The 144,179-nt window shown below is 45.8% G+C and overlaps 2 protein-coding genes across 7 annotated transcripts in view; one reads left to right on the top strand and one right to left on the bottom strand.

Moving 5' to 3' along the window:
- The window catches only part of LOC122562994 (BTB/POZ domain-containing protein KCTD20-like), a 66,238-nt gene extending 41,959 nt beyond the window's left edge, over positions 1-24,279 (top strand). Inside the window, exons 5-8 of the mRNA XM_043716294.2 lie at positions 17,556-17,676; positions 19,400-19,597; positions 20,712-20,822; positions 22,588-24,279. Coding sequence (XP_043572229.2) covers positions 17,556-17,676; positions 19,400-19,597; positions 20,712-20,822; positions 22,588-22,868 — 711 coding nt within the window. The 3' untranslated portion in view covers positions 22,869-24,279. The remainder of the gene's footprint in view (positions 1-17,555; positions 17,677-19,399; positions 19,598-20,711; positions 20,823-22,587) is intronic.
- Positions 24,280-27,143: 2,864 nt separating this feature from the next.
- Positions 27,144-121,456, bottom strand: LOC122563322 (serine/threonine-protein kinase 38). Of its 6 annotated transcripts, none has more exons than XM_087973754.1 (15): positions 121,312-121,456; positions 59,697-59,836; positions 52,657-52,708; positions 50,604-50,726; positions 49,788-49,871; positions 47,254-47,377; positions 44,302-44,456; positions 41,602-41,704; positions 38,674-38,735; positions 37,433-37,550; positions 36,706-36,829; positions 34,286-34,381; positions 33,319-33,410; positions 32,045-32,101; positions 27,144-30,130 (listed from the first exon to the last, which is right to left on the bottom strand). In XM_087973754.1, the coding sequence occupies exons 2-15, from the start codon at positions 59,828-59,830 to the stop codon at positions 30,000-30,002; spliced, it is 1,455 nt and encodes a 484-aa protein (XP_087829880.1). In that variant the 5' UTR covers positions 59,831-59,836; positions 121,312-121,456; the 3' UTR covers positions 27,144-29,999. The 6 variants fall into 6 exon arrangements, with proteins under 6 accessions (XP_087829880.1, XP_087829881.1, XP_043572989.1 ...); XM_087973755.1 differs by lacking the exon at positions 121,312-121,456 and adding an exon at positions 88,283-88,304; XM_043717054.2 differs by lacking the exon at positions 121,312-121,456 and adding an exon at positions 88,067-88,187.
- Positions 121,457-144,179: the final 22,723 nt, after the last annotated feature.

Below are 144,179 nucleotides of genomic sequence, written 5' to 3'. Positions count from 1 at the left end.
GAATACTGATCTTTACTGGAATTCTGGCCTTTACTGTAATACTGGCCTATATTGGAATACTGGTCTTTATTGGAACACTGGCCTTTACTGGAATCTGTTCCTTTATTGGAATACTGGCCTTTATTGGAATACTGGTCTTTATTGTAATATTGGTCTTTACTGGAATACTGGTCTTTATTGGAATACTGGCCTTTATTGGAACACTGGCCTTTACTGGAATCTGTTCCTTTATTGGAATACTGGTCTTTATTGTAATAGTGGTCTTTACTGGAATACTCGTCTTTACTGGAATACTGGCCTTTATTGGAATACGTTCCTTTATTGGAATACTGGCCTTTATTGGAATCTGTTCCTTTATTGGAATACTGGCCTTTATTGGAATACTGGTCTTTATTGTAATATTGGTCTTTACTGGAATACTAGTCTTTACTGGAATACTGGCCTTTATTGGAATACGTTCCTTTATTGGAATACTGGCCTTTATTGGAATACTGGCCTTTACTGGAATCTGTTCCTTTATTGGAATACTGGTCTTTTTTGTAATACTGGTCTTTACTGGAATACTAGTCTTTACTGGAATACTGGCCTTTATTGGAATACGTTCCTTTATTGGAATACTGGCCTTTATTGGAATACTAGTCTTTACTGGAATACTGGTCTTTATTGGAATACTGGCCTTTACTGGAATCTGTTCCTTTATTGGAATACTGGTCTTTACTGGAATACTGTTCTTTATTGGAATACTGGCCTTTACTGGAATCTGTTCCTTTATTGGAATACTGGTCTTCACTGGAATACTGGTCTTTACTGGAATACTGGCCTTTACTGGAATACTGGCCTTTACTGGAAAACTGGCCTTTACTGGAATCTGCTCCTTTATTGGAATACGGGTCTTTATTGTAATACTGGTCTTTACTGGAATACTGGCCTTTATTGGAATACTGGCCTTAACTGGAATCTGTTCCTTTATTGGAATACTGGTCTTTATTGTAATACTGGTCTTTACTGGAATACTGGCCTTTATTGGAATACTGGTCTTAACTGGAATCTGTTCCTTTATTGGAATACTGGTCTTTATTGTAATACTGGTCTTTACTGGAATACTGGCCTTTATTGGAATACTGGCCTTAACTGGAATCTGTTCCTTTATTGGAATACTGGTCTTTATTGTAATAGTGGTCTTTACTGGAATACTCGTCTTTACTGGAATACTGGCCTTTATTGGAATACGTTCCTTTATTGGAATACTGGCCTTTATTGGAATCTGTTCCTTTATTGGAATACTGGTCTTTATTGTAAGACTGGTCTTTACTGGAATACTAGTCTTTACTGGAATACTGGCCTTTATTGGAATACGTTCCTTTATTGGAATACTGGCCTTTATTGGAATCTGTTCCTTTATTGGAATACTGGTCTTTATTGTAATACTGGTCTTTACTGGAATACTGGTCTTTATTGGAACACTGGCCTTTACTGGAATCTGTTCCTTTATTGGAATACTGGTCTTTATTGTAATACTGGTCTTTACTGGAATACTAGTCTTTACTGGAATACTGGCCTTTATTGGAATACGTTCCTTTATTGGAATACTGGCCTTTATTGGAATACTGGCCTTTACTGGAATCTGTTCCTTTATTGGAATACTGGTCTTTATTGTAATACTGGTCTTTACTGGAATACTAGTCTTTACTGGAATACTGGCCTTTATTGGAATACTGGCCTTTATTGGAACACTGGTCTTTACTGGAATCTGTTCCTTTATTGGAATACTGGTCTTTACTGGAATCTGTTCCTTTATTGGAATACTGGTCTTTACTGGAATACTGGCCTTTATTGGAATACTGGTCTTTACTGGAATACTGGCCTTTATTGGAATACCGGTCTTTACTGGAATCTGTTCCTTTATTGGAATACTTGTCTTGACTGGAATACTGGCCTTTATTGGAATACTGGTCTTTACTGGAATCTGTTCCTTTATTGGAATACTGGTCTTTATTGGAATACTGGCCTTTATTGGAATACTGGTCTTTATTGGAATACTGGTCTTTACTGGAATCTGTTCCTTTATTGGAATACTGGACTTTATTGGAATACTGGCCTTTATTGGAATACTGGCCTTTACTGGAATACTGGTCTTTATTGGAATACTGGTCTTTACTGGAATACTGGCCTTTACTGGAATCTGTTCCTTTATTGGAATACTGGCCTTTATTGGAATACTGGTCTTTACTGGAATACTGGTCTTTATTGGAATACTGGCCTTTATTGGAATACTGGCCTTTACTGGAATCTGTTCCTTTATTGGAATACTGGACTTTATTGGAATACTGGCCTTTATTGGAATACTGGTCTTTACTGGAATCTGCTTCTTTATTGGAATACTGGTCTTTACTGGAATACTGGCCTTTATTGGAATCTGTTCCTTTATTGGAATACTGGCCTTTATTGGAATACTGTTCTTTATTGGAATACTGGTCTTTACTAGAATACTGGCCTTTACTGGAATCTGTTCCTTTATTGGAATACTGGCCTTTATTGGAATACTGGTCTTTATTGGAATACTGGCCTTTATTGGAATACTGGCCTTTACTGGAATCTGTTCCTTTATTGGAATACTGCTCTTTATTGGAATACTGGCCTTTACTGGAATCTGTTCCTTTATTGGAACACTGGTCTTTAATGGAATACTGGTTTTTATTGGAATACTGGCCTTTACTGGAATACTGGTCTTTATTGGAATACTGGTCTTTACTGGAATACTGGCCTTTACTGGAATCTGTTCCTTTATTGGAATACTGGCCTTTATTGGAATACTGGTCTTTACTGGAATACTGGTCTTTATTGGAATACTGGCCTTTATTGGAATACTGGCCTTTACTGGAATCTGTTCCTTTATTGGAATACTGGACTTTATTGGAATACTGGCCTTTATTGGAATACTGGTCTTTACTGGAATCTGCTTCTTTATTGGAATACTGGTCTTTACTGGAATACTGGCCTTTATTGGAATCTGTTCCTTTATTGGAATACTGGCCTTTATTGGAATACTGTTCTTTATTGGAATACTGGTCTTTACTAGAATACTGGCCTTTACTGGAATCTGTTCCTTTATTGGAACACTGGTCTTTAATGGAATACTGGTTTTTATTGGAATACTGGCCTTTACTGGAATACTGGTCTTTATTGGAATACTGGCCTTTATTGGAATACTGGCCTTTACTCGAATACTGGTCTTTACTGGAATACTGGCCTTTATTGGAATACTGGTCTTTACTGGAATACTGGTCTTTACTGGAATACTGGCCTTTATTGGAATACTGGTCTTTACTGGAATACTGGTCTATACTGGAACACTGGTCTTTACTGGAATACTGGTCTTTACTGGAATACTGGTCTTTACTGGAATACTGGCCTTGATTGGAATACTGGTCTTTATTGTAATACTGGTCTTTACTGGAACACTGGTCTTTATTGGAACACTGGCCTTTACTGGAATCTGTTCCTTTGTTGGAATACTGGTCTTTATTGAAATACTGGTCTTTACTGGAATACTAGTCTTTACTGGAATACTGGTCTTTATTGGAATATGTTCCTTTATTGGAATACTGGCCTTTATTGGAATACTGGCCTTTACTGGAATCTGTTCCTTTATTGGAATACTGGTCTTTATTGTAATACTGGTCTTTACTGGAATACTAGTCTTTACTGGAATACTGGCCTTTATTGGAATACTGGCCTTTATTGGAACACTGGCCTTTACTGGAATCTGTTGCTTTATTGGAATACTGGTCTTTATTGGAACACTGGCCTTTACTGGAATCTGTTCCTTTATTGGAATACTGGCCTTTATTGGAATACTGGCCTTTATTGGAATACTGGTCTTTATTGTAATACTGGTCTTTACTTGAATACTGATCTTTATTGGAATACTGGCCTTTATTGGAATACTGGTCTTTACTGGAATCTGTTCCTTTATTGGAATACTGGTCTTAACTGGAATCTGTTCCTTTATTGGAATACTGGCCTTTATTGGAATACTGGCCTTTATTGGAATACTGGTCTTTACTGGAATACTGGTCTTTATTGGAATCTGTTCCTTTATTGGAATACTGGCCTTTATTGGAATATTGGTCTTTATTGTAATACTGGTCTTTATTGGAATACTGGTCTTTATTGGAATACTGGCCTTTACTGGAATCTGTTCCTTTATTGGAATACTGGTCTTTATTGTAATACTGGTCTTTACTGGAATACTGGCCTTTATTGGAATACTGGCCTTTACTGGAATCTGTTCCTTTATTGGAATACTGGTCTTTATTGTAATACTGGTCTTTACTGGAATACTCGTCTTTACTGGAATACTGGCCTTTATTGGAATACGTTCCTTTATTGGAAAAATGGCCTTTACTGGAATCTGTTCCTTTATTGGAATACTGGTCTTTATTGTAATACTGGTCTTTACTGGAATACTAGTCTTTACTGGAATACTGGCCTTTATTGGAATACGTTCCTTTATTGGAACACTGGTCTTTATTGGAATACTGGCCTTTATTGGAATCTGTTCCTTTATTGGAATACTGGTCTTTATTGTAATACTTGTCTTTACTGTAATACTGGTCTTTATTGGAACACTGGCCTTTACTGGAATCTGTTCCTTTATTGGAATACTGGTCTTTATTGTAATACTGGTCTTTACTGGAATACTAGTCTTTACTGGAATACTGGCCTTTATTGGAATACGTTCCTTTATTGGAATACTGGCCTTTATTGGAATACTGGCCTTTACTGGAATCTGTTCCTTTATTGGAATACTGGTCTTTATTGTAATACTGGTCTTTACTGGAATACTAGTCTTTACTGGAATACTGGCCTTTATTGGAATACAGGCCTTTATTGGAACACTGGTCTTTACTGGAATCTGTTCCTTTATTGGAATACTGGTCTTTACTGGAATACTGGCCTTTATTGGAATACTGGTCTTTACTGGAATCTGTTCCTTTTTTGGAATACTGGTCTTTACTGGAATCTGTTCCTTTATTGGAATACTGGTCTTTACTGGAATACTGGCCTTTATTGGAATACTGGTCTTTACTGGAATCTGTTCCTTTATTGGAATACTTGTCTTTACTGGAATACTGGCCTTTATTGGAATACTGGTCTTTACTGGAATCTGTTCCTTTATTGGAATACTGGTCTTTATTGGAACACTGGCCTTTACTGGAATCTGTTCCTTTATTGGAATACTGGCCTGTATTGGAATACTGGTCTTTATTGTAATACTGGTCTTTACTGGAATACTGGTCTTTATTGGAATACTGGCCTTTATTGGAATACTGGTCTTTACTGGAATCTGTTCCTTTATTGGAATACTGGTCTTTACTGGAATACTGGCCTTTATTGGAATACTGGTCTTTACTGGAATCTGTTCCTTTTTTGGAATACTGGTCTTTACTGGAATCTGTTCCTTTATTGGAATACTGGTCTTTACTGGAATACTGGCCTTTATTGGAATACTGGTCTTTACTGGAATACTGGCCTTTATTGGAATACTGGTCTTTACTGGAATCTGTTCCTTTATTGGAATACTGGCCTTTATTGGAATACTGGCCTTTATTGGAATACTGGTCTTTACTGGAATACTGGTCTTTATTGGAATACTGGCCTTTATTGGAATACTGGTCTTTACTGGAATCTGTTCCTTTATTGGAATACTGGTCTTTACTGGAATACTGGCCTTTATTGGAATACTGGTCTTTACTGGAATCTGTTCCTTTTTTGGAATACTGGTCTTTACTGGAATCTGTTCCTTTATTGGAATACTGGTCTTTACTGGAATCTGTTCCTTTATTGGAATACTGGTCTTTACTGGAATACTGGCCTTTATTGGAATACTGGTCTTTACTGGAATCTGTTCCTTTATTGGAATACTGGTCTTTATTGGAATACTGGCCTTTATTGGAATACTGGTCTTTACTGGAATACTGGTCTTTATTGGAATACTGGTCTTTACTGGAATCTGTTCCTTTATTGGAATACTGGACTTTATTGGAATACTGGCCTTTATTGGAATACTGGTCTTTACTGGAATACTGGTCTTTATTGGAATACTGGTCTTTACTGGAATACTGGCCTTTACTGGAATCTGTTCCTTTATTGGAATACTGGCCTTTATTGGAATACTGGTCTTTACTGGAATACTGGTCTTTATTGGAATACTGGCCTTTATTGGAATACTGGCCTTTACTGGAATCTGTTCCTTTATTGGAATACTGTTCTTTATTGGAATACTGGTCTTTACAGGAATCTGCTTCTTTATTGGAATACTGGTCTTTACTGGAATACTGGCCTTTATTGGAATCAGTTCCTTTATTGGAATACTGGTCTTTACTGGAATACTGTTCTTTATTGGAATACTGGTCTTTATTGGAATACTGGCCTTTATTGGAATACTGGTCTTTATTGGAATACTGGCCTTTATTGGAATACTGGCCTTTACTGGAATCTGTTCCTTTATTGGAATACTGGTCTTAATTGGAATACTGGCCTTTACTGTAATCTGTTCCTTTATTGGAACACTGGTCTTTAATGGAATACTGGTCTTTATTGGAATACTGGCCTTTATTGGAATACTGGTCTTTATTGGAATACTGGTCTTTATTGGAATACTGGCCTTTATTGGAATACTGGCCTTTACTGGAATCTGTTCCTTTATTGGAATACTGGTCTTTACTGGAATACTGGTCTATATTGGAATACTGGCCTTTACTGGAATCTGTTCCTTTATTGGAACACTGGTCTTTAATGGAATACTGGTCTTTATTGGAATACTGGCCTTTATTGGAATACTGGTCTTTATTGGAATACTGGTCTTTATTGGAATACTGGCCTTTATTGGAATACTGGTCTTTATTGGAATACTGGTCTTTACTGGAATACTGGTCTATATTGGAATACTGGCCTTTACTGGAATCTGTTCCTTTATTGGAACACTGGCCTTAAATGGAATACTGGTCTTTATTGGAATACTGGTCTTTATTGGAATACTGGTCTTTACTGGAATACTGGTCTATATTGGAATACTGGCCTTTACTGGAATCTGTTCCTTTATTGGAACACTGGCCTTTAATGGAATACTGGTCTTTATTGGAATACTGGCCTTTATTGGAATACTGGTCTTTATTGGAATACTGGTCTTTACTGGAATACTGGTCTATATTGGAATACTGGCCTTTACTGGAATCTGTTCCTTTATTGGAACACTGGTCTTTAATGGAATACTGGTCTTTATTGGAATACTGGCCTTTATTGGAATACTGGTCTTTATTGGAATACTGGTCTTTATTGGAATACTGGCCTTTACTCGAATACTGGTCTTTACTGGAATACTGGCCTTTATTGGAGTACTGGTCTTTACTGGAATACTGGTCTTTACTGGAATACTGGTCTTTACTGGAATACTGGCCTTTATTGGAATACTGGTCTTTACTGGAATACTGGTCTATATTGGAACACTGGTCTTTACTGGAATACTGGTCTTTACTGGAATACTGGTCTTTACTGGAATACTGGTCTATATTGGAACACTGGTCTTTACTGGAATACTGGTCTTTACTGGAATACTGGTCTTTACTGGAATACTGGCTTTTATTGGAATACTGGTCTTTATTGTAATACTGGTCTTTACTGGAATACTGGTCTTTATTGGAACACTGGCCTTTACTGGAATCTGTTCCTTTATTGGAATACTGGTCTTTATTGTAATACTGGTCTTTACTGGAATACTAGTCTTTACTGGAATACTGGCCTTTATTGGAATACGTTCCTTTATTGGAATACTGGCCTTTATTGGAATACTGGCCTTTACTGGAATCTGTTCCTTTATTGGAATACTGGTCTTTATTGTAATACTGGTCTTTACTGGAATACTAGTCTTTACTGGAATACTGGCCTTTAATTGGAATACTGGCCTTTATTGGAACACTGGCCTTTACTGGAATCTGTTCCTTTATTGGAATACTGGTCTTTATTGGAATACTGGTCTTTACTGGAATACTGGTCTTTATTGGAATACTGGCCTTTATTGGAATACTGGCCTTTACTGGAATCTGTTCCTTTATTGGAATACTGGACTTTATTGGAATACTGGCCTTTATTGGAATACTGGTCTTTACTGGAATCTGTTCCTTTATTGGAATACTGGTCTTTACTGGAATACTGGCCTTTATTGGAATCTGTTCCTTTATTGGAATACTGGCCTTTATTGGAATACTGTTCTTTATTGGAATCTGTTCCTTTATTGGAATACTGGTCTTTACTGGAATACTGGCCTTTATTGGAATACTGGTCTTTACTGGAATCTGTTCCTTTATTGGAATACTGGTCTTTACTGGAATACTGGCCTTTATTGGAATACTGGTCTTTACTGGAATCTGTTCCTTTATTGGAATACTGGTCTTTACTGGAATACTGGCCTTTATTGGAATACTGGTCTTTACTGGAATCTGTTCCTTTATTGGAATACTGGTCTTTATTGGAATACTGGCCTTTATTGGAATACTGGTCTTTACTGGAATACTGGTCTTTATTGGAATACTGGTCTTTTCTGGAATCTGTTCCTTTATTGGAATACTGGACTTTATTGGAATACTGGCCTTTATTGGAATACTGGTCTTTACTGGAATACTGGCCTTTACTGGAATCTGTTCCTTTATTGGAATACTGGCCTTTATTGGAATACTGGTCTTTACTGGAATACTGGCCTTTACTGGAATCTGTTCCTTTATTGGAATACTGGCCTTTATTGGAATACTGGTCTTTACTGGAATACTGGTCTTTATTGGAATACTGGTCTTTATTGGAATACTGGCCTTTATTGGAATACTGGCCTTTATTGGAATACTGGCCTTTACTGGAATCTGTTCCTTTACTGGAATACTGGCCTTTATTGGAATACTGGTCTTTACTGGAATCTGCTTCTTTATTGGAATACTGGTCTTTACTGGAATACTGGCCTTTATTGGAATCTGTTCCTTTATTGGAATACTGGCCTTTATTGGAATACTGTTCTTTATTGGAATACTGGTCTTTACTGGAATACTGGCCTTTACTGGAATCTGTTCCTTTATTGGAATACTGGCCTTTATTGGAATACTGGTCTTTATTGGAATACTGGCCTTTACTGGAATCTGTTCCTTTATTGGAATACTGGTCTTTATTGGAATACTGGCCTTTACTGGAATATGTTCCTTTATTGGAACACTGGTCTTTAATGGAAGACTGGTCTTGATTGGAATACTGGCCTTTATTGGAATACTGGTCTTTATTGGAATACTGGTCTTTATTGGAATACTGGCCTTTATTGGAATACTGGCCTTTACTCGAATACTGGTCTTTACTGGAATACTGATCTTTATTGGAATACTGGTCTTTACTGGAATACTGGTCTTTACTGGAATACTGGCCTTTATTGGAATACTGGTCTTTACTGGAATACTGGTCTATATTGGAACACTGGTCTTTACTGGAATACTGGTCTTTACTGGAATACTGGTCTTTACTGGAATACTGGCCTTTACTGTAATACTGGTCTTTACTGGAATACTGGTCTTTATTGGAATACTGGTCTTTACTGGAATACTGGTCTTTATTGGAATACTGGTCTTTACTGGAACACTGGTCTATATTGGAACACTGGTCTTTACTGGAATACTGGACTTTCCTGGAATACTGGTCTTTATTGGAATACTGGACTTTACTGTAATACTGGTCTTTACTGGAATACTGGTCTTTACTGAATCTGTTCCTTTATTGGAATACTGGCCTTTATTGGAATACTGGCCTTTACTGGAATACTGGTCTTTACTGAATCTGTTCCTTTATTGGAACGCTGGCATTTATTGGAATCTGTTCTTTTACTGGAATCTGTTCCTTTATTGGAATACTGGTCTTTATTGGAATACTGGCCTTTATTGGAATACTGGTCTTTACTGGAATACTGGTCTTTATTGGAATCTGTTCCTTTATTGGAATACTGGTCTTTACTGGAATACTGGTCTTTACTGGAATACTGGTCTTTACTGAATCTGTTCCTTTACTGGAATACTGGCCTTTATTGGAATACTGGTCTTTACTGGAATCTGTTCCTTTATTGGAATACTGGCCTTTATTGGAATACTGGCCTTTACTGGAATACTGGCCTTTATTGGAATACTGGTCTTTACTGGAATCTGTTCCTTTATTGGAATACTGGTCTTTACTGGAATACTGGTCTTTACTGAATCTGTTCCTTTATTGGAACACTGGCATTTATTGGAATACTGGCCTTTATTGGAATCTGTTCCTTTACTGGAATCTGTTCCTTTATTGGAATACTGGTCTTTATTGGAATACTGGTCTTTATTGGAATACTGGCCTTTACTGGAATACTGGTCTTTACTGGAATACTGGTCTTTACTGGAATGTGTTCCTTTATTGGAATACTGGCCTTTATTGGAATACTGGTCTTTATTGGAACACTTGCCTTTATTGGAATACTGGTCTTTACTGGAATCTGTTCCTTTATTGGAATACTGGCATTTATTGGAATACTGGCCTTTATTGGAATACTGGTCTTTACTGGAATCTGTTCCTTTATTGGAATACTGGTCTTTATTGGAATACTGGTCTTTATTGGAATACTGGCCTTTATTGGAATACTGGCCTTTATTTGAATCTGTTCCTTTATTGGAATACTGGTCTTTATTGGAATACTGGCCTTTACTGGAATACTGGCCTTTATTGGAATCTGTTCCTTTACTGGAATACTGGTCTTTATTGGAATACTGGCCTTTTTTGGAATACTGGTCTTTACTGGAATACTGGTCTTTTGGGAATACTGGTCTTTACTGGAATTCTGGCCTCTGTTGAAATACTGGCCTTTACTGGAATACTGGTCTTTATTGGAATACTGGTCTTTGCTGGAATACTGGTCTTTATTGGAATACTGTTCTTTATTGGAATACTGGTCTTTACTGGAATACTGGTCTTTACTGAATCTGTTCCTTTATTGGAACACTGGCATTTATTGGAATACTGGCCTTTATTGGAATCTGTTCCTTTACTGGAATCTGTTCCTTTATTGGAATACTGGTCTTTATTGGAATACTGGTCTTTATTGGAATACTGGCCTTTACTGGAATACTGGTCTTTACTGGAATACTGGTCTTTACTGGAATGTGTTCCTTTATTGGAATACTGGCCTTTATTGGAATACTGGTCTTTATTGGAATACTGGCCTTTATTGGAATCTGTTCCTTTATTGGAATACTGGTCTTTATTGGAACACTTGCCTTTATTGGAATACTGGTCTTTACTGGAATCTGTTCCTTTATTGGAATACTGGCATTTATTGGAATACTGGCCTTTATTGGAATACTGGTCTTTACTGGAATCTGTTCCTTTATTGGAATACTGGTCTTTATTGGAATACTGGTCTTTATTGGAATACTGGCCTTTATTGGAATACTGGCCTTTATTTGAATCTGTTCCTTTATTGGAATACTGGTCTTTTTTGGAATACTGGCCTTTACTGGAATACTGGCCTTTATTGGAATCTGTTCCTTTACTGGAATACTGGTCTTTACTGGAATTCTGGCCTCTGTTGAAATACTGGCCTTTACTGGAATACTGGTCTTTATTGGAATACTGGTCTTTGCTGGAATACTGGTCTTTATTGGAATACTGGTCTTTATTGGAATCTGTTCCTTTATTGGAATACTGGCCTTTACTGGAATACTGGCCTTTATTGGAATCTGTTCCTTTACTGGAATCTGTCCCTTTATTGGAATACTGGTCTTTATTGGAACACTGGTCTACATTGGTCTTTACTGGAATACTAGCCTTTACTGGAATACTGGTCTGCATTGGAACACTGGTCTTTATTGGAATACTGGTCTTTACTGGAATACTGGTCTTTACTGGAATACTGGTCTTTACTGGAATACTGGTCTTTACTTCAGCGGGATTGGAGTATAACAATAAGGAAACCTTGTTAAAATTACACAAAGGGCATGAGTCAGACTAGAACACTGTGAACGCTTTTGGGCCCTTTAAGAAAAGATATCCCAATTTTGGAGGCAGTACAGAGAAAGTTCACTCAGTCGATCCCGGAGATGGAGGGACTATATCAGGAGTAGAGGTAGAGTAGGTTGGGCCTGTTCCCATTTGCTGAGAGGCAACTTTATTGAAACATTTAAGAATCTTAGGGAACTTGACAGGGTCGATGTGGAGGGGATGTTTCCCCTCGTGGGAGAGTCTCCGACTAGAATAGCATCATCTCAGAATGTGGGCTCACACATTTCAGACCGAGCTGAGGAGGGATCCCTTCTCTCAGAAGGGAGTGAATCTGTGGAATTCTTTACTGCAAGGAGCTGTCAAGACTGGGTCATTGAGTATACTCCAGGCTGATATAGACACGTTTTAAATCAGAGAATCAAGGGTTAAGGGGAAAAGGCAGGAGTTGAGAATGATCAAATCAGCTCATTGAATGGCGGGGCAGATTCGATGGGCTGAATGGCCTATTTCTGCTCCTATAATTCATGGCCTTATGGGTATATCCTGCTCACAAAAAAAGCAGAATAAATCCAATCGGGCCAATTCTCACCTTGTCTGTCTGTCCCTGATTATGTGTAAAGTGATGGAAGGTGTTGTCAATGGGTTATCGAACAGCACTCACCAATAACCTGCTGAACAGAGGTCAGTCTGGGTCCATCCAGGAGTACCCCGCTCCTGATCTCGTCACAACTCCTGTCCAGACAAACGGACTGAACTCCTGTGACGAGATCAGAATGACATTGAGGCTACATTTCACATAGTCAGGGATCAAAATGAAGTCAATGGGTATCGGGGGGGGCAAAATCTCCACTGGGTGGAGTCATACCCGGCACAGAGGAAGGTGGTCATGGTTGTTGGAGGTCAGTCATCTCAGGTCAAGGGCATCTGGACGCAAGGAGTATCAGGAATAAAAGTGATGAGCTTAGAGCATGGATCAGTACCTGGTGCTATGATGTTGTGGCTATAACAGAGACGTGGGTTTCTCAGGGGCAGGAATGGTTGCTGGAGGTTCCAGGGTTTGGAGCATTTAAAAAGAATAGGGATGGGGGAAAAAGAGGAGGGGGTGTAGTGCTCCTACTCGGAGAGGGTATCACAGCTACAGAAGCTTCCATTGTCGAGGAAGACCTGCCTACCGAGTCAGTGTGGGTGGAAATTAGGAACAGCAAGGGAGCAGTCACCTCGTTAGGGGTTTACTACAGGCCCCCCAATAGCAGCAGGGAGATGGAAGAAAGCATAGCTCAGCAGATTTTGGAAAAGTGTGGACGTAGTAGGGTTGTTGTAATGGGGGACTTTAACTTTCCCAATATTGATTGGAACCTCCTTCGAGCAGAAGATTTGAATGGAGCTGTTTTTGTAAGGTGTGTTCAGGAGGGTTTCCTAACAGCACGTTGACAGGCCGACAAGGGGAGAGGCCATTCTAGACTTGGTGCTCGGCAATGAGCCAGGGCAGGTATCAGATCTTGTGTGGGAGAGCATTTTGGTGATAGTGACCACAACTGCCTCACATTCTACATAGCTATGGAGAAGGAGAGGATTAGGCAAAATGGGAGGATATTTAATTGGGGAAGAGGAAACTATGATGCGATTAGACATGAGTTAGGAAGCATGGATTGGGAGCAATTGTTCCATGGTAAAGGCACTATAGACATGTGGAGACTGTTTAAGGAACAGTGGTTGCGAGTGATGAATAAATATGTCCCTCTGAGACGGGCAAGAAGTGGTAAGATAAAGGAACCTTGGATGATGAGAGTGGTGGAGCTTCTCGTCAAAGGGAAGAAGGTAGCTTACATAAGGTGGAGGAAGCTAGGGTCAAGCTCAGCTCTAGAGGATTACAGGCAGGCGAGGAAGGAGCTTAAAAATGGTCTGAGGAGAGCCAGGAGGGGGCACGAGAAAGGCTTGGCAGAACGAATTAGGGAGAATACAAAGGCATTTTACACTTATGTGAGGAATAAGAGAATGGTCAAAGAAAGAGTAGGGCCGATCAGGGATAGCATAGGGAATTTGTGTGTGGAGTCTGAGGAGGTAGGGGAAGCCCTAGATGAGTTTTTTGCTTCTGTCTTTACGAAAGAAACAAACTTTGTAGTGAATGAAACCTTTGAAGAGCAGGTGTGCATGCTGGAATGGATAGAGATAGAGGAAGCTGATGTGCTGAAAATTTTGTCAAACATTAAGATTGACAAGTTGCCAGGCCCGGACCAGATTTGTCCTCGGCTGCTTTGGGAAACGAGAAATGCAATTGCTTCGCCACTTGCAAAGATCTTTTCATCCTCGCTCTCCACTGGAGTCGTACCTGAGGACTGGATAGAGGCAAATGTAATTCCTCTCTTCAAGAAAGGAAATAGGGAAATCCCCGGCAATTACAGACCAGTATGTCTCACGTCTGTCGTCTGCAAGGTGTTAGAAAGGATTCTGAGGGATAGGATTTATGACCATCTGGAAGAGCATGGCTTGATTAAATGCAGTCAGCACGGCTTCGTGAGGGACAGGTCATGCCTCACAAACCTTTATCGAGTTCTTTGAGGATGTGACTAGAAAAGTTGATGAGGGTCGAGCTGTGGATGTGGTGTATATGGACTTCAGCAAGGCATTTGATAAGGTTCCCCATGGTAGGCTCATTCAGAAGGTCAGGAGGAATGGGATACAGGGGAACTTAGCTGTCTGGATACAGAATTGGCTGGCCAACAGAAGACAGCGAGTGGTAGTAGAAGGAAAATATTCTGCCTGGAAGTCTGTGGTGAGTGGTGTTCCACAGGGCTCTGTCCTTGGGCCTCTACTGTTTGTAATTTTTATTAATGACTCGGATGAGGAGATTGAAGGATGGGTCAGCAAGTTTGCAGACGACACAAAGGTTGGAGGTGTCGTTGACAGTATAGAGGGCTGTTGTAGGCTGCAGCGGGACATTGACAGGATGCAGAGATGGGCTGAGAGGTGGCAGATGGAGTTCAACCTGGATAAATGCGAGGTGATACATCTTGGAAGGTCGAATTTGAAAGCTGAGTACAGGATTAAGGATAGGATTCTTGGCAGTGTAGAGGAACAGAGGGATCTTGGTGTGCAGGTACATAGATCCCTTAAAATGGCCACCCAAGTGGACAGGGTTGTTTAGAAAGCATATGGTGTTTTGGTTTTCATTAACAGGGGGATTGAGTTTAAGAGTCGTGAGATCTTGTTGCAGCTCTATAAAACTTTGGTGAGACCACACTTGGAATACTGTGTCCAGTTCTGGTCGCCCTATTATGGGAAAGATGTGGATGCTTTGGAGACGGTTCAGAGGAGGTTTACCAGGATGCTGCCTGGACTGGAGGGCTTATCTTATGAAGAGAGGTTGACTGAGCTCGGACTTTTTTCATTGGAGAAAAGGAGGAGAGGGGCCCTAATTGAGGTATACAAGATAATGAGAGGCATAGATAGAGTTGATAGCCAGAGACTATTTCCCAGGGCAGAAATGACTAACACGAGGGGTCATAGTTTTAAGCTGGTTGGAGGAAAGTATAGAGGGGATGTCAGAGGCGGGTTCTTTACACAGAGAGTTGTGAGAGCATGGAATGCGTTGCCAGCAGCAGTTGTGGAAGCAAGGTCATTGGGGACATTTAAGAGACTCCTGGACATGCATATGGTCACAGAAATTTGAGGGTGCATACATGAGGATCAGTGGTCGGCACAACATCGTGGGCTGAAGGGCCTGTTCTGTGCTGTACTGTTCTATGTTCTATCCCTGCAGGAGTTTCTCAGGGGAATGTCTTCAATCATCTTCACTGACCTTCCCTCCATCATAAGGTCAGTATTGGTACCATTTATTTAAATAGAGAGAAGGGTTTAGACCGAGTAATTATTGGCCATTCGGCCGAAGGTCAGCAGTAGAATGATTATTGGAAAAAAGATTCTGAGGGAGAGGATAAATCTTTGTTCAGAAAGACATGGATTAATCAGCATGGATTTATTAAAGGAAGCTTGTATCTGAATACTATGAGAAGGGAGAGTTTGAGTTATGGGGAGAGGTTGGATAGGCTGGGACTTTTTTCCCTGGAGTGTAGGAGGTTGAGGGGTGACCTCATAGAGGTTTATAAAATCATGAGGGGTGTAGATAAGTTGAATTTTAGGTGTCTTTTCCCTAGGGTGGGGGATTTCAAGACTAGCGGACATATTTTTTGTGAGGTTATGAACACTGGCAGGAAGAAGAGAGGGGCTGAATACAGAGGCACCATGATTATCCAAACATCGGATTATCCAGCAAGATCACAAGGTCCCAATGCTCGGCTAAACAATGTTATCCGGAATTCGACTATCCGGAACTCAATTAACTGAATGAAATACTCCCCGTCCATGTCCTTCAGATAATCGAGGTTTCTCTATTATTTAACTGGGGAAAGACTGCAGAAAGCGACAGCACAGAGGGAGTGGGTTTGTGTATAGAATGAACTTCCGGGGAAATGGCGGATGTGAGTACAGTTACAGCATTGAAAAGACATTTAGATAAGTACATGAAGCAGAAATGTTTGGAGGGATATGGGCCAGGAGCAGACAGGTGGGTTAGTTTGGAATTATGGTTGGCATGGACTGGCTGGAACAAAGGGGTCTGTATGACTCTGTGGCTGAATGTTTGATGCGGTACAAAGACAGTCAATGAGGGCAGTGTGTTGGATTTGGTCTATATCAGTTTGAGCAACGCTTTTTATTTGGCAGGATGTGGCACACTGGTCACAGACGTTAAAACCGGGATCCAAGGCAGACTAGTAAAATCGATCCAATAGCAGCTCAGAACGAGGGAGTAAAGAGTAATGATGGGTGGGTGTTTCTGTGGCTGGCAGGGGGATTCCCCAGCCCTCAGTCCGACACTCCCTGCTGTTTGTGGAACATGTCAATGATTTGCCCTTGAATACAGAGGGTATGGTTAAGAGGTCTGTTAGTGCAAAGGTTAGCTGTGTCCTTGTAATGTTGATAAAGACTGCAAGAATGGCACAGACAGCTGGACAGAACGTCAGTAGGTGGAGGTCAAAGGTAAAGTCATGTACTTGGAGAAGGCCAACCAGACAAGACTTAGAGAATAAACGGTAGATACTGAGAGGTCTGGGGCAATCAGTGGACATGTCCATGGTGTGTTGGAAGTGGCTGGCGGGTCAATAAAGTGGCAAAGAAACCATTTGACATTCGTTATAAGAGCTGGAAGGCTAAGATTGATCTGTATAAAACCCTGGTTAGAGGCTAGTGCTGGATTTCTGCACGCACCCTATTCTCAGAAAGATACAGCTGCACTGGAGAGGCTGCAGAGGAGGTGTGTTAAAGTTCTCATTGCGCAGAGATTTCAGTGACCCAAATGAAACAAGGCAAGAAGTGTTAACTATCTGCAAATTAAACTGTCCAAATCCTGGGAATTAATTTAAAAATTATTGTTTCAGAACATGGGAGTTGGATTTTCATCAAATCATACTCGTTGAACTCATCGTTATGACCTTGTGTTTTTACAGGATTATTACACAACTGGAGTCATTCAGTGTCCTGACGGTATTTCAGTGCAAGAACTCCGGGATGCGTGCGACTATCTGTGCATCAACTTTAGTCACAATACAATCCGCTGTCGCGATCTCAGTAAGTACGTAACATGGGAACAATTCTTCACATCATCACATAGCGGGCAAGGACTGGCTGAGGCATTTGGCTTCCTAATATTTCTCATTTCAGTTCATGACAAAAGGTGAGTGGGTGCAATATAATAAAACCTGTTGCCGGGCCCAGCGATGTCGCTGTCTGAGTGACGCAGATACACCACCATGATTGCAACCCAGAGATACTGAAAGAATGGTGATATGTTTCCAGGGTTGGGTGGTGTTCCCATGCAGGTAAAAACAATGACTGCAGATGCTGGAAACCAGATTCTGGATCAGTGGTGCTGGAAGAGCACAGCAGTTCAGGCAGCATCGAGGAGCTTCAGTAAAATCGACGTTTCGGGCAAAAGCCCTTCATCAGGAATAAAGACAGAGAGCCTGAAGCGTGGAGAGATAAGCTAGAGGAGGGTGGGGGTGGGGAGAGAGTAGCATGGTGTTCCCATGTGTCTGCCTCTTGTCCTTCTAGATGTAGGTTTGGAAGATGCTATTGAAGAAATCTCAGCTTTTCTGGTGCTTGTGATTCACCAGGTAATGCTATTTCTATGTCCACATGAATTCACGGTCATGCAAACCATACCATTTATGGCCTGCTGTTCCCTTCAATACAATCCAACCTGATCTAATCGGGCTTCAACTCTGCTTTCCTGTTTCTCCCGAAATCCTTTCATTCTCTTATCAGTCAGGAATCTACCTGACTCGACCTTTAAAATATCCAATGCTGCAGTCGCTTTGCTGTCTGGGGAAGAGAAGTCTACAGATCTCTGACCCTCTGAAAGAAAAAGAACGAATCCTCATTTCAGTCGAGAAACCAGCTCCTAACTCCAGTATCTCCGAAAAGAGGAAACATCCTCTCACATCCACTCTGCCAAGTTCCCTCAAGACCTTGTATCTTTCAGTTAGATCACCCCGTAAGAAACTCAAATGAACGCAGACCCAGCCAGTTTTCTCTTTCATGACTGGATAAACCCTTATCGATCGGGTGCACCTTCTCTGAGCTATTTTTAGTGCAATTGTATCCTTGCGTAAAAAAGAAACCAAAACTGGGCATTTAACTCCAGATGTGGCCTTAGCAACACCCTGTGAAACCATTGCAACATGTCCCAACTTCTATATTCCAGTTCCTTCAAAATGATTAAGTGTGCCATCCATCATCCTAAATACTTGCTGGACCTTCAGACTGACTTTTTGTGATATATATATCAGGACACCTCAAAGAGCTCTGCAATCTCTCTCCATAACATAAATCAATAAATACAATGCTGCCTTTCTGTTCTTCCTGCCAAAATGGGCAAGTTCATATTTCACACAATATACTCCCAACTGCCAATGGGCTGCCTGCCAACTTACCCAAACTGTATCTCTTTGTAAACCCCTTACGTCCTCTTCATAAGTAACTCTCCTACCTATTGTTGAATAATCAGCAAATTTAGTAACAAAACTTTCACCCCTTCATCCACATCATTAATAATAGGTTGCAAACAGCTGTGGTCTCAGCATTGATTCCTGTCAACTCAAAAATGACCCACTTATCTCTGCTTCCTGTTGGTTGACCCATCCTCTCTCCAGGTCAATAACTTTCCCGTGAGCTCTTATTTTGTGTAGGACCTTTGATGTGGCACTTGGTGAAATGGTTTGAACAGGGGTGACCATGGACAGCATGGACTGGAGGTTCTGATCTCTGCTCACACTGTGGACATCTCCTCCAGGTGCTCTGTTACATGAGCTGTCAAACGATGGGGCACGGAAGCAGTTCGAGAGGAACCTGGAAGAGTTGGTGTTTCCCCTGATGGTGTCAAGTGCCCGGAAAGGGGAGCGGGAGTGCCACGTGGTGGTGCTGGCGCATGAGGACACAGTGGACTGGGATCAACAACACCCACCACAGATGGGAGAGGAATATTCTCAAAGTAAGAGCTGAGTGTGGCTGAGATATCCCTTCACCATGAAACATTTGATCTGTGCAACGTTGGGTCCTTAATTGCTTTGACAAGAACACACTGTCCCACATTTGCGGTAAATTTGTCAATTCCACATTAATTCGAGCAGTTATCTGTCTGATGGCCCAGTGATAATGGGGTTAATTATCACGTTCCATAGTTGCCATGATTAGCTCTGCATGGACCCTGGATCAACAACAACTGAGTGCTTTTCTGTAGTGCCTTCAACGTAGTGAAACATCTCAAAAGCCTCATTTATTAAAACAAGGTTTGATACCGTAACTCAAAGGGAAGATAGCAGGCCAGAAGAGGTACGTTTTAAGGAACTCAAAAGGGGAAGTTGAGAGTTTGAATGAGGAAATTCCAGAGGTTCCGGGTTTTACTCACCAACAGAGACGGGGAATGAGTGTGGCAGAGGAATACACTGGCACTCACTAGTTTCACTACTTCACATGTTCCATCAAAGAGTAAACATTGCATCACACCAATCACTAAAAACTGTTTCTCTTTGTCACTGTTAACTAGAATGACAGACTTACACCAATAAACTGAAACATGACACCTGTATTGTAGAGAAACATAGTCCTCAAACAAGCGGCATACTGGTTATCTGTTAAATCCTATGCAAATAAGACTGTATCCCTTGAAATCCCAATTCCAAACACACTCACTCCCATACACACTCTAACTTGCACACTCACTCACAGCCACACTCTCACAGTTACTCACCCCCTCACACTCAGACATTTACTTGCTTACACACACACTCGCAGTCACACTCACATTTACTCACACACACTCACCCGCACTCACAAATTTACTCTCTCACACACACAGATGTGCACATTCACTCTCCCACACACCCTCTCACACAAACATTCATTCACAGGCAGGCTATGGCCATCCCACTTCAGTCAGTGACCTGTGCACAGAAAACAAGCCACATTTTTCAGCATCTTATGTCCCAACCCCATGCTGCGGGTTCAATAAGGACTCCCCTTTCCTAAAGGACACAGGAATACACAGGAAACGAGAGGGATGTGGGTGCGAAATGGGAATATTAACCATGTTGTTTCTGTTTCAGTTATTTATAGCACCAAACTGTACAGGTTCTTCAAGTATATTGAGAACCGGGAGGTCGCCAAACAGGTGTTGAAGGACCGAGGGCTAAAGAACATCCGTATTGGAATTGAAGGTGAGCCGGATGGAATGGTAAGAAATGGGAGTCAAGAGAGTGGTGCTGAAAAAGCACAGCAGGTCAGGCAGCATCTGAGGAAATTGACGTTTCAGGCAAAAGCCCTTCATCAGGAATGATTCTCCTGCTCCTCGGATGCTGCCTGACCTGCTGTGCTTTTCCAGCGCCACACTCTTGACTCTAATCTCCAGCATCTGCAGCCCTCACGTTTGTAGATTAGATTACATTACAGTGTAGAAACAGGCCCTTCGGCCCAACAAGTCCACACCGACCCGCCGAAGCGAAACCCACCCATACCCCTACATTTACCCCTTACCTAACAATACGGGCAATTTAGTATGGCCAATTCACCTGACCCTGCACATCTTTGGACTGTGGGAGGAAACCGGAGCACCCGGAGGAAACCCACGCAGACACGGGGAGAACGTGCAAACTCCACACAGTCAGTCGCCTGAGGCGGGAATTGAACCTGGGTCTCAGGCGCTGTGAGGCAGCAGTGCTAACCACTGTGCCACCGTGCCGCCCCACTGTGCCACCGTGCCGCCCACAGGCACGGTGGCACCACGTTCACCTGGTAAGAAATGGGAGTTTGCCTGAGAACGGCTGATCTCACTGCCAGAGCCATGAAGACCCTTTTGAAGTAGTCATATTTGTCATGCCACAAGTGGTTCCAGCACAGGAGGCCAGTCGGCCCATTGTGTTCATTCCAGCTCTCCAAATAAGCAATTGACATTGCCCCACATCCTCTCCTTTTTAAAAAGGACGAGGAGCAGCTTCTTTTTTTTACACAGAGTGTGGTTTGTGTGTGGACCGAACGTTCAGGGGAAGTGGTAGATACAGGTACAATTACAACATTTAAAAGACATTGAGAGATGTACTGAATGGGAAAGGTTTGGAAGGATATGGGCCAGGAGCAGGCAGGTGGGACTAGTTTAGTTTGGGAACGTGGTTGGCATGGACTGGTTGGACTGGAGGGTCTGTTTCTGTGCTGTATGCCTGTATGTGAACAGTCTAATCTTTACCAATCCGCCCATGTCACTGAAATGCCTCATCTCTGAATTCCATCTATTCCCCTGAATCTTTCCTACATCCTAATGCCTTCACAGTCTGTCTCATGTCTCATGCCCAGAACTGCACTGAATATTCCAGCTGAGGTCTAACCAAAGTCTCACAACATTGGTCATGTGCTCGATGCTGCTATTAAGAAAGCCTATATGCAGGATGCTTTATGAACCAACCCCTCACCAGGTAGCTCCATTAATGCACCTTTACGGCTGCACCCTTTTTTGTTACCACTGGGTTTCCTGCCGACACATTCACTTCTGTACATTGAACTTCGTGTCACCTGTCCGTCCACATCACTGACCTATGTCCTTGTTTAAAAGCGGCGCCCTATCCTCCTCAGTTTATACTGCTTCCAGGGAAAGGGGGAGAGCTCCCTTATCCTGGGAAATTGAACCCTGGGACCTTTTATAACATATTGAAAGGAGTTTTGGTCTGACAGCTCACACACCTTTTTGTCTGTCAGGATTACAGACCAAACCCTCACGTGACCTGAGCCTAACCCTAGTGACTCAGGGGAGAGTGCTATCCACCCTCCCCCCCCCCCCCCCCCCCCTCACACACACACCTCCACATCCCCACCCACGTTCAGAAGCCCTGAAGTTGTCATAAGGGTTAACTCTGTAACACGTTTGTACACAGTAGGATCCCAGAAGAGCGGAGTGCGAGTGACAGGTTAATGTTTTTGTGCCGTGTTGCCTAGGTTACCCGACGTGTAAGGAGAAGCTGAAGCTGCGAGCTGGGGGCCGTTACGAGGTGATCTACAACTATGTGCAGCGACCATTCATCCACATGTCCTGGGAGAAGGAGGAGGGGAAGAGCCGGCATGTGGATTTCCAGTGTGTCAGGAGCAGGTCTGTCACCAACCTGACCTCACCGCCCCGTGACCATGGCAACACCCATCACCCACAGGTGGATGAGCTCGACATCCTGGGCCCAGCACAGGAGCAGGCCGTGGGGGTTAGCACCTCCTCCACCGAGTAAGCAAAATCCTGGGGCATGAGCAACTAACAACAGGTCAGGACACGGTAACAACTGGGCCCCAGGTCATGGACACGTCAACAACAGGCCCCAGGTCATGGACACGTTAACAACTAGGCCCTGGGTCATGGACACGTTAGCAACTGGGCCCCAGGTCACAGACACGTCAACAACAGGCCCCAGGTCATGGACACGTTAACAACTAGGCCCTGGGTCATGGACACGTTAACAACTGGGGCCCCAGGTCATGGACACGTTAGCAACTGGGATCCCAGGTCACGGACACTTAACAACTGGGCCCTGGGAAATGGAGCTGCGCTTTGGGCTGCTCTGTCACAGGTACAAGAGGAGGATTGTGGTGCTCCTCAACACTATGCTGTGACAGCACAGAGCATGGTGATTTGGTCTGTGAGGGGATCCTGTGCAATGATCAAGTGTGGAGAAACCGGTACTGATCAGGTGTGAGGCTCTCACTGTGTTCAAACACATAGGTTCTGGCACTGAGTGGGTGTGGCAGAATCTAATGGTGATCAGGTGCAGGAGATCCACACAGTGCAGGGACCTGGTGTGAGGACCAGGTTTAATGATCCAATGCATGAATCTGTTGTGCGGGCTCTGGTGCGAAGATCAGAAGCAAGGCTGTCTGGCACCCTGGATTCTTTTTTTAATTCATGTGTGGAATATGGGCGTCACTCTAGGCCCAGCATTTACTGTTTGTCCCTAGTTGCCCCTTGAGAAGGTGGGGATGAGCTGCCTTCTTGAACCACTGCAGTCCATGTGCTGTAGGTTGACCCACAATGCCCTCAGGGAGGGAATTCCATGATTTTGACCCAGCGACACTGAAGGAATGGTCATGTCTTTCCAAGTCAGGATGGTGAGGGGAATCTGTAAGTGATGTTCTCACATCTGTGTAGAAGCTACCATGGGTCTGTTCGGGGGGAGGCAGGAGCTGTTCGTGAGAGAGATGATGCACGCGGGAGTGTGTATTATGGGGAGAGGCCAGGGTAATTGCCATCATAGTTGAGCCTCTGAAATAGGCCACAAATTTTGACAACTCTTGGTTTATGGAATGATATTAACAGCTGGAATCAGAGCCTCTGACTGATTCCCTTCTCTCAGAGGCAGAGATTTACAGCATCGTGACCCTTCTGTACTTTGTGTATTTGCTCGATCCTGATTGGAGTGATCCCAAAACCAGTCCCACCGCCCTACATTCAAACTAAAACCAATCCCACTCAGTCCTCGTATCCATGTATCTATTCCAAACTGCCCCTATTCTCCTTTGAGTCCTCTACTTGCATTCTGAATAAATACAATGGTCACTGATTCTTCTGGTCTGTGCTCCAACTAAGCACCATGAAACTTCTCCCATTTTAAATTGGAGCCACTGACTCACCAGTCTGTGGACACTATCCAAATTCTCCTACGTTTCCCATGCTGCTAAATTTTCCCTGGCCCAGTGTCTGCTGTGCTCCGCTATCATCCTGAGAAATCGTCTTTCAAGAAACCACACCCAGCTGTGAGCCAGAGTTGGTGTAGGTGCATCATTACTCCCTTTAGCCTGTTCGCTAAAATGTCAGACACAGTTTGTTCAGGAACAGGCTCCCAGATTTGGGGCACCTTAAGTCGTACAGTGTATGGAGCGTCTTTATTTAAACTGAAACTGTTTGTAGCTGAAAGGATGACTCAGAAAATGAAAACACGAAACAAGAGCAACTCTGGGGCACATCCCTCTGTACAAACCAGCTCACACGAGATCATACCGTACAAAGATCATAGGCTAATCCAACAGGGCAAAACTACAGCTGCAAAGAAAGCCAAGTCAACATTTGATTTGAAATTTGAGGGGCCCATTCAGAAACAAGTGTGGTGCTAGAAATGCACAGCTGGTCAGGCAGCATCCAAGGAGCAGGAGAGTCGACATTTCAGGCATAAGCCCTTCATCAGGAATGCGGATGTGGGGGAAGGGAGCTGAGAGATAAATAGGGTGGGGGTGGGGCTGGGGGAAAGGTAGCTGGGAAGGCGATAGGTAGATGGGGGTGATAGGTTGGAGAGGAGGGTGGAGCGGATAGGTGGGAAGGAAAATGGACAGGTAGGACAGGTCAAGAGGATGGTGTTGAGTTGGATCTGGGATGAGGTGGGGAAGGAGGAGATGAGGAAACTATTGAAATTGACGTTGATGCTGTATGGTTGGAGGGTCCCAACGTGGAAGGTGAGGTGTTCTTCCTCCAGGTGTTGGGTGGCTTGGATTTGACAGTGGAGAAGGCCCAGGACCTGCATGTCGTTTGACAGAGTGGGAGGAGGAGTTGAAGTGGTTGGCCACCAGGGGCTGGGGTTGTTTGGTGTTTGTCCCAGAGATGTTCCCCACCTCCACCCTCCTCTTAGCCCTGCTCCACCCCAGCCCCACATTCCTGATAAAGGGCTTATGCCTAAAATGTTAACTTCCCTGCCCCTCGTTTGCTGCCTGACCTACTGTGCTTTTCCAGCACCACTTTTCAACTCAACTCTCCAGCACTGCACTCAATCTCCTAGGCCTGTTCAGACGTCTGATAACAGCGGGGAAGAAACTGTTCTTGAATCTGTTAGTACGTGTGTTTAAGCTTTTGAATCTTCTGCCTGAGGGAAGAGATTGAAAGAGTTCATAACCAGGGTGGGAGAGGTCTTTAATGATGTTGGCTGCCTTTCTGAGGAATAGATTGAGTCAATGAATGAAATGAAATCAAGTAAATGAGCACATAACAGAAGTGAGATAACCTCTAGGGCCCATCTCTAAGAGGTTTGTGAATTCTGAACAGTGTTCCTTTGAGAATCATTTAAACACCTTAAAATGACATTTAGGTGAGGGTCCACATTCCTGAAGAAGGGCTTATGCCCGAAACGTCAATTCTCCTGTTCCTTGGATGCTGCCTGACCTGCTGCGCTTTTCCAGCAACACATTTCCAGCACATTATGACAAAGCAAAGTGCCCTGACACATTCCCACAAATGAGCAGTGTTCTGGGCGGAGAGATTGTTTACAATGAGCACAGCTCTTTATAGAGAATAGGAAGATGGTCTGCGTAAGATAGAGTTCCCTAATCACTCGTATTGTGCTCAAACTGTGAAATACTGCACTGAATTACTGTCACATGAATGAATGTTTTGCTCTGTCTCAACACATCTGCTACCAGATCAGTAATCCTCAATACCCCATCTCTGGGATGTGTTTTACAGCTTGCTAAGGCAGGCTGTCTGTTAAAAATACAAGCCGGGTATGCCCCAGGTTAAGACCATGTTGAGTGGCCCAGCAAGGACAGCATTGTTGACTGTCTAGAGAAGAAAACCCATCAGTCCTTGAAGTAAATTCTGAATCCAAGAGTAGAGTGGGGATTATGGACAGAAGGTCTGTCAGTAAGAACATGGAGCCACAAATCAGGCACAGACTGCTGGGGGAGACATGGAAACGGTTAGCATTGTGTAGCAATGCTGGAAAGTGCAGCAGTTTGAGGGCAACAGGTACGTTTTCAAACTTCTACAAGAGGAGTTTGTTTGGGGTCCCTCACCTCTCGACAGGGGCTATTGTAAAATAACTGATTGATTGTGGTAACTGGTCAACAGGCTTCATGATCCGTGTACCATAGAACTAAGCAGGTCAATTATGAAGCGAAAACATTTTTCATCTGGCAGTTCCCCATTTTGTACATTAATGTTTTAACACTGGAATGTGGACATGCAGCCCTTTACTGAGGATGCAGATGATACAAGTTTTATGTTGCAGTTGTAGTGTGTGGATCGACAGAAACTGTCGATTCTCCTGCTCCTCGGATGCTGCCTGACCTGCTGTGCTTTTCCAGCACCACCCTTTTCTACAGAAACTATTCAATGGTCCTGTTCATGCAACCCACAAATGACAGTGCATCTGAGGTCTGCCATTGAAGGGCTGTATAGAACATGCACCATATACTCTGCGCCTTCTGTCCATCACACCCTCTCCTTTTCAGGTTGGGCTGGAGAATCCATCTGAGAATTACTGTGAAATGGAGCTGGCACCCAGGGGAAGGTGACAGACAAAACAGAGACAGCAGTTCCCGTGGAACAACCAGCAGTTAATGTATTGAAGTTTTTGTCGATAGAGAAACATCCAGGGGTTTTCACCCCAAGAACACAGCAATGTTTGATTAAAGAATGGGTTAGCACTTAAGATGAACAGGCTGTACTTTTTCTTCCACTTGCAACTCCCCTGCAGTAAAAAAAATTCAACTGGAAACTCTGGACAAAATTTCACACAGACTCGGTGATGTTAAGTAAACGGTTTTATAATACAGTTTTAAACAAAATAAGTGGCCATTGTAAAAAGCAATACTGCAACTTACACAACCCTTACGCCAGGATTTACATCTCTCAGCCCCAGGAACACTGGCAGTCTGACCCAGTCTCTCACACAGCCCTCCCTCCAACTAGAAGGGGTACTCACTCCACACAGAGGCTACTGTAGCCACTTAGCCGCTCCTGGGAACTGAAGACAGGAATGGTGTACATTCTGAGGCTATCACAGCTACATCAGAACTGGACTCCAGCGTGCCTCAGACATCCCGAAACTAGCCAGCAGCCACGAGAGAGGCTAGATCAATTTTTGCAAGCTATTCAACCTTGGGGAAGCAACACACACACACGCACGCACACCTCTCTCTTACTCATCACATTAAACATACAGGGGTGGGGAAATTTACCAGTATGTTCAGCCACACTGTTGTATTGAAAATAACTGTTCCTTGCAAAACACAATCGCAACCTTCGCACTTATCTCCACGTTGTTAATATTAGTTTAGGGTACTGAAACAAGTTTTTAAAACAAGGATAAAAACCATCGTCTGATGTGCACATGTCCCATTAAGAGGTTTTGAAGTTTGGGTTAGTGACTTGCGCCCATTTGTATGAAACATTTCCCTCAGTGCTGGCAGCATGGGAGCCAGAGCAGCCTGTTCTGCACATACTCAGCTTCCGAATGTGGTACAGTAAAGACTGGGTCTGAAAGGGGAGAGGACACAAAATGCCAGAAGCCACTGCCTCAGTATAATGGAGCCAAAGGACTTTGTATCTAGGAACAGAACTGGGATTTGAAACATCGAGCTATTCATTAAAGCTCAGCAAATGTCAATTTTCAATCATATGCATTCCAACCATTCTGGAGCTCTCTTCCAAACAGCTGGGTGTCCATATGGACAGCAACCATTCAAGGCGGCAGCTCATCAAGGGCCATGCCCACATCCCATGAGTGAATTAAAAAAAAAAAATTCTCTCAATCACTTTCTAGGGCCATCAGGCTACAAAATAAGCTGTCTGCCACTACAGAGCAACTGTATACTGGACAGGAAGTGGGGATCCTGCAAATAGAGCGTGGCACTGAACACTTGGAATTTGGGCTGTGATCAATGTTGTAGCCTCACCAACTAGGATTCAGCATTCTCTGTCAGGAATCTCCAAGAGGGAGCAGCAGAGCAGGTCTGTCTGTGTGATGGTGCAGACCGACCCCAGGGAAGTTGGTGGGGAACCGCAGCACAGCAGCCTGCACTGACAAGAGTGTGGGCTGAATTATGTTACATCACTCCCTCGCAAAAACAAGGCCCCATTATAACGCTCAAAATATACTTTCACACAAAATAACGTACAGATCCCACCATGAGCATCACTCTGGGTGACTGCGAGTCTGTTGGAAAGTTAAAGGAAGCAAGTTTGTTTGCACAGCTGTTCTGGGACTCCGGGCCGGAGCATTAACTTTTAGCACTGAGCAGATCCAGGCAGCAACTTACTGCCAGACTGAACCCCACCATTATCACTGGCCAGTCATTATAATAACCTGGTCTCCAAGGACCAGCTTGTTGGATCACTCTGTTTTGCCCTCTTAGCACACAGAGACAGAGGGGTGTTTACTGAAATGGCACCTGAAAATGCGTGAGAGTTCTCAAAGTGATGGACATTCTGTATTTTATAGTAATACTGGAATGGGATGTTCAATCAGAGGCAAGACAGAAAGTGGCAAACAAATCAACAAAGAAGGAAGGGAGGTATCTTCCAGAGGGATTATCTGCAGCAGCAACTATTGTTCAGCTTGCTTTATGTACCCTGGAGCCGGTGTTTGGAAATAATAGACTCAAGGGAGAATCATCAACCTGCAGAGATCCAGGCCTGTAATCACCCATCTTTACCCACAGCAACGCCTCCTTCCACACAAGTATAAACACACAGCTGTATTTACAAACAAGATCCATCACTAACATTCCCCCTTTTAAAATAATAAAGCTGCATCTAATTAGAAATCAAGGTGAAATCAGCAGAGCTCATTATGAACCCCACCCAATTAATAAATGCATCCAAATACAGATAAAAACACATGATGTGAACAGTACCTTGGTGTCTGCTCAACTGTGGACACTCATGAACAGAAATGGGGAGGGCTGGCACAGACACTGCGCAGCGATAAGCGGCTGTGAGGCAGCTGTACGTCCCCTGGCTGTCTTCATGCAGAGAGACAACAGTCAGCTGCCTCACTGTCGGACTATCACTGGGCTACTTTCTGCCCCTCTCGCATATCGCTATGCGCCAGGAACCCTGTGACACTGCCCGCTGCCCAACACAGTGACTAACAGGCAGGACTGCACGATCCCGACAATTATCACGCACAGGCCTTCCCGTGACCATTTACAGGGACAGTGAAAGAGCATACCCCTGCCTCAGCCACCAGGGAACACACAGCAAAGGTAACCTCACGGACAACCAGAATGGATGCATTTGCTGATAAAGGTCTGCTCTATTGGCCACTAGGAGCTGAACTGGACAGAGCAGAGTCAGGCACACAGCTAGCGACGGGCACAGACTTGAGAACTGCCGGCTTGGTGTTGTAGGAATCCCATTGAACCCGCTTCAAATAGCTGCTGCCTGAGGCCCTGGGCTGCACAGAGTCTAACATCAGCATCTGCTGCCCAGCGAGAAGAGATTATAATGGATATCTGGATATTAGGAATAAAATCTGAGTAATTTCTCAGTCCTTCACAACTGTCACTATCCTCGGCAGTAAGGCTCCACCAACGGACCAATCAAGTTGCTAAGATAAAATAGGCACTAAAGCAGTGACGTTAGCCCTTGGGGTCAAAGTTCATCACTTTCCAGACTTCATGTAGGAAGGAATGGCTCCACGGGCAGTCAGTCCTTCAAACCGTTTGTAGGTGTAGTTAATGAAGACCCAGTCCTTGTTCTTGTAGTCTGTCTCTGAGTGGTTACTCACTGCAACTGAAGTAAAGGAGAACGTTAGGAATTGCACATGAGAGAGAGCTTTCAGATTCCGGAAACAAAATGCACTCCAACTTATATAGTCGGTACATTCCACCTGACCCCGGACTTGCCCACTCCCAAGCAGCGACAGCTGCGCTCAGCAAGCTCCAGTTAACAGAACAATCCATACGTCATGCACCCCCACCCCAGAAATCACGACCAAACAGAGCCCTCAAGTGGATTATCGCGCTCAGTGTTGTCACTGGGTCTATTTAGTGAAACTACTTAACAGGGATAATTAATTAAACTAAGCAAAGACTTGACAATCTTTTGAAATTACTCGCTTTTATATAATGTGGAGCCTTGGGTACTTGGAGCAGCACACGCCCAGCAGAGGGCCAGCACTGTGTATAAACCTGCCTGAAGCAGCCAAGAAAGACCATCCACCAGGGTAGGAGAGAGGGTAGGCTGCACACTCACAGCCATTTCCATTAAATGGCACCAAGTAGCAGAATAAGGTACCAGCATATTTTATAGCATAAGTTGTCTATTCAAGTGCTCAAAGCAAACGTTATCCTAGGATTTACACTCCCGGAATAAAACTTTATCTTGGGATTTAACACTAATGAAATCCCAATGACAACACTGATTCAGCGAAGAACAAATGTGTAAGTTTAGAACCAGAAGCTGATAGAGATTAGTTGTTACTCTGGATACTGGCAGCACCAGTAACTGGTCCTTACAGACAGAGCTTAGAAAGCAGTGAAAAGAAGCCAAACCCAGAAACTTGCTGATCACGTTAGGACAGACTGTGGTTCCAGACTCATCAGCAGGTGGGGAGAGTCTCTCTGACTCTTGTATGCTATAAATTACTTCTCGGTTTCACTGACAAATGATTTGCAAACGAGAGCACTTGCACAGGTCAGCCACTCCTCGCTGACAACACCCACACCACCTTGTCATTAGATTAGATTAGATTAGATTAGATTATTTACAGTGTGGAAACAGGCCCTTCGGCCCAACAAGTCCACACCGCCCCGCCGAAGCGCAACCCACCCATACCCCTACATTTACCCCTTACCTAACACTACGGGCAATTTAGCATGGCCAATGCACCTGACCTGCACATCTTTGGACTGTGGGAGGAAACCGGAGCACCCGGAGGAAACCCACGCAGACACGGGGAGAACGTGCAAACTCCACACAGTCAGTCGCCTGAGGCGGGAATTGAACCCGGGTCTCTGGCGCTGTGAGGCAGCAGTGCTAACCACTGTGCCACCATGCCGCCCACCGTGGGAGAATCTGGCCCTCTGCTCCCTAACCATTACTTATCAGACAAGAGGCCAGTCCAGGAGCAGCAGACAGCAATGCTAACCTCCTGTAAATGCCTCTCCCAGTGCAACAGCACTGCCAGGGGTTTGGTTCACTGTACTTCCCCATTCTCCAAAACACAGAAGGAGATTTGACCCTCTCTCTGGGCCTTCCCTGCACTTGGTCAGAGGGCAGGTCCAGGTATACCCTGCTGAGGGCGGCCCCAAGGCAGCACGATGGGGAGAAGCAACGGATTATCCTGCTTAGATTCGATCCCTGCTCTGTGGGGAGCAGTGCTAATATTTTAGTCACTGAAGCAACTGCTACTGTCAAGAGACTGGTCTCAGAGGATACACTTCAATAACAATAGCTCATGGAAAAGTCACAGGATTGGGATAGGGGAGGGAATATTTGCTTTAAGTATTGAGGGAAGGGAGAGGAAGATAGCCAGACGTTAACTAAATTGGCAAGTTCAAGGATCAGATCTCTCCTACAACTCAAAAACCAGAGAAACAAAGAGGTTATAACCCAGCTTCCCCCCAGATGAAGCCAGTGTGAATGTAAGAAAGCGTAGGACCAGGAGAGTTTAGTAAGGGATGAGGGGAATAAAATGCTGGTTACCTGTCTTTGAGGACAGACACTTCTTACCACTACTTTCTAGCCCTGCCTGTGACACTCCTGAAGAAGAACATCAGAAAACACTGCGTCACATTCGAATACAACAGCTTCATAGAAAGACAGCAATCCCAGGGTGGATTCTCATAACAGGCACAGCTAGTAAAACACAACTTACTGCCGCAGCAGCAGAACGTCAGGTAATACACAGTCCCCTCCACCAGCCACAGAATTCACTCCACACACACTCTCACTGAACTCACTGACAAGGCAAGACATGGGCTGTCTGTTGGCTGGGTTGCATTGCAAGTGATACAGACAGTGTGGGTTCAATTCCCACTCTGGTTACAATTAACCTGAAGAATGCTTCTTCTCAATCTCTCCCCTTGTCTAAGGCATGGTGACTCTCAGGATTAAACATCACCAGTCATCTCTGTCCAACAAGAGAGCAGCCTGGTAGGACAAGGGACAAGGAACTGGAAAACTGTACTGACTGATGGGGAAAAATGCAATGGGTCAACTTCCTCTGTGTGAGAAGTTCTAACAAACTGCAATTAGAAGGGGCACTCTAACTTCTCCCACAGCAGTGGAACTGGAGCTCAGCTTCTGACGCAGTTACAATGGGACAGCAACAAGGTTTCACAGTGCCTCCCATCAACAGGCTCTCAGTCCCCAAACAGTGCCTGTGGCAGTGTAAAGTAATGAGACCACATGGAGACCACTACCTTCCCAGTGACAGAAATGTCACCTCCCTTTTAGTGTCTTCAACACCAGTGTGAAGGAATCTTGTTCAGTGCAGACCAGTCAGACATTGACACTGGCAAGATAAGGCAATCTGCAGACAGGCAGTGAATCAGACTGAGACACACAATCCGCCAATCGCTGTGGTGCCCCCTCCTTCTTGCGCTTACTCTCTAGTCCTTCTACATTTTGCTGTGACTGACCGTCTCCATCTAGGATGTGGGGTTAGGATGTTAACTGAAAGTGGAAGACGGGGTTTGGAGTCACCCTAAGCCGATGTTCCAAAGTCACCCTTCAATAAAGTGCATGTCCAAGCAGTGATCAGAATGAGCCTCCCCTGATGTCAGGAAGATAACTCAACACTAAACTTATCCCAAACAGATTCATCTTCACATCGGCTGTGCGTCTAACACTATCCACTGTAACGGACGGCTTTTAACTAAATAATGCTCTGTTGAAGCAGGAACAAATAATACAAAAACCTCAGAACCCATCTCCTGGGAGGGAACTGACTCCCTCCCCGAAGGACTGCTCCTTACCTGGTTGTAAGATGTCTGAATCAGGGAATTCATCAAAGTTCGATGTATCGTCAATACTCTTTATTTCAATGGAGATGGCTGCTGGCCTTTCCCTGTCAGAGGGGAGAGATCGGATTAGAAACTGCAAACTGCTCAACAAACGGGGACACAGCGATCAGAAACCACAGAGAACAGCACAGCAAAACGTCAGCAGGTATGTGACAGCTTCATCAGACACGGCAGAGGTAACCCAAGGCCAGCAGTACGCTTCCCGCACGGACCCGGGCATTCCCCGCAGAGACCAGGGGCACCCCAGCAGCCTGTAGGGATCAGGGCGTTTCCCGTACCCCAACAGCCCGCAGGGACCAGTGCGTACCCTGCACCCCAGCAGCCTGTAGGGATCAGGGCGTTTCCCGTACCCCAACAGCCCGCAGGGATCAGGGCGTTCCCCACATCCCAGCAGCCTGTAGGGACCAGGACATTCCCCGCGGCTCAGCAGCCCGCAGGAACCAGGGTGTTTCCCACACCCCAGCAGCCTGCAGGGACCTGGGCATTCTACGCACCCCAGCAGCCTGCAGGGACCTGGGCATTCCCCGCACCCCAGCAGCCTGCAGGGACCAGGACATTCCCCGCACCCCAGCAGCCCGCAGGGACCAGGACATTCCCCTCACCCCAGCAGCCCGCAGGGACCAGGACATTCCCCGCACCCCAACAGCCTGCAGGGATCAGGGCACTCCCCGCACCCCAGCAGCCTGCAGGGACCAGGGCATTCCCCGCACCCCAGCAGCCTGTAGGGACCAGGGCATTCCCCGCACCCCAGCAGCCTGTAGTGGAGGTATAAAGGAGCAGTGAGTGCACTACAAGGGAGCCAAATGCTTCTGTAAATTGAAAGTTGACAGTGGTGGTGAAGTCAGAAACAAGACAGTCTCTCCAGGAAAGCGAGTCAGAGTTCTGGACCTGGGCTTGCGCAAGTCAAACACTCTCCCACCTGATGTGCTCCCAGTCAACACCTTCAAAGAAGAAGTTGCTCTTCACATCTTCCACTCCATTGGCCCCAATTCTGGTCTCCGACTCGCAGCAGAACCTAAAAAGATCACAGGTCAGAGGAAGACATGCAAAACACCCACATCAAACTGCTCACAATGTGGTCTCCTCTGCACTGGGGAGCTGAAACGCAGACTGGGCGACCGTTTTGTAAAATACCTGTGCTGAACCTGTGAAAAAAAAAGACTGAGCTTCCAGGTGCCTACTACCTCAACATACCATCATGTTCCCTAACACCTCTGTCTCAGACTTACTGCAATGCTCCAGCCAAGCTCAGCGCAAGCTAGAAGAATAGCACCCCATTTTCCGCTTGGGAACTCATCGCCTTCTGGGTTCAACATTGCATCAAACATTTTAGGGCCTGAGCACCTTCTCCCATGTCCTTACCCCAATCTCCACCCACCAGGCCTTCTTATCACATGGACTGCTACCACACACAACCTATTCTCACTTCATTGTCCCCACTAGCAGCTCATTACTTACTCCTTTCTTTGCCCCATTGCTGTTCTCTCTCTGGGCTCCATTTCCATCCATCCTCTCACTCAGTTATCCCACATTCCGACCTGGTCTGAAACATATACCCCACTTTTCCCTAGCTACAATCAGTCTTGAAGAAAGGTGACTGGATCTGAAACATTAATTCTGCTTTCTCTCCACAGATGCTGCCAGACCTGCTGAGTTCTCCAGCATTTTCGGTTTTTCTACACTCCCTAAGCCAGGGCACAATCACCGCTGGGGACAGAGCGTAGACAGGCAAAGATCTCATACTCTAGAATCGAATCCATACTGCAGTTCAGACCCACAGGCAACAGCCTCCGAGCCACATCTCACACATGACTATTCCTCACAGGAGTCAATACAAAGGCTCTTGCACTACAAGAGTCATAATAGCCAGTCCCACCCCATGCTCACCTGACATCGCGCACATTGTCCAGCAGGGGTCAGGAGCATTGATTAGGACTGTTGAACCTAACCCAGGTAAACCCAGAGACCCCGTGACAATCTACAGCAGCATCAAGCTTTGGTACTGGCTTCATGAGAGTGGGTGGCTCAGTGGTTAGCACTGCTGCCTCACAGTGCCAGAAGCCTGGGTTCAATTCCCGACTCAGGCGACTGACTGTGTGCAGTTTGCACGTTCTCCCCGTGTCTGCGTGGGTTTCCACCGGGTGCTCCGGTTTCCCCTCTCAGTCCAAAGATGTGCAGGTCAGGTGAAGGGGTAAATGTAGGGGAATGGGTCTGGGTGGGTTGCTCTTCGGCGGGTCAATGTGGACTTGTTGGGCCGAAGGGCCTGTTTCCACACTGTAAGTAATCTAATCTTAAAAAAAAAACTGTCTGTGCAGGGTGACAGCAGAGGTGCACTTAATGGGAGAAAAAACACCAACTCAGCAACAGGGAACTGGCAGCAGACATAGGCAATTCATGCATGTTGGAGCACAAGATAATAAACAGGTCATAGCTTTTTGCTACAGCACATGGTAACTTTAGGTATTCCTAGGGAGTGTTGCTGAACAAAGAGACCTTGGAGTGCAGGTTCATAGCTCCTTGAAAGTGGAGTCACAGGTAGATAGGATACTGAAGGCGGCATTTGGTATGCTTTCCTTTATTGGTCAGAGTATTGAGCACAGGGGTTGGGAGGTCATGTTGTGGCTGTACAGGACATTGGTTAGGTCACTGTTGGAATATTGCATTCATCTGCTCTCCCTGCTATAGGAAGGATGTTGTGAAACCTAAAAGGTTCAGAAAAGATTTACAAGGATGTTGCCAGGGTTGGAGGATCTGAGCTACAGGGAGAGGCTGAACAGGCTGGGGCTGTTTTCCCTGGAACATCGGAGGCTGAGGGGTGACCTTATAGAGGTTTACAAAATCATGAGGGGCATGGATAGGATAAATAGACAAAGTCTTTTCCCTGGGGTGGGGGAGTCCAGAACTAGAGGTCATAGGTTTAGGGTGAGAGGGGAAAGATATAAAAGAGACCTAAGGAGCAACTTTTTCACTCAGAGAGTGGTACATGTATGGAATGAGTTGCCAGAGGATGTGGTGGAGGCTGGTACAATTGAAACATTTACAAGGCATTTGGATGGGTATATGAATAGGAAGGGTTTGGAGGGATATGGGCCGGGTGCTGGCAAGTGGAGCTAGATTGGGTTGGGATATCTAGTCGGCATGGACGAGTTGGACTGAAGGGTCTGTTTCCATGCTGTACATCTCTATGACTCTATATTCTCAATAATCAGACAGGTCTCCATCAAATAATCCCAAGGTAGGAACAGCATGGTGTTAGATACAGAGTAAAGCTTCCTCAGGTGGGAGCTACAGGAGAAGGTGTACAGTCAATGCCTCAGTGTTATTTCCGGTCATCTTTACCTGAGAATTAAATCCTTGGCTTTCTCTGAAATGGGAACCTCTGGTGGGAATGTCAGGGTCTCCCTCCAGTTCATCACTTTCTTATACGTCTCTTGGGGGGTCTCTGAACAGAAAGGTGGGTAGCCTGAAAACAAACAATTAGCAGGATTTAAGGCAGGGCCGGGTTAGCGAGGTGAAGCCAGCATCCAGCCTCTGGGATATGAAACAGTGGTCACACGTGCCTCCCTCAAGTGGCCCTCAGTTACATTTCCCCTCAGACTGGAGGGACACATTCAGTATCAATCTCCTGAAGCAACCGAGTCATCCGTCATGGGGCAGGGCAACAAAACGTTTGATTTGGCAGCTGAACTGTTTCAAAAGAAGGCTGCAATACATAAGCACCTCACACACCAGTCACCGTATGGCTAGATTACACACACACACACACACATCACCATGCAGTTACACAGCATATGGTAATTGCAAACACAGATTCCTTATGAAGCTACACCACAGACAAAACAACACTGTCTTTCCAGTAAATCCCCCACACCCCACACACTGCTGCTAGCAATACCCTCAGGTTCTGAAATTGACATGCAAGATTGGTTGATTATAATGCACTCGAACAGATGCTTTCACTGTGCAGCCATTTCTCAAGGATGGAAAAAAGCAACATAAGGAGGAATGAAGTTCTCTTCCTGTCTCAGGCTGATCAGTTATGCACCGTAGACCAGAGTAACCTTACCGATCAGCATCTCGTACATGATGACTCCAAGTGACCACCAGTCGCAAAGTTTGTTGTAACCGGTCTGCATGAACACTTCTGGTGCGATGTAGTCTGGGGTGCCCACAGTGGAGAAGGCCTGAAGGTAGGATGAGAGAAACACACAACAATCCATGCATTGGGATCAGAACTGAAAGCAATCCTTAGCTCTGGGTCTCCCAGTTGCCAGGTAACACAGTCTGAGTTTCACACGTTTGGGGCACACAAGGCTATCAAATGTGACAGGCTGGAATTATAAACTTTGTCGTCAATAAATAATCCATGGGCTATGGACCAATCAGCTGCTTGCTGCCAGACAAAGCTCCATTTGTACAGAGCCCCCTCCTGGCTCCTGAGACTGGAGTCGCACTACTGCTTGAACAAGCAGCTGGTTAAAATTATACTTACAGTAAGCGTTAGGTGACTTGCTTTTTGTAAAATAAAAGTGCAGCAATTCTTGGTTTTTAAAACAATTTTCTTCCCATTTCAGTCCACAGTAAGAAATACAGAAAAGTAAAAATATATAGCAAGTGTCACCCAAATTTGCTACATCTTGGAACAACAACCCATTGAGGCTGCCTAAGTTGTTAGGTGAAAGATCCAGAGATGTTATAAACCAGGCACAAGAGCCAGTTAATTCAGGGATGCCAGCTTCTGGACTAAATGAATGGTAGCACGCCCACAGGACTGATAGACAAAATACTACATCAAGCACATCTGCTATTTAGTCAGCACTCCCAACTTGCTGATGCTGGACCACATGCACATCACTATCAAGGTACTTTACATTTGAAAAGGTTAAAGCACTCACAACATGGCTCTAACAATAAGTATTTTATTTGGGAAACTCCAAACCATGACCTTGAGGCCAAACTGGGCATTATGTTGAATAGAACCTGTGGACTCCTGCTGATTCAGACCACAACTGCAACTAGGATTCAGCGTCCTACCTGGGATATGCCACAGCAAGGTAGGATTAACTAGCTGGCAACCTGAGGGGGGTGAACTGGCAGCTGCGCATTAATCCCGGATGTTTTAATCCGATGTGACAGCATGACTTGGGACTCTCTTTTCCACCCCACTGAAGAGGGCCTGAACCCACCCTGTCAGGAGTACACTCTGTGGGTGAAGGGTCAGCCCTCAACCGTAATGCACGAGTCTGGGGTCACGTTCCCCTCCTCTTCCCCAGGCTCCAAGTCCCCCAAGCAACTGCCTGCACTCACCAGCTGCCGGCGGTTCCTCTTCCAGGTTTCTGCTTTTCGCTTTGAGTTCATGTTCTGGAAAGCTAAGAGAGGGGATAGTTTAGAACACACATTAGCTGATCACAAGCATTAAGGCAGCATTTACTCCCTCAGTAGCACAGCTTAAAGACATGGCACATCAAGCTGATGTTGCTCTGATATCAGACAGAGTACAAGCTCCTGACTTCCATTCCTATTAAACCTGCTTTTCGAGTCAACCTTTTCAGGGATGTTATTCCACACCTCTGGAGGTGTTGAGACTTGAACTCAGGCCTCCTGGACTAGGGGTAGGGTCATTACCATTTCACAAGGTACAGCATTACCAGATTGATGTGTGCAGTACTTGGAGCTAGCCCCTATTCCTGTTTAACTCTGTTCTAGATGGGCACCAGGAGCTGCACTCGGGATCCGGGAAAGGGACAATTGGGCAGGGTTCATACTCTTCATTCCCTATCCAGGGATTCAAACTGGACAGCGAGAGAGAGTGCGTGCTAAAGGTCAGACTGAGAGCTTCTGCTCCCTCAGCCTGCCAACATTCCCCAACTGACTCACCCAGGGTCAACCTTTCTCTTGTTGTACAAAAGGTGGGAAAAGGTCCGATAAACCATTCACAGGAGCAAATGTAGGCCAATCGGCCGCTGAGTCTGAACATTATTCAGTGAGATCATTGCTGATCTGATCATTCTCAACTCCACTTCCCTGTATTTACCTCTTACGCTCGATTCCCTTTACTGATTAAAAATCTGTCTAAATCAGCCTTGCATAGACCTAACATCCCATCCTCTAGACCCCTCTGTGATAAAGAATTCCACAAATTCACTACACTCAGAATGCTGCATGAAATGTGCTACCTCCCATTGAGATTTTGCCCTCTGCTTCTGAACTCTCCCATCGATACTGTCAAGGTACCTAAAAATCTTATGCGCTTCAATAAGGTCACCTCCCATTCTTCTAAACTCCAATGAGTACAAGCCCAACCTCTCCTCACATGACAGTCCCCTCATACCTGCGACGAACCTTCTCTGGCCTGCTGCCAATGCCAGTTTATCTTTCTGTGGATCAGGGTTCTAAAACGGATCACAATATCCAGCTTGGTTTAGTAATGAGAAGCATGATTTAGTCGGTCAATCTTCCAAGCAGCCAGCACAGGGAGGATGGGCAGAATGTTCTCCTGTGCTAGATTAGCCCATAATGCAATGAATAGCTCCTGGAGTATTTGCTGACACCTGCAAAGCCATGGCCACTGAGAATCCCAGGAGGGGCAATGGGAGAAAAACAAATCCTTAACTATTTTCTCTTTTGCATAACCCTACCCACCTTCCTCCTCAAACACAAAGTTCCGCAAAAGCAGCTAACATCCCTCTCCGGTAGCCACACTGTTCCATACCACAATTCAAATAACGGCCTTTTTGCAAAACTCCACCTTGGGTGTTAATCCTGATCGCCAATCCTTCACCGAAAGTACACTCCTTGTTCACCGTCATGGAACTAGTTACACGGCAAGTATTCATCCAGTTTTCACTTCAAATTTGCAGTGGTCTCTACCACAATCACTCTACGTCAAAGCTTTCACACTCCAACAACCAAGAATAACAATGTTGAGTATTGTTTAAATGGAGAATGACTGCAGAATTCTGAAGTGCAGAGGGCCGAAGGGATTCTAGTGCATGAGTCACAAAGTTAGTACATCAAATGATTAAGAAGGCTATCCACTATTACAAGAAGAATTGAACGTAAAAGGAAGGATGTTGCGTTCGAGTTGTAAACAGCATTGCTGAGGCCACAAATCTAATACTGTGCGCAGTGTTGGCTTCCTTATTTCAGGAATGGTGTAAATGTGTTGGAGATGGCCCAGAGGTGGTTCACTAGGCAGACACCTGGAATGACTGTGCTATCTTATGAGGAGAACTTGGTCGGGCTGGGTTTGTGTTCACCTGAGCTTAGAACAGTGGGTGGGAATTTGATTTAAGTTTACCTGATCCTGAATGGTCTTGACAGGTGGATAGGAGGTTTCCCTTTGTGGGCGAGGGGTCACCGTTTGAAAATTAGGAGTCTCCCTGTTAGGGCAGGGATGAAGAATATCTGTTTTCACTCAGAGGGTGGTGCAACTGTGGAACACTCTACCTCAGAAGGTGGCAGAAGCAAGATTATTGAACACTTTTAAGACAGAGATAGATTAGCAGGGGAATCAAGGGTTATCATCAGAATGTAGAATTCAGTGTATAAACAGATCAGCCATGATCTTAATGAACAGCCAAATATAAATGTCTGCTCGGGCTGTAACTTTATAACATCTCTCCTGTTTAGTGAGGATTTACACTGAAGATGTGCATCAGTAAATTCCCAACTGTAAGAAGGGTCCATCCAACAGGACCCAGTGCACGAAAAGGGGGTGTCACCACGTTTTTGCATCTCTTCCATTCCACAAAAATCCACAATTGCGGACATTCATCAGGGGAAGGAAATCTGCCATCCTCACCTGGTCTGGCCTACATGTGCCTCCATACTCTCAGCAACGTGACCGACTCTCAACTTCTCTCTGAAATGGCACGAGCAAGCCACTCAGTTCAATGGCAGCTGGGGACAGGCAATAAGTGCTGGTCAGTCAGCGACACACACATCCCATGAGTGAATGAAAAGGCCACAGTAAGATGGATGCAGTCAGTGTCCTCTGATGCCCAATACAGGGTACTGCCTTTGTAAATCTCCAGCTAAATAGGGCTGAAGGAATGAAATGGCATTCAAGCCATACTAGGGAAAATGTAACGATCCAGGTGGTCAATTCCATAGTTTAACCTGTTAACCACACTGATTCCATCCGTTAACCTATCAATCACACTGATTTCATACGTTAACCTGTTAACCACACAGATTCCATACATTAACCTGTTAACCAAACCAGCTACTTACTGAAATCGCTGGGCAAACTGTGACTGAGGTTGCGGTAGAATTCTGTTCTATGAGCCTTCTTCAGTCCCGTGCACAAGCCAAAGTCCGACAGTTTAACGTGACCCTAGAAAATACAAGGTAAACTCAGTCATCCAAGTGCAGAAATCTTTTCCCCAAAAGGTACAGGAGGCTTTACATTTTTTTCATGGCTAAGTCGGGTAGATTTTTGATTGACAAAGAGTCAAAGGTTATGGAGCACAGACAGGGAAGGGAGAAGAGGAGGCAACAATCAGATCTGCCATTGCCTTACTGATTGCAGGAGAAAGCTGGAGGGGCTGAATGACCAACACCCCATCCCTACACTGCTACATTGTTACAGACAAGTCCCAGCTCCCACAGGCTGAGAGTATGATGAGATTTTGTACAGCTACTGCAGCACGTCAGAAAGGATGGAGTGCCAAACTGAACAAAGACTGCAGTCAGATGAGGGAAAACAAACTCATAAGTTCCCTGAGACTATAGTTGTAGATTTGAGAAGGTACAATCCTTCAAACCAGATTTTCTGCAACCATCACACTGCCAAACTCCAATACAGGTAGTTCTCCTATAACACACGTTTATTAAACGCTATTTGTGAATTGCCGTACTTTCTTTTTAATAAAGCGAACTCCCATCGACTGTTACATGATTCTCATCCCCGGCACTAGGTGTTGCGGTTTGTGGATGATTGGACTCCGTGTCGGCATCACATGATCAGTCAGCTCATATGCTTTCTCATGAAGAGCTTTGTGAAAGGTATTGTGAAAGGTTTGTGCTAGTGGACTTGAAATGTCTCTACGACCAGAGGACAAGAAGCTGGGAGCAATCTGTTAATTTCTAAACCTAAGGAGTTGAGATGAGAGTGAAATTTCACTGGAACTGACTAACAGTAAAAGGACAGTGTTGAGGAGCAGTTTAAAACTTGACTTTGTTGTTTGTATTAAGAGCTTTGCTTCCCCTCTTTTGTTTAAAAATATGTTTAGAGTTAAAGAATATCTGCAGACTCATGTGAATCTGTTTCAGCAATTAATCACTATCGTAACCAATTGCAACAAAAATACCAGTACAGGGGTGTGGACATGGCCAGTCAGCTGCTCAGGGTGGTCAGACCCAGGAAACTCTGCACATAGCAGGTGGGAGTGAGAAAGGTGGGTAGCACAGCATTACCTTTGCTGCATGCATGGCGATGTCCTGAGGCAGTGAGTGGGCTGTGCAGAAGAGATTCAGGGTTAGTCAGGGTCAGATGCTAGCGAGGATGAGAGTGAGTGGGAAAGATGTTGCAGGAAATGATGGGTACAGTAGCAGAGAGGATACAGTGAGTGAGAGATAGCAAGGAAAAGATGGTGGCATTTTCACTGCCGAGTGGAGAAGGGCATCGATCTTCTTCCTACACTCTGTACATTCCTTCAGGTGGTTGAGACTGAACTGGCCTGGATGGTAACCCTAGTCCAGGTTGGCGAGGTTCCAGTAGAATGGCGTCCTCTGTTGGGTCTGGGAAAAAAAGGACATCCTGCCTCTGCATCACCCCTCCCCACCAGCAGCATCTCCATGTCAATGTCCCTGCCCACAAAGACAGGCATCGATTTTCCATTGGCCCTGGACTTGGCAGAAAACAGCAGGAACCGTGCAGGGCAGCTCTGGACTGACAGCTCTTGTCTGAGTGCACAATATCTTTTTTTTTAGATTAGATTAGATTAGATTAGATTTTAGATTAGATTACAGTGTGGAAACAGGCCCTTCGGCCCAACAAGTCCACACCGACCCGCCGAAGCGAAACCCACCCATACCCCTACATTTACCCCTTACCTAACACTACGGGCAATTTAGTATGGCCAATTCACCTAACCTGCACATCTTTGGACTGTGGGAGGAAACCGGAGCACCTGGAGGAAACCCACGCAGACACGGGGAGAACGTGCAAACTCCACACAGTCAGTCGCTTGAGTCGGGAATTGAACCCGGGTCTCTGGCGCTGCGATGCAGCAGTGCTAACCACTGTGCCACCGTTCCGCACCACCATCTTCTTACAGATGGTGGTGCACCATGGGTGTTGGTCAATTCTGGGAGTTCCAGGAAGTGGTGAGTTGCTTTGCAAATGGCACATGGTATGATGGGGCTAGAATGTGTGAGGTGGCACTGAAAAGTGACGCAGGCAATAAGCCAGGTGGGCTTTGCAAAATAAAGTGACAGATGTGCCCAAACATCATGATGTGAAACCCTCTGAAAAACTTGACAAAACTGACACTTAAGCGAAAGAAAAAATAAGATTCAGCCCTTGATCAGTCATTCATTCTGGGATCTTACTTGTGCAGTGTTTTCACTGGATGGGATCAGAAGACTGGCTAGTATGTAGTGCAGCCAGCAGGTACAGTTGCCAATCATGAGTAATCAGCTGAGTACCATACAACAGGTCAAAATTTACTTAGACTGTGCTATCGTTTTGTGTTAGGCTAACTACTACTTTTGTTTCAATTTTTACTGGTAGTTTTGGTGGTTCACCCCTAATTTTTCTCTTTACATGATTTTCTATAACACAGCGTCACACAAGAACGCAATTAAAAGGAGAACTATCTGGAGTCAGTTCAATAGATGCAATTTGTGAACGGATGTAAACAAAAAAAAAAAAACACCTTACAGACTAGAATTCATCATTCAGTAAAACCCAGGAGCTCTATTCGGTACCTTGCTGTCCAGCAGGAGATTGTCTGGTTTGATGTCCCTGTGGATGAAGCCCATCTGGTGGATGGAGTCGATGGCCAGTACTGTCTCTGCTATGTAGAACTGAGTTTCCTCTTCACTCAGTGTGTCCTTCTTCATCAGCAGCGTCATCATATCCCCTGTGGACAGAGACAGTCCATCACATCTCAGCAGTTCATTCAACAACCCATTGGAGCCCAGGGATCACAGAAAGGGTCAGGTAACTGGTCAACCACTTGGACAGCGCCCACCTACATCAAGCCAGAAACTCTACAGTGAAAATGGGAAAGGGCATATCTCAGAGTACAGTAGGCTAGTGCAGGAAGACAACCCACTTGGGAGTAAGTGGACACCTGCTTATAGTGTTTCTATTTATTTCCCCATCATTTACTCACTCTGTGTCCAGATATGAAGCATCATTTACCCACTAGGTGTCTGTAGCAGATTCTAAATAACTGTGATCCACAGCTTGACCCTCCCGGAAAGGAGCCAGGTCTATACCATCAGGTATGGGAAATGCACACAGCAGATGCAACATGTAAGTCAGTACGAGCAAAAGAGAATTGTGCTCAGAGACACGATAATAATAATGTTATTTCTAACAAGAAACACTGTCGCAGCCCAAGGGCCAAATTGCAGTGTGACTGACATCAAACTGACCTAGGTAAATTAAAAATATAAAAACGTGGGAAAAATCATATAGCAACAAAGAGACAATTTCAGTAGACAGCAACAGAAGTTGTGGATAGGATATTAATGAAATTTAATGAATGAAATAAAATTGTATCAAAATCTCAGAGCCACACATCAACCCTACACTGGCAGACCAAAGAGGCACACAGACTCATGACCGTGATAATGTTAGCAGAGGCCAGGTGGTGCCAAAGAATGGTGACATGGTGGCAGCGTGGTTCCAGGTCATGGCTGGTCCCGGGTACCTGACGGCAGAGGCAATAGCATCCCAGCTGCAGCAGTATGTGGAGCCTGGGGGGTATGAGAGTATTTACAGAACGGGGAGTGGGCTGCGTTTTTCTGGTGGCAAGGACTCGTAGCAGAGGCAGGGGAATGATCTGGTCGTTTCCTTTTCTTTCGGCTGTTGCTTTTATTTCTACTTCTGTTTTTTAGCCTATCTTTCGTATTCTAAGATGGCACTGGAGGATGGGACTGTGTATACTTTTCACTGAACTCAGAGACTCGAGTACACATGGCAATAACATTCAAATCTACATTACAGGCATTTAATTACATAGAGATTTCATCACCTAGATATCTCAGCAAGGTCCTAAGCCATGTAAACAATAGGCCACCCACCCATCTACATCTTGTGGGGATGAATGGAGTTGAATCTCAAAGCTGGTTTGATTGCTCTGGTGATGATGAGCCATGAAATTGAGTGAATGGCACAAGGCCTTTTCCTCACACGAGGAAAAGTGGCGATGTTAACTCGGTTTGTGGACAGACTTTCTGATATTGAACTCATACAACTGAGGCCTCAGATCAATATCAACTCTGTGCTCATTCCATCTGGGCAGGTGGTGTGTGGGGAGTCAGGAGTCAGTGCCACACAGAGACCTAGGGCCAGATGTAGCCAGGGTAGATTGACAACAGGTCACAGATGGAGCCTAAATAGGATAAGGAATCTGAATTGTCATCAGTTTGTTCAGTTTTCTTTAGCAAACGGCCCACCTGACCCTCCCACTTCAAGTCACCTTAAATAATATAAACCCAAGATGTTCTGAAAGAAGAGGTCACATACTGATAATGCTTCCTAGGTCAGCAAATGAAAAATGTATTCCCTGTATGTGCTGCTCATTCAGTGTAAAATGAAACTGGTTAGAGGTGGGTACAAATCTTAAACTCCAAGAATAGGATGGATCAGCTTTGCTCAATTTGCCCTGAGCACAGGAGATCAAGAGGTGATCTGGTTAAGGGGCTTCAGATGATTAAAGGGGTAAAACTTGGAAAAGTAATTTCCTCTGGTGGGAGAGCCCAGTACAGGGACATACAAGCTCCCAGTTTGAGGTGGCCATTTCAGGGGCGATGTCAGAAAGCAGGGAGAGGCGATGGCCTAGCCGTATAATTGCTGGACTGTTAACCCAGAGATCCAAGTCATGTTCTGGGGACCCGGGTTTGAATCCTGCCAAGGCTGGTGGTGAAATTTGAATTCAACAAAAATCTGGAATTAAAGAGTCTAACAACCATGAACCCATTGTCGATTGGTGGAAAACCCCATCTGGTTCACTAACGTCCTTCAGGGAAGGAAACTGCCATCCTTACCTGGTCTGGCCTACATGTGACTCCAGACTCACAGCGATGTGGTTGACTCTTAACAATGGCCTCATCCCATGAATGAATAAAGAAAAAAACTCACTGTCCACACAAAGGAGAGTGGAAAGCATATACATCACCCAAACAGTGGAGGAGGCCAGAGGTCAAGTGAAAATTTCAAAACTGAGATCAATAGACTTTTCGTTAGATTAGATTAGATTACTTACAGTGTGGAAACAGACCCTTCGGTCCAACACGTCCACACCGACCCTCCGAAGAGTAATCCACCCAGACCCATTTCCATCCGACTAATGCACCTATCACTATGGGCAATTTTAGCATGGCCAATTCACCTGACCTGCACACCTTTGGACAGTGGGAGGAAACTGGAGCACCCAGAGGAAACCCACGCAGACACGGGGAGAATGTGCAAACTCCACACAGACAGTTGCCCGAGGCTGGAATCGAACCCAGGTCCCGTGAGGCTGCAGTGCTAACCACTGAGCCACCGTGAGAGTTTAGAGTTTGGAGCCAAGGTGGAGATGACAGAATTAACACATGGGGAGCTTCAACAATTACTCCTGCCCCTGGAAGCAGCTAAACCATTACCAGATTGAAGTAAATACACCTCATACAGCAAGCCTGAGATTACATAGAGCCAGCACATACCTCCCGGGAGGAACTCCATAATCAGGTACAGGTTGAGTTTGTCTTGAAAGCTGTAGAACATTTTCACCACCCATTGACTATCAGCTTCCACAAGGATGTCTCGCTCTGCACGGATGTGGCCCACCTGAAACAGAAAGGTACATTAAACAAATCAGGGAATGTGTGGGGTGTTGCCAGACAGAATCACATGATGGACCTTTCACTCTTCATTGTGTTCCAGCTGCTCCACTCCTGAATGCTAATGTCTAACGCAGACAAGGAGAGAATGTGCAAACTCCACACAGATAGTCACTCGACGCTGGAATCGAACCTGGGTTCCTGACCTGGTGAGGCATCAGTGCTAGCCACTGAGCCACCATGCCACCTTCATTAGGTCATCTGGTTCCAACGCACTGGCAAGATAGTTAGCACACAATATGTTTGACCATTGTATTATCTGGCAGTGCCATTAACAGGGGAGTTTGGGAGCATGAGACAGGACTCTGCAGTCACATACTAAAACACACAAGATTAAACAGAGTTCTGCAAGAAACCACTTTCCCTCATGGCACTCCCCGAAAGTCAACAAAACAAAAAGTGTGTTGCCTGAAACAGCAGAATCTATGATCAACCATTGAACAGGAGAACAAAGAGTGGGATGCAAGAGAAGGTTATAAACTAGAGTGTGCAGAGGACCCACACTGAGCCATTCCTGCCCTGCCACAGCACAAGCTGGAGATGAGCAAGACCAATGGCAGAATGGCTCAGACAGCCCACTCATCAGGACGAAAAAAAAGAGTTTACACTCCCACCACTCTATACTCCCCCAACCTGAACACAACCCAACACCATTCCCATCCCTCAACAGGCTATACAAAGACTTGTGAAGCACAGCCAATCCCCTGTTACCTATTCACTGCCTCATTTAATCTCATTGTTCCCAACAACAGTGACCTAGACAGAGGCAGGTGAATTTCATCTTGACTTCAGAGGCCCACACACACATCCAGATCTGACCGGAGTGAGCAAGCACAGAGCACAGATGTGTTCTGCTGCACGCTGACACTGCTCCAGAGGATACAGTATAGAAACTTAATTCCTCCCTCATCGCTGCACCCCGTCCCCTGCCCCAAGTGGTGCACACTCCAACAAGAAGCTGCTTGCTCTCCCTGGTCAGAAGAGAATTTGAGTTCCTGCTGATATTTGTGAAACATTACCAAACATGGAAGCACTGACCCACACCTTCGTCCCAATCTAGTCACATTGAACACAGTCACGTTCAGTGCTAAATCCTCAAACAGCCTTTACAATCAGCCAGGGATGGAGCAGGAACAGGCGAGGCTTTACTTCCAGAGAGGAATGGAGAACCTGTCTCAGGCTCCTCCAGGTTTGCGCATGGTATTGGGGGCAAAGTACTAGATTGGATTGAAAATTGGTTGGCTGATAGGAAACAAAGGGTAGTGATAAACGGCTCCATTTCGGAATGGCAGGCAGTGACCAGTGGGGAACCGCAGGGATCCGTGCTGGGACCGCAGCTTTTTACAATATATGTGAATGATATAGAAGATGGTATCAGCAATAACATTAGCAAATTTGCTGATGATACAAAGCTGGGTGGCAGGGTGAAATGTGATGAGGATGTTAGATTACAGGGTGACCTGGACAAGTTAGTTGAGTGGGCAGATGCATGGCAGATGCAGTTTAATGTGGATAAATGTATGGTTATCCACTTTGGTGGCAAGAACAGGAAGGCAGATTACTACCTCAATGGAATCAATTTAGGTAAAGGGGCAGTACAGAAAGATCTGGGTGTTCTTGTACACCAGTCAATGAAGGCAAGCATGCAGGTACAGCAGGTAGTGAAGGAGGCTAATAGCATGCTGGACTTCATAACAAGAGGGATTGAGTACAGAAGCAAAGACGTTCTTCTGCAGCTGTACAGGGCCCTGGTGAGATCACACCTGGAGTACTGTGTGCAGTTCTGGTCTCCAAATTTGAGGAAAGACATTCTGACTATTGAGGGAGTGCAGCGTAGGTTCACGAGGTCAATTCCTGGAATGGCGGGACTATCTTACACTGAAAGACTGAAGCTTGTATACCCTTGAGTTTAGAAGACTGAGAGGGGATCTGATTGAGACGTATAAGATTATTAAAGGATTGGACACTCTGGAGGCAGGAAACATGTTTCCGCTGATGGGTGAGTCCTGAACCAGAGGACACAGCTTAAAAATATGGGGTAGACCATTTAGGACAGAGATGAGGAGAAACTTCTTCACCCAGAGAGTGGTGGCTGTGTGGAATGCTCTGCCCCAGAGGGCAGTGGAGGCCCAGTCTCTGGATTCATTTAAGGAAGAGTTGGATAGAGCTCTCAAAGATAGTGGAATCAAGGGTTATGGAGATAAGGCAGGAACAGGATACTGATTAGGAATGATCAGCCATGATCATGTTGAATGGCGGTGCAGGCTCGAAGGGCTGAATGGCCTACTCCTGCACCTATTGTCTATTGTTTGGGATGAAGCGGAACACCAATCGGAAAGGTAACAAACATGGCTCACCTGCTCCTTTTCCAGCATGTCAGATTTGCGCAAAATCTTCATGGCATAGATGTGACCTGTGTCTTTCTTCTGTACGAGGCGCACCTGTAAAAGGCAAACAGTACTTCCCACTCATTCACATTTTATTCCAACAGCCATTTCCCTGGTTTAACCAGCTTTAGGTCGCACCCTTGCCTGGGTGCACATCTCACTTCAGATTCAAGTGTATAATCTGGCTCGCCCAGTGCAGTACTATGGGAGTGCTATAGAGTGCGAGGTGCCATATTTGAAAGGCAAAGTTGAATGAAGCCCCCGACCACCTTCTATAGTGGTGTCAAAGAGCCCATGGGACTACCTTGAAAAAAGCAGAGGAGCCTCAGTTGCTAGTTCTTCCTCGACTAGCATTACTGCAAAAAGTTATCTAGCTATTGATTTGCTGTTTGTGGGAGCTTGCTGTGTATAAATTGGCAGAACTGCTTTCTAAATTACAACTGTGATGACAGTAAAACATTTCTTCAGGGAGTGTAAAGCACTTTGAGACATTCTGACTTGGTGAAAGAGCCTTCAGAAAGGTAAGCCTTCCTTTAAACTGAAGAACCCAGCAAACTTGAGCAAGTGTTATCTGTCAGAGTGACAAAGTAACACCATCTCACCACCTACCAGATGTCTAGCCATAGAATGTGTTGAAGATTAAAGAGGAGACATTGGAATCCCAATGATGCCCTCCCAATAAAGGCTTCACACTCCACAAAGGTGTTGATCTTTCTCCTTCTGAAAGTATCACATGGAGACTGACTCAGTGTCCAATTGGGGAAGTTCATCTTTCATTAACCTTACCTCTCCAAATGCACCCCGACCTATGACCTTGAGAGATTCAAAATCATCCAGCCCCAGTCTGGTTCTCTTGAGCCGTAAGAACTCCGTCTCCTTCCTGGCGTGTTGGGATCTTCTCATCTTCTTCTAAAATCAACAGGAAACACTCAGTCAATGCCACGCACAGAGAAACTCCTTGATGTCCTACACTGTTACTAATACAGCAATCTGAAGAAACAATCAATCAGGAATCTGAAAGTGCTCTTCCTAAACAAGCAACTTCTATCATGTAGAACAAGGGCCGCAGGCATATTAGATTAGCACAACCTCCAGATTTCCCTCCAAGTCTCACTCCATCCTGCCCTAAAAAAAAAGTCACCTGCGCTTCCATCAGCATGAAGTCAAAATTAACTCCCGCCCAACAGGACTGTGGGAGAAACTTTTCCACATGACTTGAGCAGTCGAAGGAAGCGGCTCACTACTGACCTCGAGACAGCAACTAGTGATCAGCAATAATTTAAAGGCACCTGCATGGGTACACAAATAGGAAGGGTTTAGAGGGATACGGTCCAAATGGGACTAGACTCATTTAGGATTTCTAGTTGGCATGAAAGAGTTGGACCAAAAGGGTCTGATTTTCATGGGGTACATCTCTATGACTCTGACTCTAAACATTGCCCTCATCAATAATAGCTGAAAATGTGTTGCTGGAAAAGCGCAGCAGGTCAGGCAGCATCCAGGGAACAGGAGAATCGACGTTTCGGGCATAAGTCGATTCTCCTGTTCTCTGGATGCTGCCTGACCTGCTGCGCTTTTCCAGCAACACATTTTCAGCTCTGATCTCCAGCATCTGCAGACCTCACTTTCTCCTCATCAATAATAGCTCATCCCAAAAGTTAATGAAGACCTGTGGAGAGAGTTCTCAGTCATTCACAAGTTGAAGTGATCGAAAGAGTAAAATTGATTACAAGAAAAGGTCAGTAGACGGTCATCAGGGCCTCATCTCTACCAGTCAGTCAATGCTAAGCACATTGGATCATAGACCCTAGTGAAGAAATGCAGCACAAACAGGGCCCCACACAGTCTGAAACACGGGTCACTGCATCTATAGAAATCTATACAATCAAATCTCTTTGTTATTTTAAGCAACCACATTAGATCACCATGACAAGGGAAGGACGGATGTTGAGATCAGCTGCAATCTGACTAAAATGACAGAAAAGGCTCATGGGTCTGAAAAACTCAGTGATATCCGTAACAACGTTAATCTAGTACCATTTACAAACCAGGTCACAATCAGCCAGAGTCAACCACCTGCCCTAGCCACAGCTGGAATCCCAGTCAAGTTTCAATGATAAGCCCACCAGGCCCTGTGTGAACAGAGTGTCACATCAGTGTCACAACTGAACAGAAAGGTTTCTGCTCAGGGTTGTTTCTCTATACAAAATAGTTGGAAAAAGGAAATCTGATAAGTGAATACAAATCTATTACAATTTTATAATCACATTGTTTAGCAAGCAAGAAATATGCTGAATCTCTCAGTAACATGGCTCAGCCAATAGCACTGTCAGAGTCATATCCTACTGCAAAGCGTACAGCACAATCTTGAGCCCACTACTTCTGGCATTACATTGGTACAACAGCCATCTTTTGGGTGAGATGTTAAACTGAGTTGAACCCCATGACACTCTTTCATGGGGTAGGGGTGAGGGTAGGCAGCAGCTTTCCCCCTCTCCTCTCTTGGTAAATACTTTCCTTAATATCGCAGAGAAACCACCTGGACATAGTCACACTTCTCTTTGTGGGAAGATTATTATATGCAAATTGGCTGCCACATTTCTTACATGACACGAATGATTACATTGAAGTACTGCAGTCACTGTTAAATGCTCTTGACTGTCAATTACATTGTGAATAGTACAACAGAAATAGATTTTTATTTGTCACATAAGCCCGACCAGCCTTTATGCAACAACTAATCAGATTTCTCGTGAAAGAACATCAGGACCACAGGGGTCTTCATTTCATCTGAGTGCTCTCAGACAAAGATGAGAAGAGGCAACTTAAACACAATTACCTCATCATCTCCAAGACCTTCTTCTTCCATTACTTTTTCCAACTTCCTCTGCCTAAAGGAAGAAACAGAAAGTCTCCAGGTAAATGAAACTCAACATTCAGTATATTGGCAGCATTTCCAGAATGGCACAGGAAAAGGTAGCCAGGGGTAGGGCAGAGAGAAAGTATGAAATATTCAAAGCAATCAAATTGAAAATCACTTTGTGGTTACATTCTAATTACTCCTTTATGGGCAGTGTAAATTTCTGGCGAGATAGCACTAACATTGGCTGCACTGTATCAATGGTTATGTATGAGATTTAGCACACAAGGAAGCCACTGTCTGCCTTTCCATTTCCCATGTAGAATGTTTCTTCATGCATCAGTATCATTCCGTAATCAGATTCAAGGTCAGAGATTATGCAGCATTTAAACTTCGTGATTAGTAAAACACTCGAGCAGATCTATGCTATTCAGGGCAGCACCCATAGGATCAGCTTAAACATGTATCCCTCCAACAGCAGTGTGCACCATGGACAAGAAGCCCTGCAGGAACTTGCCAAAGCTTCTTTAACAGCACCTTCCAAACCCATGATCTAAGCTAGAATGGCAAGGGCAGGCAGTTTATGGAACTACAGGAGAAGTTCCTTTCCAAGTCACACATCTGCTCCACTCCAAAAGGTCTAAGTCAGCCCTTCTCAATGGGGGCCATAAGGCCCCCTTAGGGGCCCTGGCAGATTTGAAGGGAGCACAGACTGGAAACTGTGAGTCGGGGAGCCCCAAGGGTTTCTGGGGGCCCCGGTAACTGAACCGATGAACAACTTTCATTGGAGTCAATAGTTTCCCTCCTATCTATAATAGAGTCGTAGAGTCATAGAGATGTACAGCACGGAAACAGACCCTTCGGTCCAACCCATCCATGCCGACCAGCTATCCCAACCCAATCTAGACCCACCTGCCAGCACCCAGCCCATATCCCTCCAAACCCTTCCTATTCATATACCCATCCAGATGCCTTTTAAATGCTGTAATTGCACCAGCCTCCACCACTTCCTCTGGCAGCCATAATACCTTTCTATTTATAATAGAATCCATTCAAAGTACAACCTACCCAAGTTGAGGCAGAAATTCAAGAGAGGTTGATTGATCTTCAGAGTGATATAACTGCATGTCGTCAGCTCAGTCAGTTTCAAAACGATTTTTGGATCAAGAGTGATCTGCCGAATATATTTACAACACTGTGGGAAAAGGCCCAACTTTTTTTTATTGCCTTTCCCTCAACACAAGAGGTGACCTCTGACTGTCATTGTCTAATTTGGAGCCTGATATTATGAAACTTACAGAAAAGCAGCAAGCTCAAGGATCCCATTAGGCCTGATAAATGTTTAATTTCATACAGTCTTTTATTAAGTTTTGTCCAATATGTCGGAATGCTCATGTTTTCTTGGTGTTCAATGATAAATGACTTTCTGTCTGATTGTGTTGTGTCCCTTTTGAAAGGGGGGCCCTGGAACCTGAGAAGAGCTCTTAGGGGAGCCGTGGCCAAAAAGAACAGTTGAGAATCTCTAGTCTAGATGGTGAAGGAGAACGTGAGAACTGCAGATGCTGGGAGTTCAGTGTCAAAAACTGTGATGCTGGAAAAGCACAGCAGGTCAGGCAGCATCTGAGGAGCAGGAGAATTGACGTTTCGGGCATAAAGGCCTTCATCAGGAACGTGGGTGGGGATTCCCTTAGCCCCACCACGCCATTCCTGATGAAGAGCTTATGCCCGAAACGTTGACTCTCCTGCTCCTCAGATGCTGCCACAGTTTTTAAAATGGTGAAGTGGATCCTATTTTAGAATACTTATGCAAGTTGCAGTTTGGATTTAGACCTCCCAACTCAAGGACATCAATCACAATTCTTTCCTATTGATAGGAGCACAAATGAATCCCCACAGACATATGCAATTAAATACAATTGCCACCATTACCATGTAGACACTGTGAGCAAAGCCAATTAGCACCTATTCTTAATCTGTCTCAAAACAGTGGTGCTGAATGACTGCAGTTTGAGAGAAGATATACCCCACAATGCCATTAGGGAGGGCATTCCACAACTTTGACCCAGTGGCAGTGAAGGAACAGTAATAATTTCCCAAATCAGGATGATGATTGGCTTGGAGGGGAATCTGCAGGTGGTGGTGTTCCCATGTATCTACAGCCTTTGACCTTCTGGCTGATAGCGACTGTGGGTTTGGAAAGGGTTGTTGGAGGAGCCTTGCTGAGTTGCTGCAGTGCATCTTATAGATAGTACCCACTTTTATCACTGTGCATCAATGACTGAGGAAATGAATGTTTAAGATGGTAAAGAGTGCCCCAGCCAAGCAGCTCACAAGTCCTGGAACAGTGTTTAGCTTCTCTCATGCTGTTGGTGCTACACTCACTCATTCAGGTAAGGGGAGAGCTTCCAGACTTGTACCTTTCAGATGGTACACACAACCCATGATCTATTCTAGTGGCGATGGCATTTACGGGGTTGCATCATTGCCTGGCACCCATGAAATTAGGATATTTAATGACAGTTATGTCACTGAATGCCAAACAAAGGTGCACAGGCTCTCAGAAATGGCCGTCATCAGGAATCTAACAAGTTTAGGAGTTTTATATTTATGTACAATAAATAGCAGTGCAGATTACAGCACTAATCCTTCCTCCTCCTTTAAACAGTGACCTAAGTGCAACTGGACCCAGATGAACAATGATGGGAATATGTACCGTATGAACATATAAGAGATACATGTGCACTTTCAACATGCACCACCAGAGAGTGCCATTCTGCACTGTTACCAGACAATACACAGACTGGCTAAACATACACAGCCGGATCATACACAGCACACAAGGACTGACAAATTTGTAACCACATTTCACACATTACTTCCAAAACATTTTCTATGAAGCCAATAGTTCTTCTTACAACATAAAAATTGGTAACTTTCTCCCCTTCTGGCCGTGCCCATATACTGAAACGCCTGAATTCTGAAGTATAATTGTGCAAACTTCAGTGGGAGCAGAGAGCCTGCTGTTCACAATTACTACACAGTAACCTAAGGAGGCATGGCTCTGGGTGAGTCCACGAGCAAGCAAGAGTATACAGAGGGGATGGAATGGCACTGTAGTCCTGACATTCTCAATCAAAGCTAACAAATATACATCCACACCAATTTATATCAGGTACTGGAGATCATCAGCCCCATTCAGTTTCCTAGCAAGCATTCAACTCTCTCCAGACCAGGACTAGTGCTATGAGCTTGGTGGTTATGGTCCTCTGAAACCACGTGCCACCCCTTCAATTGCTTCTTAGGGTTCACTGAGCGACACCAGAGCGGCACAGCCCTTTGACAATCCCTGAAAGAGTGGTTAAGACCCACTCAATCCCAAATTATGAGCTCACCATTTTATCCAGTTTGCACCATCAGAATGCAGTGCATTAGACAACCAGCCAGAACCAAGGGGGACACAGCTAGCCTCAGCATCATTGTGTTTAGGAGGACACAGACTGGTGGGTGTGGTGTGGTGCATTGAATAATGGACACAATCAGATACGGTGCTCCTTGGTTCAACCACCCAGGCAATCAGGTGAGAAAGGGCCCTGTGCAGTCTAACAGAGGGGATGATTACAACACCTTTAACAGTGCACACTCACAGCAGGAGGAAACAGGAAAGAAATCCACAAAAGTGAGCATCAGGAACACAGTATTTTAATGAAAGATTGTTGTTGGGACATGAACTTCCTTTTGTCAGTGCTGAAGTAACAAAGAGCTGCTTTACGCGTGGTTATGCTGTAAACGTTATCATTCATCTCAAATTGTACCAATTAACCAAACTCTAACGTGGAGTGTAGTGAAACATTTGCATGGTATAACACCAGCCAAGTAACCACAGCTTCCCTGTTGATAACTCAGCAAACTTCAATCGTGAGCTCTCACACTTTTTATAAAGATCAAGAAACATCTTCTGTTCTGACACAGACCAGACGTGTGGGATTTCACCTATGCAATGGCACAGGTCAACTCTTGCTCTGAATCAGAGTTTTGGCAGCTCCTCCCGTCTATAGCCACAATTCAACAGCGAGAGAGCAAACAATAGGTTTCACACAGGCTCTTTGTCAAAAGGGGAAAGAGAAAATAGTTCTAAAATTTGACAGGAAATGTATTGTACAGTTGAAATATTATGAAAGAACCTTTCTCAAGGCAGCTTTCAAGCAGGAAATGATTTCAAGCCACAAAACTGACCATCCCTTAGCACCAAATACCTTTATATAAATAGGGTAGTGCAGAATCCCTTACAACAGGAAAACTGGCCACTCTGCCCAAAACAGAGTTTCTGAACCCCTACTCCTATGTACCTTCCTTCTACACGGCCACACCAGATCTCCAGCTCATTAGTAAGTTTGGCATTCCAGCTCAGTATTGAGTGCATGCTGTCTTCCAGGCAAGATATTAAGACATGGGCTGCCTTCTCCAATAAAGATCCCAACCTTACAGTTTAAGCCACAGGGAGTTACCTCCACATTCTGGGCAATCCAGTCAGTATCACTAAAATAGGTCAACTGGAGCATTTATCTCACTGCTGTTTTATTGGACTACGTCATATGCACATTACAGTACTTGACTGGCTATGAAGCACTTTGGGATGCTCTGAAGCTGTGATAAGGGTTATATAAATGGGAGCATTTAGTAACCTATTCTTAGGTGTTGACATAGATCCACTTCAGTCACTGGCTCTGACAGCACATTCCAGAACCTTAATCTCTCGTAAAACATTTTCCTGCTGTTACATTTAATTCATTGTGCAGGCATGTGTAGTGTCATGTTAGAATGTGTGCAAAAACAAATACACAATGTCACTTTGTGCTGTGCACAATTTAGTCTCCTTGCCTCAGCAAGGATACGCTGGCCCCAGTGGAATGAAAGTTCAGATTTATTCCTGGGATGAGGGAACTGATCTTTGAGGAGGAATTGAGTAGAATGGTGCTTTTTTATCAGGAGTTTAAAAAGAGGTAAATTAATTAAAACACAAAACTCCTTAGAGGGTTTTACGGGCAGATGTTACACAACTATTTTACCCTAGTTCAGAACCAAAAATTAAAAGGAACTTCAACCGCAGGATAAAGGGACTGAGATGAAGCTAATTCCCTTCACTGAAAGGGGCTGTGAATGTCTCTACTCCAGAGATCATAAGAACTTAAGAAAGAGGAGCGGGAGTAGGCCATCTGGCCATCGAGCCTGCTCCACCATTGAAGATGATCGTGGCTGATCTTTTCATGGACTCAGTTCCACTTACCCACCCACTCACCATAACCCTTAATTCCTTTAGTGTTCAAAAATCTATCTTTGCCTTAAAAACATTAAAAGAGGTAGTGTCAACTGCTTCACTGGGCAGGGAATTCCATAGCTTCACAACCCTCTGGGTGAAGAAGTGCTTCCTCAACTCAGTCTTAAACCTGCTCTCCCTTACTTTGATGCTATGTCCCTTGTTCTAGAGCATGGACAGATTGGAGTATATATTTGAGACAGAGACTGGCCGATATTTCGACTAAGAGAATCAAATAATGTAGGGACAGTTGGTGGAGTTGATGTCAGCCATCTTATTTCACATCAATGCAGGAGCAGGCTCAAATGGTTTCCTTCCGTTCCAATTCCCGTTAGGGCACATTTTATATTGAACAAGCCCCTGCAATATTTTACACATTTTGGGGCATTCTCTTCTTCGGTTAGGCTTCTTTTTTGTGTTTTCTCACAATTTTCATTCCAATAACCTTCACATGGCCTTCTCCTTAGTTTAATTTTCCAACCTCAAACTTTAAATTATTTCTTTTTTTAAAAGGCTTTGAATTATGCCACACATTCCATTCACAATTAAAAAAAACCTACAGTACACTTTACGTTTCAATTTCTCTTCCCAGAAGAGGTTCTTATCCAACCTGGCCTCTGTTTCTTCAAATCTAAAATCACATTGTGGTCACAGCTCTGGAGGTGCACACCATGAACTTTCATTCCACTGGGGCCAGCGTATCCTTGCTGAGGCAAGGAGACTAAACTGTGCACAGCACAAAGTGACATTGTGTATTTGTTTTTGCACACATTCTAAGGCCATCCAGCCTACATCCTGTTCTGCCACTCGATTGAGAGTGACCGCGGTTATCAGTGGAGACACAATAATGACAAGGCACTGAGAGTAGTGGCCTCTCAGTAAATGTCAAGGAACTATATAAATGAACAGCACCGATAAACTCCCTTACTACATTACAGATTGTGACAAATATCAGGACAGTAGTCAGTACTAGGGTGCAATTTAAAATATTAATTTAATTCAAGAAACTTATTAAAAATCCCGAGCTTCTGGCTTTAGAGAGAGTGCAACATAGATTTGATTCCTGGGAACGCAGGAGTGACAGATGAAGAGAGAATGGATCGGTTAGGACTATAATCACTGGTTCTTAGAAGAATGAGTGGGGATCTCATAGAAACCTACAAAATTCCAACGGGACTACACAGGGTAAACACAAGCAGGATGTTCCTGATGACAGTGGGGTCCAGAACAATGGCTCACAGGCTAAGGATCTGAGATAGGCCATTTAGGACTAAGATGAGGAGGCATTTCTTCACCCTGAGAGTGATGAGCCTGTGGAATTCTCTACCACAGAAAGTGGGGGAGGCCAAAACACAAAATGTTTTCAAGGAGGAGTTAGATATAGTTCTTAGCGATAATGGAGTCAAGGGGTATGGGGAGAAAGCAGGAACAGGTTATGGAGTTGTATACTCCGCCATGATCAGACTGAATGGCAGAACAGACTCAAAGAGCCAAACGGCCCACGCCGGTTCCTATTTACGATGCACTCTCGGTGCCTGACACCATACCAAGGACAAGACGTTTTTTATTGATGCGTGGAATAGAAGGCGAAAGCAGGAGTTAGTGTCCGATTCAGGCTGAGAACACCAGTTGCCAGATAGGTGGGAGGAAGTATACTGCCACCACCACCACATAACCCCCCCCCCCCACCCCACTCACTGCTTACCTCATTTCTCTCTCTTCGTGCTGTGCAATCAAGTTACTGTAGAAGTTTTCAAGGGTGACCTTTGTAATGGTGACTCGCTCCTTTGTGTGATTGCTCATGCTGGAGTAAGAGGTGGTCTGTCCAGTCATCGCCATGACTACCTGCACAGGAGCAAAATATCCAATGTCAATGATGCAGTCTACAAGGAATATTTGACTTTCACACACAATGACACCGGATTCCTGCAGCAATGAACACCAGTGCTGGGCTCTCAGCATACCTGAATCAACCTCCAACACCCACAACTCCAACTTTTCCCAAAGTTGGAAGGACATCACCGAATGTTAATCACAATGCTTTCTGATCAAACATGACTGTGGTGGTATATTCGCTTCTGAGGTCAAAGGTTGTTGTCCAAGACCCACTTTAGAGACCAGAGTGTAAAAATCTAGACTGACATTCCAATGCTATACCGAGGGAGTGCTGCACTGTCATCAGGGGCTATATTTTGGATGGGAGAGTAAACCTAGACTGGTGAGGGGAGGGGGAGGGGGTAGGGGTTAGGGGTTAGGAGTGTTACTTACTTCAGCAGGCTGGCTGGTTGGTTTACCAGACAGAGTGACACCAATAGCACAGGTTCAATTCCCACACTGACTGAGGTTACTGTTTTGGTCCACCTTTTCAACCTTAGCCCTCGCTGCCTGAGGCATGGTGACTCTCAGAAAAACTACCGCCAGTCACCCCTCTCTAATGAAAGAACAGCCCCTTGGGACTATGATAACTGTACCTTTCAGCGTAAAGGTCTGGTCACATGGACATAAAAGCTCCCAAAGCACTACTGTAGGAGAAGGGAGCTTTTGCTAACACTCTGGCCAATATGTACCATGCAGACTCAATCAGCATTACTAAAATCAATCTGATCATTAGCATGGCACCGTCTATGGGAGCTTCCTGTGCACAGATTGGCTGCTGCTTTTCCTACATTACAAGAGGGACTACTTTTCCAAAATGATTGCATTGGCTGTAAAGTGCTAGGAGATATTCGGAGGTCACAAAAGTTGCCAAATACTTTGCCAGGCTTTCATTCAGGTTGGATTGTCTAAAAATGGCAAGCTCGGTTATCAGTGCCATGAGAGCAACAGACAGGCAGAATGTGTGCCAGCTCAACCCAGCTTTGCTCTGATATTACCCAAAGCAGCACACCCTTTATTAGAGAGCTCTGACAGATTGGTTTACTCAGGATACACAAGCTTCATCTCCATCCATCCTCAGCATCTCTAATAGTCCCAGTCCCAAGGTGGCCCTCCCTCAGTCACCGAGTTGTGTGTTATAGTACTGACCATGTGAGCTCTCCTCCAGTACAATGCCCCATCTGGTGGAGGACCCCTTCTACATCCTGAGTTTTAAGAAAGCTTCAGACTCTTTCCATTCAACAGATCCCACACATTTGAACAAAACCAGACAGTGCGTGCGTGGGCCAGCAATTTCGAATTGACAGGGAGCTTATCCAATGGTCAGAGGTCAAGTATGTGTCAACGATTCACCCAATGTTTCTGAAACTGATCGTCACTAAGGCTGATGAGAAGAAAACATTTCAACCGTTCAATGAAAACACAAAGAAAATCACCTAGAAGGCACTAGCGAGGGGCAGCAAGAAGAGAAAGCCCAGGAAAGAAAGTTGCTCCATCTGCGTCTATCAAGTGATGAAGCAGGTTCACACTGAACTGGTACCTTCAAGGCCACAAGCGTCATGGACTTGTTCGTCAAAGGTACGATCGGCCCGGTTGCAGGGGAGGCTTCTCGCCTGACCCATTACAGCAAGTACACCACTATCAGTTGCCGGAGATGCAGACAGCTGTGTGCCTGTTGCTGCCGCCCAGTGAGTTGGCCAAGCATGCCACAAAGACAGTGGCCAAGGATATTAACTCACACCAACAGAAAAAGTCTGCCTCAGTGGAAGGTGAGCTGATGTTCTTGGTTCCTCAATTGCATCTTTCTATTCTTATCATCCTCCCCAGCTCTCTCCCACAATCGTTCTCAATTCCTCCTGTTAAATATATAGCCAATTCCCTGTGAAGCAATTGCGCAGCAAGAACAGCCATGAGGGGAAACAGTCCAGTCTTTCACTTCCCTTTTCATTCTTTGAGTGATAGTTTCCTTGTTTAATGGTTTACCAACTCTCCAGAAATACTTACACTCTCAAAACCTGTCAAACTTTGATGGCCTTGGATTTGCTCCATAAACGTCTGTGCTCTGATTGTTCTAATTCACAGCAGTTTTGCGTTACTAGAACATCTCATTTCTAGTATTGCTTGTGACCCTTCATTTCACCCTTTCCATAAATATGGACAATCATTAACAGGACCAGGAAGCTACTGGTTCACTTTCTAATTTACATCCTTGTTGATTATTAAACCCCCTGGGCGGTTAGCCAAGGACATCACATACTGCCTTGGTTTGTGGAGGGCAGATTCGATCTATTAACAACAGTTTCACACCGGCCCAACAGAATTCCAGCTCTACACTGCAACTTGCCTAAACAGGGTAATAACTGCAACCTACACTGACATGGCATTCTCGCCACTGAGAACACCACCCACACAGGAAATAACTGATACAGCACAATGCTGCTCCCTACCTATAACACAAACCGTTTACCAGAGAAAGGACAGAACCACATTCTCTTGGAAATCATTCCAAGGCACAATGTAGGAGTATAATTCGACAAGTGACTCAACATTTGGTCAAAGAGAAAGTCTTTAAAAAGCATTTTAAAAGGTGCAAGAGACACACACAAACACCATGAAGTTACCGATGGGGTTTACAGAAGTGGGGGCTCTGACAACTAAACAAAGCGAACTCCTTCAGGATGGGAGACTGGGTGATAGTGCACCCCAACTCTCTCCTCCATTCTGCGAATGTTCACCAGATGTCAGCCCACCATGCTAATTACACTGAGGATCTTTGCAGTGAAAATACATATGAATTAAGCAATTAAAGAAAATTTGGTTTAAACAGAGGGACTGGATGGCTGAAGATAACGTGGTTTGATTTTTTTTTTGTTTTTGTGACTGCAATGGTGATCTGTAGTAATTTGCAAATACTCTGAGGCCCCCTTCAATGGGTGGAATTATTAGGGCACAGCAAAACGAGATTGAGCAGACCTACAAGACAGGCTGGAAAATCATCTCTAAGGGCAGAATTTCACAGTTAAAATGCTGGAGTTCTGCCATCAGAAAATTCTCATCGTTGGAAACCAAAAACGCGAATTGCCCTAGAGAGACTAACACCTCACGGGTGACACAAAAAAGAAAGCTTAGCCGTTGTGAAAAACCCGTATAACTGAGCTGCAAACACAAAAGGAATGTCGTCGGTTCATTCCTCAGCTGTGTTCACAAGTAGGGAGATGTTAGAAACAATTGCCCCAAAGGTGTGCTCTCAACCAAAGGGACGATACCAACTGAGATACAGCTAAAGTTCCCTCGTCCTTGCTGCTTTGGCAGCCAGAGGAGTCGTTCTGATCCAGTCAGGTTCTGTTTGCTGAACTCTCAAATGGTTAGAGCTCCAGAACAGATCAATGAAAGCACTACAGATACAATCAGAAGCTCTCCTAGGAGCACAGCAGAACGAACATTAAATGACGGGGAACAGTGCACAAAATGATTCCAAATACTGACAAATTAACACTTTAATAGACAATTGACAATAGGTGCAGGAGTAGGCCCTTCGAATCAGTATCCTGTTCCTGCCTCATCCCTATATCCGTTGATTTCACTATCTTTCAAAGCTCTATCCATCCCTTTCTTGAAAGCATCCAGAGACTTGGCCTCCACTGCCCTCTGGGGCAGAGTATTCCATATATCCACCACTCTCTGGGTGAAGAAGTTTCACCTTAACTCTATTCTAAATGGCCTACCCCTTATTTTTTAAGCTGTGTCCTCTGGTTCTGGACTTACCCATCAGCTGAAACATGCTTCCTGCCTCTAGAGTGTCCAATCCTTTAATAATCTTATACATCGCAATCAGATCCCCTCTCATCCTTCTAAACTCAAGGGTATACAAGCCCAGTTCCTCCAATCTTTAAACATATGATAGTCCCGCCATTCCGGGAATTGACCTCGTGAACCTACACTGCACTCCCTCAATAGCCAGAATGTCCTTCCTCAAATTTGGAGACCAAAACTGCACTCAATCCTCCAGGTGTGGTCTCACCAGGGCCCTGTACAGCTGCAGAAGGACTTCTTTGCTCCTATACTCAATTTCTCTTGTTATGAAGGCCAGCATGCCATTAGCTTTCTTCACTGCCTGCTGGACTTTCATTGACTGATGTATAAGATGACACAGATCTCATTATACTTCCCCTTTACCTGACTTGACTCCAATTAAATAGCAATTTGCCTTCCTGTAAAGTGGATAACCACACATTTATCCATATTAAACTGCATTTGCCATGCATCCGTTGTAGCCTGTCCAAGTCACCCTGTATTCTCATAACATCCTCCTCACATTTCACCCTGCCACCCAGCTTTGTGTTAACAATGACATAGCTCAGTTACAGAGTGAGAAAAGGAAGAAATTTCTGCACTCTAGGTCCCACTGCCTCACAATATTTTATTTCATGTGCCCAAAACTCTGCAAGGCAAGAATGAGCTGTTCAGTCACACAGAGAGTCGCGATTCAGCAAGCCATCCAGGAAATATCAGCACATGGCTCTATCACTAAATCCACAGGCCCAAAACTAACCAAAACAAATAGATTCAGATCCTTTTTTCACATAGGCTGCAGCTATCCCAAAGGATTCATTAAATCAGACTACACCACAAAGCACAAAGATTCGCATCAAGTCAAAGTTGGGGATTGGGAACCAAATTCAGCTCTGAAAATGGCAAGTGCCTTTATCTTCCAGCATAGGGCCGATGCACAGTCAAAAACAAAAATATCTACTAGTTGGTTTCAAAATTGATTAGATTAGATTAATTCCCTACAACTTGGAAACAGGCCCTTCCACACCGACCCACCGAAGAGCAACTCACCCCCCTACATTTACTGCTGATTAATCCACCTAACACTATGGCCAATTCACCTGACCCTGCACATCTTTAGACTGTGGGAGGAAACCGGAGCACCCGGAGGAAACCCACGCAGACACGGGGAGGATGTGCAAACTCCACACAGACAGTTGCCCGAGGCGGGAATTGAACCCAGGTCTCTGCTGCTATGAGACAGCAGTGCTAACCACTGAGCCATCGTGCCACCCCAAGTTAATGGAACTTTAAAAAAAAGGGGTTTTAGTTTTGATTTAATGCTGATACAAAGAGGTAATAGTGAGCTACACAATTACTGATTCAGCCTCAGTGACTATACTGTGATTTGTTTTGAACTCCTTACTTTCAGGATGTAAAGGCCATGGAGAAAACAGAAGTGCTTTTGTTCCAGGAGCTTGGAGAAACTGGACCTTTTCTTATTAGAATAAAGGAGGAGAGAGATAAGGTAGCTAAACTCATGAGAAGGCTGAAGAGATCAATCAGGATAAATCAGGAGTTAGAGAATTATCCTGCAGAGGCTCATTAGGACATGGAAGATCAACACAGAAATATAGACAGAATTAGAAGTGTACAGCTCAGAAACTGACTCTTCGCTCCAACTTATCCAAGCCAACCAGATACGCTAAATAAATCTAGTCACATTTGGCCCATATCCTTCTAAATCCTTCTTATTCATATACCCATCTAGATGCCTTTAATGTTGAATTTGTAACAGCCTCCACCACTTCCTCTGGCAACTCATTCCATATACGGGCCACCTGTGTGTGAAAAAATTACCCCTTAAGTCCCTTTTTCTATCTTTTCCCTCACCTTGAACTGATGTCCCCTAGTTCTGGACTCCCCCACCCCAGGAAATAAAACTTTGTCTATTTACCCTATCCATGCCTCTCATGATTTTATAACCCTCTATAAGGTCACCCCGCAGCCTCCGACTCTCCAGGGAAAACAACCCCAGTCCATTCAGCCTCAACCTGTATCTCAAATTCACCAACCCTGGCAACATCTTTGTAAATCTTTTCTGAACCCTTTCAAGTTTCACAACATCCATCCTAAGCATGGAGATGAGAATTACACACAGTATTCCAAAAGTGTCCCAACCAATGTCCTGTATGGCCACAACATGACCTCCACATTGACCAATAAAGACTAGCATACAAAACATCTTCTTCACTATCCTATCTACCTGCGACTCCATTTTCAAGGAATTATGAACCTGCACTCCAAGGTCTCTTTGTTCAGCAACATTCCTCTGGACAGTGAGAGCAGATGATGCATAGACATAAAAAAGGCAGTGAACAAAAATACTGAATAAACAACAACGTTTGGGAAAAGTTCAAGAGAATAGGTGTAATTGCTTGCTTTTAAAAGATCCCAGCACAGGCCCATCAGGTAAAATACAGGGAAAGGACAATGGAACAGGTCTTAGTCAATTGTTCTCTCCGATAGCCCAGAGGACTCAACATTGAGTTCTCCAATTTTAAATAACCTCCGTTCCCATCCCCCGACTCCCTTCCTAGCCCCTCCCTGCAACAAACCAGATTCATTCCTCCCATTAACCAACCAGGTCGTACCCTCCACCTATCTTCACCCAACTCCACTTCACCACCCTGCCCCGCACCCCCTTTATCTGCAGCTACCCCCACCCCCAGTCCTGAAGGGTTACACTCAAAACATTGACCTCTCCACCTCCTGATGCTGCCTGGCTTGCTCTGTTCTTCCTGCCTCCTGCCTGTCTAGTTTGGATTCCAGCATCTGCAGGTTTTTTTGTCACAGATACACAGTGGGCAGAACAGCCTTTTATTGGGGCTGCAAAATTCAGCACTGCTATTCTTGATGAGGACTTGAGAATGTCACCTTTTACAGGAGTACTTGGATATACAGCACTGAAACAGACCACTCAGTCTGTGCTGGTGTTTACGCTGTAGTTCAGGCACCTCCCAAGATTCTCTGAACCAAATCTGCCCCTGAGTAAATATGGATTAGTAATTACCTTGAACCTAGAAAAGGCGACAGACGTTGAAGGCCTGACAAAAGGTATTTCAACAACTTTACCAGTTTGAGATTGAACCATTAAACTCTGCTGCCATTCTTCCTCAGCAACCCCACAAGTTATAACCATTGAACACTGCAAATCCGGAACGCTCCATGTACAGCAGCTGGAAGCCTGAACAAACAAAACTGTTTAGAAGAACGTTTTGAAAATGTTGCAGAACGGGTTTATACAACAGCATTGAGTTTGTGCCTACATCATAACCTTCAGTCACCACGAGGAAATCAGCTCCTCCAATCTGCTGCACGTCTGACTTTCTCCTCTTTAATTGGTTACTTTATTCATCTAGATTATACAAAAACATCTCTCTTCACATCACATTCTACTAAAACAAAGAGATTGTATCCACCCACCTTGTAATCAAAAACACATCTCACTCAGGCGGAAAAAACCTCAATGAAGTGCTGCCACAAATATTAGGAATTCTGAAGTGATGGGAACACTTGGTTCAGACAATAACATGGCAGGAAGATAAAACAGGGACAAATTGCTTCTCATAAGCACTAGCACAGGCTTATTGGACTGAATGACCTGTTTCTGTGTGACATATCTTAAGTATTTGTATAAAAACTCTGAGGGGCCCATCTCGAATTTTAACATTGCATCCTGCTGAGTTTCAGAATAGAAGGAACTGTTTCCCTCTAGTTACCTCAAGTCCTAATGTTAATCTCCTCATTTAGATCACCCCAGGTTAAAGTGTATAAACATGCGCTCTAAATGAGAGCACACCAGGAGAACTGGTTGCCAATCTAGCCTGCCAGCTCAGCCCATTCATTCTGTTCTCATAAAACAGCCTGTGAGCCACCATTGTGCTCCACAGCCAAACTTTTATTAAAACCATGTGCACTCAGTCTGACACAAAGTACACATCGAGAAATATATAAGAACAAATTCTGCAGATGGTGGTATCTGTACCGAAAATCACAGCAGGCCAGACAGCATCCATGGAGAGAGAGCAAGCCAACCTTTCAAGTCTCGATGACTCTAGGATTGGACAGGCTGCAGATACAAGTCAGTACTCACATCTTTCTTGGCATATCAACAATAAACCTTGCACACAGCTTTGATTCCAACAATCGTCAGTTATTTATAAACAGAAACCTAAAAGAACCAGAGGCACTGACAGCTATTAGTGAATGGCAGACAGAAGTCTGTCCACAAATCATCCTGGGAGCACTCACTTCACGAACACAAGAAATGCCCCACAGGAATTAGCAAACTACCAGAGAAGGAACGTTCAGTATGGCAACCTCTCTGCAGCTACTGTGTAATTTGGTGTGTTGCCTCTCTGCTAGTAAAACATGTGGATCCAGCTAAGCCTCTGTCCAAGAATTCCCACCATGTTCTTAACAAGGAAGATAAGATCGTCTGAGAGATTTCTGATAAGAGGTAGAATCTCAACGGCCCGAGTGGTGAATCATTTTAATTATATGAACCGTGAAACTTGTTGGCTCAATTTCCCTCTGCATCTCAGTGGATAATCAAGAGGAACAGTGAAGGATTAAAGCAAGTCTGGCAGCAGAATACTGTTTTTACCATGCCAGTAATCCAGACACCTGGATTAGCACTTCAGTGATACAAGTTCAAGTCTATCACAGCATTCGGGGAATTTAAACCAAGTTAAACAAATCACAATAGAAAGCTATGATCAGGAAAAGTGAGCAGGAAGCTGTTAGACTGCCATTAATACTCAATCGGGCTCACAAATGTCCTTTAGTGAAAGAAATCTGCCATTCTTACCCTGATCTGGCTACACCTAACTCAAAACAGGGAGATACTGACATATTAGTAACACCACTAGATTAGTAATCTACAGGCTCAGGCGAAGGCTAAGGCACTGCAGTTGGCAAAATTTAAATTCAATTAATAAGTTTGGAATATGATCACAACTATCATAAGGAAACCTGCCATTCTTACTTGGTCTGGCTTGCCCATAAATACACTCAGCCATATCAAATCCATTATGAAATTTCATCACATTGATTGTCATGGTTTTCAGCCCTTCAATGGTAAATAATTACTGGCTTTGTCATACATACATCTCATGAGAAATACAAACTCTTTGGTGACACAGTCATGACATTCAAGGTCAGAGTGTTCACTGTGGTACAAGTTAAATAACTAACAATCAGCATTCGGAATATTGCCCTGTTCCATCCAATTCATGTGCCTTTCTTTAAGTGCTCAATGCTCTCTGGTGTCAGGTGTTGTTTGGTATGCCTCCCCCCACCCCCCTTGCGGTATTGGCTCGGGGTTCAAAGGTGCTCCTGAGGTTTGTATAGTTAGCGCTGAGAGGGGTTCAAAGCAAACCATTAGAATGAGCAGATCTCTGACAGGCCTTGCCTAAGAGCAGCAACTGAGAAACTCTCGATCCCTTTCGGACTGTTGGCTTGGGTTCAGTGGAAAACCTGTCTGTCACCTTAGTGCAAAGATCATGGGTTCAAGTTCCAGACCAGGGAGTTGAGTTCATAGATCATGCCCGCACTCAGTGTAGTACTGAAATTGTGCTGCATTGTTGAAAGAGACATTAAACTGAGGCCTAATTACCCTTTCAGATGGGGGTTTTCAGTGGCCTAGCTAAAGGTAGCTCACATCTACCATTATAAAATACCACACTGACGCTTGTTGAATCGTGTTAAGCAAATGCTGACCTGTTGTACTATGAAAAGTAATTAACTGGCTGCAAATCTCTCGTAGACAGGCAGGAGGCTGGAATAACACAGCAAGCCAGGCAGCATCAGGAGGTGGTGAAGTCAACGTTTCAGATGTAACCCTTCTTCAAGACAGGGTGTGGGTCTAAGGGGATAGAGGGGGCAGGCTGTGAGGTGGTGATAGATGGAGACAGAAAAAAGGTATGATCTGGTTGTGTCAATGGGAGGGATGAATCTCTTATGCCACCCTGAGATTGTAAAAAATGCTACATAAAGACAACTTTTTCTCAGAGACAACTCATCGCCCACTGAGCCAGTTCTCTAAGCTGTTCTGTTTATGGACTCTGGCTGCTAGTTTTTTCCACGATGATCAGAGAGGAACTCGGGGGACATATTTAACCGATGACCTCAGTTCAGGAATAATAAAGTAGTGAACAAGTTTCAGAGGTTGTTCCAACTAGCAACTTTGGAATTTCACTTTACAGAAGTGCTGCATTTTGGAAAAACAAATCAGGGCAGGACTTATACACTGAATGGTAAGGTTGTAGGGAGTGTTGCTGAACAAAGAGACCTTGGAGTGCAGGTTCAGAGCTCCTTGAAAGTAGAGTCACAGGTAGATAAGATAGTGAAGGTCGTGTTTTGTAGGCTTGCCATTATTGGTCAGTGCACGGAGTATAAGAGTTGGGACATCACGTTGCAGCTGTGCAGACATTGGTTAGGCCACTTGTGCATTTCTGGTCTCCCTCCTATTGGGAGGATGTTGTGAAACTTCAAAGGGTTCAGAAAATATTTACAAGGATGTTTCCAAGGTTGGAGGGTTTGAGCTATAGGGAGAGGCTGAATAGGTTGGGGTTGTTTTCCCTGGAGCGTCAGAGGCTGAAGGGCGATCTTATTAGAAGTTTATAAAATCATGAGGGACATGGATAGGGTAAATTGACAAGGTCTTTCCCTGGGGTGGGGGAGCCCAGAACTAGAGGGCCTAGGTTTAAAGTGAGGGGAAAAAGATTTAAAAGGGACCCAAGGGGAAACTTTTTCACACAGAGGGTGGTGCGTGTATGAGCTACCAGAGGAAGTAATGGAGGTTGGTTCAATTACAACATTTAAAAGGTATCTGGATGGGTATATAAATAAGAAATGTTTAAGAGGGGTACGGGCCAAGTGCTGACAAATGGGACTAGATTAATTTAGGATATTTGGTCGACATGGATGAGTTGGACCGAAGGGTCTGTTTCCATGCTGTACATCTGTGAGTCTGTTTGACCGTCTAGGAGTTTTTACAAAAAAAGAATCACGGGTGCTGAAAATCTGAAAACTGAAATTGCTGGAAAAACTCAGCCATTGTCACAGCATTTGTGGAGAGCAAAACAGATTTGACATTTTGGGTCCAGAGACCCTTCTTCAGAACCGTTCTCTTCCTAACTTCAATTTGTTTCTGTTACCTTCTGTGAGCACTTGACTGACGTATTTACACATTGAGTTCTTTAATCTCAGTGGCACCAAGGACTACCTTTCTCCCCCTTTGGGATATGTGTCTTATTTAAAAGCAGTGGCTGGAGTACTGATATCAGATCTAAGTCACGCATGTCACCCAGCTGTAAAACAAACCAAGTAACCATAATGCTGCTACCAATCTTTCAATTCCTTCATGAATACTGTGAAAATGGCCTCTCTTAACTGTTACAGACCAAGCAACAAAGATGCCCCCTTCAGTGCTTTTGAGTAAGGGGAATTCAGGATTCTATAGAGAGATGTAGGAGGGACAGTGATCCAAGTCCAAGTCAAGGCTTGGAAACTGGAACTTTCAGGTAGCACTACATTGCATCTTGTAGGTAGTATACAGTGAAACCACTGAGCCCCAAAGGTCAGTCAGGTGGATATTTTGTCCTGGATAGTGTATAATTTCTGATGTTGCTGGAGCTGTACTCATCCAGGCAAACTGAGAATCTTTCACTGCACATCTGTCTTGTGACTTGTAGACATGGCCAAGCCTTGACGGAAACACAAGCTAATAAGCCAGGGATCTCCATAACTGTCAGTCTTGCTTACCCACAGCTTTGTAACGAAGCCACTCGCATTCCAAGGAAAGAAAAGCAGTGAAGTTCTTTTCATGCCCCAATAACTTTTATTCAAAGTTTCTTCAGCATTGATCAAGAGATTAATATCTAACTCCTGGAGTCTCTAGAACAATCGTAGAAAGATGTTAATCCGGTGGTCCGTCGCAAAGGTAAACAAGTTGAAGGTTCACGTTGAAACTGTTACATTGACACACTGCGTATAATACTTCACTCCACTCTGCTCCAATGTGTGGAGCTAGATTCCAGGCCAGTGGTAACCAAAGTACTTGCAGAGCCTCTTCTTGTAGTGGATCTGTAAATACCAAACAGCTAAATATCTGGAACCAGGTATTCACTCTTTACAGCTAGTTGGCAGGGACAACTTTCCCTCAGGCATTTTCAGGAATGTAATTTGTAACTAGTGATATGTCACAGGGATCAATGCTGGGGACACAATTACTTACAATATATATTAATAATTTGGATGAGGAAAGCAAATCTACTAAAACCAAGTTTGCAGATGACCAAAAAAGGTAGGCAGGTGGTGAAGATTATACAAGTAATTAGTAGAGGAATTATAGACAGTTAAGCAAGTAGGCAAAAACTTGGAATACAATGTGGGGAAATTGGAGGTTATGCATTTTGGCAGGAAGAATAAAAATGCTGAATATTATTTAAATAGAGGAAAACTACCAGAAAGTGAGGTGACTGAGGGATTTGGGAGTCCTCATCCTTGAATCACAAAAAAGCTAGGACAGGTCATTCCACTATAACACGTGTTTTGTTAATGCGAATCTACTATAACGTGATTGAGGTGAGCAAGTGTATAAGGTATGAGCAGGTAGGGAAAGAGTTAAGTTTTGGGTTGTGTAACAAAGGCATGACTTGGATCAGATAAGAACTTGCGGTAAACAATGAGATGCTGGAGGCAAGGGTCGTGGGTGAACAGGTGAAAAAGCATTCATTATACAAAGTCAGTTAAACAAGGTGAAAAATATTCCTTATGTGAAGCCAGTTAAGGTGAAGAACATTCACTGTGTAACACCAAATGGCTTAATCTCTTCTACTGACACTCACTGATTGTAATGGTCACCTAACCAATATAGATGTTGCCTAATTTGGAGGCTGCTCCCTGTAAGTGACTATATAATTCCTTAGGAATCTGCTGTTCAAGAGAAGGCCAAGAACTCATGTCTCTGTGCACATGGGCAATCGTTCTCTCTCCCTCCAGGGCCCGGAATAAAGATGAAGGAGTTAAAACTTTACTGTCTCGGAGTTTTGCTTCAAATGGGGGGGGGAAATGGGACAACAGACGGGATTGGGGACATTGTTTCTAAAATGCAAACTTTTAAAGTATGTTGGCCGTAACGCAATTATATTGCCCACACTTTAAGTGCGGTTTCTAAAGCATAATTTTTCTATTACACAGGGTTGCACAAGAATGCAACCATTGCGTTATAGAAAAACCACCTGTATCCAAGTTCAGTGAGTAACAGGGCAGGCAAATGGAATATTGACCAATATTTCAAACAGAATGGAGTATCAAAGTAGGCAGCTAAACTTTCCCACTTACCTCCTCCCTCCTCACTATCCAAGGCCCCAGGCATACCTTGCAGTTGAAGCAATGTTTACATGCACTTCACTCAATTTAGTCTACTGCATTCATTTCTCAATGTGGTCTTCTCCATGCTGGGCAGATGAAATGCAGTCTGGGGTGACTGCTTTGGAGAAAACTTACTCTGACTGTAAAAATGACTCTGAGCTTCCAGTTGCCTTCCACTTCAAGTCACTGTGCTCCCACACCAACATTTTGTCTCTCAGGTCTGCTGCAGCACTCCTGTGATACTCAACCCAAACTGGAAGAACTCATTTTCTACTTGGGATCAGTACAGTCTTCAAGACTCAATACCAAGTTTAATAATTCTAGAGTTTGAACACATCCTTCCATGTCTATTACCAGCCACTGCCGCCTCCACCCGAGACCGCAGTTCCTATCGCAAGGTTTGCTTTCCGCACAGCCAACTCATTGGCCCCATTCTCACCCATCTGGCTATCTCAATCCTGTCTCTGCTTCCTTCTCTCTCTGGGCTCCCTCTCCATCTATCCACTCACTCCTCCCTCCCCACTCCTGTCATTAATGTAAATACCATCTTTTTCTAGCTGTTATCAATTCTGAAGAATGGTCACCAACTCTAAATGTTAACTCTGTCTTCTCTTCACAGATGCTTATATCAGCGACAGGGAAATTATTGGAGATGATGATTAGGTAAGGATTTAAACACATTTGGAAAAGAATGTACACATTACAGAAAATCAGCATGGCGTCATGCAGGGGAAGTCTTGTCTCACAAACTTGACTGAGTTTTTAAGAGGAAGTCATGAAGATGATTTAAAAGGGTACAGCAGTGAATGTTGTCTACGTGAACTTTACTAAAGCATTCGCCTTCTTTGATCAGACCTGTGAGTATAGGAGTTGGGACTTCATGTTGAGGTTGTACAAGACATTGGTAAGGCTTCTACTAGAGTACTGTGTGCAGTTCTGGTTGCCCTGCTATAGGAAGGATATTATTAGAGAAGGTTCAGACAAAAGATTTATCAGGATGTTAGAGGGAATGGAGAGTTTAAGTTATAAAAATAGGCTGGATAGGCTGGGATCTTTATCACTGGAGTGTAGAAAGTTGAGGAGTGACGTTAGAGGTTTATAAAAGCATAAGGTGAATAGTAAGAGTCTTTTCCCTAAGGTGGATGAGTTCAAAACTAGGGAGCATCAGTTTCAGGTGAGATGAAAAAGGACTGGAGGGGCAACTTTTTTTGTTTAGAGTGGTTTCTGAATGGAATGAATTGCCACAGGAAGTGGTGGATGCAGGGACAGTTACTACACTTAAAAGACATTTGGGCTAGTCAATGAATGGGAAAGGATTGGGGAGATATAGGCCAAACACAGGCAGGTGGGACTAGTTTAGTTTGGGAATATGGTTGGTGTGGACCAGTTGAACCGAAGGGTCTGTTTCCATGCAGTATGATTCTGACTATGACGTGAAAAAACTGGTAGAGCAATGGACGGTGAGAAAGGTTGTCAAAAGGATACAGCTGATACAGATCAATTGGAAAGTTGGGACAGAGAAAAGGCAGATGGGAGTTTAATGCAGACAACTGAGGTGATGCATTTTGGGAGGTCAAATGCAAGAGGAAAGTATACAGGAGCACTGATATACAGAGGGATCTTGGGGTGCAAGTCCATAGCTCCATTGAAATGACAACATAATTGGATATGACGGTAACGGCAGCATACAGTATGCTTGCCTTCATCGGTTGGGGCAAGCAGTATAAATATTGGCAAGTCATGTTGCAGCCATGTAAGCCTTCAGTTAAGCAACATTTGGAGTATTGTGTGCAGTTCTGGTTGTCACACTAGAGGCAGGATGAAGCAGCTTTGGAGAGGGAGCATAATACATTCACCAGGATGTTTGTGTATTAGCTAGGAGAGGCTGGACAAACTTGGATTGCTCTCACTAGAGCATCAGACACTGAGGGGTGACCTAATAGGAGTATATAAAATCATGAAAGGCATAGATAGGGTGGATAGTCAGAGTCTTTTTCCCAAGATGGAAATGGCAAATACTAGGGGCATAGGCTGGAGCTTAAAGGAGATGTACAAGATACGTTTTTTTTTAAAAACAGAAAGGTGCTGGAATGAGCTGCCAGGAGAATTAGTAGAAGCAGATATGACAACAACATTTAAGGAGGTATACAGAATATGCATTTAAGAGGTATACAGATACAAGAGATAGGAAATAGGGGGAAACAGACTGTGTGCAGGCAGATAGGAGGAGTTTAGAATGGCATCATGGTTGGAATAGACATGATGGTCTAAGGGCCTGTTGCAGAGCTGTACGACGTTCTATGCTGCCAGTCCGACTGAGTTTCTCCAGTAATTTCTGTTCTTGCATGTTTCAGATCTCCAGCATCAGCAGTTCTATGTTTTATTACAACAGAAGCTTTTGCTAAAGCTACACAGGCGCTAATCAGACCACAACTGTGAAGAATTCTTTGCCCCTTACCGAAGGGAAAAAAAAAGTATCCAGGCATTGCAGACAATCCAGAAAAGGTTCACTCGGCTAATAGCACGTATTGTGCTGCCCCAACTGTACCACCCAAAATTATTTCAATCAATTGTCAGAGTTACCAAAGCCCAATAAAGACATAAGCCCTTTATGTTCCAGTTTGCAAACTGGATCATAAGAAATCGGAGAAGGAGTAGGCTATTCAACCCCTCAACCTTGCCCCACCATTTCATAAGATCATGGCTGATCTGCCAGAGGACTCAACTATTGTGATTAATGTTGGTGATCCCGCAAGTTACCACATCCATTGCTTGAATTACTAGCATGTTGCACTTCAGACAGTAGTCACGATTTGGAGATGCTGGTGTTGGACTGGGATGTACAAAAGTGAAAAATCACACAACACCAGGTTATAGTCCAACAGGTTTAATTGGAAGCACTAGCTTTCAGAGCACTCCGAAAGCTAGGTGCTTCCAATTAAACCTGTTGGACTATAACCTGGTTTTGTGTGATTTTTAACTTCAGACAGTAGCACAGTGGGTGGATGGATGGGGGCGGGGGAATCTGTGCACACCTGATGTTGTCAGTGCAGTAGTTTCACAAGGTGCACACAGATATTTGCAGTTATTAGGTTGTTTCACTTTATACATGCTCCCCAGAAACATCATAATTTGTCATACTTCTAACGCTGAGATCTGTAATCATGGTTGCTTTCACAACACAACATACTTAAAGTACACAGAGGAGGAAATAAATGACCAGGACTCACCTGCCTTTATTACAGGAATTTAGAAGTCAATCATTTACAGCCTCTATCATTCAGACAGACTATAGCTGAACTGTATTGTAACTTCACTTGCCAAGCAAGGTTGAATAACCGTTAATATCTTTGCCCAATAAAAAAATCTAATCAAGCCTTCTGATATTTGACTTAAGACTCAATTGCTTTATTGTGGTTGCTATTACCTTGAGTGTGAAGAACCATTTCCTGATATCACCCCAAATAGCCAAACCAATATATACTTCTGAATCTAACACAGAAAGCGAGAATGGAGAGAACAGCCTGCAGTTTATAACCAATCCCACACTGCGTAAAGAAAGAATGGATAACATATGGAAATAGGATTACCATGGGATCTTTTAGTTCCACCTGGAGGGAAGAAGGTGCCTTTGTTTGATTTCTTACTTAAATGATGACAACTATGTGACAGTGCAGCGCTCCTGCAGTACTGCACTGACATGTGTCTGCCTGCATTATGTGCTCTCTACAGTTCACTTTAAATCCTTAACCTTTTGTCTCAAAGAGATAGGAATATTATCACTGGAACATAGCTGCCACATCACTGACTTGGTTTCTACATTAAAGGCATATTATAAATGCAAATTATTTGATGTTGCCTGAAGCCAGTTCACAAGGTGTTAAGGAAGGAAAACAGGCTGTGATTCTTTCAAATCACCCTTACAGATCTCAAGATAACAGATATCTGAGGAAACGAAGTAAGCCTGCTTTCCTGACCTCGCAATCCAAACCTCATCAGGTCAGCATATTCCACAATGATGGAAATGTGTTGCTGGAAAAGCGCAGCAAGTCAGGCAGCATCTAGGGAACAGGAGAATCGACGTTTCGGGCATTCCTGAAGAAGGGCTAATGCCCGAAACGTCGATTCTCCTGTTCCCTAGATGCTGCCTGACCTGCTGCGCTTTTCCAGCAACACATTTCCATCTCTGATCTCCAGCATCTGCAGACCTCACTTTCTCCTCAGCATATTCCACAAAACTAGGCTCGTTTCCTACTCTTCACAGTAGGGTGGAAATGAATCAAGCCAAACCAATAACTCCAATATTGAAAGTTTGTAGCTCGGGTGCTCGTTGTTGTGGTTCTGTTCGCCGAGCTGGGAACTTGTGTTGCAGACATTTCGTCCCCTGTCTAGGGGACATCCTCAGTGCTTGGGAGTCTCCTGTGAAGCGCTTCTGTGATGTTTCCTCTGGCATTTATAGTGATTTGTCTCTGCCGCTTCCGGTTGTCAGTTCCAGCTGTCCGCTGCAGTGGCCGGTATATTGGGTCCAGGTCGATGTGTTTGTTGACAGAATCTGTGGAGGAGTGCCGTGCCTTTAGGAATTCCCTGGCTGTTTTCTGTAATAGTAGTGTTGTCCCAGTCAAACTCATGTTGCTTGTCATCTGTGTGTGTGACTACTAAGGATAGCTGGTCGTGTCATTTCGTAACTAGTTGGTGTTCATGGATACGGATCGACCTGGACCCAATATACCGGCCACTGCAGTGGACGGCTGGACCTGACAACTGGAAGTGGCAGAGACAAACCACTATAAATGCCGGAGGAAAGATCACAGAAGCGCTTCACAGGAGGCTCCCAAGCACTGAGGATGTCACCGAGACAGGGGACGAAACGTCTGCAACACAAATTCCCAGCTCGGGAAACAGAACCACAACAACTCCAATATGGAGCCCAGAATTCTCATTTGATATAAACAGTTTCCTTTTATTTCATCCCAAGAAGTCCAATTTTACCGCACATATTCATTCCTAAACAATGCATTGTGCTGACTAGTTTGTCAATTCCATTGGTAAGCAGTTCATGTCAATAGTCAACAGGATGAGATCTCATGAAATAAATCACCAGACTTCCACTGAGAAAAAGTGTGAATAGATTAATATACCTGTCACTTTCAAAGAGAAGCTCTAAATTCCAGGTTTATGCGGCATTTACTGCTTGCCGACAAGGTAAAGTTAGGGATGCCAGAAGTGATCTGTGCCTTACAGTGAAGGATAGGAATGGGACATGGCTTTATGAAAAATGCTGACTTGACACGGCTGCATTGTGTGGTGGGTAAAGCAGGATTGCTCAATTTTCTCAGATACGTGTTATCCCAAGATCTGCTAGGAAGATTTGAAAGGATTGTGAATTCCTATTTAAGACTGTGTGAACCGACTTCAGGCAACCTCAAATACTTTGCCCCCCTCACAGGCTGCTCACTTCCACCAGTCTGCCATCTTCAGTCATTGCCCCTGTAAACCTGGGCCATGCCTGTAATTCCAGAATTAAAGAGCAATGCTATTCCGACTGAGTTCCAACGTTCCATCTTCCATGACCTCAAGTTCATCGAAGCTTCTGACACCTCATGTAAAAGTCCTCATTCGTAGAGTCCCATTCACTAACATAATAAGAGCAAAGTTCTGTGGATGTTGGAAATCTGTAATGAAAACAAAGCACTGGAGAAGCTCAATACATCTGGCAGCATCTATGGATGGAGAAACAGGGTTGTTGTTTAGAGTTCAATAAGAGTCTTCTGATTTGCATCTTCTTCACAGATGCTGCCAGACTTGCTGCACTCCTCCGGCACTTCCTGTTTTTAATTTTCCATTCACTCCCACCCCTGTGCTCACTGACCTAAAATTCTCATTCTCGTGCCTTCAAGGCATCCCTTAAAACTCTAACCAGGTTTTCAGGTGCTTGTCCTGAGGAGAGAATCAGGTTTCTGGCTCTGAGCTGTGCTTTCTGGCTTCGAGCATGCCTTCTGAGAAAAAGTACAATTGTGTGGATAGGGCTGGACTCAGCTGTCACTTTCCACACATGAAACAAACAGATTCTTGGTGAGGTACGCACATTAATATCGAGCGGTCGAGGTGAGGGATAAGACATTTGGCAGCCAGATGACTGTTAGCAAGCTATCACTTCAAGGAGGAGGAGGAAAATGAGCAGCAAAAACAAAAGCTTACGAAAACAACAAGACTGAAGGAGACTGGGCACAACACTTTTGAACTGAGGATCGAAGGTACACGTCTGTCAAATTAATTTCCTTTAAGACCAGAGCAAGCTGCAAATGTAGAAAGGTGGTCAGAGCTGGGAAAACAAGGGACCAACCAATGGGGAGGGCCAGGGGTCAGGTTACATCAAAAAAGGAGAGCAAAGTCCTTCCAGCCATTGCTCTGAACCCAGAGATTCCTAATGATCTTTTCAACAAGATGCCCCTTAAAATAATCAAAACATATTTGGCAATAGTTTAACATTACTCTTACCCTTAGGTTGCTGGTTCACGACGCTGTACCACGTGGCACTGGATAGAACAGATGTGTAACAATGCAGGACCACCTGCTCACTTTGTTCTCGCACACAGTGAAAAGCTCAGCACCGTCTAACTGCTATCAGGAGGAGGCTGAAAGGCGACAGTTGAACATTGTAACCTGAGATGGGACGTAATCCTGTGCCAAGTGGAAACGCCCGTCCAACACAACCAAACAAAGCCAGTTTGCACTCTACACAGGGGTCACCTGCCCCAGAGTAATTAAAGAGAATGGAGGCTGCAGCTCCGAGGACACAGGAAGATAATAAACATCAGAAACCACATACTCAAAGCAATAAATTTCCTGTTCCACATAAGCAGGTCTGGTGTCTGATGATTACACAGCACACTTTCCCTTCAGTAATTTAAGGAGGAGTCAGTTCCAATTGCTCCTGTTTGTAGAGTACCTACTCCAGCCCTGGCTTGTGTTGACAGCCGAGTGCCAACAAGAGCAACGGCAGACATTAGCTCCCTCCTGCATTTGGGTTACTTTAAACAGACAGCATTTTGTGGAACTCCAATATTGGTATATTAACAGGCAAACTACATTTTTGTAGCGCCTCATGCCACCTCAGGAGATTGCAAAACACAACTTCTTTTGAACTGTAATGTAATGAACTATTGTAATGTAGGAACTTAAGTAATGTGTGCACAGGAAAATCCCACAGAGAGCAGGTAATGATTTTATTACCGATGCTAATTATAATAAAATTTGAAGGTTCAATATTAGCTGGGACAGAGAACTATACTTCAAATGTGAAATAATATTGTTGGTTCATCTACAGCCATCTGAAAGGATGTTAGCTTTGGCTGGTCTCTCATTCAAAAGGCAGCACTTCCAACAGTATTTAACTCCAGATACAGCAGGTAATTTAAACCTTGGAAGTACAGTTGTCAGAGAACTCAGTTGTCAGCCGTCTTCAGTTGCTCACTGGTAAATTGAGAGCACCTCGAATGAAAGCAGCTTTGTCAGAAGCACAGGTGGTGAAGGCAGGCTACTGCTTCTTCCAGTTAACACCGTGGGGTTCAGTGTCGTCAACACCGTGGGGTTCAGTGTCGTCAACACCGTGGGGTGCAGTGTCGTCAACACCGTGGGGTTCAGTGTCGTCAACACCGTGGGGTTCAGTGTCGTCAACACCGTGGGGTTCAGTGTCGTCAACACCGTGGGGTTCAGTGTCGTCAACACAGGCAGAGCAGTGAGTCCCCAGGAAGGGCAAAAGGGGAAGGATTGAGTGGTAGGACTGAGTATTTCTACTTTCCAGCTCAATTCAGGTTAAAGTAATAGTGGGAGATAAATCACATTGAATAGTTTTAAAGGAGTTAAGCTGTGCTTTCACACACACCGAATGGCTAAAGCAGATGGAGTCACCCTGACCACACTATAATCCAAAACAATAACCACTCACCAGTGTGACTAATTCAGAATCCAGAATCCTGATATAACTAAATTATACTGCTAATTGATAAGCAGTCACCGATTTAATGTTCATTCATAATGTCTGGATGCAAACATTCACCTTTTAATGAGTTTGTTGATAAAGTGGGGAGACAAAGACCCAGTATATAAGCATTTGAGCGTGGCAAGCACTGCACTTCCTTGATTTACTAATTATTAGTTGTTCGATAAAATAGGGTATAACAAAGATGAGAATTCTAGACTTTGGAATGGTGAAACTAACAGAAACCCCTCGTATGAAAAAAGACAGATGGAGGGAAGGTGGGGGACTGAAAAGACAGAGAGACATGCAGGAGACCTGGAGGGTGGAAAGGGATTGGGGCAGGTGAAGATAAGAGGTCAAGGTGTAGCCATGGAGTAAGAGTGTGGCGCGGGAAGTGGGTGGCAGGAGGAAAGTACAATAACATTTAAGCTTGGTGTGTTCCAACTTGATGTCAAAAGGACAGAACATTGTTGAATATTGGTTCGGCACTCAAACATTCAAACTACCTAACAATTTATTTTCAAATGATCCAAGTTCCAAGAATTATGACGACTTCAGGGATTCTATTCTCCTAATAAAGCACTTTTTGCAAATAAACCTTTATATTTTTAATTGATGAGGTTTCCTGTTTGTACTCTTGGTTTAATACTTTGCTTTTCAAATTACATATTCTATATGTTAGTTAGCTTGAGAGAACAAACGTGAGAGAGATTGTATTGGTCATATCTAGTGTACGGCTAAACAGCGAGGAACTTTCATTAGATATATTTCCACCTGATTGAAGTATAATGTTCCTTTGTGTACTTCATACTGAATCAGCATGATCAGATGCTAAGCAAAAAAGAACAAAAGAAGTCTGGAGTAAGCCCAACTTAAAGCTGTGACCAACCAGTAGAAAACAGGGTTGAATCTCCACTTTCTAAACAATGGTTGGGCAAAGACCTAGTGGTGAAATTTTAGCATCCCCACTTCTAGGCCATATCATCTCAGTTCAAGTCTCACCTTAGTACATGATGGCAGACAGAAGTGTTGTAACACATCAAAACAAGTTGATTTTAAAGAAATTAGGGTTCTGTGTTGATCCCTGAGATGGCCAGACTGACATGTCATGACAAACGGATTGGTTAGGACTATTTTCACTGGAGTTTAAAGAATTGGTGGTGGGGGGGGGGGTCCTCACAGAAACCTCGACATTTTTAACAGGACTAGACAGGGTAAATGCAGGAAGGATGTTCCTGAAACAAAAGGTCATAGCCTAAGGACACAGGATATGCCATTTAGGACTTAGATGAGCAGAGAGACGGGAGCCTGTGCAGTTCACTAATAGAGAAAGCTGTTAAGGCCAAACCATTGAATCTTTTCAAGAAGGAGTTAGATACAGTTCTTAGGACTAAAGGGATCAAAGACTATGGTGAGAAAACTGGAATGGGGGTACTGAGGTAGATGATCAGCCAGGATCATACCGAATGGTACAGCAAGCTGTAAAGGCTGGATGGCCTCCCCTTGCTCCTATATTCAAGGTTATAAAGCTGGAGGTCGAGTGGCACCTGCAGCAGAGTTGTGTCATGCATGTCTGATCAGGTTGATTAAAAATATCTATAACAATGGCATGCTTGAAAAACCCTAACTTCCCCTTGTCCACAGAACACAAACTTGCATTTACATAGAGCTTTTTATAAGCAGACCTCTCAAAGAGCATCATAAACAAACAAACAAACAAACAAACAATCAAGTACTTTCTAAACAAAGTATAGACATTGCTAGAAAACACGGTGATCAATGTTCATTCAGCAAACTGACAACAGCAACGCAATAGTGACGAGACTGTTTTTGAGATGTTGATTAAAGGGTAAATATCATAACACTGGGGGTAATTCCCATTTTCCTTCAAAACACTGTCACAGGAGGTTTCACATCCTCCCCAGCAGGCTGACAAGGCATGTATTTAATTGTTTAATCTGAATGATGGCACCACTGACACTGCAAGGCTCCCTTAATACTGCTGTGGGGAGTATTGGAGCCAGAACTTTTGTGATTAAGACGCCAAATATGCTCACCTGAGCCATGGCTGATATATACATAAGAATATATATCAAAGGAGATGCAATCTGGCACACACATCAGAACTTTGCCCAAACCAGTACAGAATGAAGCCTCTGCTCCATTATCTGTCTCCAAGTCCAATATGAATGGCATACTGTTGCGGAAACAGCAAAAAGAGCCTGCACTAAGTCCTTATTTGCTGTTCAGACAGGCCTTCGCCCTATATTGAAAAAGGATTCTTATTCAAAGCACATGCCGCCCTCCCACACCGCCCCAAAATAGAAGCCCCTTAGGTTCAATCCCTTGCTTGATGCAGTGATTAGACACCAGTAACACACCAGCTGACTGCATGCGTATAAAGAAAGACCACTTGGATGAGGTAACTGCAAAGTCAATTTCCCAAGACTGCATCACCACGTAATTGAGCCAGTTCCAAATATTTAAACTAATAGGTTATATAAACAAGCTGAGGCAATGAATCAACTAATAGGCACAAGTAACTGATTATATTCTCCATGGTTACAAAAGAGCCTTTCTTTAGGTTACAGACCATGAGGCAATTATTAAAAATAGGCGCACATTCATTCATTCATGAGCAATGAATAGGCATCAACATTTAAAACTGCCCTTCAGTATTCCTTGCAGTTGTGATGTTAATCATGCCCATGCTATATCTGTAAAGCAAACATTGGATTACATCACTATTGTTGTGTTTTTCATATTCACTCAGAGTACAGTGCCGTGGAAAAGCACATTCCACTTTCCTCTCTTAATGCAGGCAGTCAGTAGCTTCAGAAAGCCAGGCACGGACTACAGATAACAGTCTTCAACCCCTCTCACCTTTTGGCCACTGGCACCCAGCTATCCTGCCTTAGGCCATCGCCATAACTGCAGCATCACATTCACACCAAAAGTGACAGGTAGTGGGTCCTCATCTACTCACCATTTGTTGGTGCACCAGTCCCACCAAAATGCATTCCAACAGCCACTTATCTCTTGTCTATCAAACACCCCTACAGTGCAACTCAAGGTTTCAGCAGGGAATGAGGAATTTCCAATCTAAAACTGGGGACAAGCAACTGCAAAGTAAAATGGCAACTAACCTAAGCCGTTGAACAGTAAAACGTAGCCAATGCACAACATTAGAAAGAAAGCGAGATAGATAAATGTTCAATGTATCCAATCATTCATAATCCAATGGACCAGATACCAGTTGTTATCTAGTATTAACATTTCATATGAATATTTAGTATCTATTCAACCAGGCCATCCAGCCCAACTCGTCTGTGCTAGTGTCCAGAATCACACGTCCTCTATTCCTGTTGTTTTCCACTGATTCTGGTCAAGACAGTGACGGGGAGTCAGGTTCGTGCTCCCAGCGGTGGTAGATGGAGGAGAGTATGTGTTCCTGCGCTCACAGAGTGAGGAAAGTTTGGGGCCAGTGCTCAGTGTGAGCCCTGACAACTCCAGCGGTGACAACATTTCAGAGATCAGCCCAGGGTGGCCAGTGGCAGTAATGTCGTTGGTACAGGCAAGATGGCGCCAAAGAATGACAACGTGGTTTGGCGGGAACAGTATGGCGAAAGCTGGCTGACTGCTTCGTGCTGGTGTTGGTCTCAGCATCAGGGTGGAACAGCCTGGATCCAGGCCCATGGCTAAGCACTTGAGGACTCTAATGTTAAACTTTTAACTTTATTTTTCTATTTTATACCTAAGATTTTGTACCTATGTTTTTATGTATCTATGTTCCTATGTACCTTTTTACCCAAGATGACCCCAGGAATGGTCACGTGGCACATTTTTCACTGTACTCCTGCATCTCTGTCCTTGAGAACACAAGACAATAAAATCTAATATATCTGGGTCATTAGCCCAGAAAAAATATATCAATACAATGTTATAGAAGCATTGAATGGGGCGGGGTTGTAGGTACTGTACACGCCTAGTCAGAAGAAATGCAATGAAAAAATTGGCAAAGAGGTGAATCAATTTACAGTCATCAAGATCAAAGGCACATCGTGTAGTGAGGCACGTGAATACACATCACTCATCTTGGAAGCAGACCAGCTGTTCAATCTCAGACACACTTCGGCATTGGGAGTGAATCCTCTGAAATACCAGGTAGACAGACTGGGTAAAGACAGATCACCTGGAGGATATTGGAAAAAGCTGGTGGTTCTCAACAACAATGCAACAGATTTTTCTAACTTTTAATTGTTAAATGGTTTCATTTAACAAATAAATCAAATTTATTGCGCTCAGGTCTACGAAGTCCATGGTGAAATTTAACATTACAAAACTGGGTTCTCAGTCCACTGAATCAATGCTAAGAGATATCAGAAGGAGGAGACATCAGGAGACCATTCAGCCCACTGAACCTGTACTGCCATTCAATATGGTCAATTTCACATCCACTGCCCAATCCCTCAATTCTGAGGCTAAAATGTCTCTCTCAACTTTAAATATATTCAATGGAGTACTCATGATCCTCTGGAGCATAAAATCTCAAAGATTCACAGTCTGAGTGAAGGAATTTCTCCTCACCTCAATCATCAATAAACAGCCCTTTATCCTGAAACTGCTCCCCTTCATGATCTTGAATATTTCAACGATATCACTCCTCATTCTGCGAAACTCAAAATTCGATTCAACTTGCTTAGCCCCTCAAAAGGACAACCCTGTCATAGTGTCAGAGATGGACAGCACCATCCATACCAACCAAAGATCCTAAACTAATCTCTTCCCATTTGCCAGCACTTAGCCCATATTCCTCTAAACCCTTCCTATTCATATATCCATTCAGATGCCTTTTAAATGTTGTATTTGTACCAGCCTCCACCACTTCCTCTGGCAGCTCATTCCGTACGCATACCACCCTCTGCGTGAAAAAGTTGCCCCTTAGGTCCCTTTTCTATCTTTCCCCTCTCCCCGTCTGCCCTCTAGTTCTGGACTCCCTGACCCCAGGGGAAAAAAAACTTGCCTATTTATCCTATCTATGCCCCTCAATTTTGTAAACCTCTATAAAGGTCACCCCTCAGTCTCCGACTCTCCAGGGAAAACAGCCCCAGCCTAGTCAGCCTCTCCCTATAGCTCAAGCCCTCCAATCCTGGCAACATCCTTGTAAATCTTTTCTGAACCCTTTCAAAGTTTCACAACATCTTTCCGATAGATCACCCCAAGAATCAATTGATTAAACCTCTGCTGTGCCACCTCCAATACAAGTACATTCTTAATTAAAGGTATGTCTCATCATTCTCGAAAGATATCACCTTTGACAATACAACACAACCTTAGTAGTGCTTGGGCTGTTTAACTAGACTGCACGTTGAACGCTTACTATGGTGTGACCTCAAGCTCAGTAGTGCTATTAATTGGATCAAGTTGTCCAAACACGTCAAAAACAGTCCCACACCTCCATGTCTTCCATCCTGAAATGTAAACACAGCAGTGAATCTAGCAAGATATCTAGTCAAGAAATGTCAAATTTAAAATTGTTATTGTTAATTTCAAATCTCTTATCACTGTAATTTTCTCCAACCCTACAAGCCTCCAAATTCTTCACATTAGTCCAATTTGAAGTCTTCAGCAGCTATGATCTCCTTTGTCCCAACACTAATGTTTTCTGTTACAGAGTCAGAGATTTACAGCACAGAAAAAGAGATCCTTCAGTCCAACTCGTCCATGCCGATGAGATATCCTAACCTAACCTATTCCCATTTGCCAGTACTTGGCCCACACCCACCCAGATGAGTTTTAAACATTGCAATAGTACTTGCCTCCACTACTTCCTCTAGCAGCTCATTCTATACAACCGATCAGAAGGATGTTGTGAAACTTTGAAAGGGTTCGGCAAAGATTTACAAAGATGTTGCCAGGGTTGGAGGATTTGAGTTATAGGGAGAGGCTGAATAGGCTGGGGCTCTTTTCCCTGGAGTGTCTGAGGCTGAAGGGTGACCTCAGAGATTTATAAAATGATGAGGGGCATGGATAGGGTAAATAGACAAGGTCTTTTCCCTGAGGTGGGGGAGTGCAGAATTAGAGGGGAAAGATTTAAAAAGAATCTAACGAGCAACTTTTTCACTCAGAGGGTGGTGCATGTTTAGCCGGAAGCTCAGATTCCTCCCCTAATCCTCTTCACTTTTGGAATCGACCTGAAAATGTGTCCTTTTCGCTAAAGCCTGTCCTAACCTCTCCTTTGGCTCACTATCAATTTCTGGTTATCCTTCAGTGGAACTCCTTCAGACACTTTACAACATTAAACACCATATAGTTGTTGATATTACAATGCATTGAGTGCACAATCCTACCTTTCTGGTGCTCTGTAACAATGTCTAATAGCTGCCTACTTAAATTGCTGTAAAATATCCGTAATCATGACTTGAAGAGGAAAAGGAGAGGTGTCCTGATATCCTGAACAACATTACTACCTCAAATCAAAAAGAACATTCACTGGCCAATCACAGTCTGTAGGACGTTGTCTGGTGCCAAGTGTTTTGGTCTGCACAATTGAGTGCAGACACTATTAAGGCATTATTTAAACGCAAAATATATCTCTTGAAAGTCTCAATTTTTTTCTCAAAACAGGAAGGCACTAAAATTTGACAATTTGCAAGAACCATACATCAAGATTACAGCAGCCCACAACGTATCTAAACGTTCACAGGCTCAATTTGGAGAAGTATTTTATTCCTGTTGCAACAGATAATTGACACATGCTAAACTCCATTTCCTACATAACTGTTTATCACATTTGTGGAAAAAATAGCAAGCACACGAGGTGGGGGGCATTGTACAACGCAGTATCAGAAGCAAAACCGCCACTCAGACTTTCATCTAGTGGGAGCTGTTCTGTCTGCTCACTCAAACGGATGTAAAGGAATCCCAAGCAGTACTTCCACAAAAAAACAAATGGGAATGCTTTGAGTAATTGAACTGCAGCATTTAATAGACTAGAAAATAAATACCTGTGAGTAGGCAGCACTTTCACAACCTCAGGACACACCAAAGCATCTTTCAGTGAGTGAAATAGTTCATTAAAAAAGGTTTAGCCATTGATGGAATATCAGAAAGCAGCAGCCTATTTGGACACACTAACCTCCAGAATCTAACCAGCTCTCAGCATGACCAGAAACACGCGTTTGTGACGTTAGTTGAAGAATAAATAATGACGAGGATACTACCAAAAAGGTTCGTGCTGAATTTCAAGCAAGGCCATGGAATCTTTTGTGTTAGAAGGGTAGGCAAGGCCTTTGTTTGACACACTGTCTGAAAGGCATCCCTTCTGGCATTTCAGTACACCCAAGGAAGAATTAATAAAGCAGTAAAACAACTCAGCCGGCGCACACAGTCGACAGGTACACAACAAGTGGCCATGGGGGTTAAACTGTACACACAGTCATATTCCAATGTGAATCAGCTGCCGCAGGAGGAAGAGAACAGATTATTCTGTTTAAAAAGCAATCCGATTCACCCTCAACTAAATCTTTGGCAGAGACTCCACTGCTTTTCCTTTGCTTTTGATTTGGCAGGAAGATAAATACCCCAACGTGTGATGCAGAAATGCAATGTAGAACATAGTCTGTGCACTGTTATGTGCTTTCTCATTCTGTTTGTCTTGGCAAACCTTACTGCACACGTGGCAGCTCTTCAGTGTTTGATCAGGAATCACACCCACATTCTTTAACTTGATGCACCTCATTTAAAATGCTGTTTGCCAACATACACATTTTATTTTTAGTACAATTTGAACATGAGTTGAGAGCTTAAAGATGAATAACAAAGTCCTACCCTTACTGATCAGCCTAAGTGCGAATGGTGTTCAACTCCTGCTGCAACACACTGCTACGACTAACCAACGACTAACTACATACTAACATAGACCAACTGACTGGAGGAGGCTGCTGCAGAAATATCCCAATCCTAAATCATGGGGGAGCTCAGCACATCAGCCCAAAGGACAAAGCTGAAATATTGATAACCTGCAGCCAGGAGTACTGACTGGATGATCCATCCCGCCCTGCTCCAATGGCCCTGAGCATCTCAGATGCCAAACTTTAGTCAATTTGGTCCACTCCATGTGATACCAAGAAATGGTCAGTGGTGTTATAAAGACTTGGGCTCTGACAACATTCTGGCAATAGTAGTGAAGTCTTGTGCTCCAGAACTAGACACAACCCTAGCCAGGCTGGCATCAAGCTGACACCATCATCTACTCAACAATGTGGAACATCGCCCAGTTACGTCCTGTGCACAAAAAGCAGGACAGATCCAACCCGGCCAATTCCCACCCCACCTGTCTAAACTCGACCATCGGAAAAGGGTTGGAAGTGGTCTTTGAAGGGGCTAGAGAACATAGAAGAGGCCATTCGGCCCTCGATGTTGCGCCGACCTGTGAACTATTCTCAGCTCGTCCCCCTACATTATCCCATCATCATCCATGTGCTTATCTTAGGATTGTTTAAATCTCCCTAATGTTCCTGAGTTAACTACATTAGCAGGTAGGACATTCCACGCCCTTACCAGTCTCTGAGTGAAGAACCTGCCTCTGACCTCTGTCTTAAATCTATCACCCCTCAAATTGTAGTTATGCCCCCTCGTACACGCTGACGTCATCATCTTTGGAAAAAGTCTTTCACTGTCTACCCTATCTAATCCTCTGATCATCTTGTATGTCTCTATCAAATCCCCTCTTAGCTTCTTCTTTCCAATGAGAACAGACCCATGTCTCTCAGCCTTTCCTCATAAGACCTTCCCTCCAGACCAGGCAACATCCTAGTTAATCTCCTCTGAAACTTTTCCAATGCTTCCACATCCTTCCCGAAATGTGGCGACCAGTACACAATATTCCAAGTGTGGCTGCACTAGCGTTTTGTATAGTTGCAGCATAACATTGCAGCTCCAGAACTCAATCCCTCAACAAATGAAGCCTAACACACCGTATGCCTTCTTAGCAGCACTACCAACCTGGGTAGCAACTTTCAGGGATCTATGTACATGGACTCCAAGATCCCTCTGCACACCCACATTACCAAGAATATTTCCATTGACCCAGTACTCTGCCTTCCTGGTATTCTTCCTAAAGTGCATCACTTCACATTTAGCTGCATTGAACTCCATTTGCTACCTCTCAGCCTAATTCTGCAGTTTATCCAAGTCCCCCTGCAACCTGTAACACTCTTCCAAACTGCCCACTACTCCATCGACTTTAGTGTCACCTGCAAATGTACTAATCCATCCACCTATGCCTGCGTCTACGTCATTTATAAAAATGACAAACAGCAGTGGTCCCAAAACAGATCCTTTTGCCACACCACTAGTAACCGGACTCCAGGCTGAATATTTTACATCAACCACCACTCGCTGCTTTCTTTCAGAAAGCCAGATTCTAATCCAAGCTGCTAAATTACCCTCAATTCCATGCCTCTGCATTTTCTCCAACAGCCTCCCATGTGGAACCTTTTCAAAGGCTTTACTGAAGTCCATGTATACCACGTCAACTGCCCTACCCTCATCTACATGCTTGGTCACCTTCTCAAAAAACTCAATGAGGTTTGTGAGACACGACCTGCCCTTGACCAAACCATGTTGACCATCTGAAATCAAATTGTTGCTTGCTAGATGATTATAAATCTCATCTCTTATAATCCTTTCCAAAACCTTTCCTACAACAGAAGTAAGGCTCACTGGTTGATAATTACCTGGGTCATCTCTACTGCCCTTCTTGAACAAGGGCACAACATTTGTAATCCTCCAATCCTCTGGTACTAAACCTGTCAACAATGACGACTCAAATATCAAAGCCAAAGGCTCTGCTATCTCCTCCCTAGCTTCCCAGAGAATCCTCGGATAGATCCCATCCGGCCCAGGGGACTTGTCTACTTTCACTCCTTCTAGAACTGATAACACCTGTGCATAACTAACCTCGATCCTTTCTAATCTAATATCTCGTACCTCATTCTTCTCCTCCACAATACTCTCCTTTTCCCGAGTGAAAACTAATGAGAAATGTTCATTTAGCACCTCTCCGATCTCCACAGGGCCCACCTTCAACTTCCCACTTCTGTCTTTGACTGGCCCTATTCCTACCCTAATCATCCTTTTATTCCTCACATACCTACAGAAAGCTTTAGGGTTCTCCTTTATTCTATTTGATAAAGACTGCTCGTGTCCTCTCTTTGCTCTTCTTAACACTCTCTTTAAATCCTTCCTAGCTGCTCTGTAGCTCTCCATCTGAACCATCTTGTCTCATCAACACATAAGCTTCCTTCTTCTGCTTAACAAGAGATGCAATTTCTGTAGTAAACCACAGTACCCTTACCTTATCGCTCCCTCCCTGCCTGACAGGGACATACCTATCAAGGACACGCAATAGCTGTTCCTTAAACCAGCTCCACATTTCCATTGTCTGCATTTTGCTACCCCATTCTACACATCTTAATTCTTGCCTAATCGCATTATAATTGCCCTTGCCCCATCGATAACTCTTGACCTGTGGCATGTACCTACCCCGTTCCATCGCTAAGCTAAACATAACTGAATTATGGCCTCGCTCTCCAAAGTGCTCACCTACAACTAAATCAAACACCTGGCCTGGTTCATTACCAAGCACCAGATCCAGTGTGGCCTCCCCTCTTATCGGCCCTTCGACATACTATCAAGCAGTATCCTCTACACTGGGAAACAGGACAACTACTTGCAGAGCACATCTCCAAGACACTCACAGTAAACAACCCCACCACCCCCTGGTCAAACCCTTCAACTCCCCCTCCCACTCCGCCAAGGACATGCAGGTCCTGGGCCTCCTCCATCGCCAAACCCTTACCACCCGATGCCTGGAGAAAGAACACCCTATCTTCCACCTCGGGATCCTCCAATCCCACGGCATCAATGTGGATTTCACCAGTTTCCTCATTTCCCCTCCCGCCACCTTATCCCAGATCCAACCTTCCAACTCAGCACCGCCCTCAGGACCCGCCCATCTTGCTTCCCACCTATCCGCTCCACCCTCCTCTCTGACCTATTCACCACTATCCTCACCTCCATCCACCTATCGCACTCTCAGCTACCATCTTCCCCTCCCACCCCCCTCCCATTTACCTCTCCACCCCTCAGCTCACAGCCTCATTCCTGATGAAGGGCTTTTGCCCGAAACATCGATTTCCCTGCTCCTCGGATGCTGCCTGACCTGCTGTGCTTTTCCAGCACCACTCTAATCTTGACTCTGATTTCCAGCATCTGCAGTCCTCACTTTCTCCTAGTACAGTTTGATGTCAACAGTTTAGAATTGTATCTGTAGTTTGACTATTTATTACAAACAAATAGATTTGTTAAGTACAGAAATCTGGCCCATGCTTTCTGTGAACCGGAGTTTAAAAGACACGAAAGGTAGAGAATGCCACATACTTTTAAATCTTTAACTTGTGTGATGACTTCAACAGTAGTGGGGTTTGATTTTCAGCGCATTATCCAGAGGTATAACACACTTCTCACAGTCTGTGTTAGACTGCAACCTCACTAATCAAAGGCTTGTTGCTGCACTGTTGCCTCTGGTACTCACCACTGGCACCAACTTTAAAGCCAATTAAGATTGTCTATAAACAACGCTGCCCTGAACACACACACTGGCAGTGCCGCGTCATCTTCAAAAGTAGCATTGTTACATATGAATTAATTAGCTTCACTTGCTTTGCAAAGCCATAAACAAATCCTGGAATTTCTCCCTTTTTAAATGCAGGGCCCATTTTTGTCCTTTTCAGTTCCTACTTCAATAAAAGTACTCTTTACAGACAAAAGGGAGGTCAAGGTGACTTCTCATTTCATCATGGCAGCTTGTGACCGCACATTGCAGTCAAGTGCTCTGGACTATCAGAGTCAGTGAAAATCCTGACCAAAATTCCCCGCTGGTTGGAGACATACCTGGCACATAAGGAAGATGGTTGTGGTTGTTGAAGGTCAGTCATCTCAGTCCAAGAAATCTCTGCAGGAGTTCCTCAGGGTAGTGTCCTTGGCCCCACCATCTTCAGCTCCTTCATCAATGACTTTTCTCCCTCCATCATTAAGGTCAGAAGTGGTGATGCTTCCCAATGATTGCACAATGTTCAGCACCACTCATAACTCCTTAAATACTGATTCTGTCCATGTTCAAATGCAACAAGATCTGGACAATATCCAGGCTTGGGCTGACAAGTGGCAAATAATATTCGTGCTACACAAAACTGACCACCTCCAATAAAGAGAGAAGCTAACCAATGCCCCTTGACATTCGATGGTTATTACCATCAATGAATCATTCTCTATAAAACTCCTGGGATTACCACTGACCAAAAAAAGTGGCTAAAAGAGGTCAGCAGTTAGGAATCCCACAGTGAGAAACTTCAAAATGTTTCTCCGTCTACAAGGCACAGGTCAGGAGTGTGATCAAATATTCCCCATTTGCCTGGATGGGTACAGCTCAAGAAACTTGACACAATCCAGGATAAAGCAGTCCACTTGATGGAACTTCTCCCACCACCTTCAACATTCACTAACACACACTGGCAGCAGGGTGTATACCTACAAAATATGTAGTGCAGTAATTAATGAAGGTTTATTCAAAATCATTGACCTCTATCACCTTGCAAGACAAAAGCAGTAAACGTCAAAAGCAGCACCATCTGTAAGTTTCCCACCAAGTCACACACCATCCTGACTTAGAATGATATGACCACTCCTTCACTGGGTCAAAATCCTAGAACTGCGTCCCTAACAGCCCTATGGCTATAGCTACACCACATGGATGCAGCAGCACACCAAGACTTTCTCTAGGACAATGAAGGATGGGCACTAATGCTAGCTTAGCACATCCCAAGAATATATCTAAGGAATGAGAAAGGTATTGAACAGTGTGCATCGTCTGGGACCCTCCTGGAGTGTATGACATATGCAATTGAGTCATTGTAAAGAATAATTGTATTTACCAAGGGTGATCCTTGTGGGATTAATTCAACTGCTCATGTCCTTGGACAATGGTAATGGCAAGAGCTATTTCATTCACCCAGTGGATACAGAAAGTGCTGGGAGTACTCAGAGTCAAAGCACAGCCAGTCAGAGGCGGCATCCAAGGAGCAGGAGAGTCAACATTTTGAGCATAAGCTCTTCATCCTGACTGGATGCACTCTTCCAGCACCACACTTTTTGACTCTGATCTCCAGCATCTGCAGTCCTCACTTTCTCTGAACTGCAAGTACCCAACAGACCTGCAGGTTGCTGAGACACAGGCTTATGCTACTGGCTGGGTTACATTTCAATCACAAACCTGCCTTTCCAGAAATACCTGCCACCCTTTGTGCTCTTTCTTACAGCACAGGAGGCTTTCTGATCCATAGTATGCATGCTAACCAGGGGCCTGGAAACCCACATAAACCGAAACTACAGATGCTGCAAATTAGAAACAAAAACAGAAAGTGCTGGAAAAGCTCAGCAGGTCAGGCAACATCTGCAAAGAGAAATCAGTCAACCTTTCAGGTCCAATGATCCTTCCTCAGCTCCTGATTTCTCTTCACAGATGCTGTCAGACCTGCTGAATTTTTCCAGTAATTTCTGTTTTTGTGCCTGGAAACCCATCACTATCAGCAGTTTCTCAGGTGGTTACACACTCAATCCCATAGTCGTCATTCCAGAACAGCGAGACCAAAACCTACGCTGAGGGCCCAGTACCATCCTGAGGCACTATCGGAAGGGTCATCTTTCAAATGGGACATTAAACAAAATTCCTGTCTACCCCACCTCAGATGAGCATAAATGATCCCATAAAGACTTCTTCCTCGAGTCCTGATCAATATTTATCCTTCAAGCAACAGCACTAGAAAAGATAACTGATCATTAGTCATATTGCTGTTTCTGGGAGCTTCCTGTATACATATTGGAAGTGTAGGAAATGAGGCAGCCAATGGTAACTGCACTTCAAAATTTACAACCCGATTGGCTGCCAAGCACTTTTGCGTATTTCACAGGCACGATGTAAAAGCAACACTGTGTTCTCACCAATATATACAAACCACAAGATTCCAGCCACATCCCCTGTCTCTGCCAAGTTAGCCTTTTTAGTTAGTTAGGTAGCCTTTATGTTGCTAACAATGCTGCTGGTGGTCCTAACACTACATATACCAATTACCCCAGTAACAAATACACAGGTTGCCTGTTCTTTTCATTCTTATAAAGGCCAGGGCATCCATTCTCATCTTCAGAACAGTTCCCCAAAATCGCTTACAGCGACCCAAGGCACAGATGGAGCCTCAGTTTAAGGTCTCCACTGAAAACTGTGATAATATCTGTTACCTCAAGCTCACAGGGCAGCCACAAACTTTGGATTTGATCATGCTTTCCCCTCCCCTTTCAGAAGCTGGATATCACAGTCGCTCAGTAGTCAGGTCAGACAAGACTGCCCAGACAAGGAAGTATAAAGAATTCCTTTATCACCACTGCGTGGGACACAATCAGTCAATACCAGTTAACCTTTGAGCAATTTACAAGTACACAGTGCCAGGTCTGGACACACCCACAACATCTGTGTACAATTAACTTTTAAAGACTGTCTGAGTAACCAAGCTCTTAGCTCTATGTGCATGTGTAATTAGCAGAACGCTATCCAGGGCATCATTCTGGCCATAGACTACCCAAACATGAGGTAATGTCTCATCTAATTCCAGTCGGGCAGAAAGAGGCCATTCAGCCCATCGAGCCTCCCAATAGCATCCATTCAGATCTTATCGCTGTAATCCATCTAACTTGCACATCCCTGGACACTATGGGCAATTTAGCATGGCCAATCCACTTAATCTGTACATCTTTGGACAGTGGGAGGAAACCGGAACACCCAGAAGAAATCCATCCATGGGGAGAACATGCAAACTCCACAGAGTCGACCGGAGGCTGGAATTGAACCCTGGTCCCTGGCATGTGAGGTAGCAGTGTTAACCACTGGAGCACCATGCCACTCTGTCCTGTTTGGAGTAGTCATATGAATTGAGATCTCAAAGCCAATTTACAAGTGATCCCAGCTGCAAGAGGCACAAGTACTTTGTCCTTAACTATAGTTCTTGCCCACACCTCACCCCCCAAAAGGTGACAGTAGACGGTGAAACTCTCCCCCAAGATGGGTCTTGAAACATGCAGACAATATTACAACACCACCTCCCTGACCTTCCCTGCATGCCTTTCTCTGAAAGGCTCACAAATACAGCAGAAACTCACCATGTGTCTGCACTGGCTCTAAGTCACTCATCTACCATCCCACAAGCTCTACATTTTTCTCTTTCAGGTCTATGTCCGATTACCTTTTTGGAAGGTCCTATGGAGTGTGCTCCTACAGTCCTGTCAAACAGTGCATTCATGATCACATTAACTCACTTCTTCTGATGCTTCTGTTAATGTTTCCCTTCTGCTTAATGAAGCTTGTACCACTGGAAAGTTTTGCTTCACTTATTCAATACCCTCAAAATCTCGGATCTCACTTTCACTTTCTATACATTGAAAAGAACATTCTCATTTTCTTTAATGTCTCCATATAACTGAAGTTCTACATCACTGGTATCATGAATAGAGTGGTGCTGGAAACACACAGCAGGCCAGACAGCATCTGAGGAGCAGGAACATCGACATTTCGAGCAGGAGCCTTTCATCAGATTCCTGATGAAGGTGGCAGGGCAGGATTACACTCCAAGGGAAATACTTTTGATAAAACTGATATCATACACCACTGTGCTAACTTGCACCAAATTCCCTTTAGTAATCACCCTCATTCACTGAATATTGGTCCTCCAAAATATCTGCTTTGAGTGATGAGAAGGCAGATAGATCATCTGAACTAGCCCTTGAAATCAACTTTAAAATAGTCACCCAATTTTTAAAATAGTGACATGAATTAATGAGGATCTACTAATGCAAGAAGTCTCGGACTTCTTTTTGATTAGGCAAACAGTTTAAAACATACCAAAGGTCATTTAACAGACAGATGATTTTCAATACTGTACTACTTGACAACGGTACATGGTCAATCATGGACAGATTGTCAGTGACATGCATGGCCTGACACAGTGGGCCCTGTGACATATATCCAAAATCTAACACAGACAGAGACAATTCCCAGAGTTCCAGAAATCCAACACAGATGGAGACTGGCAGAAAAGAACAGCTGAAGCTTGTCATTTCTGGTGTGTCACCACTTTACAAAACGATAGAAATGATTAAGATAAAAATGAGACACTACGTTCAAGGCCCAAACAGGAGCTGAGAAACTGGCTCACATCCCCTTCAGCTTGGAGAAACAGCTCAGCAAACAGAGTGCAAATCAGAAAGCTGCAGGACATCGCAGAGTAGCTCACAGCCAATCATGTACTTCTGAAATGTATTTACTGTTGTAAACGTGGTAAACATGGCAGTAGGTCACATCCTCAGCCCCAGCGTAACAGCAGCACTGCATTCCCTCAGCAATGACGCACTGTCAGCGTGATATTCCCTTGGCACTGATGCTGTAGCAGCACTACGCTCTCTCGGCAATGCAGCACTGTGCTGACATGGCTGACACTGGAGTATGACTTCAATCTGACTGAATGAAAGCATTAGCCACTGAGCCCCAGGTTGCACTTCATTTCACAGAACCTTTTCGCTTCTGTTGTAAAGTAGACAGTTTGAATTTAGTGACTGCATATTATTTTCTGTCAATTATTCTACCGGGGAAAGAAGGTACAAGTTTAATAACCAACAGGACACGCTTGCAGTAGACAGGGGAATTACAAGTATGTTGAGCAATTATCCAGATTTGGATACTTTGTCCCCCTTCTAAACATGGGTGCCCAGGAATTGGAAGCCCTCGTGGAACTGATTCTCTGGGGAACAAAGTTATCCAACAGGATCTGAAGTTGCACATCTTGTTGCTCTTTGGTAAGGTCAGTGCAGAGGCTGGTCACAGTGAGCTGGGTTTACTCCTCTCAATACGAAACTGGATCAAACTACATCAACATTGCTGGTGGGGTTATGGAACATCTGATACAAAAAGAAACTTATAAAGGAGGGTACTGTATACCATGGCAGAGGGGAATACCCATCTGTTCCAACAAAGACCCCTGTTAATCACAGCAGAGGGGAATTCTGTAAGGGGGCAGATACCCAGTTCTCGTTTTGATTCAGTACTACTCATGAGAGTTAACATACTCACCTTTCACAGGAATGGCTCCTTCTGTCTGGTGGCCAGGGTTGAGGGATGGTGAAGCAGTACCCTCTCACAAGTTCTGTGACCGTGTAGTGTCTAAATGGCTTTAAAGGCATGTAAACACTGAAAGGTGGCAGACTTCAAGTGCCTTGCTGTGCAAGCGATTTTTTAAAAAACTGCTTTGACAAACCTTTAAACAGAGCAGTGAAAGCATGCTCCAGACATGCCTTATGAAGGGCCCCAATTCACATTTTACTGGAACCAACCCAAAGAAGAGGGATTGCCAAACATTTCCATTTCTGTGGTTCAGGAATCTGCAGAGAGGTAATTATATTCCTCTTGGGTCACTAAAAATAAGCTCGGTTCTGTTCTTTCCCAGATATCATTACCAGGTTTTATGGCTGTGGCTTCCTCAGTGACTTATTCTGGGAAACGCTGGGACCAGGGCTTGGTCCAAGTCTCTTACGCAAGCTGCTAATGAAAAGAAAGTAACATTTCAAACTGTGCCTGCTTGGGGTAAAAGTAGAGCAAGCTGCAAACACACTCTCCAAAGACCTATCAAAACCATAAGAATGGTGCAAGCGATTGCAAAAACTCAGCACAGTTTTGCTAAGAGAAGATGCAAATCTGCAGCCGAGAACTACTCCAGCAGTTCCCAGGGCTAGGAGACACAGGCAAAGATCTTCGCAGTCTTAAGATCAACAGGAATGGGCAATGGCAGGTCAAGTGGCCCCAGGAAAAATGGGACTGCCGACAGACCTCCCTCCACAACTCTGCAGATAGTGGCACTGCTTCACTGGTGCAGGAACATTTGGGGAAGTTGGCACCTGGGGGAGAAGCAGAGCTGAATACTAACTCTTAACCAGGCATGCCCGAAAGCAAACATTTTTACAGGCCAATATACAGACATGTCCTTGACTGCAAAAGCAAAGTTTTAAACGTGTATCCTTAATCTCGACAATACAGCAACATGGGCATCTGCTCTAATGGGCTAATACTGGGAAGGGCCATGTGAGAAGAATATACATTGAGTTGGAGGAAGAGGTGAGATTACACCAAAGAGCAGATGGTGACTTAAATCTCCAGCCAGTTTACAACTTCAGTTTGCAGGTCCGACACATTCCCAAAAGGGCAAGATAAAACACTGAGCTGCAGTATTCTTGGGCTTCATTTCGCCAGCCCTTAACAACAGTGTAAGCCTGAAGACAATTAGCAGCACACAAAGTAAAATTCTGTGTGTTTTGGGGAGGAGGGGGGACTGGAGATAGCAGCTTGCATTCAAGAATAGGAAGAGACTCAACAACATCTATGTAACAATACGAACTAATTGTTGCTGCATTTCTACAACAGTGGCTTCAATTAGGTGATTCAGCCTATCATAGAATAGGGGGATACACCGGTGCAGAATTTCTGTAGCGGTATACACCCGGTGCAGAATGTCCGTAGCAGGGATGCAGTATATACCAGTGTAGAATGTCCGTAGTGGGGGTGCAGTATATACCAGTGTAGAATGTCCGTAGTGGGGGTGCAGTATATACCAGTGTAGAATGTCCGTAGTGGGGGTGCAGTATATACCAGTGTAGAATGTCCGTAGCGGGGGTGCAGTATATACCAGTGTAGAATGTCCGTAGCGGGGGTGCGGTATATACCAGTGTAGAATGTCCGTAGCGGGGGTGCGGTATATACCAGTGTAGAATGTCCGTAGCGGGGGTGCAGTATATACCAGTGTAGAATGTCCGTAGTGGGGGTGCAGTATATACCAGTGTAGAATGTCCGTAGCGGGGGTGCAGTATATACCAGTGTAGAATGTCCGTAGCGGGGGTGCGGTATATACCAGTGTAGAATGTCCGTAGCGGGGGTGCGGTATATACCAGTGTAGAATGTCCGTAGCGGGGGTGCAGTATATACCAGTGTAGAATGTCCGTAGCAGGGGTGCAGTATATACCAGTGTAGAATGTCCGTAGCAGGGGTGCAGTATATACCAGTGTAGAATGTCCGTAGTGGGGATGCAGTATATACCAGTGTAGAATGTCCGTAGCAGGGGTGCTGTATATACCAGTGTAGAATGTCCGTAGCAGGGGTGCTGTATATACCAGTGTAGAATGTCCGTAGCGGGGATGCAGTATATACCAGTGTAGAATGTCCGTAGCGGGGGTGCAGTATATACCAGTGTAGAATGTCCGTAGCAGGGGTGCAGTATATACCAGTGTAGAATGTCCGTAGCGGGGGTGCAGTATATACCAGTGTAGAATGTCCGTAGCGGGGATGCAGTATATACCAGTGTAGAATGTCCGTAGCGGGGGTGCAGTATATACCAGTGTAGAATGTCCGTAGCGGGGGTGCAGTATATACCAGTGTAGAATGTCCGTAGCGGGGGTGCAGTATATACCAGTGTAGAATGTCCGTAGCGGGGATGCAGTATATACCAGTGTAGAATGTCCGTAGCAGGGGTGCAGTATATACCAGTGTAGAATGTCCGTAGCAGGGGTGCAGTATATACCAGTGTAGAATGTCCGTAGCAGGGGTGCAGTATATACCAGTGTAGAATGTCCGTAGTGGGGATGCAGTATATACCAGTGTAGAATGTCCGTAGCAGGGGTGCTGTATATACCAGTGTAGAATGTCCGTAGCAGGGGTGCTGTATATACCAGTGTAGAATGTCCGTAGCGGGGGTGCGGTATATACCAGTGTAGAATGTCCGTAGCAGGGATGCAGTATATACCAGTGTAGAATGTCCGTAGCAGGGATGCAGTATATACCAGTGTAGAATGTCCGTAGCGGGGGTGCTGTATATACCAGTGTAGAATGTCCGTAGCAGGGGTGCAGTATATACCAGTGTAGAATGTCCGTAGCAGGGGTGCTGTATATACCAGTGTAGAATGTCCGTAGCGGGGGTGCAGTATATACCAGTGTAGAATGTCCGTAGCGGGGGTGCAGTATATACCAGTGTAGAATGTCCGTAGCGGGGGTGCAGTATATACCAGTGTAGAATGTCCGTAGTGTGGGTGCAGTATATACCAGTGTAGAATGTCCGTAGCGGGGGTGCAGTATATACCAGTGTAGAATGTCCGTAGCGGGGGTGCAGTATATACCAGTGTAGAATGTCCGTAGCGGGGGTGCGGTATATACCAGTGTAGAATGTCCGTAGCGGGGGTGCAGTATATACCAGTGTAGAATGTCCGTAGCAGGGGTGCAGTATATACCAGTGTAGAATGTCCGTAGCGGGGGTGCAGTATATACCAGTGTAGAATGTCCGTAGCGGGGGTGCGGTATATACCAGTGTAGAATGTCCGTAGCGGGGGTGCAGTATATACCAGTGTAGAATGTCCGTAGCAGGGGTGCAGTATATACCAGTGCAGAATGTCCGTAGCGGGGATGCAGTATATACCAGTGTAGAATGTCCGTAGCAGGGGTGCTGTATATACCAGTGTAGAATGTCCGTAGCAGGGGTGCAGTATATACCAGTGTAGAATGTCCGTAGCAGGGGTGCAGTATATACCAGTGCAGAATGTCCGTAGCGGGGGTGCAGTATATACCAGTGTAGAATGTCCGTAGCGGGGGTGCGGTATATACCAGTGTAGAATGTCCGTAGCGGGGGTGCAGTCTATACCAGTGTAGAATGTCCGTAGCAGGGGTGCAGTATATACCAGTGCAGAATGTCCGTAGCGGGGGTGCAGTATATACCAGTGTAGAATGTCCGTAGCAGGGGTGCAGTATATACCAGTGTAGAATGTCCGTAGTGGGGGTGCGGTATATACCAGTGTAGAATGTCCGTAGCAGGGGTGCAGTATATACCAGTGCAGAATGTCCGTAGCGGGGGTGCAGTATATACCAGTGTAGAATGTCCGTAGCAGGGGTGCTGTATATACCAGTGTAGAATGTCCGTAGCGGGGGTGCTGTATATACCAGTGTAGAATGTACGTAGCAGGGGTGCTGTATATACCAGTGCAGAATGTCCGTAGCAGGGGTGCTGTATATACCAGTGCAGAATGTCCGTAGCGGGGGTGCAGTATATACCAGTGTAGAATGTCCGTAGCAGGGGTGCAGTATATACCAGTGTAGAATGTCCGTAGCAGGGGTGCAGTATATACCAGTGCAGAATGTCCGTAGCGGGGGTGCAGTATATACCAGTGTAGAATGTCCGTAGCGGGGGTGCTGTATATACCAGTGTAGAATGTCCGTAGCGGGGGTGCTGTATATACCAGTGTAGAATGTACGTAGCAGGGGTGCAGTATATACCAGTGTAGAATGTCCGTAGCAGGGGTGCAGTATATACCAGTGCAGAATGTCCGTAGCGGGGGTGCAGTATATACCAGTGTAGAATGTCCGTAGCAGGGGTGCAGTATATACCAGTGTAGAATGTCCGTAGCGGGGGTGCGGTATATACCAGTGTAGAATGTCCGTAGCAGGGGTGCGGTATATACCAGTGTAGAATGTCCGTAGCAGGGGTGCGGTATATACCAGTTTAGAATGTCCGTAGCAGGGGTGCAGTATATACCAGTGTAGAATGTCCGTAGCAGGGGTGCAGTATATACCAGTGTAGAATGTCCGTAGCAGGGGTGTAGTATATACCAGTGTAGAATGTCCGTAGCAGGGGTGCAGTATATACCAGTGTAGAATGTCCGTAGCAGGGGTGCAGTATATACCAGTGTAGAATGTCCGTAGCAGGGGTGCAGTATATACCAGTGTAGAATGTCCGTAGCAGGGGTGCAGTATATACCAGTGCAGAATGTCCGTAGCGGGGGTGCAGTATATACCAGTGTAGAATGTCCGTAGCAGGGGTGCAGTATATACCAGTGTAGAATGTCCGTAGCAGGGGTGCAGTATATACCAGTGTAGAATGTCCGTAGCGGGGGTGCGGTATATACCAGTGTAGAATGTCCGTAGCAGGGGTGCGGTATATACCAGTGTAGAATGTCCGTAGCAGGGGTGCGGTATATACCAGTTTAGAATGTCCGCAGCAGGGGTGCGGTATATACCAGTGTAGAATGTCCGTAGCAGGGGTGCGGTATATACCAGTGTAGAATGTCCGTAGCAGGGGTGCGGTATATACCAGTGTAGAATGTCCGTAGCAGGGGTGCAGTATATACCAGTGTAGAATGTCCGTAGCAGGGGTGCAGTATATACCAGTGTAGAATGTCCGTAGCAGGGGTGCAGTATATAAAAGTGTAGAATGCCCGTATCAGGGGTGCTGTATATACCAGTGTAGAATGTCCGTAGCGGGGGTGCAGTATATACCAGTGCAGAATGTCCGTAGCAGGGGTGCTGTATATACCAGTGTAGAATGTCCGTAGCGGGGGTGCAGTATATACCAGTGTAGAATGTACGTAGTGGGGGTGGGGTATATACAAGTGTAGAATGTCCGTAGAAGGGGTACAGTATATACCAGTGTAGAATGTCCGTAGTGGGGGTGCGGTATATACCAGTGTAGAATGTCCGTAGTGGGGGTGCAGTATATACCAGTGTAGAATGTCCGTAGCAGGGGTGCAGTATATACCAGTGTAGAATGTCCGTAGCGGGGATGCAGTATATACCAGTGTAGAATGTCCGTAGTGGGGGTGCAGTATATACCAGTGTAGAATGTCCGTAGCGGGAATGCAGTATATACCAGTGTAGAATGTCCGTAGCGGGGACGCAGTATATACCAGTGTAGAATGTCCGTAGCGGGAATGCAGTATATACCAGTGTAGAATGTCCGTAGCGGGGACGCAGTATATACCAGTGTAGAATGTCCGTAGCGGGGATGCAGTATATACCAGTGTAGAATGTCCGTAGCGGGAATGCAGTATATACCAGTGTAGAATGTCCGTAGCGGGGATGCAGTATATACCAGTGTAGAATGTCCGTAGCAGGGGTGCAGTATATACCAGTGTAGAATGTCCGTAGCGGGGATGCAGTATATACCAGTGTAGAATGTCCGTAGTGTGGGTGCAGTATATACCAGTGTAGAATGTCCGTAGCAGGGGTGCAGTATATACCAGTGTAGAATGTCCGTAGCAGGGGTGCAGTATATACCAGTGTAGAATGTCCGTAGCGGGGATGCAGTATATACCAGTGTAGAATGTCCGTAGTGTGGGTGCAGTATATACCAGTGTAGAATGTCCGTAGCAGGGGTGCAGTATATACCAGTGTAGAATGTCCGTAGCAGGGGTGCAGTATATACCAGTGTAGAATGTACGTAGCAGGGGTGCTGTATATACCAGTGTAGAATGTCCGTAGCAGGGGTGCAGTATATACCAGTGTAGAATGTCCGTAGCAGGGGTGCTGTATATACCAGTGTAGAATGTCCGTAGCAGGGGTGCTGTATATACCAGTGTAGAATGTCCGTAGTGGGGATGCAGTATATACCAGTGTAGAATGTCCGTAGCAGGGGTGCTGTATATACCAGTGTAGAATGTCCGTAGCGGGGTGCAGTATATACCAGTGTAGAATGTCCGTAGCAGGGGTGCTGTATATACCAGTGTAGAATGTCCGTAGCAGGGGTGCTGTATATACCAGTGTAGAATGTCCGTAGCAGGGGTGCTGTATATACCAGTGTAGAATGTCCGTAGCGGGGGTGCAGTATATACCAGTGTAGAATGTCCGTAGCAGGGGTGCGGTATATACCAGTGTAGAATGTCCGTAGCAGGGGTGCTGTATATACCAGTGTAGAATGTCCGTAGCGGGGGTGCGGTATGTACCAGTGTAGAATGTCCGTAGCAGGGGTGCTGTATATACCAGTGTAGAATGTCCGTAGCGGGGGTGCAGTATATACCAGTGTAGAATGTCCGTAGCAGGGGTGCGGTATATACCAGTGTAGAATGTCCGTAGTGTGGGTGCAGTATATACCAGTGTAGAATGTCCGTAGCGGGGATGCAGTATATACCAGTGTAGAATGTCCGTAGTGTGGGTGCAGTATATACCAGTGTAGAATGTCCGTAGCGGGGATGCAGTATATACCAGTGTAGAATGTCCGTAGTGTGGGTGCAGTATATACCAGTGTAGAATGTCCGTAGCGGGGATGCAGTATATACCAGTGTAGAATGTCCGTAGCAGGGGTACAGTATATACCAGTGTAGAATGTCCGTAGCGGGGTGCAGTATATACCAGTGTAGAATGTCCGTAGCAGGGGTGCGGTATATACCAGTGTAGAATGTCTGTAGCAGGGGTGCTGTATATACCAGTGTAGAATGTCCGTAGTGTGGGTGCAGTATATACCAGTGTAGAATGTCCGTAGCGGGGATGCAGTATATACCAGTGTAGAATGTCCGTAGTGTGGGTGCAGTATATACCAGTGTAGAATGTCCGTAGCGGGGATGCAGTATATACCAGTGTAGAATGTCCGTAGCAGGGGTACAGTATATACCAGTGTAGAATGTCCGTAGCGGGGTGCAGTATATACCAGTGTAGAATGTCCGTAGCAGGGGTGCGGTATATACCAGTGTAGAATGTCTGTAGCAGGGGTGCTGTATATACCAGTGTAGAATGTCCGTAGCGGGGGTGCGGTATATACCAGTGTAGAATGTCCGTAGTGGGGATGCAGTATATACCAGTGTAGAATGTCCGTAGCAGGGGTGCTGTATATACCAGTGTAGAATGTCCGCAGCGGGGATGCAGTATATACCAGTGTAGAATGTCCGTAGTGTGGGTGCAGTATATACCAGTGTAGAATGTCCGTAGCAGGGGTGCAGTATATACCAGTGTAGAATGTACGTAGCAGGGGTGCTGTATATACCAGTGTAGAATGTCCGTAGCAGGGGTGCTGTATATACCAGTGTAGAATGTCCGTAGCGGGGTGCTGTATATACCAGTGTAGAATGTCCGTAGCGGGGATGCAGTATATACCAGTGTAGAATGTCCGTAGCGGGGTGCTGTATATACCAGTGTAGAATGTCCGTAGCGGGGATGCAGTATATACCAGTGTAGAATGTCCGTAGCAGGGGTACAGTATATACCAGTGTAGAATGTCCGTAGCGGGGTGCAGTATATACCAGTGTAAAATGTCCGTAGCAGGGGTGCGGTATATACCAGTGTAGAATGTCCGTAGCAGGGGTGCTGTATATACTAGTGTAGAATGTCCGTAGCGGGGGTGCAGTATATACCAGTGTAGAATGTCCGTAGCAGGGGTGCTGTATATACCAGTGTAGAATGTACGTAGCAGGGGTGCTGTATATACCAGTATAGAATGTACGTAGCGGGGGTGCAGTATATATCAGTGTAGAATGTCCGTGGCGGGGGTGCAGTATATACCAGTGTAGAATGTCCGTAGCAGGGGTGCTGTATATACCAGTGTAGAATGTCCGTAGCAGGGGTGCAGTATATACCAGTGTAGAATGTCCGTAGTGGGGATGCAGTATATACCAGTGTAGAATGTCCGTAGCGGGGATGCAGTATATACCAGTGTAGAATGTACGTAGCAGGGGTGCAGTATATACCAGTGTAGAATGTACGTAGCAGGGGTGCAGTATATACCAGTGTAGAATGTCCGTAGCAGGGGTGCTGTATATACCAGTGTAGAATGTACGTAGCAGGGGTGCGGTATATACCAGTGTAGAATGTCCGTAGTGTGGGTGCAGTATATACCAGTGTAGAATGTCCGTAGCAGGGGTGCAGTATATACCAGTGTAGAATGTCCGTAGCGGGGATGCAGTATATACCAGTGTAGAATGTCCGTAGCAGGGGTGCGGTATATACCAGTGTAGAATGTCCGTAGTGGGGGTGCGGTATATAGCAGTGTAGAATGTCCGTAGCGGGGTGCAGTATATACCAGTGTAGAATGTCCGTAGCGGGGATGCAGTATATACCAGTGTAGAATGTCCGTAGTGTGGGTGCAGTATATACCAGTGTAGAATGTCCGTAGCAGGGGTGCTGTATATACCAGTGTAGAATGTACGTAGCAGGGGTGCTGTATATACCAGTGTAGAATGTACGAAGCAGGGGTGCTGTATATACCAGTGTAGAATGTACGAAGCAGGGGTGCTGTATATACCAGTGTAGAATGTCCGTAGCGGGGACGCAGTATATACCAGTGCAGAATGTCCGTAGTGGGGATGCAGTATATACCAGTGTAGAATGTCCGTAGCAGGGGTGCTGTATATACCAGTGTAGAATGTCCGTAGCAGGGGTGCTGTATATACCAGTGTAGAATGTCCGTAGCAGGGGTGCAGTATATACCAGTGTAGAATGTCCGTAGTGTGGGTGCAGTATATACCAGTGTAGAATGTCTGAAGCGGGGGTGCAGTATATACCAGTGTAGAATGTCCGTAGCGGGGATGCAGTATATACCAGTGTAGAATGTCCGTAGTGTGGGTGCAGTATATACCAGTGTAGAATGTCCGTAGCAGGGGTGCTGTATATACCAGTGTAGAATGTACGTAGCAGGGGTGCTGTATATACCAGTGTAGAATGTACGAAGCAGGGGTGCTGTATATACCAGTGTAGAATGTACGAAGCAGGGGTGCTGTATATACCAGTGTAGAATGTCCGTAGCGGGGACGCAGTATATACCAGTGCAGAATGTCCGTAGTGGGGATGCAGTATATACCAGTGTAGAATGTCCGTAGCAGGGGTGCTGTATATACCAGTGTAGAATGTCCGTAGCAGGGGTGCTGTATATACCAGTGTAGAATGTCCGTAGCAGGGATGCAGTATATACCAGTGTAGAATGTCCGTAGCAGGGGTGCTGTATATACCAGTGTAGAATGTCCGTAGCGGGGGTGCAGTATATACCAGTGTAGAATGTCCGTAGCGGGGGTGCGGTATATATCAGTGTAGAATGTCCGTAGCAGGGGTGCAGTATATACCAGTGTAGAATGTCCGTAGTGGGGATGCAGTATATACCAGTGTAGAATGTCCGTAGCAGGGGTGCAGTATATACCAGTGTAGAATGTCCGTAGCGGGGGTGCAGTATATACCAGTGTAGAATGTCCGTAGCGGGGATGCAGTATATACCAGTGTAGAATGTCCGTAGCAGGGGTGCAGTATATACCAGTGTAGAATGTCCGTAGCAGGGGTGCTGTATATACCAGTTTAGAATGTACGTAGCGGGGGTGCAGTATATACCAGTGTAGAATGTCCGTAGCGGGGGTGCAGTATATACCAGTGTAGAATGTCCGTAGCAGGGGTGCTGTATATACCAGTTTAGAATGTACGTAGCGGGGGTGCAGTATATACCAGTGTAGAATGTCCGTAGCGGGGGTGCAGTATATACCAGTGTAGAATGTCCGTAGCAGGGGTGCTGTATATACCAGTGTAGAATGTCCGTAGCAGGGGTGCAGTATATACCAGTGTAGAATGTCCGTAGTGGGGATGCAGTATATACCAGTGTAGAATGTCCGTAGCGGGGATGCAGTATATACCAGTGTAGAATGTCCGTAGCAGAGGTGCTGTATATACCAGTGTAGAATGTCCGTAGCGGGGTGCAGTATATACCAGTGTAGAATGTCCGTAGCGGGGTGCAGTATATACCAGTGTAGAATGTCCGTAGCGGGGTGCAGTATATACCAGTGTAGAATGTCCGTAGCAGGGGTGCTGTATATACCAGTGTCGAATGTCCGTAGCGGGGATGCAGTATATACCAGTGTAGAATGTCCGTAGTGTGGGTGCAGTATATACCAGTGTAGAATGTCCGTAGCAGGGGTGCAGTATATACCAGTGTAGAATGTCCGTAGCAGGGGTGCGGTATATACCAGTGTAGAATGTCCGTAGCAGGGGTGCTGTATATACCAGTGTAGAATGTACGTAGCAGGGGTGCTGTATATACCAGTGTAGAATGTACGTAGCAGGGGTGCAGTATATACCAGTGTAGAATGTCCGTAGCGGGGATGCAGTATATACCAGTGTAGAATGTCCGTAGTGTGGGTGCAGTATATACCAGTGTAGAATGTCCGTAGCAGGGGTGCAGTATATACCAGTGTAGAATGGCCGTAGTGTGGGTGCAGTATATACCAGTGTAGAATGTCCGTAGCAGGGGTGCAGTATATACCAGTGTAGAATGTCCGTAGTGTGGGTGCAGTATATACCAGTGTAGAATGTCCGTAGTGTGGGTGCAGTATATACCAGTGTAGAATGTCCGTAGCGGGGATGCAGTATATACCAGTGTAGAATGTCCGTAGTGTGGGTGCAGTATATACCAGTGTAGAATGTCCGTAGCAGGGGTGCAGTATATACCAGTGTAGAATGTCCGTAGCAGGGGTGCAGTATATACCAGTGTAGAATGTCCGTAGCAGGGGTGCTGTATATACCAGTGTAGAATGTCCGTAGCAGGGGTGCTGTATATACCAGTGTAGAATGTACGTTGCAGGGGTGCTGTATATACCAGTGTAGAATGTCCGTAGCGGGGACGCAGTATATACCAGTGCAGAATGTCAGTAGAGGGGATGCAGTATATACCAGTGTAGAATGTCCGTAGTGGGAATGCAGTATATACCAGTGTAGAATGTCCGTAGTGGGAATGCAGTATATACCAGTGTAGAATGTACGTAGCGGGGGTGCGGTATATACCAGTGTAGAATGTCCGTAGCGGGGATGCGGTATATACCAGTGTAGAATGTCCGTAGCAGGGGTGCTGTATATACCAGTGTAGAATGTACGTAGCAGGGGTGCAGTATATACCAGTGTAGAATGTCCGTAGCGGGGGTGCAGTATATACCAGTGTAGAATGTCCGTAGCGGGGATGCAGTATATACCAGTGTAGAATGTCCGTAGCAGGGGTGCTGTATATACCAGTGTAGAATGTCCGTAGCAGGGGTGCAGTATATACCAGTGTAGAATGTCCGTAGCAGGGGTGCTGTATATACCAGTGTAGAACGTCCGTAGCAGGGGTGCTGTATATACCAGTGTAGAATGTACGTAGCAGGGGTGCGGTGTATACCAGTGTAGAATGTCCGTAGTGTGGGTGCGGTACATACCAGTGTAGAATGTCCGTAGCAGGGGTGCAGTATATACCAGTGTAGAATATCCGTAGTGGGGACGCGGTATATACCAGTGTAGAATGTCCGTAGCGGGGGTGCGGTATATACCAGTGTAGAATGTCCGTAGTGGGGGTGCGGTATATACCAGTGTAGAATGTCCGTAGCGGGGTGCAGTATATACCAGTGTAGAATGTCCGTAGCGGGGTGCAGTATATACCAGTGTAGAATGTCCGTAGCGGGGGTGCGGTATATACCAGTGTAGAATGTCCGTAGTGGGGGTGCGGTATATACCAGTGTAGAATGTCCGTAGCAGGGGTGCAGTATATACCAGTGTAGAATGTCCGTAGCGGGGTGCAGTATATACCAGTGTAGAATGTCCGTAGCGGGGTGCGGTATATACCAGTGTAGAATGTCCGTAGCGGGGTGCAGTATATACCAGTGTAGAATGTCCGTAGCAGGGGTGCTGTATACACCAGTGTAGAATGTCCGTAGCAGGGGTGCGGTATATACCAGTGTAGAATGTCCGTAGCAGGGGTGCGGTATATACCAGTGTAGAATGTCCGTAGCAGGGGTGCGGTATATACCAGTGTAGAATGTCCGTAGTGGGGATGCAGTATATACCCGTGTAGAATGTCCGTAGCAGGGGTGCGGTATATACCAGTGTAGAATGTCCGTAGCAGGGGTGCGGTATATACCAGTGTAGAATGTCCGTAGCAGGGGTGCGGTATATACCAGTGTAGAATGTCCGTAGTGGGGATGCAGTATATACCCGTGTAGAATGTCCGTAGCAGGGGTGCGGTATATACCAGTGTAGAATGTCCGTAGCGGGGATGCAGTATATACCAGTGTAGAATGTCCGTAGCAGGGGTGCAGTATATACCAGTGTAGAATGTCCGTAGCAGGGGTGCTGTATATACCAGTGTAGAATGTCCGTAGCAGGGGTGCTGTATATACCAGTGTAGAATGTACGTAGCAGGGGTGCTGTATATACCAGTGTAGAATGTCCGTAGCGGGGATGCAGTATATACCAGTGTAGAATGTCCGTAGCGGGGATGCAGTATATACCAGTGTAGAATGTCCGTAGTGGGGATGCAGTATATACCAGTGTAGAATGTCCGTAGCGGGGGTGCAGTATATACCAGTGTAGAATGTCCGTAGCGGGAATGCAGTATATACCAGTGTAGAATGTCCGTAGCGGGGATGCAGTATATACGTGTAGAATGTCCGTAGTGTGGGTGCGGTATATACCAGTGTAGAATGTCCGTAGCAGGGGTGCTGTATATACCAGTGTAGAATGTCCGTAGCAGGGGTGCTGTATATACCAGTGTAGAATGTCCGTAGCGGGGTGCAGTATATACCAGTGTAGAATGTCCGTAGCAGGGGTGCTGTATATACCAGTGTAGAATGTCCGTAGCAGGGGTGCTGTATATACCAGTGTAGAATGTCCGTAGCGGGGTGCAGTATATACCAGTGTAGAATGTCCGTAGTGGGGATGCGGTATATACCAGTGTAGAATGTCCGTAGCAGGGGTGCAGTATATACCAGTGTAGAATGTCCGTAGCGGGGATGCGGTATATACCAGTGTAGAATGTCCGTAGCGGGAATGCAGTATATACCAGTGTAGAATGTACGTAGCCGGGGTGCAGTATATACCAGTGTAGAATGTCCGTAGCGGGGGTGCAGTATATACCAGTGTAGAATGTCCGTAGCGGGGATGCAGTATATACCAGTGTAGAATGTCCGTAGCAGGGGTGCTGTATATACCAGTGTAGAATGTCCGTAGCAGGGGTGCTGTATATACCAGTGTAGAATGTACGTAGCAGGGGTGCAGTATATACCAGTGTAGAATGTCCGTAGCAGGGGTGCTGTATATACCAGTGTAGAATGTCCGTAGCAGGGGTGCTGTATATACCAGTGTAGAATGTACGTAGCAGGGGTGCAGTATATACCAGTGTAGAATGTCCGTAGCAGGGGTGCTGTATATACCAGTGTAGAACGTCCGTAGCAGGGGTGCTGTATATACCAGTGTAGAATGTACGTAGCAGGGGTGCGGTGTATACCAGTGTAGAATGTACGTAGCAGGGGTGCAGTATATACCAGTGTAGAATGTCCGTAGTGTGGGTGCGGTATATACCAGTGTAGAATGTCCGTAGCAGGGGTGCAGTATATACCAGTGTAGAATGTCCGTAGCGGGGATGCAGTATATACCAGTGTAGAATGTCCGTAGCAGGGGTGCGGTATATACCAGTGTAGAATGTCCGTAGTGGGGATGCAGTATATACCAGTGTAGAATGTCCGTAGTGGGGATGCAGTATATACCAGTGTAGAATATCCGTAGTGGGGACGCAGTATATACCAGTGTAGAATGTCCGTAGCGGGGGTGCGGTATATACCAGTGTAGAATGTCCGTAGTGGGGGTGCGGTATATACCAGTGTAGAATGTCCGTAGTGGGAATGCAGTATATACCAGTGTAGAATGTCCGTAGTGGGAACGCAGTATATACCAGTGTAGAATGTCCGTAGCAGGGGTGCAGCATATACCAGTGTAGAATGCCCTAGCAGGGGTGCGGTATATACCAGTGTAGAATGTCCGTAGCAGGGGTGCAGCATATACCAGTGTAGAATGTCCGTAGCAGGGGTGCAGTATATACCAGTGTAGAATGTACGTAGCGGGGGTGCGGTATATACCAGTGTAGAATGTCCGTAGCGGGAATGCAGTATATACCAGTGTAGAATGTCCGTCGCGGGGATGCAGTATATACCAGTGTAGAATGTCAGTAGCAGGGATGCAGTATATACCAGTGTAGAATGTCCGTAGCGGGGGTGCTGTATATACCAGTGTAGAATGTCCGTAGCGGGGGTGCGGTATATACCAGTGTAGAATGTCCGTAGCGGGAATGCAGTATATACCAGTGTAGAATGTACGTAGCAGGGGTGCAGTATATACCAGTGTAGAATGTCCGTAGTGGGGATGCGGTATATACCAGTGTAGAATGTCCGTAGTGTGGGTGCGGTATATACCAGTGTAGAATGTCCGTAGCGGGGATGCAGTATATACCAGTGTAGAATGTCCGTAGCGGGGATGCAGTATATACCAGTGTAGAATGTCCGTAGCGGGGATGCAGTATATACCAGTGTAGAATGTCCGTAGCAGGGGTGCTGTATATACCAGTGTAGAATGTCCGTAGCAGGGGTGCTGTATATACCAGTGTAGAATGTACGTAGCAGGGGTGCTGTATATACCAGTGTAGAATGTACGTAGCAGGGGTGCTGTATATACCAGTGTAGAATATCCGTAGTGGGGACGCAGTATATACCAGTGTAGAATGTCCGTAGCGGGGGTGCGGTATATACCAGTGTAGAATGTCCGTAGTGGGGGTGCGGTATATACCAGTGTAGAATGTTCGTAGTGGGAATGCAGTATATACCAGTGTAGAATGTCCGTAGTGGGAATGCAGTATATACCAGTGTAGAATGTCCGTAGCAGGGGTGCTGTATATACCAGTGTAGAATGTCCGTAGCAGGGGTGCAGTATATACCAGTGTAGAATGTACGTAGCGGGGGTGCGGTATATACCAGTGTAGAATGTCCGTAGCGGGAATGCAGTATATACCAGTGTAGAATGTCCGTAGTGGGGATGCGGTATATACCAGTGTAGAATGTCCGTAGCGGGGGTGCAGTATATACCAGTGTAGAATGTCCGTAGTGTGGGTGCGGTATATACCAGTGTAGAATGTCCGTAGCAGGGGTGCTGTATATACCAGTGTAGAATGTCCGTAGCAGGGGTGCTGTATATACCAGTGTAGAATGTACGTAGCAGGGGTGCAGTATATACCAGTGTAGAATGTCCGTAGTGGGGATGCGGTATATACCAGTGTAGAATGTCCGTAGTGGGGATGCGGTATATACCAGTGTAGAATGTCCGTAGTGTGGGTGCGGTATATACCAGTGTAGAATGTCCGTAGCGGGGATGCAGTATATACCAGTGTAGAATGTCCGTAGCGGGGATGCAGTATATACCAGTGTAGAATGTCCGTAGTGTGGGTGCGGTATATACCAGTGTAGAATGTCCGTAGTGGGGATGCGGTATATACCAGTGTAGAATGTCCGTAGTGTGGGTGCGGTATATACCAGTGTAGAATGTCCGTAGCGGGGATGCAGTATATACCAGTGTAGAATGTCCGTAGCGGGGATGCAGTATATACCAGTGTAGAATGTCCGTAGCAGGGGTGCTGTATATACCAGTGTAGAATGTCCGTAGTGTGGGTGCGGTATATACCAGTGTAGAATGTCCGTAGCAGGGGTGCTGTATATACCAGTGTAGAATGTCCGTAGTGTGGGTGCGGTATATACCAGTGTAGAATGTCCGTAGCAGGGGTGCAGTATATACCAGTGTAGAATGTCCGTTGTGTGGGTGCGGTATATACCAGTGTAGAATGTCCGTAGCGGGGGTGCTGTATATACCAGTGTAGAATGTCCGTAGCGGGGGTGCGGTATATACCAGTGTAGAACGTCCGTAGCAGGGGTGCAGTATATACCAGTGTAGAATGTCCGTAGCGGGGATGCAGTATATACCAGTGTAGAATGTCCGTAGCGGGGGTGCAGTGTATACCAGTGTAGAATGTCCGTAGCAGGGGTGCAGTATATACCAGTGTCGAATGTCCGTAGCAGGGGTGCTGTATATACCAGTGTAGAATGTCCGTAGCAGGGGTGCTGTATATACCAGTGTAGAATGTCCGTAGTGGGGATGCAGTATATACCAGTGTAGAATGTCCGTAGCGGGGATGCAGTATATACCAGTGTAGAATGTCCGTAGCGGGGATGCAGTATATACCAGTGTAGAATGTCCGTAGCGGGGATGCAGTATATACCAGTGTAGAATGTCCGTAGTGTGGGTGCGGTATATACCAGTGTAGAATGTCCGTAGCGGGGGTGCTGTATATACCAGTGTAGAATGTCCGTAGCGGGGGTGCTGTATATACCAGTGTAGAATGTCCGTAGCAGGGGTGCTGTATATACCAGTGTAGAATGTCCGTAGCAGGGGTGCGGTGTATACCAGTGTAGAATGTCCGTAGTGGGGATGCAGAAAATACCAGTGGAGAATAATGCCCATGCACAAGATCCAATATTCCACATTCAAAGGAGCCATTATGAACGCTCTGTGTGGAGTCAGGGTGAACAGTGACTAAAGCATTTTCAAATCAAAGTTCATACAAATACATCACCTTACCAACCTGCCTCAGCGATGGAAATTGGTTGGGAAAGGTGTTATTTCCAATCAGGCAGCCACTGGAGCCCCTGACCGGGAATTACTCTGCTAACATCCATGACCTGTCTGGTTTACAACTGCAACCCTCGACACACACACTACAGAAATAGGAAGATCCTGCAAAAGTGCCCACATCCAGTCGAAGTCTCCACTGCCTGCTTTCCTCTCATCTTCCCCACACAGTTACCATCACTCTATCATTACATGGGATATAACTAATACATTAGCACATTCACAACAGGTACGCTGCATTGTCCATTTTCCCCAAACTGCAAATATTGTGCACTGTGGGGGAAAAAAAACACTCAAGCCAACATTGTTGGAAATTGCAGCATTTCATCCTTTTCCATTGTCTCCCATAAGATGCGACACACAATGGCTTTAACCAGTGCTGCTCCACCCAGTGTTGACGGAGAACACTGAACTAACATTGAGCCACATCCAATATCATTAAAGGTTATACAGACAGGTCTCCAGCATCATGTCTGTTCAAATATGCACTCAACTCTGACCCAACATCATAGATCCTATCTTGACCTCAGCCAGAAGCAGAAAAGACCAAAACACTCCTAATGTGTCACGAGTTAGCTGCAGCTCACCGTTGCTGCTGGGGAGGGCACAAGAGAATGGCTTATTAATGGCTGCACTGAAGTGTCACAACCTTGGTCACTTTCCTGCAAATGCAAACCCAGAGACACTTGCCACTGGATGATGAGCTCCACCTTACTGCACAAGTAGCAAGATGCCATTAAGTGATAATCAGGCATCTCGGTTTACTCCTTGCAAAAGTCAAGGAGTAAAAGCCATTCTTGCAGAGTTTGACACATATTGCATTTCGGGCCTTATAACCTATTCTATTCATGGGGCTGAAACTTGAGTTGCAAAAGTCACATTTACATGCATAAATGTATGCATGAAGTAATTTATGTAATTTTTTTTCTTGTATATTGTCTTAATGTTCATTTTCACACAGCAGGAAACCAAAATTTCTCAGTCCATCTGGATGTTGACAATTGCAATGTCTAGCTGATATTTCATTTGAGAAAACCCAACTACTATAAAAACTGGAAAACAAAAGACTGCGAACAGTAAACGTGAAGCTGCTCCACTGTCAGGAAAACTGAGCTAATTCCTGTCAAGAATATCTTGTTCCCAGGATAGCCCCATCTTGTAAGTGCCTCCAAAGTGGCCTGTGACAAGTCACTCAGGCATGTCAAATTATGACATGCAGTAGCTCAGGAAAAAAAGGCTAAAAAAAAATCACACAGCACCAGGTTATATTCCAACAGGTTTATCTGGAAGCACTAGCTTTCGGAGCGCTGCTCCTTCATCAGGTAGCTGATGTCATTGCGTGATTTTTAACTTTGTCCATTGCAGTCCAACACCGGCTCCTCTACATCAGGAAAAAGGCTGAACACCACCTTCTCAGTGAACTAGAGGTGGACAATGAAAAAACAGCTTTGCTAGTGAATCCCAACCCCCACACACAACATCAAAATGGATCGTTTCTCTCCACAGCTTTTACCACAGCCATGACATGAGGAGAGCTTGACAAAGTCTTCAAACAGCTGGCATTCTTCCCCCCCACCATCATCCACATAAATGTTCCTTTTTAGAAGTCAAATGAAGCCACAGTGGCCTCAAGAAGGTACACCTCACTGAACACTCAATGTCTACGGCAGCACAGCAAATATGTGACTAGATAGATAATCCACCAGCTTAAACGGTTGCTCCAGAGAGTTCCAATCTCACCATGATAGCTGGAGAAGTTACATTCAGTTAACGATATCAATCTGGAATAAAAACTAAAGGTGACTATGTATGACGCTTTATAAAAACCCACCTAGTTCAATAATATCCTTTTAGGGAAGGAAATCTACCATCCTTATCCAGTCTGACCTATATGTGATTCAAGGCCAACAGCAATGTAGTTGACTCTTTAACTATGCAAGGATATTGAAACAGGAGGTGCAGAGAATTCAGCCTCTCTAGCCTGCTCCACTAGTCAGTCAGATCATAGCGAGTGAGGCCAAACAGGACTTTTCCTGTTGCCTTCTATAACCTTGGACTCCTTGGTCAATCAAAAATCTGTCTAAACAGCCCTGAATATATTCAATAGCCTGAGCAGGTCCACTGGTTTTCATCATTTACATAAATGATTTGGATATGAACATAGGAGGTACAGTTACCAAGTTAGCAGGTGACACCCCAAGTAGTGGTCAGCGAAGAAGGATACCACAGATTGCAACAGGATCTTGATCAGATGGGCCAATGGGTTAAGGAGTGGTATGTGGCATTTAATTTAGATTAATGCAGGGTTTTGCATTTTGGAAAAGCAAATCAAAGCAGGGCTTATACACTTAATGGTAACGTTCTGGGGAGTGCAGGTTCATAGTTCCTTGAAAGTGGAGTCACAGGTAGATAGGATAGTGAAGAGGTGTTTGGTATGCTTTCCTTTATTGGTCAGAGCATTGAGTACAGGAGTTGGGAGGTCATGTGTGGCTGTACAGGACATTGGCATGGCCACTTTTGGAATATTGCATGCAATTCTGGTCTCCTTCCTATCGGAAGGATGTTGTGAAACTTGAAAGGGTTCAGAAAAGATTTACCAAGGATGTTGCCAGGGTTGGAGGTTTTGAGGGAAAAAATCAACTAGGAGAAAGTGAGAACTGCAGATGCTGGAGATCAGAGCAGAAAATAGTGTTGCTGGAAAAGCGCAGCAGGTTAGGCAGCATCCAAGGAGCAGGAGAATCGATGTTTCGGGTATAAGCCCTTCTTCAGGAATGAGGAAGATGTGCCAAGCACCTACTTGCGGAACGTTTCAGAGGTGGCCTCCTCTACATTGGGGAGTCAGGCCACCTACTTGTGGAACGTTTCAGAGCCACCTCCAAACAGACCCCAACACCAAGGATATATTTCCCTCCCCTCCCCTATCAGTGTTCTAGAAAGGCCACTCCCTCCGCGACTCCCTCATCAGGTGCACACCTCCCACCAACCCAACCTCCACTCCCGGCACCTTCCCCTGCAACCGCAAGAAATGCAAAACTTGCTCCCACACCGCCCCCGCACTTCCCTCCAAGACCCCAAGGGATACTTCCATATCTGTCACAAATTCACCTGCATCTCCACACACATCATTTACTGCATCCGCTGCACCCGATGTGGCCTCCTCTACATTGGGGAGACAGGCCGCCTACTTGCGGAACGTTTCAGAGAACACCTCTGGGACACCCGGACCAACCAACCCAACCGCCCCATGGCTGAACACTTTAACTCCCCCTCCCACTCCACCAAGGGCATGCAGGTCCTTGGCCTCCTCCATCGCCAGACCATGGCAACACGATGCCTGGAGGAAGAGCGCCTCATCTTCCGCCTAGGAACCCTCCAACCACAAGGGATGAACTCAGATTTCTCCAACTTTCTCATTTTCCCTCCCCCCACCTTATCTCAGTCCCTACCCTCAGACTCAGCAATCTTCTTGACCTGCAATCTTCTTCCCGACCTCTCCGCCCCCACCCTCTCTCCGGCCTATCACCCTCACCTTAACCTCCTTCCACCTATCGCATTCCCAACGCCCCTCCTCCAAGTCCCTCCTCCCTACCTTTTATCTTAGCCTGCTTGGCACACCTTCCTCATTCCTGAAGAAGGGCTTATGTCGATTCTCCTGCTCCTTGGATGCTGCCTGACCAGCTTCGCTTTTCCAGCAACACATTTTCCAGCTTGGAGGATTTGAACTACAGGTTGAGGCTGAACAGGCTGGGGCTGTTTTCCCTGGAGTGTCGGAGGCTGAGGAGTGACCTCAGAGGTTTACAAAATCATGAGGGGGCATGGATAGGGTAAATAGGCAAGGTCTTTTCCCTGGGATGGGGGAGTCCAGAACTAGAGGGCATAGGTTTAGGGGGAGAGGGAAAAGATTTAAAAGGGACCTAAGGGGCAATGTTTTCACACAAAGGGTGGTACGTGCATGGAGTGAGCTGCCAGAGGAAGTGGAGGAGTCTGGTACAATTACTGCATTTAAAAGGCATCTGGATGGGTATATGAATAGGAAGGGTTTAGAGGCTTTTGGACCAAATGCTGGCAAATGGGACTAGATTTGGTGAGGATATCTGGTTGGCATGGACGGGTTGGACCGAAGGGTCTGTTTCCATGCTGTACATCTCTATGAGTGGATAGAGAATTCCAAACATTTCAATCTCAGAATAAATTCATGGTTGCCGTTGTCTTAAATTGGTCTGAAATGGCCTAGAAAGCTGCTCAGGTATTGGACTGGCAAATAAGTGTTTATATTGTCACTTGTCCCCGGAAAGCCTTGAATCTTTTTAAAAATGAGAAAAATGGCACCAAGCATTTTGCGAAAGCAAGTCTTTAGCGGAAATAAGCAAGTAATTTGGATAACACCCTGAATAATTTGTTTGCCACCTTTCTTGAAAACATCAATGCATATTGCTGTGGTTGTGTTCGCCGAGCTGGGAATTTGTGTTGCAGACGTTTCGTCCCCTGTCTAGTTGACATCCTCAGTGCTTGGGAGCCTCCTGTGAAGCACTTCTGTGATCTTTCCTCCTGCATTTGTAGTGGTTTGAATCTGCCGCTTCCGGTTGTCAGTTCCAGCTGTCCGTTGCAGTGGTCAAACCACTACAAATGCCGGAGGAAAGATCACAGCACAGGAGGCTCCCAAGCACTGAGGATGTCACCTAGACAGGGGACGAAACGTCTGCAACACAAATTCCCAGCTCGGCGAACAGAATCACAACAACGAGCACCCGAGCTACAAATCCTTCTCCCAAACTTTGATCAATGCATATTATCCATTGGTGCCATACACCTTTTGGTATCTTACTGAAGCCTAGACAGTATCACTGGGCTATTATCTAATAGGGAGGCATCACAACCAGGCAACATTCACCCTGTACCCAAGATCTACACTCATACAGTTTCTATTGAACATATAGAATATCTGAGAGCAGGAACTGTAGCTAAAACTCATCGCGTAACACTGGGGACAAATCTCTAGGATCACTTTACTCAGCAAAGAAGTGGGAGGTCATACAATCAATTTTGAACACGAAGTCTAGCTAATGACCTTCTCCACTAGCATAATTCATCATAGCTCGACAAATGAATGGTGTGGTTGGGTCAGCAACATCCAAACAAAATACAAAACATTTAAACATGGAATAAAAGATCCTGAACACGACCTTAAATCAGATGCAAATTGACACATGTTCACATGAACAGACATTAGCCAAAAGCTTGCTCAAGGGGATAGATGTAAAAATGTATCTGGAATTAGGGGGACTGAAGAATTTAGGAATCTTCAACAAACAGGAGCGACCCCAAAACCTTCAGAGGACACAAGGCCATCTCAGGGCAGGGGCTGGGCGCCAATCCTCACTCAAACACCCTGATCATCACTGTCCCCCACCCACACCTCCCCCACCCCCCGGGGGGGGACACTAACCCCCACCCACACCTCCCCCACCCCCTGGGGGGGGACACTAACCCCCACCCACACCTCCCCCACCCCCCGGGGGGGACACAAACCCACACCTCCCCCAACCCCCCCCCCCCAGGGGGACACAAACCCCCACCCCCCCGGGGGGGACACAAACCCCCACCCACACCTCCCCCACCCCCCGGGGGTGGTGCAGTAAAGGATCCCTCGCCGGGCCCGGGCCCTGTCCGTGTGGGTCCCCAGTCCCGGGGAAAGCTCCCTCTCTCCCGCCGCCTCCACCCCCTGGGCCTGGGCCCGGGCCCGGTCTGTCCCCGGGTGGGAGTCCCCGGGATCCGGACACAGCAGGAGACGCTCCCGCGGACCACGACGGGATCGGGATCAGGCCCGGGGCCCGGAGCGCGGGCCCTTACCTGGGTGTCCCCGGCTGGGCTGGGCTGGCCCCCGGCCTGGCCCCGGTCACTGTCCCGGTCCCGGTCCCGGTCGGTGTCGGTGAGTCTCTCAGAGCCGCTCCCGGGCTCGTGCGGACCCGGATCCACTTCCGCCGGAGCAACAGCACAGGCCCCCTCCCCCCTGACAGCGGACAGACCATAACACCCGGGCCCCTAGCAACCAGACAGACCGTAATACCCGGGCCCCTAGCAACCAGACAGACCGTAATACCCGGGCCCCTAGCAACCAGACAGACCATAATACCCGGGCCCCTAGCAACCAGACAGACCATAATACCCGGGCCCCTAGCAACCAGACAGACCATAATACCCGGGCCCTTAGCAACCAGACAGACCTTAACACCCGGGCCCCTAGCAACCAGACAGACCGTAATACCCGGGCCCCTAGCAACCAGACAGACCTTAACACCCGGGCCCCTAGCAACCAGACAGACCGTAATACCCGGGCCCCTAGCAACCAGACAGACCTTAACACCCGGGCCCCTAGCAACCAGACAGACCTTAACACCCGGGCCCCTAGCAACCAGACAGACCGTAATACCCGGGCCCCTAGCAACCAGACAGACCTTAACACCCGGGCCCCTAGCAACCAGACAGACCGTAATACCCGGGCCCCTAGCAACCAGACAGACCTTAACACCCGGGCCCCTAGCAACCAGACAGACCTTAACACCCGGGCCCCTAGCAACCAGACAGACCTTAACACCCGGGCCCCTAGCAACCAGACAGACCGTAATACCCGGGCCCCTAGCAACCAGACAGACCATAACAACTGGGCCCCTAGCAACCAGACAGACCGTAATACCCGGGCCCTTAGCAACCAGACAGACCATAATACCCGGGCCCCTAGCAACCAGACAGACCATAATACCCGTACCCCTGGCAACCCGACGGACCATAATACCCGGGCGCTTAGCAACCAGACAGACTGTAGTACCCGGGCCCCTAGCAACCAGACAGACCATAATAACCGGACCCCTAGCAACCAGACAGACCATAATACCCAGTCCACCTAGCAACCAAACGGACCATTATACCCGGGCCCCTAGGAACCAGAACTGGAAATGTGTTGCTGGAAAAGCGCAGCAGGTCAGGCAGCATCCAAGGAGCAGGAGAATCGACGTTTCGGGCATAAGCCCTTCTTCAGGAATGAGGAAAGTGTGTCCAGCAGGCTAAGATAAAAGGTAGGGAGGAGGGACTTGGGGGAGGGGCGTCGGAAATGTGATAGGTGGAGGGAGGTCAAGGTGAGGGTGATAGGTCAGACTGGGGTGGGGGCGGAGAGGTCGGGAAGAAGATTGCAGGTTAGGAAGGCGGTGCTGAATTCAAGGGATTTGACTGAGACAAGGTGGGGGGAGGGGAAATGAGGAAACTGGTGAAATCCGAGTTCATCCCTTGTGGTTGGAGGGTTCCTAGGCGGAAGATGAGGCGCTCTTCCTCCAACCGTCGTGTTGTTGTGGTCTGACAATGGAGGAGTCCAAAGACCTGCATATCCTTGGTGGAGTGGGAGGGGGAATTGAAATGTTGAGCTACAGGGTGGTTGGGTTGGTTGGTCCGGGTGTCCCAGAGGTGTTCTCTGAAACACTCCGCAAGTAGCCGGCCTGTCTCCCCAATATAGAAGAGGCCACATCGGGTGCAGAGGATGCAATAGATGATGTGTGTGGAGGTGCAGGTGAATCTGTGGCGGATATGGAAGTTTCCTTTGGGGCCTTGGAGGGAGGTGAGGGGGGAGGTGTGGGCGCAAGTCTTGCACCTCCTGCGGTTGCAGGGGAAGGTGCCGGGAGTGGAGGTTGGGTTGGTGGGGGGTGTGGATCTGACGAGGGAGTCACGGAGGGAGTGGTCTTTACGGAATGCTGATAGGGGAGGGGAGGGAAATATATCCCTGGTGGTGGGGTCCGTTTGGAGGTGGCGGAAATGACGGCGGATGATGCGCTGTACATGGAGATTGGTGGGGTGGTAGGTGAGGACCAGTGGAGTTCTGTCCTGGTGGCGGTTGGAGGGGCGGGGTTCAAGGGCGGAGGAGCGGGAAGTGGAAGAGATGCGGTGGAGGGCATCGTCGACCACGTCGGGGGGGAAATTGCGGTCCTTGAAGAAGGCAGCCATCTGGGTTGTGCGTTTTTGGAACTGGTCCTCCTGGGAGCAGATGCGGCGGAGTCGACGGAATTGGGAGAATGGGATGGCGTTTTTACAGGGGGCAGGATAGGAGGAGGTGTAGTCCAGGTAGCTGTGGGAGTCGGTCGGTTTGTAGTAGATGTCCATGTTGATTCGGTCGCCTGAGATAGAAATAGAAAGGTCGAGGAAGGGGAGGGAGGAATCTGAGACTGTCCAGGTGAATTTGAGGTCGGGATGGAAGGTGTTGGTGAAGTGGATGAACTGTTCAACCTCCTCGTGGGAGCACGAGGCGGCGCCGATACAGTCATCGATGTAGCGGAGGAAAAGGTGGGGGGTGGGGCCAGTGTAGTTGCGGAAGATGGATTGTTCCACATATCTGGGGCCCATGCGGGTGCCCATGGCTACTCCTTTCGTTTGGAGGAAGTGGGAGGATTGGAAAGAGAAGTTGTTCAGGGTGAGGACCAGTTCAGTCAGTCGAAGGAGGGTGTCAGTGGAAGGGTACTGGTCGGTACGGCGGGAAAGAAAGAAGCGGAGGGCTTTGAGTCCTTCGTGATGGGGGATGGAGGTGTACAGGGACTGGATGTCCATGGTGAAAATAAGGCGTTGGGGACCGGGGAAGCGAAAATCATGGAGCAGGTGGAGACCATGGGTGGTGTCCCGAACGTAGGTGGGGAGTTCTTGGACTAAGGGGGACAGGACGGTGTCAAGGTATGCAGAGATGAGTTCGGTGGGGCAGGAGCAGGCGGAGACAGTGGGTCGGCCGGGGCAGTCAGGTTTGTGGATTTTGGGCAGGAGGTAGAAACGGGCAGTGCGGGGTTGTGGGACTATGAGGTTGGAGGTGGTGGATGGGAGATCCCCCGAGGTGATGAGGTTATGGACGGTCTGGGAGATAATGGTTTGTTTGTAGTACCTATCACATTTCCGACGCCCCTCCCCCAAGTCCCTCCTCCCTACCTTTTATCTTAGCCTGCTGGACAAACTTTCCTCATTCCTGAAGAAGGGCTTATGCCCGAAACGTCGATTTTCCTGTTCCCTGGATGCTGCCTGACCTGCTGCGCTTTTCCAGCAACTGATCTCCAGCATCTGCAGACCTCACTTTCTTCCCTAGGAACCAGACAGACCATAATACCCGGGCCCCCAACAACCAGACAGACCATAATACCCGGGCCCCTAGCAAACAGACAGACCGTAATACCCAGGCCCCTAGCAACCAGACAGACCGTAGTACCCGAGCGCCCAGCAACCAGACAGACCATAATACCCGGGCCCCTAACAACCAGACAGACCATAATACCTAGCAACCAGACAAACCGTAATACTCGGCCCCCTCGCCACCGGACACCATAATACCCAGCCCCCTAGCAACCGGACAGACCATAATACCCGGGCCCCTAGCAACCAGACAGACCGCAATATCCGGGCCCCCTAGCAACCAGACAGACCGTAATATCCAGGCCCCCTAGCAACCAAACAGACCGTAATACCCGCCCCCCCACCCCAGCAACCAGACAGACCATAATACCCAGCCCCCTAGCAACCAAACAAACCGTAATACTCGGCCCACTCGCCACCAGACACCATAATACCCAGCCCCCTAGCAACCAGACAGACCATAATACCCAGTTCCCTAGCAACCAGACAGACCATAACACCCGGGACCCTAGCAACCAGACAAACCGTAATACCCAGCCCCCCAGCAACCAGACAGACCATAATACCTGGGCCCCTAGCAACCAGACAGACCCTAATATCCGGGCCCCCAAGCAACCAGACAGACTGTAGTCCCCGGGCCCCTAGCAACCAGACAGACCGTAATACCCGGTCCCGTAGCAACCAAACAGACCGTAATACCCACCCCCCCCAGTAACCAGACAGACCATAATACCCAGCCCCCTAGCAACCAGACCAACCGTAACACTCAGCCCCCTCGCCACCAGACACCATAATACACAGCCCCCTAGCAACCAGACAGACCATACTACCCAGCTCCCTAGCAACCAGACTGACCGTAATACCAGCCCCCAGCAACCAGACAGACTATAATACCCGGGCCCTTAGCAACCAGACAGACCATAATACCTGGAACCCTAGCAACCAGACAGACCACAATACTCAGCCCTCCAGCAACCAGACAGAGCATAATACCCGGGCCCCTAGCAACCAGACAGACCATAATACCCGGGCCCCTAGCAACCAGACAGACCGTAATAGCCGGCTCCCTAGCAACCAAACGGACCATTATACACGGGCCCCTAGCAACCAGACAGACCGTAATATCCAGGCCCATAGCAACCAAACAGTCCGTAATACCTGGGCCTTTAGAAACTAGAGATGGAAATGTGTTGCTGGAAAAGCGCAGCAGGTCAGGCAGCATCTAGGGAACAGGAGAATCGACGTTTCGGGCATTAGCCCTTCTTCAGGAATTCCTGAAGAAGGGCTAATGCCCGAAACGTCGATTCTCCTGTTCCCTAGATGCTGCCTGACCTGCTGCGCTTTTCCAGCAACACATTTCCATCTCTGATCTCCAGCATCTGCAGACCTCACTTTCTCCTTTAGAAACTAGACAGACCACAATACCTGGGCCCCTAGCAACCAGACAGACCATAATACCTGGGCCCTTCGCAACTCGACAGACTGTAATACCCATGCCCCTAGCAATCAGACAGTCCGTAATACCCAACCTCTAGCAACCAGACAGACCGTAGTACCCGGGCCCCTAGCAATCAGACAGACCATGATACCCAGACCCCTAGCAACCAGACAGACCGTAGTACCCGAGCCCCCAGCAACCAGACAGACCATAATACCCGGGCCCCTAACAACCAGACAGACCGTAATACCTGGGACCATAGCAACCAAACAGTCCGTACTACCTGGGCCTTTAGCAACTAGACAGACCACAATACCCGTGCCCCTAGCAACCAGATAGATCATAATACCTGGGCCCTTCGCAACTCGACAGACTGTAATACCCATGCCCCTAGCAATCAGACAGTCCGTATTACCCAACCCCTAGCAACCAGACAGACCGTACTACCCGGGCCCCTAGCAACCAGACAGACCACAATACCCAGACCCCCCAGCAATCAGACAGACCATAATACCTGGGCCCATAGCAACCAAACAGTCCGTAATACCTGGGCCTTTAGCAACTAGACAGACCACAATACCCGGGCCCCTAGCAACTAGACAGACCACAATACCCGGGCCCCTAGCAACCAGATAGACCATAATACCTGGGCCTTTCACAACTCGACAGACTGTAATACCCATGCCCCTAGCAATCAGACAGTCCGTAATACCCAACCCCTAGCAACCAGACAGACCGTAGTACCCGGGCCCATGGCAACCAGACAGACCATAATACCCGGAACCCTAGCAACCAGACAGACCACAATACTCAGCCCTCCAGCAACCAGACAGAGCATAATACCCGGGCCCCTAGCAACCAGACAGACCGTAATATCCGGGCCCCCAAGCAACCAGACAGACTGTAGTCCCCGGGCCCCTAGCAACCAGACAGACCGTAATACCCGGTCCCGTAGCAACCAAACAGACCGTAATACCCGCCCCCCCCCAGTAACCAGACAGACCATAATACCCAGCCCCCTAGCAACCAGACCAACCGTAACACTCAGCCCCCTCGCCACCAGACACCATAATACGCAGCCCCCTAGCAACCAGACAGACCATACTACCCAGCTCCCTAGCAACCAGACTGACCGTAATACCAGCCCCCAGCAACCAGACAGACTATAATACCCGGGCCCTTAGCAACCAGACAGACCATAATACCTGGAACCCTAGCAACCAGACAGACCACAATACTCAGCCCTCCAGCAACCAGACAGAGCATAATACCCGGGCCCCTAGCAACCAGACAGACCATAATACCCGGGCCCCTAGCAACCAGACAGACCATGATACCCGGACCCCTAGCAACCAGACAGACCGTAGTACCCGGGCCCTTAGCAACCAGACAGACCATAATACCCGGAACCCTAGCAACCAGACAGACCACAATACTCAGCCCTCCAGCAACCAGACAGACCATAATACCCGGGCCCCTAGCAACCAGACAGACCATAATACCCGGGCCCCTAGCAACCAGACAGACCATGATACCCGGACCCCTAGCAACCAGACAGACCATAATACCCGGGCCCTTAGCAACCAGACAGACCATAATACCCGGAACCCTAGCAACCAGACAGACCGTAGTACCCGAACCCACAGCAACCAGACAGACCATAATACCCAGGCCCCTAGCAACCAGACAGACCATAATACCCAGTTCCCTAGCAACCAGACAGACCATAATACCCGGGTCCCTAGCAACCAGACAGACCATAATACTCAGGCTCCTAGCAACCAGACAGACTGTAGTCCCCGGGCCCCTAGCAACCAGACAGACCGTAATACCCGGTCCCGTAGCAACCAAACAGACCGTAATACCCGCCCCCCCCCCAGTAACCAGACAGACCATAATACCCAGCCCCCTAGCAACCAGACCAACCGTAACACTCAGCCCCCTCGCCACCAGACACCATAATATGCAGCCCCCTAGCAACCAGACAGACCATACTACCCAGCTCCCTAGCAACCAGACTGACCGTAATACCAGCCCACCCAGTAACCAGACAGACCATAATACCCAGCCCCCTAGCAACCAGACCAACCGTAATACTCGGCCCCCTCGCCACCAGACACCATAATACCCAGCCCCCTAGCAACCAGACAGGCCATACTACCCAGCTCCCTAGCAACCAGACTGACCGTAATACCAGCCCCCCAGCAATCAGACAGACTATAATACCCAGGCCCCTAACAACCAGACAGACCATAATACCCTGGCCCCTAGCAACCAGACAGTCCGTAATACCCAGCCCACCTAGCAACCAGACCGACCACAATACCCGGACCCCTAGCAACCAGACAGACCGTAATAGCCGGCTCCCTAGCAACCAAAGGGACCATTATACCCAGGCCCCTAGCAACCAGACAGACCATAACATCTGGGCCCCCGAGCAACCAGATAGACCGTAGTACCCAGGCCCCTAGCAACCAGACAGACCATAATACCCGGTCCCGTAGCAACCACAAAGAACATAATACCCGCCCCCACCCCAGCAACCAGACAGACCATAATAGCCAGCCCCCTAGCAACCAAACAAACCGTAATACTCGGACCCCTCGCCACCAGACACCATAATACCCAGCCCCCTAGCAACCAGACAGACCATAATACCCAGCACCCTAGCAACCAGACAGACCATAATACCCGGGACCCTAGCAATCAGACAAACCGTAACACCCAGCCCCCCAGCAACCAGACAGACCATAATACCCGGGCCCCTAGCAACCAGACAGACCGTAATATCCAGGGCCCCTAGCAACCAGACAGACTGTAGTACCCGGGCCCCTAGCAACCAGACAGACCGTAATACCCGCCCCGCGCCCCCCAGTAACCAGACAGACCATAATACCCAGCCCCATAGCAACCAGACCAACCGTAACACTCAGCCCGCTCACCACCAGACACCATAATACCCAGCTCCCTAGCAACCAGACTGACCGTAATACTCGGGCCCCTAGCCACCAGATAGACCGTAATACCCGGCCACCTAGCAACAAAACAGACCATAATACCCGGGCCCCTAGCAACCAGACAGACCACAATACCCAGCCCCCCTGGCAACCAGACAGACCATTATACCCAGGCCCCCTAGCAACCAGACAGACCGTAATACCCGGGTGCCTAGCAACCAGACAGACCATAATACCCGGACCCCTAGCAACCAGACAGACCGTAGTACCCGAGCCCCCAGCAACCAGACAGACCATAATACCCGGGCCCCTAACAACCAGACAGACCATAATACCCAGCCCCCTAGCAACCAGACAGACCGTAATATCCGGGGCCCCTAGCAACCAGATAGACCGTAGTACCCGGGCCCCTAGCAACCAGACAGACCGTAATATCCGGACCCCCTAGCAACCAGACAGACTGTAGTACCCGGGCCCCTAGCAACCAGACAGACCGTAATACCCGGTCCCGTAGCAACCAAACAGACCATAACACCCGCCCCCCCCCCCCCCCCCAGTAACCAGACAGACCATAATACCCAGCCCCATAGCAACCAGACCAACCGTAACACTCAGCCCCCTCGCCACCAGACACCATAATACCCAGCCCCCTAGCAACCAGACAGACCATACTACCCAGCTCCCTAGCAACCAGACTGACTATAATACCCGGGCCCCTAGCAACCAGACAGACCATACTACCCAGCTCCCCCAGCAACCAGACAGACCATAATACCCGGACCCCGAGCAACCAGACAAACCATAATACTCGGGCCCCTAGCCACCAGACAGACCATACTACCCAGCTCCCTAGCAACCAGACTGACCGTAATACCAGCCCCCAGCAACCAGACAGACCATAATACCCAGGCCCCTAGCAACCAAACAGTCCGTAATACCTGGGCCCTTAGCAATGAGCCAGACCACAATACCTGGGCCCCTAGCAACCAGACAGACCATAATACCTGGGCCCTTCGCAACTCGACAGACTGTAATACCTGTGCCCCTAGCAATCAGACAGTCCGTAATACCCAACCCCTAGCAACCAGACAGACCGTAATACCCAGGCCCCTAGCAACCAGCCAGACCATGATACTCAGGGCCCTAGCAACCAGCCAGACCATAATACCCAGACCCCTAGCAACAATACAGTCCATAATACTCGGGGCCCTAGCAACCAGACAGACCGTAATACCTGTGTGCCTAGCAACCAGCCAGACCGTAATACCCAGGGCCCTAGCAACCAGCCAGACCATAATACCCGGCCCCTTAGCAACCAGACAGACTCTAATACCCGGGCCCCCAGCAACCAGCCAGACCGTAATACAGAGGACCCTAGCAACCAGACAGACCATATTACCTGGGCCCTTAGCAATGAGCCAGACCATAATACCCGGGCCCTTAGCAACCAGCTAGACCATAATACCCACACACCAACTTGGGTCTTAGCAACCAGCCAACCATTTAAAAATGGGCTCTTAGCACCGGATCAGACCATAATAACCAGGGTGCTAGCAAACACACCAATGAGCATCCGGAATGAGCGGCTTTTGCCCGAATCGTCGATTTTCCTGCTCCTCGGAAGCTGCCTGACCTGCTGTGCTTTTCCAGCACCACTCTAATTTCCAGCATTTGCAGTACCTACTTCTGCCTAGGTCTGGTAGCATCTATGGAGAGAAAACAGTTAATATTTTGCATTTAGTGATATGACTCCTCTTCAGTGTTGTGTTTATCACTTTCTGTTTCACATTTCCTGGATCCATTTTTTTTTGTTTTTTCATTAGACTGATGAGAACATTATAGGGTTGGGTTAGCTCATTTGGCTATATGGTTGGTTTGCAATGCAGTGTGTGTGTGTGTCAAAGATAATATGAGTTCATTTCTCATACAGACTAAGGTTACCATAAAGGACTCTCCTTCTCAACCTCTCCCCTCTCCTGCAGGGGAAATAAATTAGGGGGGTCCCTTCTGTATGAAAGATGTTGTGAAACTTGAAAAGGTGCAGAAAAAATTGACAAGTATATGGCCAGGGTCGGACAGTTTGAACTACAGGGAGAAGCTGAATAGGCTGGGGCTGTTTTCCCTGGAGGCTAAGGGGTGACTTTATAGAAGTTTATAAAAGCATGACGGGCATGGATAGGGTTAATGAGTCAAAATAAAACTGCAGATGCTGGAATCCAAGGTAGACAAACAGGAGGTTGGAAGAACACAGCAAGCCAGGCAGCATCAGGAAGTAGGGAAGCCAACATTTCGTGTGTAACCCTTCTTCAGGACTGGCAGTGGCTGTTGGGGGAACTGCAGAAAATGGGGGATGAATAGGCAAGGTCTTATCCTTGGGGTGGGGGAGTCCAAATCTAGAGAACATAGGTAGAGAGTGAGAGGGGAAAGATTTTAAGAGGGACCTAAGGGGCAACTTTTTCACGCAGATGGTGGTGCATGTATGGAATGAGCTGCCAGAGGAAGTTGTGAAGGCTGGTACAATTGCAACATTTAAAAGGCATCTGTTTGGGTATATGAATAGGAAGGGTTTGGAGGGATATGGGCCAAATGCTGGTAAATGGGACTAGATTAATTTAGGATATTGGGTTGGACTGAAGGACCTCTTTTTGTGCTATACATCCATATGACTGTAGAATGAGGAGCCTGGTGATATTGTCAATAGATTATTAATCCAGGGACGCAGAATAATATTCCTGTGGATTAAAGAGTCAAATGATGAGCATTATCTGGTGAGACCTACATGTGACTCCAGAACTATGGAAATGTGATTGAATCTTGGGCAGTAATGCCCACATCCTGTAAATGATTATCTGGGATCAGTGTAATTAAAATTAGCATGGAGATGGCAGCCAGTGCATTGACTCCCTCTAGGGACAGACCCAGGCAGTGCAGTTGGCGCCATTGTTGTTTCTAGTGCATTGGTCGTTGTTGGATGCTCCATGGGATTTGTATTCCTTTTTGTCTCAGCACTTGATACAACTGAGTGGTTTGCTGAGGCATTTCAGTGAGCAGTTAATACTCACCCGCATTACTTAACACCCAGATAAATATGGGAAAACTGAAGCCATTACTGTAAATTCCCTCGCCCATACTTGTTTCACAAGAGCATAGGGGTTTATAAAATCATGAGGAGTATAGATAAGGTGAATGGCAGGTGATTTTTCCCTTTGGTAAGGGAAGTTCAAGATTGGCAGGTATATTTTAAGGTGAAAGGAGAAAGATTTTTTTAAAAAGCCATGAGAGGCAGATGTTTTACGCAGCATGGTTCATGTGGGGAATGAACTTTCAAGGGAAGTGGTGAATGAGGGTACAGTCACAATATTTAAAAGACATTTAGATAAGTACATGAATGAGAAATGTTTGGAGGGTTATGGGCGGTGAGGCTAGTTTAGTGTGGGATTCTGGTCAGCATGGACTGGTTGGAACAAAGGGTCTGTTTCCACGCTGTCTCATTGGCAGTCACTCGTGGTAGAGGATGACTCTCGAACACTGTCAGAGTGAGTCTGGAGGTGGCTACACAGACCAGTGCTGCTATCACGCACTCTGCCACACTTGGAGCAGAAGGGGGTCACAGAAAGGTGTGGGTGGGACATTGGTGCAGTAGTCCACTCCTTACTTTGTTTCTGCCTGGCTTCTACTTTTTCCCAACGTCAGCTCTCCAGGTGTTTGACGTCTTCCCAGGTGCTCCTCCTCCACTTTGGATGGTACTGGGCCAGTGATTCCCAGGTGTCCATGGGAATGTCACACTTCACCAGTGAGGCCTTGAGGGTATCCCTGAAACATTCCTCTGTCCACCTGGGGCCAAAGCAGCTATTGATGAAAAAATCCAGCACATTGTGCTAGAGCAGCCTTCAGCCATCTGAGGAAACAGGTGTTCGAGGACAACAACACCAGATCTGACACCAAGGCCATGGTTTACTGAGCTGTGGTGGTTCCCACCCTCCTTTATGGCTCTGAGACGTGGACTGTTTACAGCAGGGACCTCAAGGCCCTATGCTGTACAACCGAAGCCACCTCTGCACGATCCTGCAAATCTGCTAGGAATACAGGTGCACTAACCCGGTGGCACAGTGGTTAGCGCAGTTGCCTCACAGCACCAGGATCCCAGATTCGATTCTAGCCTCGGGCGACTGTCTGTGTGGAGTTTGCACATTCTCCCCGTGTCTGCGTGGGTTTTCTCCGGTTTCGTCCCACGATTCAAAAATGTGCAGGTCAGGTGAATTGGCCATGCTAAATTGCCCATAGTGTTAGGTGCATCAGTCAGAGGGAAATGGGTCTGGGTGGGTTACTCTTCGGAGGGTCGGTGTGGACTTGTTGGGCCGAAGGGCCTATTTCCACACTGTAGGGAATCTAATCTAAAAACACCAGTGTCCTCAACCAGGCCAGCATCAAAGCACTGACACACCCCCCCCCCCCCTTTATTGGCTACAATAGGCTGGGCACATCATCCACATGACTAACATGAGACTCCCCAAGGAGCTGCTCTACTTACTCCCAGCTTTGAAACATTTCCATTGCTAACTGACTCTATGACCTGCAATTCCTTGATCATTATTGATCGAGGATTGATCCTCAGTTCCACCTTCATGGCAAAATCTGAACTTTATCCCCTTTCTGGAGTTACACAGCACCTGTACCCTCACTTTAAAAGAGCTACTTAATAACCTCTAAACTACTCCATAACCGACACGCAGTTCTCATTTTTTTCACATATTCACCAACACCCTGCTCAAAGCTATCACCAATATCTTGGCCCCTGCTCCAACTGAACTGTTGTTCAAAATCTCCTCCACCCACAATTCTACTATTCCCCCATTCTTCTGATCTTTTACCTACTTTCGTCTTTCTGTAAACTTCAGCTGATCCCATCCGATTCTGCCCTTATCTTGGCCAATACCATGTCCAGTCACACATTCCTGTGTAGCATGCTCCTGGACCACGGTTCACAGTCACTGCCTATCAGGGGCTGGAAGCCTCACTGTTCAGTGAAGTGTGGTGTGAAAGCAGCCCGGCTGGAATTGGCAGAAGAAGCCCTGCCTCAGGGGGACACTGACCATGGCTGCAGGTCAGCGCGACACTTACTGCTTTCAGGAAGAGCAGGTAGCCCCAGGGGAGCAGACCACTCTATTGACCATGCAGTTATTCTGTCGCCTCACGTTCTGTGGTCAAACGTGAAATAGTGTTGGTTTTCAGGAGTTTCTTCGGGGAACACACTGGCAAAATGTTCAAGAAGTCAGAACAAGATTTGTGAAAATGACAGCATTAAATTCGGGCAGTGATTAGATTAGATTACAATGTGGAAACAGGCCCTTCGGCCCAACAAGTCCACACCGACCCGCCGAAGCGCAACCCACCCATACCCCTACATTTACCCCTTACCTAACACTATGGGCAAATTAGCATAGCCAATTCACCTAACCTGCACATCTTTGGACTGTGGGAGGAAACCAGAGCACCCGGAGGAAACCCACACAGACACAGGGAGAATATGCAAACTCCACACAGTCAATCGCCTGAGATGGGAATTGAACCCGGGTCTCTGGCGCTGTGAGGCAGCAGTGCTAACCACTGTGCCACCGTGCCACCCACAAAGGATTGAAGGACAATGGATCAGGGGTCAGAGACATTGTGCGCTGAGTGGCCAGCAGCCACTCCATTCCGCTGTTTCAGCCCATACACAATGTCTCTTGTTCTTCTGTGTTGTTTCAGATTCAAAAAGTACATTTAGACACCACTCCCACTTCTGACACCCCCGCCCCCACCTCCTTCCCCCAAGCCCCTCAACCACTAGGTGGGTGCAATGAACCGTGCTATCATCACTTTGACCGTTGTGTGCATTCCTGGAAGGCACTATGAAGCTGTTCAGGATTGTCCAGTGACAAGATGAGCCCTCTATAAAGCACTGTTCAAGCCAAGGCTTAAGTAGAGCCATGGGTGAGTGAGATCAGCAGCAGAATACAAAGGGATTCCCCGAGACAGACTGCATGCTTGGAACCAGGAATGCCCTTAACAGCCATGGCCAGTTATTTCTGGGGATCTCCCAAAAGGTAGGTAACCTGGACAGCCATGTAGAGCCAAAAGAATTGCCTACAGTAATCAGCATCTTGATGTAACTGAGGGGCTCGTGGACTTACGAGATGCAGCACCTGAACAAAAGTAAAGATGGAGAAATGGCAGGAGCGGGGCGTGCACTTTCTCGAGGTTGTTGGATGGATTCAAAGCTGAGAAGCAAGCAGCCAGGGAAGGGCAGGATCATGCTCCCTCCCCAGACTGCCACAGCTGAGGCAACCTGAGGGTAAAACCTCATGATGAGGCTTCAAACATCTCCGAACAGACAGGGGCCCAAGGCAGACAGACAGCCTGATATTCTCCAGCCTTGCCCATCTCTAACAAGGGTCACTTTGACCAAGATTCAGAGATGCCGGTTTGGACTGGGGTGCACAAAGTTAAAAATCACACAACTCCAGGTTATAGTCCAACAGGTTTAATTGGAAGCACTAGCTTTCAGAGCGACGCTCCAAAAGTTAATGTGCTTCAATTAAATTCTGTTGGACTATAACCTGGTGTTGTGTGATTTTCACTTTGACCAAGAAATCATAGAGACAGTGATTTGATATACAGAACACAGGAGGAGCAGGCCAATCAGCCCTTTGAGCCTGCTCTGACATTCAACATGATCACGGGTGATTATCCAATGTGGACAAGTTGGACCAATAGACCTATTTCCAGGCTGTATGACTCCATAACTATTCCAGAGTCTGTAGAGTCATGAAAGATGAGACCATCAGCATCCACCATTTCTAGGGTCACTTCCTTAAGTACTCTGGGATATAGATGACCTATTCAACTTTTAATTCAATCAGTTTTCCCAACATAATTTCTTTACTAAAACTGATTTCCTTTAGTTCCTCCCTCTCACCAGACCCTGTATTCCCCAATATTTCCCAATATTTCTCCTGTGTTATTTGTGTTCTCCTTGTAAAATCAGAACCAAAGTATGCATTTAATTGGTCAGCCATTTCTTTGTTCCCCATTATAACTTCCTCCCTTTATGGCTGTAAAGGAGATACATCATTTGTCTTCATTAACCTTTTTCTGTTCATATGCAGGTAGAAGTTTTTACAACCAGTTTGTATGCCCCCCTATAAGCTTACTCTTGTACCTTATTTTCCCCCTTAATCAATCCCTATGTCCCTTTTTGCTGAAATCTAAACTGCTCCCAATGCTCAGGTATGCGGCTCTTTTTCGTCCATTTTGTATTCCCCTTCAGGATCTGATACAGCCTCTTAATTTCACTGTTAATCATTACTGGGACCTTTCCTAGTTAATTTTTATGCCGGATATGAATGAACAATTGTTGCAGTTCGTCAACACACTGTTTAAATGTTTGTCATTGCCTATCCACTATCATCCCTCTCAGTAATATCCCCCAATTTATCATAGCCAGCTCGCGCCTCAGACCATTGTAGTTTCCTCGATTTAAATTGAGGACTCTAACCTCAGAATGAACAATGTCACCAAATGATTTGAGGTGCTGGTGTTGGACTGGGGTGCACAAAGTTAAAAATCACACAACACCAGGTTATAGTCCAACAGGTTTAATTGGAAGCACTAGCTTTCGGAGCACAGCTCCTTCATCAGGTGGTTGTAGAATGTACGATCATTAGACACAGAATTTATAGCAAAGGTTTACAGTGTGTTGCAACTAAAATTATATATTGAAAAAGGCCTGGATTGTTTGTTAAGTCTCTCATCTTTCAAGATTTCTTGATGTCTCTGCCTATCACTTTTCTTGTTTCCCAATCTGTGTTTTATTTTTGTTGTTTTTCTCTCTCTACTGTCTCCCTGTATAGGTTCCCACCCCGCTGTTTAAACTCTCCTCGACCACCCAAGCAAATATTCTCCTAAGGCATTAGGTTTGGTCCTCCCCAGGGATAGCCCATCCAGATTGCACGGGTACCACCTCCCCTCGAACCGGTCCTAGTGCCCCAGGAATCTGAACCCCCCTCCCCCTCGCACCATCACTTTAGCCACTTATTCATCTGATAATCCTGCTATTTCCACTGACTAGCACGTGGCACAGCTAGTAATCCTGAGATCACTATCTTTTGAAATCCCACTTTTCAGCTTGCTTCCTAACTCCCTAACCCTACTTCTCATCCCTTTTCTTTACCTATGTCATTGGTATCAATGTGTACCACCACCACAGGATGTTCACCTTCCCCCTTTCAGGATATCCTGTCTGCTCTGAGATATCCTGACCCGAGCAGCATGGAGGCAACATACCATCCAAGAGTCTTGTTTTGTGGCCATGGAAATGTCTAGGAGATAGTGAGGACTGCAGATGCTGGAGAGTCAGAGTCAATTCTATAACAACCGAATGAAGGAGCAGCGCTCTGAAAGCTAGTGCTTCCAATTAAACCGGTTGGACTATAACCTGGTGTTGTGTGATTTTTAACTCAATAAACTGTAACAGTGGAGAAAGCACAGCAGGTCAGGCGGCATCGGAAGAGCAGAAGAGTTAATGTTTTGGGCAGGACATTCATCAGGACTGGGGATGGGGAAGAGGCTGAGAAAAATAAAGGGGAGAGGTGGAGCTGGGGGAAAGGTAAGTGGGATAGCGATAAATGGATGCAGGTAGGAGATGAGAAGGATGGAGCGGATAAGTGGGAAGGAAGATGGACGGGCAGGTCAGGTAAAGAGGGTGGTGCTGAGTCGGAGAGTTGGATCTGGAATGGGGTGGGGGGAGGGAAGATTTGGAAACTGGTGAATTCAATGTTGAGGCCGTGTTGTTGTAGGCTCCCCAGACAGAAGATGAGGTGTTCCTCCTCCAGTTTGCGGGTGGCCTTGGTGTAGGTGGTGGAGGAGGCCCAGAATGGATATGTTCTCAGGGGAGTGCGAGGGGGAGTTTACATGGATGGCCACTGGAAGGTGGAGTTGGTTGGTGCGTACGGACCAGAGATGTTCCCTGAACCGTTCCATGAGTTTGCGCTGGGTAAAGGAGACTACATCGAGAGCATTGGTTGTAGTAAATGAGGTTGGAGAATGTACAAGTAAATCTCTGCTGGATTTGAATTGATCCTTTGGGGCCTTGGACTGAGATAAGGGTGGGGCAGGGGTGCAGATTTTGCACTTCTTACGGCAGCAAGGGAAGGTGCCAGGTGTGGAGAGGGAGGGTTGTTGGGGAGTGTGGACCTAACGAGGGAGTCACAGAGAGAACGGTCCCTACAGAATGCAGATAGGGATGGGATGGGGAGGGAAGTATATTTTTGGTGGTGGGGCCTGACTGTAGGTGGTGAAAAGGGCAGAGGATGATGTGCTGGATTTCAAGATTGGTGGGATGAAATATGGGATCAGGGGAATTCTATCCTTGTTGGAGTTGGGGGCTTTGGGGTTTGAGGGCAGAGGTTCAGGAAATGGAGGAGACGCAATTAAGGGCATTGTTGATTATGGGGGAGGAGAAATGTCTACCAGTCCCCCTTGCAATTGAATCCTCTCTGACTATAGTGGCCATCCATTCCCATTCTGTCTGTGCAGTGGCCATCTCTCCACCCATGCTATCCACAATGCTCTCAGATTAGAGGGTGATCTACAGTGTCTCCAGCAGCCGCTCCAGCTCCAAAACCCAGGCTTCCAGGAGCTGCAGCTGGAGACCACTTCTTGTCCATGCTGCTCCCAGGAACTGGGAATATACCCAGTTTGCCACATAGAACGGGGAAGCTCTCCACAGCTTTGAGCTCTCCTGCCTTGACTTACTCCTTTAAGTTAAACCATAGACTCCTCTTAAAATCAAGTAATAGTTATTATTCTCAGGCCCTTTGTCTCTGGACCTCTGCATTATTGTCCTTACAATTATAAACACAAAAGCTGCTCGCCACCATTCTCTCTCCAGTCCTTAGTGCTCTGTGCTGATGTCCCCAGATCTTCTCTCAGAAGAAACCGTGGAGGTCAGTTTGGATAGATCCCATATCCAGTAGCTAAGTGCAACAAGCTTATGTCACTTCCTATCTGGATTAGGGTAAGGAAGCAGGGGGACTGTTCAAGGACAAGCACTAACTCAGTCAGAACTCCACAGCGGGCATCTCTTTGTCAGAGATAGAATCCCAGAATTTCAGCTCTGCATCCCACTTGGGGAGCCCCACCTGACATGTTTTTATTGTGTCTGCATCTCTGAGAAATGTTTTGATATGTTTGCTCTTTGACCTTGTGCTGTTTGAGGGTCTTTTTAATACTTACTTCAATCCATTTGGCCTCAGTTGATGCTCCTTCTAACACACCATGTCCCCTAGGTCTGTGATTGGTTTTTAGTGGCTATGACCCTCATCCCAACATGTGTTATTTTGAAGAGTGGCACAGTAGCTCAGTCATTAGCATTGCTGCCTTACAATGCCAGGGGCCTGGGTTCAATCCCAGCCTTGGGCAACTGTCTATGGGGAGTTTGCACATTCTCTCTGTGATGTGTGGGTTTCCTCCAACTGTCCTAAATTGCCCGTAGTGTCCAGGGATGTGCAAGGTAGTTGGGTTAGCTATGGGAAATGCAGAGTGATGGGGTGGTCAGGATGAGATGCTCCTCAGAGAGTCAGGGTAGATTCAATGGGTCGAAGGGCCTGCTTCCACACTGTAGGGATTCTGTCAGCCATGATCTTATTGAATGGCGGATCAGGCTTAAGGAGCTGAATGCTCTACTCTTGTTCCTAATGTGTTTGTGGATTATCCATCTCTCCATCCTGAAAACCCTGTCGCCTAGAATATGGACTTGCCTCTTCTTTCAGCCACATTATACTTCTAAGTCGATCTGTGCCTCAGTCCATCTCTGTTATTCATTAAACTCCTTAGATTGAGGTATATGTCAATCATTGATCGGGGAAGCAATGGTGTCGTTGTATTATCACTGGGCTGCTAATCCAGAGACCCAGGTCATGGTCTGGGGACCCAGGTTTGAATCCCACCACAGCAGGTGGTGGATGGAATTTGAATTCAATAAAAGTCTGGAATTCGGAGTTAATGATGACCATGAATCCACTGTCAATTGTTGGAAAACTCCACCTGGTTCATTAATGTCCTTTAGGGAAGGAAACTGCCTGGTCTAGCCTCCATGTGACTCCAGACCCACTGCGATATGGTTGACTCTTAACAATTAGTGATGAGCAATAAATGCTGGCCTAGACAGCAATACCCTCATCCCATGAAGGAATTTAAAAAAATTACCTTGCTGTGGATTTTACTATTTGGTTTCCCCGCCTCCTCTACCTGTTGAGTAATTTTCCAAATTTTATTTCCATATTTGTTTCTTTTTTCTTTGAATCTAATTTCAGATTCCCATTTCCCTGTGAAACTTGTTTAAAACCTCTCCAACAGGGGGAGCAGGTGGCCTGGGTTGGTCCTACCCATCTAACAAAGATCCCAACTTGCCCAGAACTACCAGGAACCTACATCCGTTCCACCAGCACCATCTCCCAGCCGCAGACTCATCTGTATTGACTTGCACATGACAGCAGGTGTCATCAGAGACCGCTCCAGTTAAAAGTAGGGCTTCCCAAAATGGGATTGTAATCTCCAAGTGGGAATGTGAACCAAGTGTACTGACTAGCGCAGAGAGAGAGTTAGAGAGAGTTACAGAGAGATAGAGATAGAGAGAGAGAGATCAAGCCCAGCTCGGGGAGTGAGATTGAGGCCAGTGACGGGAGTGAGATCAGACCCAGCACGGGAGTGAGATGGAGTCCAGCATGAGGAGTGAGATCGAGGCCAGCATGAGGAGTGAGATCGAGGCCAGCATGAGGCATGAGATCAAACCCAGCATGGAGACTGAGATGGAGCCCAGCATGGGGAGTGAGCCCAGCATGGGGAGTGAGCCCAGTGAGGGGAGAAATCAAGCCAAATGTGTCGCAAGATCAAGCCCAGTGTGAGGACAGATCGAGCCTAGTGAGGGGAGAGAGATCCAGCCCAGTACAGAGGGAGGAGAGAACATTTTATTTCTTATTTATAACTTTATACTGAGAAGAACTGTAACATTGATCTTATTTCTATTTCTACTCTTTGCCTCAGGTTTTGAACCGATGTACCTTGTGACAGGGCATACTCTGCACAGACTCCTGTATCCCCGTATCGGAGTACACATGACAGTAAAAGCTAACTCTCATGTTTGAGGTTGGGAGCTCTGAGCTGGCAATGGCTGTCACTGAACTCTGTGCAAGTAAACAGCTGTGAGGCAGTGTTAAATCCATCCATTTTATTAAACTGAGGGCATGGCCGAAATGATCCAACCTGCCTCCCACAGTTCTCATTGGTGTGCATTAGCAGCTCTCCCTCTTCCCGGCACTTACACATCTTCCCCTGCTTTCAAGTCTCACTTTTCATATTTTGCCAATGTCTGAAAGCAGGTCCACAATCTATTTCCTGATGGTGTTGGTGGTCCCCATATGAACCATAGCCTCTGATCTTCAGCCACTCAGTGCCAGCAGGGACTCTGGTACTATGGAAACAGCACAACACCTAGGTTCATGCCTATGCCTTCAGAAATATCATGCCCCTATTAAATAGACAATGATCTAAGCTTACTAAAATAAACTTCAGACGTGTCCCCTGAACTTGAAATAAGAAACCTAATCATCTACTCATTCATGACCTCACGCTCTCCAATTACAGACTGCTTTTGTTCAAGGAAGTTACTCCCTATTTTTGACTCCTCCTCAGAGCTGCCTCCTTCTGCATAGGCACAGCGATATCAGTTCAGCAGCGTGTGTTTGAACCACTCCACTCCCAGTGATCCCAGTCTGGTCTTTAATAGGCAAATATAATTTCCAGGGCTGTTACACCATACCTATGCAGTGTAAAAAGGGTAAAAATGTAACAAGTATTGTACCAAAGGGATCATTGCCAAGTCCTCAATTTTTTCAAATGCACATAAATGAATAGGGCGGCATGGTGGTCCGCACTGCTACCTCAGCACCAGGTACACAGCCACTATCCCAACCTCAGGCAATGGTGTGTGGGATTCGTCACGGTGATTTGGTTTCCTCCTGCAATCCAATGTGCTGGTTAGGTGAACTGCCTATGCTAAATTACCCATAGTGTCCAGGGAAGTGTAGGCTAGGTGGATTAGCCATGAGAAATGGCTTCAATAAGCTGGAAGGTTCATTTTCAGACATTTCATCATATTAGGTAACGTCAGTGAGTCTCTGGTGAAGCACGGGTGTTATCCTGCTTTCTATTTGTGTCTAGGTTTCCTTGGGTTGGTGATGCCATTTCCTGTGTTATCTCCTGTTCTTTTCCTTTATCGCTATGTAAGGATACCAGTGATAATACTCTTACATACAGATGAGGAAGGACCCTACTTTGACTGGGACAACACAACCATCCGAGGACATGCCAAACAGACACAAACACGCACAAGAATTCCTAGAAGCATGGCATTCCAACCTGAACTCTATCAACACACCCTGACATGGATTCCATCTATCACTGGGAGGAAAAAACAACAGGAAATTGTGTCACCACAGGAAATGACATCACCATGGAAACCTAAACAAATTGAAAGCAGGACATAACACTAGTGCTTCAGAGACTCACGATATTACCTAATAATAATGAAGCATCTGAAAACTAACCTTCCAGTTCTGAGCAAATGTATATAAAATTATTCATTTGGTAGGCATGAGTACTCAAATTGAGATAGCAGAGCTCAGGTGAAGTGGGATCTAGGTATCCCAGTACATGAATCAAAACATTTATACACCAGTTCAGCAAGTCAGATGTACAGCATAGAAACAGACCCTGGAGTCCAACCTGTCCATGCCAACCAGATATCCCAACCCAATCTAGTCCCACCTGCCAGCACCCGGCCCATATCCCTCCAAACCCTTCCTAATCATATATCCACCCAAATGCCTCTTAAATGTTGCAATCGTAACAGCCTCCACCACATCCTCTGGCAGCTTATTCCATACATGTACCACCCTCTGCATGAAAAAGTTGCCTCTTGGGTCTCATCTATCCCCTCACCCTAAACCATTGCCCACTAGTTCTGGACTTTGTCTATTTTACCTATCCAATCCCCACATAATTTTGTGAACCTCTATAAAAGGTCACCCCTCAGCCCGTGACACTCCAGGGAAAACAGCCCCAGCCTGTTCAGCCTCTCCCTATAGCTCAAATCCTCCAACCCTGGCAACACCCATGTAAATCTTTTCTGAACCCTTTCAAGTTTCACAACATTGTTCCGATAAGGAGACAATTGTACCCAATATTCCAACAGTGGCCTAACCAATGTCCTGTACAGCTGCAACATGACCTCCCAACTCCTGTACTCAATACTCTGACTAATAAAGGAAAGCAAACCAAACGCCTTCTTCACTATCCTATCTACCTGTGACTCCACTTTCAAGGAGCTATGAACCTGCACTCCAAGGTCTTTAGAAAAGTTATAATTTATTGAAAAGAGAATAAAGTAGAGATGATACTTCAGTTGTATCGAGGAGACCACATCTGCAGTGCCATTTACAATATTGGTCATCTTTCTTAAAGGATGGGAATGTATCAGATGCAGGAGTTCACAAGACCTGAAATTCTGGGGGAAGCTTTAAGGATGGACAGGCTCGACTTGTATCAGTTTTTAGAAAAGTGAACAGAACTTGAACGTGTTCAATACAGTAAGGCTGAAGGATATTTAAGCTTGAGACACTAAAACTAGGGTCTACTATTTAAAAACAAAAACTTACTCCTTCCAGAGAAATTCTCTGCTCTTTCCACCACTTTCTCAAAAGGCAATGAAAACCATGTTCTTGAATATTTTAATGCAAATCTGGATAGATTCTTGCTCAGTGAAGGGGTGGCAGGGATGTGGAATGACCAGATCAGTCTCAATCTTATTGAATGGTGGATTAGGCTTGCTCTAAATTGCTCATTTACAGAGCTTAAACGCACGATTACAAGAGTGAAGCTAGGTACCTTGTGCATACAAAAATAGCAAACTCCTTTTGAAATTAGTTTTCCTTTCAGTCTAGTTAAATTATTAAGTATAGATATGTTCTAGACTTTAGCTATGGTGTTAGTGGAGTCATCAGGCACAAAAAAGGGAACAGACATTCAAATTCTCATTTGACAAGCTGATGCAACTGTAAGCAATATAAAGTTTA

This window comes from Chiloscyllium plagiosum, unplaced genomic scaffold (assembly GCF_037043375.1).
Source record: "Chiloscyllium plagiosum isolate Xiang-an unplaced genomic scaffold, Cpla_swu_hap1 HiC_scaffold_26, whole genome shotgun sequence".
In the NCBI taxonomy this organism is placed as follows: domain Eukaryota; kingdom Metazoa; phylum Chordata; class Chondrichthyes; order Orectolobiformes; family Hemiscylliidae; genus Chiloscyllium; species Chiloscyllium plagiosum.
This window is presented reverse-complemented; position numbering and strand designations above follow the sequence as displayed.

Excerpts from the sequence above, each read along its gene's own strand:
- LOC122563322 (XM_087973752.1), bottom strand. The coding sequence starts at position 66,791 with ATGGTTCAATCTCAAACTGGTAAAGTTGTTGAAATACCTTTTGTCAGG. Across the intron at positions 50,727-52,656 it reads AAGGTCTTGGAGATGATGAG|AAGAAGATGAGAAGATCCCA; the intron begins GTAATTGTGTTT and ends TGTTGATTTTAG. Across the intron at positions 49,872-50,603 it reads GTCGGGGTGCATTTGGAGAG|GTGCGCCTCGTACAGAAGAA; the intron begins GTAAGGTTAATG and ends TGCCTTTTACAG.